Source organism: Dipteris shenzhenensis, chromosome 1 (assembly GCF_047967505.1).
Source record: "Dipteris shenzhenensis isolate YYH24624 ecotype China chromosome 1, Dip_SZ_1.0, whole genome shotgun sequence".
NCBI classification, from domain to species: domain Eukaryota; kingdom Viridiplantae; phylum Streptophyta; class Polypodiopsida; order Gleicheniales; family Dipteridaceae; genus Dipteris; species Dipteris shenzhenensis.
Genome location: NC_141596.1, coordinates 41436059 through 41545835, shown reverse-complemented (window position 1 = coordinate 41545835; position 109777 = coordinate 41436059). Strand labels below are relative to the sequence as shown.

At 43.9% G+C, this 109777-nt stretch overlaps 1 protein-coding gene and 1 pseudogene across 1 annotated transcript; one reads left to right on the top strand and one right to left on the bottom strand.

Moving 5' to 3' along the window:
* The first annotated feature begins 9231 nt into the window (after nucleotides 1-9231).
* On the top strand, nucleotides 9232-11351 carry LOC147905847 (uncharacterized; annotated as a pseudogene).
* A 1211-nt stretch (nucleotides 11352-12562) lies between these two features.
* LOC147905846 (trafficking protein particle complex subunit-like protein) lies at nucleotides 12563-82314 on the bottom strand. Its single transcript, XM_087375111.1, has 12 exons — nucleotides 81907-82314; nucleotides 81649-81733; nucleotides 81243-81373; nucleotides 58790-58892; nucleotides 58619-58633; nucleotides 58317-58462; nucleotides 58002-58197; nucleotides 24899-24973; nucleotides 24629-24745; nucleotides 17083-17127; nucleotides 16877-16975; nucleotides 12563-13075 (listed from the first exon to the last, which is right to left on the bottom strand). The coding sequence occupies exons 1-12, from the start codon at nucleotides 82170-82172 to the stop codon at nucleotides 13055-13057; spliced, it is 1299 nt and encodes a 432-aa protein (XP_087231237.1). The 5' UTR covers nucleotides 82173-82314; the 3' UTR covers nucleotides 12563-13054.
* Nucleotides 82315-109777: the final 27463 nt, after the last annotated feature.

Here is a 109777-nt window from a genome sequence, read left to right as displayed (position 1 = left end):
TCCCCCTCCCCCATTTCTCCTCCCCTACCTCCCCCTCCCTCTCCCCCCATTCTCCTCTTTCCCCTCTCCCTTTCTCCTCTTTCCTCCCTCTCCCCCTTTCCCCTGCCCCTTCCCCCCTTTCCCCCATTTCTCCCATTCCACCATTTCCCCCCTTCCCCTTCCCCTCCCCCCATTCCCCCTTTCCCCCTTTCTCCCATTCCCCCCTTCCACCCTTTCCCCCCTTCCCCCTTCCTCTCCCCCCTTCCCCTATGCCCTTTCCCCTTTCCCCCCTTCCCCTCCTCTCCTTTTTTCCCCTTTCCCCTTTCCCCCCTTTCCCCTTCCCCCCCTTCCCCTCCCACCTTTCTCCTTTTCCCCCCTCCCCCCCCCTTTTTACCCTCACCCCCACCCCCACCCCCCCCACCCCTTTTGCCTTCCCCTCCCCCCCCTTTCCTCCTTTACCCCCCCCCCCCCCCGCCTTTACCCTTTTATCCCCTTTTCCTTCCCTCCCTCCCCTCTCCCTCACTTTCCCTGCCAATGCAAACGTACTTTCTTCTCTTCCCTTCCCTTCTCCTCCACTCCATGAATTCCCTTTTTTTCTTAGCTTTCCAAGGTAAATTTTTAAGGGCGAATATTTGTCCAAAGGTGAATCTAGGAGCTTCTCCAAACTAGTTAAGCTAATATTTCAATCTTGAAATTTGATAAATTCACCCAAAAGTAACATAACTTCCTCGTGTGAGACCCAAATTTAGCCCTCCAAGTACTCAAATCAATCGACATAAGACATATAGAGTCATCTAAATGGTTAAAATTTTTAAATTTCCATCTCCATTAATTCCATTTTTTTCTAAGCTTTCCAAGGTAAAATTTTAAGGGCGAATATTTGCTCAAAGGCAAATCTAGGAGCTTCTCCAAACTAGTTAAGCTAATATTTTCAATCTTGAAATTTGATAAATTCGCCCAAAAAGTAACATAACTTCCTCGTGTGAGATTCAAATTTAGCCCTTTAAGTACTCAAATCAATCGGCATAAGTCATCTAGAGTCATCTAATGGTTAGAATTTTTAGATTCCATCTTGTAGAAAACGTGTCCAAAGTATTATGCCCATTAAGTATGAGCACATTCGAATGACACACCTCAGATTCTCATAACACGGTGAAAAACGATGTTTGTGGCGAGTTTGACCATCCAAAGCATATACGATGGGCACGATAATTTACACGTGCCTCAACATAGGTTAAATTCACATGTAAAGTATCATATCCATCAAGTATGAGCACATTCTTATGACACACCTCAAATAGTTTCTTTTGGCGGTTGTGCATATTACTTGGTGAAAAATGGGGTTTGTGGTAACATTGACCATCCAAAGCATATCCAATGGGCATGATAATTTTTACATGCATCAAAATATGCAAGCTTGATGCCTACACATAGTATCATGTCCATCAGGTATGTGTGCACTGAATAGCACACCTCAGATCCTATTTTTAGGCAGTTGTGCATGACACAGTGAAAAATAGTGTTTGTGGCGAGTTAATCAAAATTATTGCTTATGACATGGTATCGTGCAAGAAAGACAATGTGATAAAATGTACATATTTGTATTATAATTTCTCCATTCAAATACAAAGACTCTTCATAGCATATACCTCCTCTTTGCTACCTCTAATACATAGAAAAATGAGGTTTTTTTAATCCCCAAGTAAGCTCTTAATGCAAAGGGGACAAAGCAACTATTTGAGGGGAAAGAGCACCTGCAGGCGAGGCCTAAGCAAGAGGGCATAGAGCAAGAGAGGGCAAACCAAGAGAGAAAAGAGAAGGCAAAGGAAGAGCATGAGGGGATAGAGCAAGAGGAGGCACATAAATAGTGGGAATGTTAAATTACACGGTGCAGTGGAACAGATACTGAACAAAGAATAGAGAGTACACATCAAACTGGAGATGAACAAAATTTTCTTTCAATACTGATGTAGTACAGATGATGGCTTCATCCACCTGGGCACTCCCATAGTGGAGCTTAGATGGTGATCTAGACAGATACTAGGTGAAGAGCTACTAGCTGGAAGATCTGATTTGGTACAATGGATTGAGGAGGTCGCCTCTCTATAGCTATGAGGTCGGTAGTCGAATCAATGTAGTTGGTGGAGCCAACCCCAGTCCTCCTTGTTCAACTGTTAGCCATTCCTGTTCCTAGCCTTCTAATGATGATGATAATATGAAATCACATTTGATTGTAGGCAAGTGGGTCTGAGTTCTATAGACACTGATTGGGTACAATCCCTCTATATTCTGCATTGAAATGAAGCCAATGGCCTGTCTACAATGGCAGAGGTAGACTGTCGAGAGGGGTAGATCTGCTTCTCTCTCCTACTTCCTGACTAATACGAAGGGGCTGAACTGAGGGGGCTTTGGGGCAGCTTGCTGAGGCTGAAAGTCTGATGTTTTCAATGGAAGAAGGGGGGGGCTTTTATAGGCTGACCCCCCACCATCGGGAAATGGCCGACTGGGACGGCCGACCCAGTCTGGATCTGGGCTGATGTGTCAGGAGGTTTTTTGTTTCCAGAGTCAAGTTTGGTTTGGTCTGTGACAGCTCCGATCAGACCCTCGTCTATATGAAGCCTGCTTGCCCTATCTCTTGGATCTTGGTGTGGACTGAAGCCTGCTGTTTGCTGCTGTAGCATCCCTCCTGCTTGATCCTGCTCCCATGGCTGCCGCTGGCCCATGCCAGCAGCATGTCCATGGGCTGAAGCATGCCCATCTAAAAGATTTTACAGCTGGGTGTAAGCGACGATCTGATACAAATGTAGCAGGCACTAGCCACACCACTAACTCTTCAGAAGCATGCTTGCATCAGAAGTACTACTTTCGGTAAACGGAAGCCTTGCATACATGTTCATTTAACTGAACGCTTGAAATAGAGGACCCACATTGGGTTGCAAGCGCCCTCCCCCCCCCCCCCTTGTTTTTTTGCCCAATACTTGCCTTGTGAATCTCTCGTCCAATCCCCATGGCATGGGTACCTATGAAGGCACCATCTATGGTTTGCCCAATACTTGCCTTGTGAGATCTCTCGTCCAATCCCCACGGCATGGGTACCTATGAAGGCACCATCTATGGCTGAGAATGTTGCCCCTACCTTTTACCAACCCTGTACTAGCTTTGGGGCTTCTCGCTGCTAATGCTGGCTACTCAATCTGGTCCTTTAAGGGCTCTTGTGGCTGCTATCGCTGAATAATGGCCTCATGATAGAATTGGAGACATCTACCAAGGTCCCAGTTAATATAGTAGCATGCTTGTAGCAAGGTAATCACAAGGGATCTTCCACCAAACCCATAGGCTCTTCTTAGTTTTCAACAAATTACAAGATAAACATAGCATCGTTCACTATTATACTTGAACCTCGAGGATGTATAGCTACATAAAATTGTAGAGGCATCTATCTTTTGCAAAGGTGATACTCTTGGCCAATCCAAGCACACAACAGTATCTTCTTCTTTTTAGAGTATTCCTTTAAGTTGAAGTCTACAAATGTCATATACATCCCTGCCTGTATGATGCATAGACATGCCAGCTAGCAGGGATACCATAGGTAGTCAGTTGTCACGTTGTAATAGCCCTGGGGCAAATAGTCAGTACTACAGTTACTATGTACTATATGTAGGAGATTCAATGGCCCGATAATTGAATCTGTGAGTTAGGTAGAGGAGCAACAAAAGGCAAACGTGTAGATCAGGCAGTGGTGATCAGATTTGGCAAGTCGGCCACATGCGCATGACCCAATTACTAATCCAATTGCTCTGATCTTGAGACAAGTTGTCCACTTCACATTATCCTCACACTTAAAAGTGTTTGCATCCCATTCCATGGGTATCCACCAATCCAAGTGATGAGCTAGAGAAGGCATAGGTGGGTGTCCTAGAGAGAGAGAGAGAGAGAGAGAGAGAGAATTTGAAGGGAAGAAATTAGCAATGAGAGAGGGAGAAAGAGAGAGAGAGGATTTGAAGCATTGGTGTGGCTCCATGCGGCTGGAATCCCTTAAAAAATGAGCTTTTGAAATGCCCATAGGCTCCACTTAAGGCTCCATATATGGCAGGCCAAAAACCACCGGTGCAAAGTACATAAAAATGAGAATTAGCAAAAGAAAAAATCGTAATATTCGTGGCATACACAGCCGAAGTGGCAAGTGGTTGAGCTCCTTGGATCAAAATGACAAGAACTTAATTAAAGCAAGCCCTCACCCACAATTGAGCAGCATACCTTATGGTGACAAATTCACCAATATGTGAACCTTGCATCGGTGACACAGAAGCTACCTGCTCCACCGAGGCAGAGGCCTGCTGCAAAGCGGGTTGCAAGCTAGGTTCGTCAGAGCCATCGAGTGAGGGAGAATGGAAGGCCCAAACGCAAGAGGAAGGGGGGATGGGCGATGGCGACAGCTCCAGCTGGTGGTGCTCAATTGGGACTGCTGACCGGATCGCGTTGAGAAGACGAAGTCTACCGGAATTGAAGGGGGGGCGCACGCCAATGATGGGAGCAAGAGATCTAATTGCTGAGAGGAAAAGCAGAGGAAATGGAGAAATGCGGAAAAGCGAAGCTACCTTGAAGATGGGGAGGCTATGGCGAAGAAGGTCCAAATGCGAGAGTGGAAGGGAAGACAAGGGGAAGCTCTGAGGCTCAGGGCACAAACCATATTTGAGCATTGGTTGCATGTGCGCCATCCAATAACAAAATACTAAATTCTCAATTCCAAACAAATATAGCTAATTTCTGCTGGCCAAAAGCAAAGTTGGTTACGCTCTTGGTGTGGAGTGCATGGAGCTTCATTTGTAGGTAGGAGAACATAGAAAGCAAGGGCTTGCAAGGGTCATAGTTATGAAACTACCGCTCTTGCTGTCGACGATAAGTGCATGGAGCTTCATACTTTACTAGGTATCTAGAGGAAAAAATAGAAGCAAGGGCTTGCAAGGGTCATAGTTGTGAAACTGTCGCCTTCCCTTCACTCTTTGGTATAAGCTCGTCTGGTGTGGTCACACTCTTGGTGTGTATCAAGTGTGGGTGGCATTCATCTGTAGGTATATAGAGGAGAAAGGGCTACAATTGTGGAGCGTACTCACCTCTCTCTCTCTCTCTCTCTCTCTCTCTCTCTCTCTCTCTCTCTCTCTGTGTCTCTGTCTCTCTCTATCTCTCTCTCTCTCACACATGATGTGTATCAAAGCTTTTATCATACTAGTCCTCTTCGCAATGATGCCCCATGTTTTACAAGCCACACCTTGTGACGAAGAAGACCAAAGTCCTATGGGTGCTAAAAGATTTTGCCAAGGTACAGGCTATAAGGCAAGCATCCACAATTGTAAAAGGGTAGGTGGACGAGGCTATAGTTTTAGAGGGATGTGTTATAACCTCCGAAACCTCCGCCAACAACAAGAAGGTGGATGTTGTTACATATAGTCCCTACTCCGCCATAGTCCTTCTTGCACTCCTACGATTCAAGGGAGACACCTGGATTCAAATAATTGGCATGCAAGATGGATACCACCACTTCTCAACTTAAAACAAATATGTTTGCACTAAATGTGTGAGATCATAATATTTTTGTATAAGACAAACGAATGCTATCATTGCTATCATAATGCTATGTTTGTCTCCTAGTCCTAATGGTTCCTTAATAATTAAAAAATTATAGCTCATCAATCACTTGATTGAGTAAATTAATAACAACTTTGATAATTGGCAACACAAATACACACAGCGAATGCAAGGACGGAAGTAAAAAGCTTTTATGATTTGATGCAAAGATTGAATACTCAAGATTTAAATTTTAATATGGACCTAGAAAAATATGGGTTAGGCCAATCAAGAGCAAGATGTTGTTTGAATATTCTAAACAAACACACGCAATGAATGTCAAAGCTTGAGAAAGAGAAAGACCCAAGTCAAAAGATTATATGTTATAGTGACACATTTCCTTTTGAGTTTGAGCCAAGCAATAGTACTTTTCAATTAAGAATCGAAAAAGTGGAAGGAAAGTAGAACCAAGAAGAACAAAAGTGGTGGGCTAATAGAGTGTGGGATAAGGTAAGGACTTTTAAGGCCATCAAAGCGAGGGGAGGAATCACTTTCAAGAATGTGCTAGGAGTCATTGTATTTTAGAAGATAGCACTTTTATTCCTTTTAATATAGGTTCTATTGTATATTTGACTTCGATAAAAGTATTCTCTTTTATGTGCGTACTCTACCACATGCCGCCTTAAATATAGCCCCTCTGTATTACTAGATCATTCTCATATTTTAAAATTTGTAGTAACCCAAAGGGCTAAATCACTATAGGGGTCGACTCTACCTCTTACACACTCTTTCATCATTTAATTTGAAGAAAGAGTCAAAAAATTTCCTCGCCCATGACAAAATGATGGTCTTGTGCATCTCACAAAGTTTATTTAGACTTGACTTCATGGACATAGTGCGGCTAGACCACTAGCACAGTTAGGGTTTTGTATGTCATGATTACATGCTCACATGATCATTCATTGTATTCGTGTTTCCAAAAACCGTATTCACATCAATATTTATAAAGGTGACCCGATAAATGTTGACCGAATGACTTGCCTGATGGTAAATATAATATACCATTGCAATATAACCCTTTAACTCCGTCCATTGCACTCGGTCCATGCGGCATGGGCAGCAATTTTAACGCAACGTTTCCGTTGTACATTGTCGGAACTTCCATCAACTTCTCCACTATGGTTGAATTGTACAACAGTTCATGAAGCAATCGATGACGTCCCCTAGAAGACTTGATGTACGACAACATGCTAATGACTGCTTGAGGATCCTCCATTGCAGCTATTGTATCATTGTCATCATCGATCAGTACCATGCCATGGCCTCCTAATGGTTGTTCAACATGGCTTGAACTTGGCCTCGAGCTCAGGCTTCTTGGGCTAGCCGTGAGATCTATTATGGGTGTAGCTTGTGCAATGGCTGCCTTCCCTTGTGCTCAGAATGATGGGTCCAACTCGCATGGTCTCTGCCTCAAATTGGCTAGACTTTGGGTGAGATCTATTGTGGGTGGAGTGTGGGCAAGTGCACTCTTTCCTCTCTCTAGCACATAGTCACGTGACAACTACGTGTTCAGCATGTAGAACTGCCCCAATCCACCCGCCTGAATGGCTTCCACTTGCATACTCTGCAAGCGGCTATTTACATGTGCGATGGCCATCACATGAATGCCCTTGGCTATCAGGGGGTCATCCTCACTTAGCACAACGGTTCCACCATTTGCATATCATATCATTGGCTCCGACGAGAGGGAGTTCAAATAGATCTGCACTTTGTTGAGGTTGCTAGACTCTGCACCAGTTGGGCCGGCCATTGAGAGAGAGAGAGAGAGAGAGTTGGGACACCCACTCAATATGTAATATGTTAATATCGTCATCAAAAATCTAGGGTATGGGGGGACAAGGTCCATTGTATAATATGCATGGATTTCCTTTAAAATTTTCAAATATGCAAGGAAAAAATATGAAAATTCCATGTCCCCCCTCCCACAAAATATAAGGTATATATGTTGAAAAATATGCAAGATTTTAAGATTTGTACATATTTTTTTATAATATGTGAGGCCCAAGGGGGGGGGGTCTTTTGGATGAGGGGGGGGGGAACAAAAAATACACTAAATTATGAAAACCCATCTCCTTTCAAATTAATGTAACCTCTTTATGTGCTACCCAAATTTTAAGATGTACAGACATATTTGAAGCTCTTTAAGTGTAGAACACAACCATGTTAATTTGAATACTTTCTACTCATGGCATACTGTTAAATTCATATCATACTCAAGATTTTGATAGGTTTTTTACTAAAGGGAGTTGGCGCCCCAGGGAGAGAGAGAGGTGTAAGATAGGGGGGGGAGAGAGACGGACAAAGAGTTAGGGTATGGAGGAGGAGTTGAGAGAGAATGAGAGCTTGAGAGAGATGTGTGTGTGTGGGGGGGGGGGGGGGGGGTCTTTATATAGTTGATGTCTAACAAATAGCATTCTATGAGTATTTAATGCAAGAATAGGTGTAAGGGTGAAGATGCCATTTTTTGTAATTGTTTGTTGTCAAATATTTTAAAAAACAGCTATACCCCCCACCTCCACCCCAAAAAACAATAAAAGCTTTTAAAAACCCCCAAAAAATGAGCATCTTGGCTTTTGGCATAGAATCGCAATTATGCAACAATTAGAAAGTATAGGTGATTCGTGTGAAAGGCAAGCAAGCCTGTAGAAAAACATAAAAACTAGTAAAAATTACATAGAATTTCGCCAAAGAGTAAAACAGCCATAACTTTTTCGTAGCAACTCCGATTTCCAAACTTTTTGAAGGAAAATCGACGGCATAACAAGATCTCGCACAAATTTCAAAAAGATTACTTTTTGGAACATTGGCCAAATTCAGAGTGGAAGGCCCTCAAAAAGGACGATCTTTGCTAGGGGGTAAAAAAATTAGTGCAAATTATTTCATTTTTGGACATTTCTGAAAAACAAATTTGGGATGAAAATTAAAAAAAAAAGGGCAAAGTTGACGCCCACGGGAGGGCGCCAACTTTGCCCTTTTTTTTGATATTTTTATTTTAAAAAATTTTAAACTTTAGAATTTTTTTTAACAAATAAATCTCCAAAAAAAGGGTGAAGTTGGCGCCTAGAGCAGGGCACCGGTGCCCTCCTCTGGGTGCCAACTTCACCCTTTTTTTGGAGATTTTTAAAAAAATTATTTACAAAATTTTTATTTAAAAAACTTTTTTTTAATGAAAATTTGTTTTAAAACGGGCCATGTTTGGTGGAGCCAAAAAAGTTTTTTTTTTTTTAACAAGCTTTTAAAAAAACAAAAAAAAACATGCTTTTGGGAAAAGCTACACCCCCCAATGATACTTACTTTGTGAGTGAGCTATCAAGGTACCTCTCTCTCTCTCTCTCTCTCTCTCTCTCTCTCCGTGCCCGAGAAAGGCCTCTATCTTTCCCCCCTATCTTTCTCTTTTTTGTCTTGTAATGAGGGTTTTTGTGCCATGAATGTAGGTCTTGCAAACCCTAACTTTGTACTGTATCCTCAATCCGCATCCTAGCAAGAATGGCATCACCCGCATTCAAGTGAGATGACATCGTCATCTTGTATGATGACAAATACGATCCCGTGGCTCAGGCGCGCATTCGTCAAACACATGATTCAGAAGGCATTCGATTTGGCAACGTTGGTGTCATCATTTCGTGCATGTATGATAAGGCCCTGTTGAAAGGAATCAACAAGGATGGGGCTGAAGTGGACCTCAAAGAGAACGCGTTACTTGTGTGGCCTGTTGAATAAGTGGTGAGCTCTTCTATCATGTCCTTCCTTTGCATGAGCTTAGAGTGGGCTTTGTTGGATTTTCTTGAACCCATTTTACCAATTTCTGTGAATAGAGACTTGATGATATAGCCCAGCTTGATAATGAGGACATGCCTCCGACGGGGGGCACAACTTCTGCGAGAGGAAGACTGCGTGGTCTCAAGGGTTCTACGTTAACACAAGGGGGAGGTAGATGAAGAAGGAAAATTTGGCTCGATCCCTTGAACGTGCAGACTGTTATCGGTGCATCATCGATGGGAGGCCTATCCTCGTAACTCTGCGGAGCCTTGGCAACATCTGCTGGGGCTACCGTCGGCGCTTCTAAGCGGGATTCCAAAGGATGTAGTAAAAGTGTGAGCACACCCTCTTCCCAGGGGCGACGTAGCAAAGGCTGAGGTCGACATGCACCAAAGCGACTGGCCAGAGAGGAGTCTGAGGACGATGACGAGGAGGGTATCCTTGGAGAGACGGCACTGAGTGCCTCCTGCAACAAGACAATCGTGTGGGAGTGCATTGAGGACCAGCTACAAACATTCACTGTAAGTAGTTCGGTCTTTTGAAGGTCTATAATCTCAAGGCACGGAGTGAGAACGAATGTTTGGGCTAAATTAAAAAAATTTCTTTGTAGGTGGAAAAAATAATCCCTCTGCCCTCTATCCCCTTGTGTCGATTGCTCCCAATGCCCACTATCCACCAGATCACATCCCGCACCCAAGAGATGCAGAAAACATTCTTCTCAAGTGGGTACTTGCTGGGGTTGGGTGTCCTCATCGTGCTCACCTCCACACCAAAGATGCAAAAGAGAGACGTGGACGAGGATGTGAAAAGGGAGTGGAATTCACACTGTGGCTCCAGAAACACGAAGAATTTGAGGAAGAAATTAGGAACACAAAGTGGGCGTTCTTGTCCAATTCCTTATTTTACATTTGGGATGGAAACCATCGCCACACAGGGTGGGAATCGAGATAAGGACATGTAAGTATTGTAGTCCATTGATTTGGGTGATTCAACATTAGTAGCCAAGTTTCATTTGTTTTCAACTCATGAATTCTTCTTTTTCTTTTGAGTGCCAGCCTTTCCTAATGATAAGCGCCGGCATATACGCGTCCAATGCCGATTAGTGGAGGTGCCCTCAGAAGATGAAGGAGAGTTGTTTGTATTATCAACGACGAATAGGTGAGTTCGATGATTCCTAATGAATGCACTGTGTCTTTAGCTGCCTCACCCTCACTGGAGGATTGTTTAATATGTTGCTTTCGACGCCAGGCTAGCATAGAACATTGTCACCTCCACTTTTTTGAACCTCATTTGCAAGGCCAGAGTGTTGGGTGCTATATTAGATGTGGCAACTCACCGAAGATTGTCAACTGAGCAGAAAGAGTGGCTGGATGCCCACAGGAAGAAGGCAGCCATGAAAGTTCATTGGTACAAAAACCCTCTTCCAATAATCGCATAGGTGATGTGGAAGGTAAGGATCAATAACGAGACACTTTTTCCTTTCCTTCTTTAGTTATTGCAATATGTTTGATGACAAGGCAACGAATGACACGTATGACAAACACTTGCATCCAGTCATGCACAGTCGCAGCGAGTTGTCGGATGTTGACTTTTGAAAGAAATGGAGCGAAGCGTACTACAGTGTGAACGACAAGCTCTTGAAGCGTACGCGTCAACTCTTGAAGTTGGCTGACCCTGCACTAGGGGCAAGATGGTACAAGTGAATTGTGGAGATTACATGTGGAAGGAAAACGATTAGATGACAAGCTTGCATACGAAGTGATTGTTTTTTGAAACCACTTTCGATTTGTAGGATTGTCACCACTCTAGACTTGGGGATGAAGCCCCCAGGGGCGATCAATGAGGAGAGGTTGTATAGCCTCGCATCGTCGAGGTTGACCGAGGACGATAAAGTCAAGTCTATGGAAGCTCTGACAAGTGATGACAAGGGGATGCGTGTCATGATGGGCATTCCTGAGTGTATGCTTCAACACATGCCACAAATGTAGGAAGAGGACAGGGGCGTGCGAAGCCACAAATGTAGGAAGAGGACAAGGGCGTGCGAAGCCCAAGTTTGGGAAGTGCTTGGCCGACATCGATTGGCGACACTTTGACCCTTTGACAACGTTGTTTGCGGATGACAATGCAGAGAAGATGGATCAAAATCCCACTAACACGTACATTATCCCACCCACTTTAATGGGGGATTGCATGGATACAGTTCTTCACTGCCCTATCTACACCGATTGACAAACCATGCCGAGACAGTTTTGAGGATTTTTTGTCCAAAAACCCCTTCCATGTGCCTCCCATGTAAGATTAAACAGAATTGTAATGCTGCTTTGTCCTCCAATTTAAAGAGCACTCAATTTTGTATGAATGAAGGCTTGACCGAAATGCATCTCCAGCACCAAAAAACAAGCACAAAACAAGGCCAAGGGAAAGAGCAAAATAGTTGTTTACAGAGGAAGCAAGGTTGACATTAGGGACAGCCAACAACGTGACAATATCATGTCCAAGGCACTCACACAGCAAAGTGAAATTGCAATAATAGCCCTACGTCAACGCCAAGTAGCTTTGCTCACGCCTACATACCTGCTACAATGCCAAACTACACACCTCCTGACAGACATCCCCAAGCTCTTTCAAAGCTGTCTCAGTCTTGCAACAAGTCATCAATTGTTGGGGTTCTTAAAAACATGTTTTGTCTTTCGAATTGAAATGTTTTCTTACAGAACTCAAATTGGAAAATGGGGTGCACCAAAAGGGCGCAAACCTCCACTATTATCCAAAATTCAGAAATCATTGGAATACAGACCCTCTACGATTCCCATGTCCTCACTCTCCTACTCCCTCTGCTTACATCCCTCTCTCTGCCCCTCCTTCTCTCCCTTTCCAACATTCAGAAATCAGACCCTCTACTATTCCCACATCCGCACTCTCCTACTCCCTCTGCTTACGCCCCTCCCTTGACCCTTCTTCTCTCCCTTTTATTATTTCCCAAGTATAGGTCTTGAAAGACAACATTAAATCACCCCAAAAGAAAACATCCAAGGGAATCTATGCAAGATTTACACGCGTCACTTCCAGCCGCAGTAAGAAATCAGTCATGGTAATGTGCGCAATCAGCTCTTTAAAGTTCTTCACAGCAAGGAATCAGTTTTTGAATGTCTGAGAACAAGATCTCAAAAATGAAAGTGAACAAGAAATGGTGGTTGCATTAAGCTTTGTTAAAAATTAATAATGGTATATGATTGCCTTAAAGAACAAAATTTACATGTTTTATATGTGCTCAGTGTTCATATGGATGTAAGGTCCAAAAAATATCCCTTTTCAAGACCCAAAAACCTCATTTCTAACCCAGCCATTTGGTAGACTTTTAGCGTCCATGTTGGACTATAAAGATCCGAGGAAAATTAGACTGCCAGAGCAAACTTCATTGGAACTCCTGCAGTCAAATATTTGATGGGAATCATGCTGTTTCCCCTTGTGATGTACAGATGAGACTTGCTTCATCAACAAACTAAACAGGGAGTGATCCAACAATTCGGTACAGCTTCAAAGTATGGCACATTGCAAGAAAGACCAGACCAGTAATAACTCTCAAGGCTCCAGGTGGGCGTCACTTGACAAAAAGCCTGACCTTTGAGACACGGAACACTCATATTATTGAAGATCTGAATGTTGCTGTGAGCACAAAGCTTATTGACTGCTAATGTGGCTCCACAAATACCTGCATGTGTTAGTTCAACAAAAGAGCTTCAAAGATGACATACATCTCTAATGTTTAAAGCCAAGCAAGCTTCACAAACGCTTGTCCCCCACACAAGAAAAGGAAAATGAGCAAGTCTATCTTTTATCTTCCCTTTTCTCTATTCGATCCACCGTTCACTACCCTTTCTATAAAATCATGTCTCTGCATTTTCAGTCACTGTCTCCCTGTTATTTATCGTGGTTGCTTCGTTTGCTTCTCTTTCATGTTTGGTTGTAAATCACTTGCCACTGTCCTATATCTTATTACAATTGCAAATAGGGGGTCTTTTATCACAAAAACCCCACAAACTGTTTAGCTTTGATAGCCTAGAGCTTGAGCTTCTAATAGTTCCAAAACTACAAAGTGCATCAAAACCTGCAATTACAGCAGATTCAACAAGTAATAGCACCTCGCTCATGAAATCTCATTTTTGCAGCATCCTGCCACAATTCCCTTCCTAACTCCGGGGAATTTAAGCACTATTTGTGTTCGGAAGTCCTGAAGTGGTCATAGTGAATGGGGCACGCCAATGGGTTAGCAAGAAGATAATACACATCCACACCAACACCTGTCATAGTGTTGTGGACTACATACTCATCCTCAATACAAGAGTGCACAGGTTAGGAGACTTTATGCTGGTAGAAAAATCTCCAAAACAGACCATAGACTGCTAACAGCAAGTATTGTATGGGTTAGTCGGATCTAATGAGACACCATATCGCTACCAGAAGCAAGAAGTGGTCCTAGATTACAATTGAATTATCAAAAGGCTGTCTCATATGCTCAGTTTTGGACACTTGGTCAAATGAGCTTGACAGTAACCTTCCTCTACAAAAGAAGGGAGAGAGTTTTGTACGACGTAAGGGAGAGTGTTGTAAAATACCTTGCCTTGAGAAAAGGCGAGAAGCCCACGCATATGACTTCCCTTGCAACAAATTGTTCGATGAGGAGTGTAGCAAAGCAAGACAAAAAGAAGATGCTATGCACACTTGAGTTGGTGAGGACCACACACGGAGGAAGCATGGAGCTATGGGGCAGAATTGGGAGTGAATAAAATAAACTCTAGAGAGAAACACAAAAGCGGATGCACGAGGATGCAAGAGGACACAAGGGACATAAACCTAGAGCGCAGAGCAACTTTGTGGATTTGCAAACGTTTGCTTGCTGGTTCTGTTTGACACAAACACGAGCGCTTAACAGACCAGCAATTGTAATAGGAGCATTTAATATTTCAACTCCAGGCTACTAAACTTCAATCCTCATAAGAAAACAAATTACCACCAAACTACATTTGGGGCTGCAGCCTGCAGGATGCCATGCTCAAATTGACATTGCCCATCATCCTCATCCCCTCTATTGTTTGCAGCATGCCCAAAAAGTAACAGGCTTGCAAACACTTGCCAATGTTTGCTAAAGCATGCAAACGCATTTGTTTGCAACTATGTCTGTGATATGTTCAATTCAATCATGCATGAGGGGTTCCAAAGTTGAGTGGACACAAAATGGACAAAACTGGTTTTCGCAAAAAACCTACTGGTCATATACTTATAAACCACATGGGATGGAGGAATCAGGGATAGAAGAGCTTGCCCCTGCAATCAACTCTTTTCAAAAAGGACGGCAAAGTAACCAAGCGACAAGTGACACTAGCCAAAATATACAAGCAAATACACTGCCAGGTCGGCCAACACTGGGGTCAAGCAAGGCTGCCCACTCTCTCCCAGTCTGTTTGGCCTAAACTGGAACAAAGGTTAATGGGATATCCTCAGCAAGACTGGACTTCTGATCCCTTGAACGGGCAGACAATCATCATGCTCCTACTGTATGTGGATAATGTAAATCTTTCCTCGTGCTCCAAGATATAAGGCAGGAAAAATATGCATTCCTTGGAGTAATGTTGCCAACACAGTGGGCTTAGAGTGAATGCAAACAAGACAAAGGTCATCCTAGTTGAGATTCACATGGACACTATTCGATATTCTTCTCCAAGGGCAAACAGGTGGAGGTTGTGAATAAGTTGAATTACCTTTGATTGAGTTTTTCTCCAATCACTGATCGCATAAATGGAGGGAGAAAAGAAGAGAGGCAAGAAGGCGCCAATTCTATGGTTCTCAACTTGTGTAGATTGTCTGGCATATGGGGTTGGCAATTGAAGATAATGCTTATTTGATACATGTGTCACGTCGTGCGGCTATGTAGGGTTGAGGCCTAGGGAAACAGGCTCTTATTGGATGCTTGAAATGAGCTGAAAGAAGTCTGGAGACAGATTTGGAGCAATTTCCCAAGGGTCCAAGAACTACAACATACTCTTTTCTCCTCTTGGAGACTAGGCATTTTCCCTAGGAACTTCCCAAAATGTAGAGAGTAGTCGGATACACCAGTAGACTACAGAGCATGACAGCCGACAAGATTCCTTGCCAAACTCGGGAAGCTAGCTGCAGGAAGCATAAGCAATCAAGAGCAAAGTTTCTACATTCAGGGTGGAGCACGGACACCAGAGGCTGGTTCCGAAGACCAAAGGCAGGGCCCACCCAGAGACAAATACCCAGGCTCACATCAATTGTGAGCCTAGATGCTAGCACCTAGAGGGACAGAAATTGCTAGCACCTAGAGGAACAGGAGATGTGAGAGACCGCTAGCACCATGGGAGAAACAGCTATATCTACTTTGAGTCAGGCATGGGGTGAAAACCCAGCAACACACCCTTATGGAGTGTGCACCATACTCTAGTTTTTAGAGCACCGTCGAGATAATCTTATTTCAAGTTGGGAATTTAAACACCATATGTGTGCACACACATGCGCTTGCATGTGGAGTTATAAGCAAGTAGTAATAAGAGTGATTAAAGTCTTCTTGAATTGGCAATGCCAAAGCGTTTGATAGATGCAACCCAGAATTTCCTATTGGAACTAGCAATGAATGATGTAGACGAGGAGAGTGCCTATAGAATGTCCACTATTCCCCTGCAACACGAGGGAGAACCCTCTTTTTGGAACAAGATATGCAATAAAACAGAACAAAAAATCAGCAATGCAAACCATTAAAAAACTACACCAAGGGATTAAGTTCAGCCTCTCAACTATTGGTTTTTAAAAAAACATATAAAGTCAAGTCCATCTCTTGGCAAAGATAATAGAGTGTGATTATGGCAACGAGCTCATACAAAGGGCCACGCATGGCTGAATGCCTAGATGCTCTCATTAAGGAACTTCGGGTAACCGTTGCCCAAATATATGGACATGATCACAATATCTCCACCTGCAAACTTAGATTTCCACCTCAAAAGATCTCAATCCAACCAGCAATGTCCCTTGTGGGCATCTAGCTTGACATTATCTACACCTTGTGCTCTATCTAGAAACAAGATCAAAAGACATCTCACAAGACATCTGAGCATTGTGAGCGCTTTTGTAAGATCTGGTCTCCTAATGTTTTATACAATATCACATGCAGAACTGCAAGTTGAGCATTTCTTACTACCCTTCATCGGATCTTTTCATCATTATTCTCTTTTAAATAGATTGTTCGTTTATAAGACAAATTTATATCTAGGTGAATCCAGAAACATGCCCAAACTCATCATCTGAAAACAACACAAAACATGCCATTTGAAAATATGTTCTTTTGTAAGACAAAACATGCTATTTGAAAATTGCTAGTATAAGAAAGGCACGATACTAAACTTCACACTAGTTAGATATCTACCCTTAGAGAACTCTACATGTTGATAAATCAAATATTAACTCGTTTACTTAGAAGCAGAATTTGAGTATTTACTACCTCTGTAGCAAGCAAAGTATCGTAGGGCTTCCCATCTCGGGCATCCACAATTCCTATTCCAGCTATTTTTTGAACACCAACAGCTGTAGCAACAAGAGACTGAAAAAATACAAAAAAGTTAGAATTATATCCAGTGTAAAACATCATGAATACATCTATAGCTCTAAACATGATGCTAATTACGAACATGTATCAAAGAAGCTTACAAGGCTGAAATCAGTTGTGGCGAGAGGTTCCAAAGGAGGAACAATCTGACAAAGAGAAGTTCACAAGTAGTTCAGAAAGTTGCCTTTGTGAATTATTCAAGGCAAAACAGTAAAAATCATATCCTTTGTAAAATTTAAGAGCCAAAAGATCGAAATGAACGCACTGAAAATCTGTTCCTGAATCCAAAGAATTACTAGATACACCATGGAAAACCAAAGAGACACAGCAATAGAGGCTATAGCACACCAGAATTGGGTCACCAATGGTGGGGCACCCCAATCTACATGTACTTGCGTGGTATTGCTTTTGCCAAGAACTGGCACTGGGCAAGATAGAGATGTTATTTTTGCATGACGGCAGCATAGTCTAGCACGCATGCAGTTTACAAGAGGCTAAATGAACTTGAAGAACTAGTATAGTCTTTCCGTTTGCAAGAGTCTAAAGAAGTTTATGCAGTAGCAATAGGTTTGTGAAAATAAGTTTGCTTTTGCTTCTTTCATGTGGGGATAAGAGCACATTAGACTATCATGCAAAACCATGATCCTCATCCTCACATGACCAGACCTGTACCGAAATGGCATTTGTCCTAGAAATTCGGGGCCCAAGTAGCTAAAGGAACCCATGGTACAAAGGGAAACTGGTTCAATATCCCTAGTTATGTGATTCTATTATGGATGGCATGCACACTTGCCGATTATCAATCAGTGTCAATAGCAGGGCTTCTTACAAGTTGAGAGCAAACTGAATACAACAACACAAGGCAAATTCTGTCATTACCCATACGAACCCAACGATGTTATCTAATAGAAAAGGGAGATTTCAGACTTGTTTCCACGGGATCATCTCCATTAACTTGTGCTTGTGTGTGTATATGACACGCTGATATCTAGACCAGATCACATATGTGTGTGTGTGTGTGTGTGTGTGTGTGTGTGTGTGTGTGTGTATTTGTATATGTATAGATATCTATCTACACACACACACACACTTTTTTTTTTAGTGAAATCTTTTATTTCTGTGTGGGAAACCCCAAAAAGAGGTAAAAACCCACCAATAGGTACAAAGAAAAAATTTACAAGTAAAGCCTCAGAGAAAAACTCATGAGGCAGCCCAGTAAAAAGTTACATATCCACTGGAGGAGAATCAAACAAAAGATCCTCCAGTTTCAGATTGTTGCTTCGTAAAAAGTGATGCAGTGGAGTAACTGCACCATCAATAAAAACTAGCTGTATTTTGCCCTTGTGATTCTTCTTAATATAAGCTGGCAGCCGGAATTTTTGAATCACAAGGTCAAAAACCTGTTGTAACCAAGGATGAAAAGAATCCAGAGAAAAAGGAACATCTGCATCCTGAACAAAAATAGACTCTGGCACGATCATCACAGGCAAAGGAGCTAGATCAACATCAGTACCATCTGAAGGAGCCGCATCAAATAAATCACGACTCATCATTTCAGCTTCACTCCAAGTATCAACCTGAGATAAAACATGTACCGCATCCTGTATAATCCCCTCTTCAAGAGGAACATCCTTATCCTGAGGAGAAGGAGACTATTGGTGCTCAACACGAGATTGAGCCTGAGCTTCTTTAGCAGCAGCAAGATTGGCCAGTGATTTATCTACCTTCTTCCAGTAATGCTTCGGAGCAGTGAATAAAGGCTTATCTAGTGAAACCATAGTAGAGACCGGAGGAGAAGGGGGAGTAATCTTGACTGCTGAGGAAGGAGCAGGAGGAGTGGTCTTGGAAGCAGAAGGGCAAGCACGTGCAAAATGACCAACCTGGCAGCACCGATAACAGGCTGTAGGAAAAGAGGCAAAATGCAACCAAATGTGCATGGGATGGGCAAAACCCAGATCAAGATCCAAAGTAGAAGGCACTGGCTGCATCATATCGAATATCCGGAGTGGCCTACAAAAACTCCTGTCTCGGAACATGAAGAGGCCTCCCCAAGAGCGCTACAAGGGTAGAAAGATGCTGAAGAAGAGAAACAGGCAGTGCTTTGAGGGTGATCCATACCGGGCAATGAGTCAAAAGAGAAGCTGCCGAATCAAAAAGAGGATCCCAGGGCATGACATAAGCAAATAAACCTGCCCCAGGAACCCCAGCACAACTGACAAGGTGCTCCACCACCTCCGTCGAAGAACAGTGGGCATAATAAAACCCTTTGCCCATAAAGACAAAGGAGGAAATGACATCCACACCCACGGCAGCTTCAGCCCAACGACGAAGGTGAGCTGCAGAAAGAACCCTGCCCATAAAGTAGAGATAGATCCCAAGCTGCTAAGCCTGTCGAAGACCAAAGATTACAAGGGCAGAATCCAAAGAACAAACCAAAGGAGAACCCGAAGAAGGAACTTCTGTAACGGAGGCAGCACACATCTGGCGAAGAAGATCCAACTGGAGAGGAGAGGAAGGTCCAACTGCAACATCTAGCTTCGCCGATTTGAAAGAGCACGAAGGAAGCAAAACACCTCTCTTATGCCGAATGAAAACACGTGTGGGAGCAGAGGCAGAAAGAAGAGCTGAAGCAGAGAACACGAACGAGGCATCTGTCGAAGCAACAGGAAAAGGGGAAGAAGAGGTATCAAGGAAAGAGCAAGACAGAGAGGGCTGCTCCAAAAGAGGTACGGACTGTACAAAAGGACCAGAATCGGGCTGTACGGACATACTATGCAGAGGGGCTGTACGGAAATCAGAGGCGACATGAGGCTGGGACTGTACGGACTACCGTACAGCCTGTACGGACGACTGTACAGTCTGTACGGAATGCAGAGAGGGTACGACTGAGTGCAGGAAAGGCGTGGATGAAGACGGGGCAAGGTACCAATGTGGGCTGGAAAGGTACGGCTGCAAGCTGCAAAGGTACGGGGATGTACGAAGCAGGGAAAGAGGATAACGGAGCAAGCACAGGAGTTTGCGAGCAGAAAAGCGAGGTAGGTTGGGGCTGTACGGGCAAGGGGGAGGCTCCATCGCTCTCCATCGCTCCTCACACCTACACACACACACACACATATATATTTATATTTTTATTTAATATACATATATTTATTTATTTATACATACATACATACATACATATATATATATATATATATAGAGAGAGAGAGAGAGAGAAAGAGAGAGAGAGAGAGAGAGAGAGACACACACACACACACATATAGGAACATTTCAAATTTCATGCTCTGAAAAACACAACACATAGTGCAGTTCTTCACTCAAGTTTTTTTTTTGCAAAGAAAGTTATTCACTCGAGTTAGTTGCTTGACGGTTGAAAACCCTAAACTCCATCATGCATAGCAGGGACTTACTAGTCATGACATCCCCACCGACATCATCCACGCCCAATGGTGGGTGTACCATAGCAAAAACATATGTCCCACACATACATATCCACACCCTCACACATGCTTGAACATCCATTTATACAAAGGTATTTGTACTAAGCTCCTATCAGCACTCCAAAGGTGAAGGGTAGACTCAGCATTGACAAAGGCTAGCACTAAACAAGAAAACTAATCCAAAAGTAGTCCACATTCTCTTCATTCAAGCTACTATTGCTTGTGAAGCCTATACAATTTCATTTTAGTGTTGGGATTACTGTGGTCATTTCCCCATCTGTGAGGTGTACCAGCAGTATCTTATGAGACAAAGAGATGCTAAATGGGGAGAGAGGAAAGCTGCCACAGGGGCAGATCTGCAGGTGCAGGGCTGCCACATGGGGCAGCATGCAGGCTGTCATGTGAGCTGCAGGTATATCTGGATGGAAGGGCTTCCTAGGAGCAGCACAGGACCTAGAAGAGGACAGACGTTCATGCAGCAGAAGGCCCTGCAAGGGCTGCACATAGGGCAGCAAACATGGGCTGCCAAGGCCATTATATAGACCCTGCAGCTGGCAAGGCCATTATATAGACCCTGCAGATGGTGGCAGCAAGGACTGCCAGGCAGCAGTCTGAAGCAGTGGGTCAGGCTCACAGAGAGGTAGACCAGCCAGCACATACCACTTGGCAGGCTGGCCTCCAACAGCAGGTTAGGGCAGAAGATCTGCCACAGACTGGGTCAGCCCAGTCTGTGGGCTGGTCAGCCAGCTCAGTCTGCTGGTCGGCCAGTTCCTAGGAGCATTCTAGCCCTATCAAAGGGCCCTGGAGGGGCAGTTAGTATTCAGTTTGCACCTCACAGTTTGGCTGCAGTTCCAGCAGCAAGGAGGCCAGGAATCAGGGAGCCTTGTGACTCGCCACTAGCTGCAGACAGGAGCAGCAAGGTGCTGCAAGGAAGTCAAGGATCAGGACATTAACGGTACCTCACCATTGGCTGTCCACCGGAGCAGCGAGGAGGTCTGTAGGGAGAGCAACTACTCATCCCACTGAAGTTCAGACTGACACAGTTTTTTAAGGTGCTAGGGGAAGATAGGAGAATAGTTTTGTGGTGCCAAGGGTCCACATCTAGGCAACACCATATCTGCTAGATGGTGGCATACAGTGCACACCCTTATACAGGGTTTTGTCCATTTTCGGAGAAATACATACTTATCTGTGTAAGGCTTTAAAACCTTACACAGAGAGTTGTCACACTTCTAGGGTTAAGGTTAGGGTGATACTTCCCTCCAGCATGGCATACACAGTGTCATTTTGAGCTTGACCTCTTATGGTAGCCAGATTTGGAGCCGCTCTTGTCCTCAAATTGTCTGATTTTGCACTAGTAGATGGTAGCAAATAGTGTAAGGATTGTTGGATATTGAGTAGTGTGGTGTGAACATCCTTGGGGTACCTCCATTTAGAAGAGGTTTTTTCTCTTAGGATTAGATTATTATGTTTGAAATGTATCACCTCAGCTTGTAAATCTACCTTAGTACCTTTTGGCAATTCATAATAGACATACAAAGCTCCTGTGTATGCCAATTTGCTCGGGAAAGAAGAACCTGAGAGAAGAAGTTGTGGAAATAGACTGCTGCCACTGGTCCATGTCCACCGCGAGGAGGTTGATGAGGATTGGGCTTTCTAATTGTCCTTTGTGTGTGTGTTGAGTCAATAAGGGTATTCTGTCCTGGGTAGTCCCCCAAAAATGATTGTATTTGGCTTTTTTCTGTGAGAGTCTTAGTTCTAGGTTTCTAAAACATACTTTCTACCCAATTACTAGCCAAAGGGGATGGTCTCAACTATTGGTCATGAGCTGCTGTGGCACAGGAGGTGCACACAGTAAGCATTGCAGTATCGCGGCGGAGTGGTCTCACCACCTTTTCTCCGAACGTTTTGTTGGGTATTCAGAGTCAAGCGTGAGAACTAGGTTCTAGTTTGTCTGTGAGTGTAAAAGGGGTTTTGGGTTTGAGACTTGTGTGAATGTGAATGGTCAAGTGACCTTTGGCTTTAGATAAGGTCATGATTAGATATGGTAGGTGTATGTGACCTCACCTGTAATGTCAGTGAGATTCCCTCACTTGACATCACATGTGATGTGTGTGTGTGGGAACAGAGGCTACCTTTGCCTAAGGAGGCACCCTTGTACTTGCAAATCATCAATCAATCATATTCAGTTGTTGCCTGCTCCTGCTGTCCATTGTTCTCTCTCGATTCCTCCATGAGGTTGGCAGCAGAGGGAGACGAGCGATGTTGGTATGCATGAACTCACAGATGGTTTGTGAGACTAGGGTTTCACATCGATAGGATACCTCCTTTTCAGTACAGTTTAGATGCCCCTCCGGTACTCCCATCCACCATCCCGATCGGGGCCACACACCAACCAGGTCATTCGAGAGGATCTCCTGCAGCTACACACCTTTAGGACCTGGTTGGAGTCGAGGGAGCTTCCAGTGAAGCTGAGTTTCTACAGAGATCACTGTCTTCGTATTTCGGAGGAGGGATTCATCACACCACCAGGGTACATTGAGCTTCATATGCCTCACTCACTACGGATCTCTATCGGACAGTTTCGGGTATCATCACACCGCCTCCGCATAGAGAGCGGCAGAGCAGAGGGGATCCCTAGTTGGCATCGCATATGCATATTGTGCGACTGTCAGGAGGTTGAGTCGGAGGAGCATTTTATTTTCAAGTGCCCAGTGTACTACGAGATCCGAGGCCGCTACCATCGTCTCTTCAGAGACGGCTCCAGGCTCCTTTCCAGATTCCTCGCCTACCCAGATCAGAGATGCCTCGCGGCCTTCATTCATGAGGGGGTCCGACACAGAGAGTACTTACTCAAGCGACGGGGCTTGGCCACACCATCAGACACCTCTCAGAGCAAGATCACAGAGTTCTTCCCATTGAGTGACATTGATCGTCCAGTCTCTAGCCGCAGACGTGACAGAGACCCCAACCCGACGACCGCAGCACAACACACGAGACATCGAGGGGACACAGATCACTCTGGGGGACCTCCCGTCATTGTTTAGACCCGGGATACGTCCCACGGGAGTCACGGTGGCTCTGGTCTTGCATCAAGCCTCCTCCGGGAGACCGAGATGCATGGGACCCCTTGACGGACGCCAGCACCCCATCACGGGCTATGCACCAACCAAGGCGACATGACATACAGAGGATTACGTTCCGCTCCAGTCTTTTTTTTTTTCAAAGTCATACCAAGATGTATTTGATTATGTATGATCAGACTTAGGATTCAGCACGGGTGATGATGCTCATTTTAGTAGCTCCACCCTTACTGGGATTTGTATCAGGTTTTCTTTCAGTCTCATAGACCCATTGGTCTTCCGAAGACTCTAATAAAATTTCTTTCTTTCTTTCTTTCTTTCTCCTTGTTGCATTGCTTACTTACCATGTGATCTCATGATCTTCTGGAAATAAGCTGACTATGAAATAGCAAATTATTTGAAAAAATGTTAATCTTTTTTGAGGGGGGACAATTAGATGCAAGGGCTCCTCGCAAAGTATGAAAAGGAAAGCTTCAATAGGAAGTCTCATTTCTTCAAAGGTACAGTTACTCCCAACTCGTGATATCATGTGCATGCAAATATACACTTAGTATTGTAAACAATATTGTGACTCCTCCACAGCATTTTTCATATTCTAGCTGCATTTTTCATACTTCCAGTATGCCCACACTCATATATAATTACTCATCTTCCTTTAATTGCAAATTGGCAAGGGCATATGTCACTAAATTGTCCAAATCTCTTTGAGCCTAACTTTTATTTCCAATGTGAAGATTAAACTGTTTTTGCGACTTTCTAAAAAAGTCTTACGTACATCAGAAATACATAAAGAAAAATTACAGGCACATCAAAGGTAGTCTCATAGGAGAGATCGTTGCAAATTGAATTATCTTGTCAAGAAAAGGCATAAGCTTATACGAAGAGGAAAAGAATACATAATGTGTGAAAGCTTAAAAATGGCAGTTGACTGACTCGAATAATTTTATTTGCACCTTGAAAAGTAGATACAAATCACCATTGCATTGGTGTAAAACTGTTTGCCTCTCAAACATTCGATATATATTCTGCTGTTAGAGATTTCTAAGGTCAAATAAATTAAACAGCAAAGGGAACATTGAGAACTTGGATGTATTATCTCAGAGATTCAAAGTCACTAGACTAACCATTGTCCAAAGCCCATTTACAACAATTGCTCTCTTTTCTTCAGCCTCATCTTGAGACATGGATATTTGCAATGGACCCACCCGTCTGTCCGTACGATTGATCACGCTCAAGCGCAACTGCCAGCATGACAAGCACACAGTACACCCTTGCCCTTGAGAAAAAAAAATGACTCGACCAAGAGCTTCACATTCATGATATGCATCTCACAAGCTTACCAATATCCAGCCTTAACAACAGAAAACGTTGACACTAGAAGTAACAAAACATACTAGGAATGGTCTCTCAATGATTACACGTGATGGCAACTCCATCACCCTCATGTCAACTTCTTTCTGTGGGATTGCCTGCAAGATACAGGTGACCAAATCAGTTTCCAAGTGACTAGTGCTAAATATACAGCCGCAAAATCCTCTCCCCATATTATTACTTTCAAGCTGTGGAAAAGCTGCCTGAATAAATCATTCCAAAAGTACCAGAAGCCCTACAACGAAACAGAAAAAGGAACACCTCTCCATTTCTTGATGCAAATGAAGTCCAACATATAAAGATAATCCCCTTTTTGTATAAATTATTTTATTGTAGAACAGAAGAGTGTGTGTGTGTGTCCGCATGTGCTCTCTCTCTCTCTCTCTCTCTCTCTCTCTCTTTGTAACATTCCATTGGGTCCCATGGGTCGATTTCAGGCCCCCAGAGGACAATAATAATAGTTTCTTTCTTTCTTTCTTTCTCTCTCTCTCTCTCTCTCTCTCTCTCTACATACATACATACATACATGTGTGTGTGTGTGTGTGTGTGTGTGTGTGTGTAAGGCATATACTATAAGGAGCAGCAGTAAGATGGGGCGTGCTAAAATATGTGTTCGAGCAGAAGAGATCATAACTAAAACTGTGACTTTTGGTTACTAGGATGTGACTCACTGAGCATGGAGGTCGGTCGGAATCTTGGATGCTTTGCAGGGGGCAGCCATGGTGAAGCGACCCAACTGAGGAACATAGCTTGCGTGCAGCCCGATCAAGGGGACTGGCATTTAGGGGTATGAAGAATTGAAAAGCCATCATTTGGTTTTTCAGAGCTGCTGCTCCTCCCCGCTCCCTTGCTGCCCCCTCTCCTTCAGCCCCTCCCTCGCCCTCAGCCCCTCCCCCTCCCCCTCCCCCTCCCCCTCCCTCTCCCTCAGCCTCTCCCTCTCAGCCCACCCCCTCCCCTCCCTCTCAGCCCGCTCCCTCCCCTCTCAGCCTGCTACCCCTTCCCCTCCTCTCCCTCTCAGCGCGCCCCCTCCCCTCTCAGCCCGCTCCCCCTTCCCTGCTCCCCCGCTCCCTCTACCCCGCTCCCCTCACCCCCGCCTCTACCCTTCCCCCTGCCTCTATCCTTCCCCGCCTCTACCCTCCCCCTACCCTTCCCCCCGCCTCTACACCCCTCTCCTCTACCTGCTCCCTACCCCCGCCTCTACCCCCCCACCTCTACCTCCCTCTCCTCTACCCCCTTCTATCCTCTCCCGCTCAGCTGCCCCCTCCCCTCTCAGGCCGCTCCCCCTTCCTTGCTCCCCCGCTCCCTCTACCCCGCTCCCTCCCCCCGCTCCTGCCTCAGCCCTCCCTCTACCCTGCTCCCTACCCCCCCCCCCGCATTCTTTTTCCTTCTTCATGTCTCCCCCCTCTTCCTTCTCCCGCAGCGTTTTTTGGAGCAGACGGAGCCTCAAAAGTGCCCGAGTCAGCCTCTTCACCTCGATTGATGATGGATATTCCATCAACCAATCCTACTCCACCTCCACCGGCCGCGAAAACTATTACTTTTTCTAAAGACGAGTTGCAGCAGCTCAAGAAGGACGTAGAGATTGAATGCTCTACCACGTTGCTCGCATGCATCTTCGGGTCTCACCCTTCCAGATCCCAAGCCAGAGACTGGATGCTTGCAGCTCTCCCCCCATACCTCACTCCACGATTGTTAGATGTTCGTCTTCTGGGATGAGGTTTTTTCCATGTTGTTTTTGACACTCCAGAGGCTGCGAGCACAGTGCTCAAAGCTGAGTTTTTACACCTGGGACACATGAAGATCTTCTTTGACGCCTTTGATATTGGTTTCGACCCAGTGGAGGAAGATAAGGAAATCTTTTCACTCTTCATCAGATTTCCTGGGCTTCCCCAGGTTTACCATCGACTTCTTTCTATTATTGGGGAGCATTTCGGCACGGTTGCTGAGATCCCACCCCTCCCTGGGTTGCCATTGACTGCAGCAGAGGCAACTAAGGCTGATGGGGTACCTAGAGTAAGGGTCCTCTGTAAGGATCCTAACCTCACGATGGACCATGTTATGATCAAGCGCCTGGATGGTTCCTTTTTTCGCCATAGAGTAGAAATTACAAGCAGGCAGGACCAATGCAGGATATGCACGACCATTGGACACTTTGCCAGGGATTGCCCCAGGAGGAAGAAAAGGCCCAAGAAGCCCTCTAGTACAGCTACCGCCCCACGGCCTTGACAGGGGTGTGGTACAAGTCCAACACTTGCTCCTCGGCCTCGACAGGAAGGTGGTACAGGTCCGGCACCTACTCCTCAGCCTCGACAGGAGGGTGGTACAGGTCCAGCACCTGCTCCTCGACCTCCACATGGCGATCCTCCTCAGGATGGTGGTATAGCTCCTACTCGCCAAAGTGCTCCTCCACTAAGCGCTCCTATGATACCGCCACCTTCTACCTCAGGTGCCTCACGACCTTCTACCTCAGAGGCACCCGACGCATACCAGTGGGTTATGGTTCGTGTGTAGATTCCTCCTTCAGTTCACTAGGATACACTAGTGGACTCTGCTTCACCTCGGGCTGTCCCTCCAATCTCACCTCACACAGTCCGAGACGCTTCAGCTTCGACCTCCTCCCTGGTTGTAGCTCCTCCCCTAGAACCAGCGGTGCCAGACACACTCCTCGAGGCAGTAGAGGTCTCCGTGGATAGGTAGACACAGGATCGAGAGCAGTCCTCACTTCCTCCCTTGGATAGGGGGAAGGGGATGGTTTACACTATTGATCATCTACCCTCATAAGGGATCCTTCGCACTCCGGTGTTTGGCCTAATTCACAGGAACTCATTTTCAGCTCTAGCAGATGCTTCAGATTTCCCAGAGGAGGAGTTTGTGCCCTCTACTTTTTGTGAGCCAGTGATTGAGTTTCCTGTTGACAGGGCTTCTTCGTCAAGTGGCAGGGTTCTTTCCCCTGCTAATTTTCCGCCACTTGGTTCCATTCCTCGCTCCTCGAGCAGGAGGTCTACCCCTGTTGAGGGGTTTGTTTCCACCACTAGGTCGGGTAAGATGTTCCACTCTACATCCTCCCGTCGATGAGGATTATTAGCTGGAACATACAAGGCCTAGGTGGCGTCCCACATCGCCGCCGCAGATAGCTGATCCGGGATCAGCTTCATCCAGGTGTTACTGGGGTTTCCATTGATATCTTATTTATTCAGGAGCACAAACTAGATTCTAGAGATTGTGCCAAGTCAGGCAAGTTGCTTTCTGGCCATACATTTTGGTCGCCTGCCTTGGGCACTAGGGGGGGTACTTCTATTTCAATTTTGCAGTCGGTGCTCCCCTTAGTTGTTGGACACGGAGTCATTATTCCCTCTAGGGCTCAGTGGATTATTCTCTTGATTGGAGGGCGTAAGGTTGGTTTCCTTAACCTGTATGCCTCCAACATTAGAGGGGAACGTGTCATTATGTGGAAGGATTTGCTCTCCTGGGACCCCATTGCGGATTTATGGGTGATTGGAGGTGACCTTAACATGGTTGAGTTACCGTCAGACAAAAAAGAGGGTAGAGAAGGAGGACTTCACTCTTTGGAGAGAGCAACTTGGGATGCCTTCCTTTTTCACTACTGTGGCAGAGATACTTGGTTGGATGATGCCTTTCTTATTCAGCCACATTCCCTCCTGTTCTCTGGTTGAACAGGAGGCAGCAGATGCCTATTCATGCACGCATTGACAGATTCTATGTAGATGATTGGGCACTAGACAGAGGTGGATCGGTATGCATTGCTGCTGGGGTTTCCACTTCAGACCACTTTCCTGTTGTGCTGGCTATCTCAGAGCCTCACTTGATAGGCCGGTCTGCCAACCTCAGGATTCCAGATGCCTTGTACACAGAGGAGGACCTTACAGAGGTAGCCCTGCAGATATGGGTTTCTCATGTCCAGGGTGGGCAGCCATATCCATCACATGTAGCTGCTGCCCTTTCTGGTATTAGCGACTTCTACCACTCAGTTGCTTGTACTAGGAGACGAGATATTCTCAGACGTGAGATTGGTGTTCGCCAGCAGTTTTTCGCTTTGCAGAGGGAAGAGTAGAAACGGCCTTCAGATGCTTGGATTCAGGAGTGCCTTGCTGCAGCAAGGACTCATCAGCAGATATTGCTTGATCAGAGAGCAGAGTATGCCTTTCATGCACGGGAGTCCTTCTGGGTTCAGATGGGTGGCAGAGTCAATAAACACTTTTTCTCTACTCTTGGCCCTAGACATAGTAGAGAGAGTGTATCCCACCTTATTGACTCACATGGGGTTTTACAGACAGATCCGGATGATGTCATGCGCATAGCTTCAGATTTTTATGCTGCCCTTCTTACTGCAAATCCTGACACACGGGATAGAGAAGATGCTAGACAAGTTATTTGGCAGAGCATCCCTTTGTTGGTGAAACCGGATATGCATGTTTTGCTTGATGCACCTTTCACCAACACAGAGTTCAGGACTGCACTTTCAGGCCTTCACAAGGGCAAGTGCCCAGGTTCGGATGGCCTCACCCCTTCTTTTTTCATTGCATTTTGGGATATGATTGGAGACTACATTACTTCAGCCCTGCAGGGCATTTGGGACTCTGGCGAGATGCCCAAGTCACTCACAGAGGGTCTCATCCACCTTATCCCGAAAGGAGGTTGCAGAAATTTAGTGAGTTACAAGATCTTACAAGATTTACAAGTCTGAGGGTCTCATCCACCTTCCGGGGACATGTTACAAGATTCTTGCCAAAGCAATCAGCCTCCGATTGCAGCCCCTTCTCCCAGAGCTTATTCATGACACTCAGACAGGATTTGTGCATGGCAAAAGCATTTTTTATAACATTTTCTCTTTTTGGGAAGCTTCAGAGTGGGCCATGCAGAGCGGCCAGAATCTAACTGTTCTACTCTTGGATTTTCAGAAAGCTTATGACAGAGTAGATTGGGGTTTTTTAGAGGGCACCCTTCTACGTTTTGGCTTTACTGATGCTTGGATCAAAGGTGTTTCCTCTTTGTACAAATCAGCCCACAGCCACGTACTTATTGGTGGGGTAAGGGGTGAGAGATTTCAGATTTCCAGATCAGTCCGTCAAGGATGCCCCCTTGCTCCTTTTCTTTTTTTGTTCGTGGCTGAAGCTATGAGTATCTATGTTAGATCTCAAGCTGACATCTTTGGGCTGAGACTTCCCATCAGAAGGTAAGAGGAGCTACTTGACAGTGAGTTGGCAGATGACACAGCAGTTTACTTGGATGTCACACCACAGACGCTCACTTCTTTCAGGACAGCATTGGATTTATTTTGCTTGGCGGCGGGGGCACAGATAAATTGGCATAAATCCAATGGCTTTTGGATCAGTGATGAGGACACTCCAGTTTGGGGGCTTAACATAGGATTCACTTGGGTTCAAAGGGGTGTGCCAGTTAGGTATTTAGGCTGCCAGGTCGGCTTGGATATTTCTTCCACGCAACAGTTTGCTCCCATGTTGGAGAGCATCAGGAGGAAGCTCCTTTTTTGGAGCTCAGCCAAGCTGGATCTTGCCTCTAGAGTTGTGGTGATCAACCATGTCCTCTGGTTTGTTTGTTCTTGCTGGTGCCGTTCTAGGAACTGCATCACTCAGCTCAGGAGACCGATCAGAAATTTTCTTTGGAGTGGGCTTGATGGCACAACAGATGCATTAGCCAGGGTGGCTTGGGAGACCCTCATCCTCCCTACACAGAATAGGGGTCTCAATATTATTGATCCACACTTACAGTGCAGAGCTTTACTCTGCAAGATGGTGGTGCAGGGACTTATGCCAGGGCAGGAGCCGTGGAAGGCCTTTTTTATTAGCAGCATACAGACGTGCACACCTTCTTCAAGAGGAGACTGGATGAGCAGTATTAGGTGGATTTTCACCAAAGCACACCTCAGATCACCTTCGCCCCCTCTCATGGTTGCCATACTGAAAGCATGGGCCAATTTCAGGAGCACTCTTCGGAGGATTCCCCCTTCCTCTCGTGAAGAGATTGATAGGCAACCGATCATGTGGAATGGCTTCGGCCCTTTGTCATGACTAATCCATCTCCATGACCAGGTCTGTATCGGGTTTTATCTAATGGAGATGCGTCAGCACAGGGAGACACTTCTGCGACAAATCAGAGAGCAGCACGGGATGGCCAGACCATCACAAGACATAGAGGATGACCGGGCACACCGACGCATCACAAACTTCTATACATTTGAGTCAGCCCTTGAACACAGTGGATTGGAGGAGGAGCTAGCCGACATGAGAGCAATCTAGATGAGCAGCCGGCGCAGTACCACCAAGAGAGGGACGCAGAGACCACATGCGCGACAGAGAGTCCCCAGAGTACACTCTATTGAGGTCCGACCTATCACAGCTTTCCTCAGGGAGGACCGACAGAGACGAGGGGTCACTCTGGACATAGCTCAGAGAGTCCAGAGAGGGAAGAGACCGCGTCCCCCACCGTAGCGCGAGACAGCTCGACAGACACAGATATGAGACATCTTCGCAGCCCAGCAGAGAGCCATCACTGTACCAAGCTTCGGTTTCTCATTCTGTTTCTAAGTCCCAGTGCCAAGACTGACTTGTTTTTCAATTTGTTCCTGATACTGGATAGATTGATCTGGCCCACTATGCAGTTGCAGTTGACTATTTCTATGATTATGACTTTGTTAGCATAGATTAGTACTCAGCAAGGGTCCTAGCGTGCCCTTTGCTTCAGCCCACTGAGGCTTGTATGAGTTTGCTTTTCTGTGTACTTTGTCCCATAGGCCCGCGAGGCCTCCCGTGGACGTTAATCTCTCTCTCTCTCTCTCTCTCTATATATATATATATATGTGTGTGTGTGTGTGTGTGTGCACGCGTGCGCGCGTGCGTGCGTGCGTGCGCGTATGGAGAGAGAAGGGCGAATTCTCTCTCTCTCTCTCTCTCTCTCTCTCTCTCTCTCTCTCTCTCTCTCTCTCTCTCTCTCTATCTATCTCTCTATCTATCTATCTATCTATATGCATGCATGCATGTGTGTGTGTGTGTGTGTGTGTGTGTGTGTGTGTGGAAAAGAAGAGAAAATTGTTTAAAGTTCTTTTTTACAAAGGTTTAAGATCTCTTTTGCATGACGTAATAAATACTTTCCAGGTAATGAAACATATATTTCTTTTAATGATGGTGTGTCTACCATTATTTTTCGATAATTGTGTGAACCAAACCAATGGACTATGTGCCCTCTTTGGTAGGAAACGGTCCCTTGTGCTACTTGCCATGCACACATCCTTCACAGAATCCCCACATCATGATCCAGGGTAAATCAGTCGTTTTTATCAACGAATTAAAAGGATTGGAAATTCAGGTGTCTGTCTCATTGCTGCCATGAAGTTGCTTCACTTTTAGCAAATGTGCATATTTTTTCTGCTATGTTGTATCACTGCCAAAGCATGTACAGTGTATGATTTTGCACGCCATGTGCAAGTATTTCATCTTGACTAAATATTCTGCATTTTGTATTGGGAATCATTGATTTTGTGATCAATGATTCCCAATATGGAGATTGAATTCTTGGCTACTGTTGATACGTGATTCTGTAATTCATTACTTAGATACACTTGATATCTCCTATGCCTTTAATTGGTTAACTTGCCATCATCACTACATAGATATTCAAGATTTGTCCAATGTCTTGATTGCTTTGAATCAATCTTTTGTAAAGCGCATGTGCACAGTATACCATATATTTAAATCAGACTGTCTGGTACCTAAGCGCACTGAGAGTGCTTTTTGAGATGGGTATTACACTCTGTATCAAGATTAGCATCTTCAAATTCTATAATGTTATCTAGCACTTTTGAGCATAATCTTTTTGCATGAATTATTTTCTCCAACTCTTTCTAAGTTTGATCGCTATCCATGGTCACTGCTGAGAGTATTGTAGTGCCATGCAAGCATTTGTCACACCTGGCTCTTGTTGAGGTTGGACTGTTGTCTTCTGTGTTTGTGACATATCCAAGTTGCTTCTTTTGCCTGATTCCTTCTCTCTCTCTCTCTCTCTCTCTCTCTCTCTCTCTCTCTCTCGCTCGCTCGCTCGCTCCTCCCGCTCTGCCCCTGCTCACCCTCCTGCTCTGCTCTGCCGCCCCTCGTCACTCCTCCCACTCCGCCCCCGCTCGCTGCTCCCGCTCCACCTTGGCTGCCTGTTCGGCTCCACTCTCACCGACCTTGTTTCGCCTCTACATAGACGAGCTTGAGTCTTTTATGAGGACACTAGGAGGAGCTGGTTGCTCTCCACTAAGGCGCTCCAAAGACATTTAGATGTACTACTGGCTTTTAGCAAGTCCCATGACTTGAAGGTCAACTTGGGTAAAACCAAGGCTGTGATCTTCAACACCTCCAGAGCGGCTGCACACAGAGAGCAGTTTACTTTTGACGGGCACCAGTTGAGATCGTTTCATCATACACATACTTCAGAGTTCTGTTTTCTGGACCTATCTTCACGATGAGACCGGCGATGCAGGCATGCCTGAGTAGAGGTTATGCCTCCCTAGCCCGACTGGAGAGACTGTTTCCACTTGCACTTTCAAAACCCACGGACCAAGGTTCTTCTTTCGACTCCTTGGTCCGACCTGCAGGCATGTATGGTGGCACCTGCTCGAAACCAGACCTCTCTGTGGACTCAACTGGAGAGATTACAGGTTCTCCTACTCTCGCGGATGATACGCAGCAAGCCATTTGTCCCTCATCAAATCATTCAAGCTAAGTTCGGGGTATCCCAACTAAAGTTCGATGCGGCATTCTAGACTATCATTTACCTCTACCACGTGCGCGTGTATGGCACATGTACCACAGGGCGACACAGGCTACCTTGGTTGGCACTAGCATCTTCTATGGCTAAGGGTGATGAGAGATATCGGTACGCGTGCACATGCAGGTGGTTTGAGAGATTGGGTTTTCATATAGACAGGCTGCCACCCTTCCAGTACATCATTGACGCCCCATTTGTTCCGTTCCAAGGCAACGAATTCAACCCAATCGTACGGGAGGATCTCCTACAGCTAGCGCCTAGCTAGCACAGGCAGAGCTCCCTATGAAGCTCAGTTTCTATCGGGACCACTGCTTGCACATTTCAGCGGAGGGTTTCATCATCCCACCGGGGTACACCCAGATCCACCTACCACATTCACTCAGGATTGCCCTTGGACATTTACGTGTGTCATCGCACCGACTCCGTATCGAGAGTGGGCGAGCAGAGGGAATACCCAGGGAGAGTCGTATCTGAACATTGTGTGAGCGCCATGAGGTGGAGACAGAGGAACACATTTTCTTCCGTTGCCCTATCTACTATGAGATTTGTGGATGATACCATTGCCTTTTCAGATACGGATTCGAGGACCTCTCCAGACTCCTATACCCAGATCAGAGATATCTAGCAGCTTTTGTTCACGAGGCAATTCAGCATAGAAATAGTCTCATCTAGTTAAGGAGACAGGAGCAGGTGACCGTGCCTGGCCCATCACAACTGCCAGTCTGTATTATTGCTTCTAAGAGCTCCCTTGTTCTATATGATGCCATTGGTTGAGCTCTTCCAATGATTCAAGGAAACCTTTTCAACGATCAGAATTCAGCAACGCTCGTTCAGTGCTTGATGCCCTATTTCGTCCAAAAGCATATTCAGCTGAATATGCCTCCGATTGATCAGGACAATGTGCACAACGCTCTTGACCAGGAAAGAGCTGAAATCTAGGAGCCCAAAAAGGTCCCCCGTTGGCTCCTTGACACATTAAAAGACAGCAAATAGGATACTCCTATGCCAGCCCATACTAGACACAGCATGCTAGTTTTGTTGCTTATGCATTGGTTGCTACAGCATGCAATGACGAGCCCTTATGCCATAGAGATGCCTTTCAAATTGATTGTTGGTTGAAGGCTATGCAAGCTGAATTGGATTGATTCTATCAGAATAGCAGTTGAGAGTTGTGTGACTTGCCTCCTGGCAAGAATGCCATTGGATGACTTTGAGGAGACTTTTGCCCCCACTTCCAGGATCACTACTATTCGCATTGTTATTGCCTTTGCTGCCCACTTTCATTGGTGGGTACACCAACTTGATATCAAGACAACTTTCCTTCATGGGCATTTGCAGGAAGAGGTCTATGTTTCCCAACCTCTTGGCTTTGAGGTTGAAGGTCCTGAAAGCAAGGTATGCCGCTTAAAGAAAGCCCTCTATGGATTGAAGCGGGCACCTCAGGCTTGGTATTCCAGGATACATACTTATTTGCTCACTCTTGGCTTTCAGAGCAACCCCACGGAGGCTGCCCTTTACATCTGCAAGAGTGGGACAGATTTGCTGATTTTGGTCCTTTGTGTGGATGACATGCTTGTGATTGGGACACATACTGAGCAAATTGCAGCTTTTTAGCTTGACTTGCAGAAGACATTTGCTATGTCTGATCTTCATCTTTTACACTACTATCTGGACATCCAATTTGCTAGCAATGAGAGGGGCATTTTGATGTCACAATCCAAGTATATTGGACAGCTTTTGCAGCGTTTTCAGTTTGAGGATTGCAAGCCAGTATCCACACCATTAGAGCCTGGTTTTCACTTCTCTTCTGAGGATGGCAGCGGTGCATGTGATGTCTCAGAGGATGGCAGCTCTTTCCATCGACTCCAGCTAACAAGAAGCCATCCTACACCGCCATGGCGTCGACACCTTCTCCTTATGCCTTGACTTTTCACAAATTTCAAAGCAAGCTTGATCCACATGAGCGGATCTACTTCCTACAACAAGAACTCGGAGATGCAAAGCTCCGTATTGCTTCCCTAGAGAAGACAGTTTCAGAAATGAAGAATGAAGGCAGACAGGAGGTAACCCAAGAAGTCCTACAGCAATGCAATACTGCAACTCCTACACCACAGCTTGTAGCCAAGGTCCAAGAAATGGTCACCACTCAGCTCGAATCCATGGGACAGGAAATTACAGCAACAATACATAACAAAATCGACAAATGTGATGTTTATACAGAGGTAAGAGAGCAGCAAGCCATAGCAAGTAGCAATAAGATTTTACGTATTGGGGGATTGCAAGATAGTTGCCTTAGCTATTTTGAAATGGAAGAGGAAGAGGAATGTATTGATGAGGAAAAGATTATCCAACTCAAGAAGGCAGTGCCACAAATCGGTTGGGATGAAAATGGCATAAGTCTTATCACTCGAAAGGGAAACCAAGCACAGATTTATTTCAAAGAAAGGACTCTAAGAACCTAGATCCTTAGACAAACCAACAAGCTCAAGGGTACTAGGATTTGGATATCTAAAGAGCTCACTCCGACCCAACTCAAACAAAGGGCAAATGAACTTATCAAAGTGAAAGAAGCAAGGAAAGAAGGTAAATGGGCGGTTTATCAAGACGGGCAAGCACTCATTAGAGATTTCAAACCTAAACCCAAAGACTCTTAAGTCTTAAACTGATGTTATTCAGACCACCTTTAATATAGTACTTGAATGTAGTTATGCTATAATAATTTGGGGCTGCGCTGCTATACTCCCCCATAGACTCTCTGTTAGAAAAAAGGAGGGAATGAATCACTCAATCCTCCACCCAAGATCTCTCAAACTCTCACACACTCAACTCAGATAGATGATCACAGATGCAACAAACACACACTCAGAAATATAGACGGAGAGAGAGAGAGTATATTCATCCACCGGATGGTGGACAGAAAATGGCTCCAAGGGAGCAATACAAAACTCAGCAAGCTGTTGGAAAACAATGATGAACTCTCTCTCAGAAACTGCTCCAGATCTGAGTGCAGAACACAGCCTTGGAGAGGGGCTTTCAGTTTCGCACTGGATGCTGGGCTGAATGGAGAAGTGGGCCTTTTATAGGCACTGCCCAGGCCCCTTCAGATGACCGACAAGCAGGATCGGTACCCTGTCTGGTGGCCGACCACATGGGCCCCATTAAACCGACCAGGGTTTGGCCCTGCTCGGTGGCCCTGGTTGGGCCGACTTGGCCTGCCACAGGCCCCTATATAAGGGTGCCCTGTGCAGGCAGTCTGCGCTGCTGCAGGAGCCTCCACGTGAGGCCTAAAGCCCCTATATACCTGCTGTTGCAGGCAGCGACCAGCCCATGTGCTGGTCGCCTATTTCTTCCATGCTGTCCTCCCTCTGTTTCTGGCCTGAGTCTCTCTCCCAGCCCTCCTACCTCTCACTGCCCCTTGTCCCCTCAAATCAGGGGCTCACAGCTGGGCACAGTGAGAATCTGACACCCCCCCTCAATGTCACAACTGTGGGCCAATCCCCATACGTCTGATGAGGTGCTCCATCTGTTCTCGAGGGAGTGCCTTCATGAAGAGGTCGGACAAGTTGTCGACGGTCGGATAGTACATGAGCTTGATCACGTGGTCGATGATGAGTTCTCGAACAAAGTGGTAATGAACTTCAATATGCTTGGTCCGTGCATGGTACACTGGATTCTTGACAATGGCTATGCAACTCTGATTGTCGCACATCAGCACTGTTGCGCTCTCCTGACACACGTCCATGTCCTCCAGAATCCACCTCAGCCACAATGTCTCACAAGCTGCTGTACACGCGGCTCTGTACTCTGTGTCTGTAGATGAAAGGGCCACTATGGGTTGCTTCTTACTCAGCCAAGAGATGGCACCAGATGCAAGTAAGAAGCAATACCCTGTTGTTGATCTTCTGGTGTCAGCATCACCCGCCCAATCACAGAACCCGCCTAGTTCGATGCCTTTGGTATAGGTGATCCTATAGGTGCAAGTACCCTTAAGATACCTCAGCACCCGTAAGCCTGCATCCCAATGACTCTTCCTAGGAGAAGCAGAGAACTGGCATAAACGCCCAACTGCATAACAAATATCAGGTCGAGTATTGGTAAGGTAAAGCAAACCTCCTACCAATGGTCGGTACAAAGGAGTATCGACCGGCTAGGATGTGTCGTGAACACTAGCTTGAGCCCGACCTCCCATGGGAGTTACTGCTGTCCTACAATCCTCCATCTGGAATCTCTTCAGAAGTCCTCTGCAATATTTCTCCTGTGAAATGAAGATCCTGCCTTTGGCCTAGTTTACTTCTATCCCAAGCAAGTAATGTAATAACCCAAGGTCAGTCATCTCAAACTCAGACATGAGTAGCTCTTTGACCTGAGAAATCTTCTTGACATGGTCACCTGTCCAAGATAAGATCATCAACATAGAGGATGAGTACCAATCGCAACCCCTTCTCAATGAACAAGTAGAGTTTTGCCTCAGAAGGGCTCCGACATAGCCCTATCTTATGAAAGAATACATCAATCCTTTGGTACCAAGCTCTGGGGGCCTATTTCAGCCCGTATAACACCTTCTTCAACCTGCAGACCTTTAATGGGGACCCTGGATCTTGAAAGCCCGGTGGCTGCTCTACGTATACCTCCTCCTCCAGGGTTCCATTAAGGAATGCGGACTTCACGTCCATTTGAAAAATAGGCCACTGGAATTGGGTAGCAAGGGCAGTAACCATGCAAGCTGTGGGAGCAAAAGTTTCATCAAAATCCATGCCTTCAATTTGAGCAAAACCTTTGACCACTAACCTTGCTTTGTACTTATCCAAGCTGCCGTCTGATTTGTATTTAAATTTGTATACCCACTTAGTGCCGATTACTTTCTGTCGCAGGAGCCTGGCCACTAAGTCCCAGGTATTGTTCTTCAGGATAGCATCCATCTCTGCCTGCATGGCAGCCTGCCATTCTGGATTGTCCTTCACCTCCTCAAAGGTCCTTGGCTCTTCAAGCTGAGCCACCAACGCAAAATTCACTGATGGGGTCTTCTGAAGATGTTGGGACCGAAGCAATCCAGAACTGCTACTCTCAAGTATTTCAGTGACCCGAGAGTCTTCCAATGTTCTTAGGTACCATTGGGGCAACCTGTTCTGCTTCTCAGTGGGAGGAGGAACTGGAACTGCTTCTAAAACATCCTTCTCTTCCTCAGTACCTCGTGGAACATCAGCTTCCAATTTCGCCACCTCTTGGATGGTCAACCTGGGCCGGGGTGGGTTTGGGGGTTGAACAATCTCCTTCTCCTCAATCTGAGGCTCCTCCTGGGGTTCAGGTTCCTTTTTCTCAAAGACGACATCCCGACTAATAAGGATCTGCTTCTTTACTAGGTCGAAGAGTCGATAGGCCTTGGATTCTTCGCTATACCCAACAAAGATACATTTTCTGCTTCGGGAATCAAGCTTGGTCCTGTCTTCCTGGTGCACATGCACCCATGCGTTAGAACCAAAAATGCGAAGATGAGTGACAGAGGGCTTCTTCATATGGAGCCTTGTCCTTGACCGCCTTCATCTTGGTCCTGTTGAGAATGTGTACGGCTGTATTGATAGCTTCACTCCAATAGGCTTTAGAAAGGTTCCTCCCTCGGAGCATAGCAAGCCCTATCTCCGTGGTGGTTCTATGCTTCCTCTCGGCTACCCCATTTTGCTGAGAAGTATGTGCTGTGGTGAGTTGTCGCTTGATCCCATGCTTGCGACAAAATGTGTGAAACTCATTTGAGGTGAATTCTCCCCCCTGTCTGTACAGAACGTCTTGACATCCTCCGCTGTCTCCTTTTCAACTCTGGCCTTCCAGTCCTTGAACTTCTCGAAAGCCTGTGACTTTTTAGCCAAACAATACACCCAGGTCATTCTACTGAAATCATCCACAAAGAGAAGTGAGTACTTGGAACCTGCCCACGATGCTATAGACATTGGGCCACAACTGTCAGCATGAACCAACTCAAGAGGTTTGCTGGTCCGAAACGAGGCCTCTTGTGGGAACTTGTCCCTGTGCTACTTGCCTTCTAGACAAGCCCTACAGACACCATCCTTGCCTGTAATTGGTGGAAGTCCATCCACCATCTTCGACTTTGACATTTCAAGCAAGGTTCCATAGCTGACGTGACCGAAGCGCTCATGCCAAAGTTTGGACTTTCCGTTGTCTTCATGAACCAACATTGCACTGAGGCGGTACAGTCCGTTCTCTTCAATTCCTTGAGCCACCATCTGTCCATTTGCTTTGGATGTCACAGTGACCTTGCCATCTTGAAAGAGAACTGCCATGTTGTTGTCCATCTGACTTACAAACAGTAAGTTCTTGCAAAGGTTGGGTACATAAAGTACTCCAAAGATATCCTTCTCCTCACCCGCGGTTGTAATGAAAGGAATACTACCAATGCCCTTCACAAGACACGTCCGGCTACCCCCGACAGAAACTTTGGAATCCGGGAGGAGGCTCGAGAGAAACTCTTTACGCAAACCAACGAGAAGGCATTAGTGGCCAAAGACAAGCCTGGAAAAGGCAAGCCAAAGGAGTTCAAGAAGTCAGAGGACGCTGACCGAAAGAAGAAAATGAAGTGCTTTTACTATGAAAAGCTTGGCCACTCCGCCAAAGAATGCCGAAAGAAGAAGGCGGATCAAAAGCGGAAGAGAGAAGCCAGGAACAAAGAAGAGCCTAAGAATGATTCTGCCAATGTGACAACTGGACAGTTGTTTTTAATCAATGAACATTGTTCAGCATATGCAGTCACTGAAGGAAAAGAGGGTTGGTATGTTGACATCGGTGCTTCAAAGCACATGTCTAACAGAAAGACTTGGTTCAAAACCATGGAAAGTACACACCCGAAGTAGTAGTGGGCCAAGCTCCTCAAAGGTGATTGGCTTGGTCCGTTGACCCGCAGTGACCGTAGTCACAAAACTTTTTAAACTCCGTGGCAACTTGTGGAGTGTGAGCAATGCCAATTGACTCGAGTCCACCTTCTGACCAACCACTGCGAGCTGGTCCCGCACGACTTTCACCTTTGTCAGATGGTCATGCACACTATCACCCTCATTCATATCAAGATTATAAAGCTGGTGCTGAAGAGTAATGATACAGGCTGTATTATCGGTTTCATACAGCTCCTTCAGTATGGCCAAGACGTCCCTGCCAACTGGATATGAGGAATCACAGCGTGCCAATTAGCATTGCTAAGGCTTGAGCATCCCTCTCCTCCCATGCAATGAGTTCATCCGCATCTGCTTCAACTAAAACTTCACGTCTTTTGTCCACACTGTCCTCCGGCTTCTCCTCGGCCCCAATCACTATCTTCCACAGCTTCCGTGCCAACAGATGGCTTCGGATCTTGACTTTCCAGATTGGATAGTTCATCCCATCGAGCTTTCCAGCTTCACCAAAATTGGGAATAAATGAAGAAGGAAGATGATTGGAGAAGGAGAAAGGACGAGCAGTGGGTGTAGAGGCTTCTGAACGCTGATCCATCTCGGTGAATAGCAAACTGAAAAACTGAAGCAAAAAAAGATGTACTGACCTCCTGTGCTAGCCTGAGCTGAAAACAGAATCGCCTTCCTGCCAAGGGACTCCTTCCTTCAGAGAGTGCTTTGATCAAGAAGAGTTGAGAGCCTATGGCTCTGATACCATGTTAGAAATCAAGAGGGAATGAATCACTCAAACCTCCACCCAAGATCTCTCCAACTCTTACACACACTCAACTCAGAAATAAATATGGACGGAGAGAGAGAGAGAGAGTATATTCATCCACCAGATGGTGGGCAGAAAAATAGCTCCAAGGGAGCAGTACAAAACACAACAGACTGCTGGAGAAAACTGATGGACTCTCTCTCAATGGAGGAGTAGGCCTTTTATAGGCCTACTCCTCCATTGAGAGAGAGTCCATCATGCACACTATCACCTTTGTCAGATGGTCATGCACACTATCACCCTCATTCATATCAAGATTATAAAGTTGATGCTGAAGAGTAATGATACGCGTTGTAAAATCGGTTTCATACAGCTCCTTCAGTATGGCCCATGCCTCTAAAGACGTCTCTGCCAACTGGATATGAGGGATCACAGCATCTGTTGTCGTGCCAATTAGCATTGCTAAGGCTTGAGCATCCCTCTCCTCCCATGAATTGAGTTCATCCGCATCTGCTTCAAATAGAACATCACCTCTTTTGTCCACAATGTCCTCCGGCTTCATCTCGGTCCCAATCACTATCTTCCATAGCTTCCGTGCCACCAGAGGGCTTCGGATCTTGACTTTCCAAATTGGATAGTTCATCCCATCGAGCTTTCCAACTTCACAAAAATTTGGAATGAATGAAGAAGGAAGATGACAAGAGGAGGAAGGACGAGCAGTGGGTGTAGAAGCTTCTGAACGCTGATCCATCTTGGTGAATAGCAAACTGAAAAACTGAAGCAAAAAAGATGTACTGACCTCCCGTGCTAGCCTGAGCTGAAAACAGAATCGCCTCTCTACCAAGGGACTCCTCCTTTAGAGAGTGCTTTGATGAAGAAGAGTTGAGAGCCTATGGCTCTGATACAATGTTAGAAAATAGGAGGGAATGAATCATTCAATCCTCCACCCAAGATCTCTCCAACTCTCACACACTCAACTCAGATAGATGATCACAGATGCAACAAACACACACTCAGAAATATAGACGGAGAGAGAGAGAGTATATTCATCCACCGGATGGTGGGCAGAAAATGACTCCAAGGGAGCAATACAAAACTCAGCAGGGTGCTGGAAAACAATGATGAACTCTCTCTCTGAAACTGCTCCAGATCTGAGTGCAGAACACAGCCTTGGAGAGGGGCTTTCAGTTTCGCACTGGATGCTAGGCCCCTTCAGATGACCAACCAGCAGGGTCGGTACCCTGTTTGGTGGCCGACCACATGGGCCCCATTAAACCGCCCAGGGTTGGCCCTGGTCGGTGGCCCTGGTTGGGCCGACTTGGCCTGCCACAGGCCCCTATATAAGGGTGTCCTGTGCAGCCAGTCTGCGCTGCTGCAGGAGCCTCCACGTGAGGCCTAAAGCCCCTATATACCTGCTGTTGCAGGCAGCGACCAGCCCGTGTGCTGGTCGCCTATTTCTTCCATGCTGTCCTCCCTCTGTTTCTGGCCTGAGTCTCTCTCCCAGCCCTCCTACCTCTCACTGCCCCTTGTCCCCTCAAATCAGGGGCTCACACGTGGGCACAGTGAGAATCTAACACTCTCAATCTCTAACTGATGTTGATGATTTTGGTGTGCATTTTGTCCCATAGACCCGTGAGGTCTCCTGTGGACAGTAGGCAGTTGGTTGTTTGATTTACTAATGCCATACAAGACCTGATTTACAATATGCTGTCTCACAGTTGAGCAGATATATGCACAGCCCCTCTACGCACCATTGGCATGCCCGAAGCATGTCTTCAGGTATCTCAAAGGCACTCAGCATTTGGGCCTCCTTTATGAGGCTGATTCTTCACTTGTTATGCATGGATTCACTGATAGTGATTGGGCTGGCTGTTCGGACACCCATGTGTCACATAGTGGCAACTATTTCATGCTTGGTACTTCATGCATTTCTTGGTTCAGCAAGAAGTAGAGTACAGTTGCTACTTCTAGCTGTGAATTTGAGTACAAAGCAGCTTTTACAGCTACAGTGGAGTGTGTTTGGGTTTGAAAGTTACTTGCAAATCTTTCTGCATGTCAGACTGCTCCTACCATCATCTTCACTGATAGTCAGAGTACTTTGGCTATTGCACGGAATCCTGTTTCCCATGCTCGCACAAAGCATATTGAGGTTCACTATCACTATGTCAAAGAGAGATTATCAGCAGGTGATATTTAGTTGTCTTATGTTCCCACTGAAGACAACTTGGTAGATCCTTTTACGAAGGACCTAAGTTTGCAGCTTTTCAGCAAGCTTTAAACTTAGTACCTTTTGTGACTTGAACTGTTGTGCTATGTACAATCATAGGTGGCTATATCCCTACAGAATGAACATATGAAACCATGACATTAGATATTCAGGTATCTTGAGTCATGTCCAGGATACTTCTGCCCATACCATGGAGAGGGGTTTGTAGGCCATTCTATGGGCTATCCATAAGTGCCACTTATTCCTTGGAATGTGCCTTTTGCCTAGTTACAGTCAGTTAGGTCTGTTGGTACAGTTAGTACATGTACCGCCTAGGTCAGTTAGACGCTTAGTCCAATTAGGGCATTTAGCCCTAGGGTTTTGTTATGTTGGCTCTCTCTTGAGCCTCCACTCTCAGTTTTGCAGCAATTCATTATAGCATCTCGTTTTTCTCCTTCTCACTCCATTTTTGAGCTTCCATTGCTTGCCCTCGCCTACAAATCTCATAGACCTTTCTGCCTTTTGAAGACTCTCTCTCTCTCTCTCTCTCTCTAATCTCTCCACTAGCCTCTCCGTACAACCCGCCGTACAGCTCTATGTACCCCCTCCGTACAGCCCATTGTACAGCTCCGTAACCCCTCCGTACAGCTCGTTGTACACTCCCCTTACAGTCTCGTACAAGTCATCGTACAGCACCGTACAGTCCCATACAAGTCTCCGTACAGTCCCGTACAAGTCGTCCTACACAACCGTACAGCTCTCCGTACCCTTTTCGTACATTTTCATACATCCCATACTAAACGATCGTACCTGCCCGTACCTTATCGCAGCAAAGCCCCTAGGGTTTCTAACCCCGAGTTGGGCCTAACTCCCAGCCCAACTCCGGGGTTAGGTTCAGCTAGGGAGTTCTAAGAAATAGCCAATATGGATTGGCCTACCCTCTCCTCCAAATCCCCCTCAACTCCATCAACCTCAACTATCGGGACTCGGTACTCTACAGTTGCAGCCATGACACCATCTCTGTATGCACGCAATTACCAGCAAGAAGGGTCCAAACGACCTATCATTAGACAACATGAACAGATTTATTATTTGCAGCAAGCAGTCAGAGAGTTAAGGCTTGAGCTGGCAGAAGTAAAAGCTCGACTTCAAGTTCTAGAGGGACCTGGCAAGCAGTCAGTAATTGCTGAGGTTGTGGACTCATGTAAGAATTCTCCTCCTACTCCTCAACTAGTCTCTACAGTCAAAGATATGGTCCATATTGAAGTACAATCAATCAAGAAAGAAGTGATTGACAAGTTTGACACAAAGGCAAACAAGACTGATATCCAAGAAGAGATCAAGGAACACGAGGCCAGACGTGATAATGCATTGAAGATTAGAGTGGGGGGGCTCCCTGAAGGATGGTTCAAAGATGATGGCTCTTTCAATGAGACTTTAGCACATGTCAAAGCACCCATGCCTAATATTGAATGGAAGGTTGATGATGAAAATGATGATGATGATGATGATGATGGGGCAACTAATATCTGGCATTCCAAAGGACATGCTATTCTTACACTCAAGTCGCGAGATTTACGGATCAAGCTTCTTCGACAATCTTACAAGTTGAAAGGGACTACGATATGGATAGCTAAGGAACTTACATGAGCGCGCTCAATTGAAGAACAAGGCAACGGAATTAGCTAAAGTCAGGGCTGCTAGGAAGGATGGAAAATGGGCAGTTTATCGTGAAGGCATAGCACTAATCAAAGAGTTTAAATCAAAACCAAAAGACTCTCAGTCTTAAACTGATGTATGGCTGATTACTTCTTCAGACTATGATGTAGGTATTCTAAAAAATTGAGGTTGCTTTTGCACTCCTTGGGATCTGCCATGTGCCCTCCCTAAAGCAGGTGTACTATACGGTTTTTTGTTGTCCCATAGACCTGTTGGTCTCCCGTGGACATTAATAGACTTTATTTATTCTCTCTCTCTCTCTCTCTCTCTCTCTCTCTCTCTCTCTCTCACACACACACACACACACGCATATTGCATGTCCACTCCCCCCAACAATCATTCTTGGATGTTCTTTTCATACACCTGACACAACACGAAATCCACCAACTCCTCAAAAATGATCTATGGGACTCAATGGACATGGAATATCCCCATCATAGCCGCCGCAAGTCATAAAAATGGTATTCTACAAGCAGCATTCCCTTCACCTCATGGAGGATGGCTTCATTCTCACTGATATACCTATACACCCACCTCTCACATGCTATACAGATAGCTATGGGCCAATTCCAAACATCATCTCACCAATTTTATAGTTAAACAATCCCAGAGGTTTAGGAATGTGATTTTTCAGTGAGCTTTTTCTCGTGAGCTTTTTTACAAAAGTCAATAAAATTTGTGAGCTTTTCGACATCCCCCTTCTACACATACAAATCCCAGAGACATTTTATTGGTATATTTAATGAAATTTGATAAACATTGATACATTTTTTTAAAAACACTCCTAAGTAGTGTATGATGTTTTTAGAAACAAGGATTAAGATATAGATTAGCAACAAAATTGTCATTACATTAAATTTTTTCCTTTAATAAGAATTGGTACACCCTTAATCCAATACGAGCATGATCAAATCATCAACATATATGATAATGAAGGCTATGGATGAGCTCTCTTAATGCAATGATGTATTCATTGAATTTGATGCCTCTGGTGAAGATCTCAATGTTTCAATGAGAAATAACTACAAAATGGAATAAATATCTAGTAATCATCAAACAAAACCTTTGGAAGCTCGAATTTCTTTGAAACAAACCAAAACGTTTTATATATGCATTATTTGGAATTTTTGACACTTGAAATGAGCTCAGAAGGCCCTGAAACCCTAGAAACGACTATGAACATGGGTACCTTTTGATGACTTTTCAAAAACCCTTCTGGGAAAAAAGTGCACCTAACAAGGCAAACTAGAGTCCCAGCATAGACTCTAGCCGGGCCCTGCAGGTGCACTTTTTTCTTAGGCGGTTTTTAAAAAATCATCAAAGGTACCCATGTTTATAGTCGTTTTTAGGGTTTTTGGGCCTTTTGAGCTTATTTTTGGTGTTCAAAATGCCAAAGTATATGTGTGTCAAAATGTTGGATTGTTTGCAAGGGATTTAGGCTATAAATATATATATTTAATCTCACATGTGACCTTGATATCTCGACCAAGGTGCATATTGAGAAATTTATATATACACATAAAGGTATCTCTAGGATTTATATGGATAAATTTCATGTCTTCATGTAATCCATAGATATGGCTAAAGATCTAAGTGCAATGCGTGAAAAAAGGTTGCACACTTTTCAGGAAGCCAAAAAAGTTCCCCAAAATGTCCTTCCTTTAATGTAGGATTCTTGGTCTCTTTGGAGTTGGTAGATTTTTGTCCACATCTGAAAAGATTGTGTGTGTGTGTGTGTGTGTGTGTGTGTGTGTGTGTGTGTGTGTTGGGTTAAGGGTGGTGTGATTGGGGATCTAAAAGAAGCTCGCAGATTTCGCAAAAAAGCTCACAACAAAAAGCTCACAAAAATAATTTCCCCAAGGTTTAGGCCATAGGATACACCATAACTTGAGCTATGCAACATGCATGAGGTGGAGAGCAAGGAGCACATACTAATGAGATGCACGAGGACTATGAGATCCAAGATAGAATATCCTACTTATCCAAGGCTTACTAGATATGAGCCTAGTCATCAATTTTCCGGAGCCACTCTATGATGATCTCTTTGTCTCAAAGATCACCATAGCAGTCGTATACTTCTTCACGGGAGAAGAACCCACATTGATCCCAAGCCCATCCTCCAAAGATGCCAAACAACCACGAGGCTGGCTACGGGACCAATAAATAAGCTCACTCCATTTGAGATACCCTCATTACACCGTCGCAACACTAGGCAATCTCACAACACTTTTACTTTGTCCTACAAATCAAAGAAGAGGATGACAACAAAAAATGTGGGACACATTTCATACAAACTAGGATTCTTGATGCACCCATCAGCTCTGCACAAAGCTCATACCACTCATGGCTGAAGTCAAAGCTTTAACAGTTTTTGGTTTCAGTTTCAATATGTGTGTCACTGCGCATACAAATATTTCTCCTTCCCCTACAATGGGTTTTTCCTTCCTGATGTAATTTAGGTCTAGTCTCATAGGCCTTTTTTTCCCCCTAATGTAATTCAGATTAGTCTCATAGGCCTTTTTTCCTCCTATAGACATTCAAAGAGCGAAAGATCATGAGGCCCTACATACTGAGCTCATTGCATATGCAATAAATACATTGGCCCCAATCTTAACAAAGCTTTTCAATGAAGCAATTTGTACTGGTTTTCCTCACACAAGGCACAGGATCCCATGAGCCTGAAAAACTATAGGAACCATTATGATTGAGCATGTCATGTCCAAGATCTGTGCATCAGTGCTCAACACAAAGGTTAGCCGGTTTGTAGGAATTCAAGACTCAGAGCTGTGGGGCAGGCAAGCTTCCAAAGAGATCACAGGACCATGGATCACATACTCACACTCAGAGGGGTTATTGAGGAGGCCAAGGCACAGCAACAAAGGGTTTATTATTGCTTTGAGGATTTTCGCAAAGCTTTTGACACATTGCCGAGAGCTCGACTCGTCACCTACAGGAGTTTGAGTATGATTAGGAGATCACTTGGGCGATCATGGCACTCTACAAGAGAGTCTCGAGTAGGGTCTGGACAGGTGCAGAATGAATAGAGGAGCTTATGAGTAGTATTGGGGTGTCCATACACCAACCGTGTTTGGCCTCTACATAGACGAGCTTGAAACTTTAATAGGGACTCTAGGGGGATTGGCTGCTCTCTAGCCGGATCCTTGCTCCAAATTCTCCTATATGCAAGTGACACGGTCATACTCTCCTCCTTAGCAGAGGGGCTCTAGTGACACTTGGATGCACTCCATACTTACACACATGATTTGAAGGTCAACCTCGGTAAACCAAGGTCATGATCTTCAAGACATCCCGAGCAGCCATGCACAGAGAGCACTTGGGTTACCCGTGGAGGTGGTTGCATCCTATATAGACTTGGGGTTTCTATTCTCTGGCCCGACCTTCATGATGCAATCAGCATTGCAGGCCCTACTGAGCAGGGGATACGCCACACTTGCTAGACTTACGTGGCAGTGCTTTCACTCTCATTTCCAAGATCCCCAGACCAAGACTCTTGACCTCTCTTTCCTTCAACTCAGTGGGTTCTTTCGCCAAATGGAGGACCTAGTTTAGCTTTACAGTGGAGGACATGGACACGACACACCATGTTTCCCATTTTTCGGTTACGCTCCGCTTCCTAGGGCTCCCAAAGGAGTATCGAGCCATCCTCCCCTCCATTGATTGGGCATTTGGCACCGTGCTCGAGTCTCTACCAAAGTCGGCTGCCTCAGTTGTAGCAGATGACGGGGTCCCCAGGATCAGACTGGTGGTTGAGATCCCAGAGTCCCTCCCAGAGTTCATCCTCCTAGAGACCCTCGAAGGGGGCACACTTCGCCAACGAGTGGAGATTTTTGGGTTACCAGGCCAATGTCTTCGGTGCAGACAGATGGGTCACCTAGCCAGAGATTGCCCCTGTGGCCATGGCCTAGCGCCTCCCTCCCCACCCCCGCAGAGTAGGCAGAGTCAGCAAACCAGAGTCCAGCACCCCCTCAGATAGGAGCAGCAAGAGTCTCAGACCCCCTGGGTGACCCCCTCAAAAGGGGACTGGACCCAGGTTAAAAAGAAAAAGAAACCAAGCAAACAGGCTCACAAGCGCCACAGGGAAAGGGCCAGACGCAGAGAGAGAGACAGGGTTATCCGCGAGGCACCCCAGGATGAGCAGCAGCAGCAAGAGCCGTTATGTGGAGTTCCACCTCCTTCAGCCGGAGGGCCCCCCGCCCAGCCAGATGATCCTCCCGTGATGGAGGTTCAGCAATCGCATCCACCCTTGCATCAGCAGCAAGCCCCAGGAGTCCCTAATGAGGCGATGGCAGACGTTAGCCAGGCAGCGACTAAGGAGGAGCGGATCCAGAGCCCCGACGAGCCTGATCAACAGGGGGGCATGTGGTTGCCCCTATTCCCCCCCCTCCCCCGCCCCCTCCAGATCCCTCCCCCTCTTCCCCTCCACTCCCCCCCCCCCAACTCCCGGGTTCCCCCCACCTCCTCCTCCCCCCTGTGCCCCTTCTGCTATGATCACTCTCACCACCCGTCCCCTTCCCTCCGTCCCCCCACCTCCTCTCTCCCCCGCCTCCCCCCTCCCCACCTCAGTAGCAAGTTTCTCGGCCTCCCTCCCCTCGCCTACTTCGATACCCTTGCCAGCAGGGAAGGGTAAGACGACGTCCCCTTCTGCTCCCTCATCGTAGCATCAGGCCCATTCGGAGAGGGAGCCAGAGGGATGGGGCTCGTCCTCCCGTTCAGCAGCTCCTAACCTCCAACCTGGGCGTCCCTTACCGCGGGACTTCTGGAGGTTGGGACCCTGGAATAATTTGGAGATCCCAAACTCTTATCCTTTACCGCCGCTAGAGGTAACACTTATGGTCCTGCAGCCACGAAAGGGGGGTTTGATCAGTGTAGTGAGCTCTCAGACACACCCCATTTGGAGTTTCCAGTTTGCCTCCATAGTGGTGGAGAAGTGGACCCCAGAGGTGTTTGATGCTATTATGGGAGATCAGATTTCACGCATGATGGACAAGTGGATGGGAGCACGGGGACTGGACCTTTGGAACACCCATGGTGCAGAGGTGAATTTTCAGCCGAGCTTCACGCGAGAGGAGCCGACGTGTGGTTTGGCAGTAGGAATTATCAAATTGCCGCTTGAGGCAAAGGTGGAGCAGGCACACTTCTGGCCCCTCCAGAAGTGTACGGAGCTATTCGGTGGAAGTCTCCATCATGATGAAGTGGGCACGGAAGATCAGCATTGAGCCGGTATCCACCTAGTACGTCATCGCACAGACACGGACTATTCGCCCTCCAAACCCCCGACAAAGTAGTCTTTCTAGAACAGGCACCCACTCACAGGAGAGCCTTGCTCTCTGCACCCTCGTCCTCATGAGCTCAACCATAGTGAGTTGAAACGTGCACGGGCTCCATGACCGTGCTCGTAGTCAACCGTAGTACCTGATACTCCGACAGGAGTTGCAGAGGGCAGTGGTAAGACGGACACTGAACATTCTTTTGATTCAGGAGCATATTTCTCAGCAGCAGACATCAGACGGCGACACCACCTTCTCCCAGGGAGAGGTCCGGAGGAGTGGTTCCCTGTAGTAGGACGGAGCGGAGAGGTCTGCATCTCCGTCTCACAGACTTTGGCTCTAGAGGTCTACAATCAGGGCGAGCTTATCCCGGGACGGACAGTTTGGATGGGAGTTAGGGCGGGAGAGTCCAGGATTGGGATCCTAAACGTGTATGCCCCACCGTGCAGACAGCACCGCCGGCCTTTTGGAGGAGGCTGTCAGAGTCTCTTCCGGATGTAGACTCTTGGATTGTTGGAGGGGACTTCAACAACCTGGTGTTTGGGGAAGACAAGCAAGGCAGCGCCTCCTTGTCAGAGATGCCAGCAGCAGAGCATAGCGCCTGGGAGCAATTCATTTTCATGATCAGCGGCAGACCCGTGGCGAGAGCCAGATTTCAGCAGGATACCTGGCAGCCTCCTCTTCTCTTTCGGACAGAGGAGACACGATGGACTGCTTGAGAGACTAGACCATTTCTACGTTGGGGACTCGGCACTGCACAGAGGCGGCTCTACCGGGAATTTGGCAGGTACCACGATGTCAGACCACTCTCCAGTAGTACTTCACTTAGATCAACCCCGCCGGGGTCTTCCCCAGAAGGGGGTCCACATTCCAGAGGACCTCCTCTAGGACGAGGAGATCCAACAGGTCATGGCAGAGATTTGGGAGCAGTTAGAGATGACACCGTGCGAGGGCTGGGCTTCGTGGGTGGCCGATACGATCCAGAGGAGCAGTGAGGAGTTACAGGTGTTAGAATTATTGTCATAATTTAGCAGTGACCAATGTAATGTAATAAGTAGGTTAGGGGCACTTTTCCCTCATTTTAGAGGTTTTTCCCCCTAACCACAGTTAGTTCACTAACTACGGTTAGTGAAGGATAAGGTTTTGTCACTTAGACAAAACCTATCCCACTCTTCAGTTGTATCACACTCTTCTATTGCAACTATTGCTTTCAGCTCTCACTCTCCTACTCTCTTGCTCACACACTCTGCTCTCGCTCCCTTAGTACTCACATTTGGTATCAGAGCAGCAAGACCCTGCTCTTAGCTTCCTTGCCCGCAAGCTCCAGCTCCCACAAGCTCCCTGCCTAGCCACCCTGCTCCCTGCTCTTTCTGCTCGTCGTCTGTACAGTCATGCGCTGACTGTCCGTACGGATTTTTGGAGATTACCGTCATACCATCGTGTACTACGTCGTACTACCTGTTCCGTACATACCTGTGCCGTACTACCCGTTCCGTACAGACCTACGTCGTACTGCAGTTCCTACGCAGTACTTGTCCATACATTCGCTATACAACCGTCAAGGCATACGAATTTCGTACAGCTGACTGTACTCTTCGTACAGGTCGACCGTACTGTACCAACCTCCGGACAAATATGCGCCAGCTTCAACAAACAGTACGAGCTCTTCTTGTCTGCCGTACATCACACGTGGGTGTTTTTGAGTTGAGTGGGCATTGACATTACAATTTTGGGGCTTTTGTAAAATTTTTGGCACACATTGCAAGCAAATTGCAAAGATTGGCCAAGAAATTGGGGCTTTTGCAGGAGATTCACTATTTGGGTGAAATTTGGCTCAATTTCAACTTGAAATTTGGGGCTTTTAGTTTTGCACTGCAATTTCTTGCATTTTTGGGGCTTTTAGACCATTTGCCCCTTTCTGGTTGCAATTTCAAGCCACAAATTGGGGCTTTTGTGTTGGGAGAGCAATTTTGCAGGTTTCAGTTCACACTGCCTTTCTATAAGTGTTTTGAAGCACTTTTGGCAGGTTTTGGGAGAGATTGGATGCTCTGGTAGATTTCTGACAGAGACATTACAGAGATTTGAGTTGCATTTTCAGCCAGTGTTTGGCTGTATTTTTTTTTTGGGAATTGTGCACTCCATTCCCAGCAAGGGAATTCAGATTTGCATTTGCTGTATTTTCTTTCTCAGACATGGCCCAACAAAATCAGAATTATTTCCAGTTTAGTGGTCTCTCACAAGACGATAAGCTGGATGGTACCAACTACTCCCTCTGGAGTTTTATGGTACGCAACATTCCGATTTCCCGTAATTTGTGGGACTATGTAAATGGGGATGAAATCCGGCCAGCAAATGTGGCACCTAATACCCCTCCCCAGCAAGGAGGAGGCAGAGGTCGTGCACAGGGTACAGCTGCAGGACAAGTTATTGGTGCAGCTATAGCTACTACTCCAGAGCAAAAGAGATGGGATTCACGTGATGCTTTAGCTTTGTCGTATATTTCTCTTTCAGTGAAAAGATTCATCATTCCGCATATCCGGTCATGTATGACCTCAAAGGCAGCATGGGATATTTTGGAGAGCATGTATGCAGCTCGGAATGATGCCAGGGTGTCTTTTTTGAAAAGAGAATTGTCTCATACACATATGGAAGAGGGTGACTCCATGTCAGTGCACCTCACAAAGCTACAGGATTTACGAGAGCAATTGCTGAATATTGATGAGATCATTCCTGATTCAGAGATGATTACCACTACTCTGAATTCTCTTCCTAAGTCTTATCTCAGCTTTCATACCTCGCGAAATTTGTCATTGAGGGGGGGTGCAAATCCTCTCAATTTTCACGAGTTGATAGGACTTCTGTTGCAGGAAGAGCACACCAGGAAAAACATGGCTTCACGAGCAGGTGAACATGCCATGCTTTCAAAATTCAAGCCTAAAGGAAAGAGACAAGCAAAGACATCAGCAAATCAGCCTTCCAGTGGTTCAGGACAGCCTTCTCAAAAGGCTAAGGGTGATGCAGGTAAGCCCAAGAAGAAGGGTATATGTCATTACTGCAAAAAGCCAGGCCATTACATTGGAGAATGCAAGAAGAGGCTTGCAAAAGAAAAGAAAAACAGCTCCGGTATGGCTGTTTCAGATTCAGCTCCTCATGCATCTGACAATGAGGAAGCTACAGCCAACTTTGTGGAACACGACTATGCCTTCTTGTCTTGCATTTCAGACTCTCAGTTGGCTGCTCCGGATATTACAGCCACTTGTAATGATGACTCTTATGCTTTTCTGACATGCAGTTATGATTCTTCCAAGGATGCATCAGCTTTCAGTGTCAATGAGACACTAAATACATGGTATTTTGATAGCGGTGCCTCAAAGCATATCACTTCCAGGAAGTATCTTTTCACATCTCTGCATCCACCTCCCGTTGGTAAAAAGGTCACATGTGCCAACAACTCCTCCTATTCAGTTCGTGGTACAGGAGAAGTTGAGCTTACAGCCATTGATGGCTCAAGTTTCAACATTCAAAATTTATGATGTCTTGTATGTGCCTAGTATTACAAAAAATCTACTTTCAGTGTCCACTCTTAACAGAGCTGGATTTCAAGTCATTTTTGAAGATGACAAGTGTGCAGAATGACTATGCCTTGAGATTGTCTGGCACTTTGTTACGTGGTCTTTTTCAGCTTGACATGTATGAGAAAAGACCAGCACATGCTCTTGCAGTTTCCACTCCTACTGCTCCTATGCAGAATGCGGAGTTATGGCATGCCAGATATGGACACATGCATTATGGCAGCTTGATGACACTTCAAAAACATGCTATGGTTGATGCATTGCCTCCTCTTGAAACACCTCCTCCACATGCCTGTGAAGGGTGCATTCTTGGTAAAATGCACAAATTTCCTTTCAAGAAGGATGGATCAGTAAAAGCTGTTCGAAAATTACAGCTTATTCATAGTGATGTCTGTGGTCCCATGAGGACTCCATCATTGGGTGGTCATCTTTACTTTGTCACTTTTATAGATGACTACTCCAACTACACTTGGGTTTATGGGCTGAAACGCAAATCAGAAGTGTTTATGGTTTTCAAACACTTTGCAGTCATGGTTGAGAATGAATCAGGACTCAAGATACAGATATTACGCACAGATAGAGGAGGGGAGTATTTGTCTATAGATTTTGATACATTTTTGAAAGACGGGGGCATTGCACATCAGCTTACACTGAGGCTAACCCCTCAGCAAAATGGCAAAGCTGAGAGGAAAAATCGTACTCTTATGGAGATGGATAGATGCATGCTAAAAAGCAAAAAATTGCCTCACAAATTTTGGCTTGAAGGTCTCATGTGTGCCAATTATGTTTTGAATCGGGCTCCCACAAAAGCTTTGAAGACCAAGACTCCCTATTAAGTTTGGAAAGGGAGAAAGCCTTCTGTGGATAATTTTCATGTTTTTGGATGCCTTGCATATGCTCATGTGCCCGTTGAGTTTCGGCATAAGTTGTCTGAGAAGGCAATCAAATGCATTTTTGTTGGGTACAGTGCAGAGAGCAAGGGCTACCGTCTCTACAATCCTGTCACACACAAGATTATTGTCAATAGAGATGTTATATTTTGAGTAAATTCAGCTCATACTCAAGCTGAATTTGATATGCCTACTTCTTCCGATGATGTCTTTGAGGGATTACTACCCATTGCCTTGGGTTCCCCTGCTGATATATCTGATGCAATACCTCCACATGCTCCGATTCAGCCATAGGATGTCTTACCACCTCCACAAGCAGTGGAAGAGGTTGTTCAGCAAGAAATTGCAGATATACATGCAGCAAAAACAGTTCCAAATTGGCTGTTACAAACTCTCAGGGAGAGTAAAATTGATGCTCCATTACCTGGCAAAACTCGTAGTGCAGTAAGGCATGGGGGGGGAGCTCTTTCAGTTGAATCAACTTATGCAGGTACTCTTCTTGATGAGAACCTGAGACATTTGAAGAAGCACAGGATAATGTGCATTGGATGAATGCCATGCACGATGAATTGCAGTCCATTCAGAAAAATCAGACATGGGAAGTTGTGGATTTGCCACCAGGTAAACATGCCATAGGTAGACGGTGGGTTTTCAAAGTCAAAAGAAAGCCAGATGGGTCCATTGATCGGTACAAGGCAAGGCTGGTTGCAAAAGGATATGCTCAGAATCAAGGCATAGACTATGAGGAGACTTTTGCTCCTACATCCAGAATGACAACCATCCAGTTAGTTATAGCCATGGCTTTAAATTTTGAATGGAATGTTCATCAGTTGGACATTAAAACAGCTTTCCTTAATGGAGACTTGTTGGAAGAGGTTTATGTCAAACAACCTCCGGGCTTTAAAATTTCAGGAAATGCACTTCAGGTATGCAAGCTGAATAAAGCTTTGCATGGGCTGAAACAAGCCCCACGTGCATGGTATGCCAAAATTCATGCCTTTCTGACCAGCAAGGGGCTGCACAATAGTCCAGCTGAGAGCACCCTCTACATCAAGAAGGATGGGGGGGATATTTTAGTCATCATTCTTTATGTAGATGACTTACTGCTCACAGGGTCAAATGAGGATAATATTGCATATTTTAAAGCTGAATTGCAGACCACTTTTGACATGTCAGATTTGGGGCTGCTACACTTTTATTTGGGGATCCAGTTCACTCAAGAGAAAAGTGGCATCGTTATGTCTCAATTCAAGTATGTGCAGAAACTCTTGGACAGATTCAACATGCACGATTGTAAGCCCATAGCTACTCCCATGGAGCCGGGGCTAAAGCTTACAATGCATGATGCAGGTGAATCAATTGATGTCACACTCTATAGTCAGGCTGTTGGATGCCTCATTTATCTCTGCAATACACGACCTGATATTCAGTTTGCAGTTTCTCAGGTGAGCAGGTATATGCACAGCCCAAAGACTATGCATTGGCAGGCTGTAAAACGCATCTTCCGTTACTTGCAAGGTACAAAGTCTTTTGGCTTGATGTTTCCCAGGGGGGGTGACTTGTAGATGCATGCCTACAGTGACTCAAATTGGGCTGGATACTATGACACTAGGCAGTCCACAAGTGGCAATTGTTTCTTTTTGGGCAAAGCTTGTATTTCTTGGTTGAGCAAGAAACAGTCTACAGTGGCTACCTCCTCGTGAAGCTGAGTATAGGACAGCTTTCACAGCGACAATTGAATGTGTTTGGTTGCGTCGTTTATTTGCTGATCTTCATCTCTCATTGGAGGGTCCTTCTCCAATTCTCACTGATAGTCAGAGGGCTATTGCAGTGGCAAAGAATCCTGTGTTTCATGCTCGCACGAAGCACATTGAGGTTCACTATCACTACGTCAGAGAGAAGTTGCATGCAGGAGAGATCAGTATGATCTATGTGTCAACACATGACAATGTTGCAGACATTTTCACCAAAGCACTTCCACGTGAAAAGTTTGAGGCATTTCGCAGTGCCCCCTAACCACAGTTAGTTCACTAACTACGGTTAGTGAAGGATAAGGTTTTGTCACTTAGACAAAACCTATCCCACTCTTCAGTTGTATCACACTCTTCTATTGCAACTATTGCTTTCAGCTCTCACTCTCCTACTCTCTTGCTATCTTGCTCACACACTCTGCTCTCTCTCCATTAGTACTCACAACAGACTCACGCCCTTAGGTGGAGGAGGACTCTTCAAGAGCACGAGGTACTGGGGCTAGCACACAAGCGAGCCCAAGAAGTACTCACTACATAACAAGTCGGTAATATTTTTTCTCACTGGATGTAAGGGGTCGCTACTCGTTGATAGCGATCACCAGCCCCATAGATCCTGAAGGGTCTCACATGGAGATGCAGAGACAGACCAGGGCACACATGATGGAGATCCACCCCATCGCAGCTTTTACTTAGGGGAAATCGTCCGACCAGAGGGGTCACCATCGATATGGCCTGCTGGATACAGAGATCACGGAGACCACATCCCCCACCGCTGAGAGAGACGACCAGCAAACACAAATACGAGATATCTTTGCAGCTCATAGGAGAGCCACCCTTGCACCGGGCTATATTTTTTTATCTCGAGCCTGAGTACTAGATTCTTGTTATTTTGTTTTAGCTTCTATGTGTATCATAGAGTCCATCCTAGACATCCTACTCGGATCCTTATCAACCATAAAATTTTTTTTTTTTTTATACCTTTGTAAGACTAGAATAAGTCCAATCATACAAATTTAGAATTTCACTGACCAAAAGTAAAGGCCTTGATAAGCCCACAATCTGGGTGCATGACATGTACAAGCACATATACCTTAATATAACCATGGACAGCAATGCATGCATGTAGGTGTATGCCTATGAATAAAAGCCAATATGGCTGAATCTCCATAAGTGTAAAGAAGTGTAGGCATGCATGTATATATAATACCAAAAGAAATTCAAGCGTTTGGAATGGAAATGCCTATTCCCCAAGCAAGCACTTACGCTGCCTAAAATTTGCTGAGTTTGAAGGCGACCAGGTTCACCCAGGGTCGTCCGCCAGGTGATTTCCAATTTTCCAAGAGTGTTACTACCCTCAACTCTTATAGAAGCCAGTTCTGTTAAGGGTTGTTTCAATTGGTACAAATAATTGCGAACTCCTCCATTAGCTCTTATCAATTGTGACTGTTTACAAATTGTACTGTAAGTTCAAACGCACATCAGCTCCAACATTTTTCAAGAAGCATAAAACTGCTTTCAAACATCAAATTTTCCAGTTCATGAGAAGCTTTCAACTCTTCAAGTCACCATTGTCATCACCTTTCAAAGAGATCAGATGAGCAAGTATCATCTTCCACTTGTATGACTGTCACTGTCCATGGTAGAACTGGCTCAAAGCGCACTTGATCCATAAACAGGTGTGATTTAGTATGGTTTTCAATGCAAGCCTCGAGGAATGTGCTATCCTAAATTCAACAAAACAAAGAGAGAAATTTGAAAATGGAAAACTAATTAAATACCAAAACCTGTCTTTTACAAATGCAAAAGCAAGTTTATCTCTCAACTGCTATCACACAAAGAAGAGTGCTTGAAGACTTAAAGCAAGATGCATCCACCCCTACCTTCACAGTCCGCACCTGCAAAATGCATCAACCCAGCGGTGAGAGAATCAAACATAAAGGATACTGATAGTCTTGAGTTTGCTTACACAACTTGATCTCTACTCCAAGTTTACATGAACATTGAGATTAACCCAAAGTTTATGTTCAAGAAATTGGCTAGAGCAGTTTTACCTTTGTTCGAACAGACAGGGGATTTGAGGCAACAAATTTGAAGTATTGGGGAAGATATTTGCGCTCGCCCTCAGGGTCCATGTACACAGCCATACACATCAGCCTGAAACCATGTCATATGAGGAAGTTTATGGATACAATAAAAGCCCAAACTAGCACTTGTGAAAATTTTCTAGTGGATGGCAATCATCAATGTATGGTATAAGCCATTGCAAAATCATCGTTCCATATTTGAGCCCTATGTCAATGGGTTGTTGCACGGGTGAAACCCTATTTAGTACAAGCACAAGGATTGAGCTCACACCCAAGTCTCTTTTTGCCAGTGATTTGAGTTATGACCTAAATTGTCCGATCGATATCCAATTACATTCGTCTCATGTTTCTATTTTCTCCTAGTGCTCCATGTGCCATAACCATTGGCAGAGCTTGAGAATAAGAGTGATCTTATTTACAGAGAAGTTATATGTTTAGATAATGAATTGAAATGAGCTCCTCAACGAATGTAGGAGAGGTGCAAAAGTAGGTGAAGCTGATGTAGTGGACTGTTGATAGTAATGATGGCAAAGGTTTCCCATCATAAGTTTGTATGAATTAGACTATTGCTATATAGAGAAAAAACACGACCATGAAACTATCTGAGAAACTCATTTTAAGGCCAGATTGTTCATGCCATTTATAAATCCATAAGAGTGGTTGATTGGCATAACATATATCCAGATGTATATAACGACATGCCTAAGAATATGATATATCTAGATGTCTATAACGACATGCCTAAGCATATGATATATCCTGCAAAACTGCAGCCTTTACCTCATGAGAGTCACACACAAGGTTGAAAACCATAAATTCCATTGAAACTAGGAGGACTAGCTCCCAACTACCATCATCAGGGTCCAATAGTGAATGCAGACCATTCTGAACAGACACACATGATTTCTTTACACAATGTCCTTCATACTGAGCCTCTATGGGCCTTTCAGGCTTTAGCTCTTGCTGTAGTTATTGAGATTCAATTAACAGCAACTGATGCTCAAGAACATGATAAAAACTGTGAGCAATTCTCCTATGGACATCGCCTACAGCTGCACCCCACAATATCAACTCCCAATTTTTTGGGATACTCTAATGTAGGCAGGCAGACATGCAGTAAGACGAGTAAACATCTTGCAGAGTAGGGTAAAGGGGCTAGTTAAGAGGCAAGTGCCTTTAAAATGCCAGCATTCCCCCTAATTTCTCGATGGAAAGACCCAATAGAGGCATGAAAAAGGAAAAATGTGCAACCCCTTATACTATGAAAATGATAAGGGTGCACAAGACTGGGCCTTTATATATACCTTTGTACAACTAGAATATATCCAATCGTACAAATTTAGAAATTTTTGTCGTTCTTAAGTCCAAAGATCTTCTCCTTGTTCAAGTCTACTTCAGACTTGATAAGTCTGTGGAGGCTCCAACTCAGTCACTAGCAGGTGATTTACAGCCAAAAAAGGTTCTGATATTCAGTCTGAATTCCCTCACATTGATCAGGCTAGTGTCACAAGGCAACAAAAAACAGTCCCTAGATGGCTGTTAGAGCCGCTTCTCATCATCTGCAAGGACAAAAGGAAGACATACTTAGCAAGCAAAGCAACACTTATGTCATCATCAGAGCCCAAGCATAAGCAGCTATACTGGGTTTCTAAAGACCCGCAGAGTCTCTTGGGCAAACCCAGTGCTTGCTAAAATACTGGCCCATTTACCCTAGAGGGAACACAGGAAACAATCAAGAGGGCTATTGGGTAGGGGCTCTACCTGGTAAACGCACTAAATTATTCCTGACAGAGTCATTTGGGAGCCTTGGTGTTGCACAAGTGGAGTACTCTTATAGATACTCCTACACTGAGCCTGCGTGGGCCTCATATGTGTGTGCTGCAAACACACCTTCCTGCTACTCCTCCTGGACAGCCCATCAGACTCCGGAATCTAATATCATTGTTAAATGCAGATTGAATCAGATATAGCAGACACTTTCTCTCATTGATGAACAAAATGAGAACTTCTTCATCTCTTATGAACCACGCAGCTCAGAAATATAGAGATATTATCCCAGAAACAGAGATATAAGGAATTGCATATAGCATCTATTTTCATTCTTTCATTCTTTGAAAGACCCCTGAAGGGCACCTTTTATAGGCTAGAAAGTCAGCCAACCAGATGACTTTCCAAGTCTGCGCGTCCCTACCAGCCGACCTGCTAACTGTATGAATACAGGCCTCATTTCAGGTGCCAGACTGCTGTGTAGCAGTTCTGCTTCATTCCCACGCTTTTCAGCGGGAGCCAATAGAGCATCTGCATCAACGAGTTTGGGTTGGCCCACAATGTGTTGGTGAGAGGGGCTGTTGGAGTTTAGATGGTCACCTCCCCATCTGTGAGCCCTTGAATGAAGAGAGCATGGGGGAGGTGTACTAGCATAGGTTAGATGCTATGTGGGCAGTGGGTGGGTCTGCCACATGGGCAGATCTAACAAGAAATGCTAGGCTGCCACATGGGCAGCACATGGGCTGCCATGTGGACAGCAAATATCATGTACAAAATAAAATCAGGGCTGCCAAATGGGCAACAGCTAGGCTGCCATGTGGGCAGCAGAAGGGACCTTACCTGGCTGTTTGGAGGGCATCTGGTGGACTGGATCAGTACGGAACAGAGGCATGGCTGTACGGAGCAGTTTGGCACAGGGTGTGCTGGCCTGGAAAGGTCTGGAAAGATGCGACTGGTGCTGGAAGTTGCCCAGAAGTCTGGGACAGGTTGGGGTATCACATAGGTCTGGGTAGCGTCTGAAGGATGCTGCAGACAGGTTGGAATGCCAGAGAGCCATCAGAAGACTGGTGGAGATGTGGAGCAGATTCCAGAAGATCCAGAGCAGAATGAGAAGATCCAATGATCGGGGCAGTGTCCTTCCTTTGGCAAGGTCCGCATCCAAATGACCAACCGGAGCAATCAGACCCTAGTGGATGATCCGCATAGATCACAACCCAAATATATCTCTAGATAAACTGGACCATGGGCTCCCAATGAGCTCTCAAACCTGTAGGATCGATAAGCAAAAGAGAGAATACAAGGTACAAAGAGTCGATGAGAATCAGCCGTCACGTCAACTAGAGTAGTAGAAAAAAGAAAGAGTACAAAGTACTTGTACCTAGACCTAGGACAAAGTGTCCTAGGTGTCACATAGGACTAAGTGTCCTATGTGGCCTAAAAGGCACTAAAACTATAAGTGCGTATATTTATGCCTACAAGGCACATGCCATGGCCTATAGGGCATCACTAGAACCACCAGAAGATGGCCTACAAACCCCCCTCCATGGGATGGGCTGAAGTATAACGTCTCAGAATACCTGGTATTTTCTGGTCATGGTGGCACATGTTCATCCAAAAGGATATAGCCACCTATGAATATACAAGGGATGTCAGATCATGTAACAAAGGGAACCAAGTGTAAAGCCTGTCGGAAGACTTCGAACTTGGGACGAGGAAGTGCCTTTGTAAACATATCTGCTATGTTTTCCTCTGTGGGAAGATAGGACAACTCTATGTCTCCTGCTGACAACCGCTCCCGAACATAATGATAGTGAACTTCAATATGCTTGGTATGCGCATGAAACACTAGGTTACGCGCAATGGCCAAAGCACTCTGGTTGTTAGTATAGACCATAGTGGAGGATGACTGGCGAAAAACCAAAAACTGTAAGTAACTGGCGAAGCCAAACACACTCTACTGTAGCGGTGAAAGCTGCCCTGTACTCAGCCTCACAGCTAGATGTGGCAACTGTTGGTTGCTTCTTGCTAAGCCAAGAGATACATGAATTGCAAAAAACAATTGCCGGTATGTGACACTCTGGTGTCGGAACATCTTGCCCAGTCACTATCCATGTAAACATGCAAGGTAAGTGAACCCTAATCACCATAGAAGGCTAAATCCTGAGTGCCTTTGAGATATCTGAAAACTCTCTTCACTGCCTGCCAATGCTGTGAACTAGGCATGTGCATGAATCTGCTGAGCTGAGATACTGCATACTGTAAGTCAGGTCTGGTGTGACATAAATAAATAAGGCATCCAACATCCTGCTGATAAAGAGTGATATCACATGGTGGGCTCCCATCATGAGCTGAGAATTTGAAGCCAGGGTCCACTGGAGTAGAGATTGGCTTGCAATCTTCGAACTGAAAACGATCAAGGAGCTGTCCAATATACTTGGACTGTGACATCATGATACCCCCCTCAACATGAGCAAACTGAATGCCCAAATAATAGTGGAGCTGTCCCATGTCTGACATTTCAAAAACCTGCTGCAAATCAGCCTTGAAAACTGCAATATGCTGAGTATCTGGGCCCGTGATGAGCATATCATCCACATATAAAATCAGCACTAAAAAATCAGATCCACTCCCACGGACATAAAGAGTGAGTTCTATGGGGCTATTCTGAAAACCAAGAGATAGTAAATGTGCATGAATTTTGGCATACCATGCCGTGGGTGTCTGCTTCAAACCATAAAGGGCTTTTCTCAGCCGGCATACCTTGTTTTCAGAATTAACAACCTCAAAGCCAAGAGGTTGTTTAACATAGACTTCTTTCTGCAGATCCCCATGAAGAAAAGCAGTTTTGATATCAAGCTGGTGCACTTGCCAATGATGATGGGCTGCAATGGCAATGACACATCTAATGGTAGTAATCCTGGATGTGGGAGCAAAGGTCTCCTCAAAGTCAATGCCTTGTTGTTGGGCATACCCTTTTGCAACAAGACGAGCTTTGTATCGATCTATATTGCCATCATATTTCCTTTTTAATTTGTAGACCCACCGGGTACCAATGGCATGCTTGCCGGGAGGGAGATCTACCAATTCCCATGTGTCATTTTTGGCAATGGATTGTAACTCAGCTTTCATTGCATCCATCCACTCTTTGCTATCAAAAGCATCTTTATGGCACAAAGGCTCTTCATTGCAAGCTGTAGCAAGGAGTGCAAACTCAAGAAAGTGACCATGCATCTGTCTATTCCCTGATCTTGTCCGGACAGCAAAGGGCTGGTCTTGTTTGCTATCCCTCAATGTATCAAGAAGCCACCTGGGAACTTGCTTTTGCTGTCTATTGACAGCTCTTTCTTCAATCACTGCATCATGAATAGTGGGATCATTTTGTGCTGGAAGAGAAATCTGCAAATCAGTATGGGATAGTGGCTGATCATTGCTTGTTGAAGGGCCTGCAGGAGGTTCATGTTGCTGATCAAAATCCTCTTCTAAGGATGGCAGAGGTAACCAAGATTCAAAGGCATCAAACAAGTCAACTTCTGGCTTAGCTTTGCAGTCCACAAGAGGAGAAGCTGAATGTTCAGCAAAGATTACATCTCTACTAACAATAATCTTCCCAGTATTTGGTTGGTATAACCGATACCCTCTGCTCTCGTGGCTGTAACCAATAAATATGCATTTGATTGCCTTGTCATCAAGCTTATGTCTCAGCTGAGATGGTACATGAACATGGACTCAGACACTTTGTACTCTTGTACTCGTGTTATGTTTACAGACACTTTGTACTCATGTTATGTTTATGTTGTATTTGTCTTGGGTGCACATGTCGCTTAGATGCTCCACCCATTCAACTCAATGTATCTAGTATTTTTCAGTCTCATAGACCCTTTGGCCTTAAACACACACACTGTCTCTCTCTCTCTCTCTCTCTCTCTCTCTCTCTCTAATGTATCTAGTATTTTTCAGTCTCATAGATCCTTTGGCCTTAAACACTCTCTCTCTCAGCAAGGCCTTTGACACAGTACCACGAGCTCGCCTAATTCGGAGGCGTCAGGAGATGCATATACCGGGAGTCATGATTTGGGGTGTGATGAGCTTATATGAGTCTGTCAGAGGGAGGGTCGTGCACTTGGTGGCCTATCAAGCCTGTCAGACTGGATTGAGAGCACGATCGGAGTGAAGCAAGGATGTCCCCTCTCTCCAACACTCTTTGGGCTCTACATTGATTAGATTACGACATTCAATGACCGCTTAGGTGGAGAGGGATCCTTGCTCGCAAATTTGATGATCTAGATATTACTATACGCAGACGACATAGTACTCATCTCCTCCTCTGCGGCGGGTCTACAGCGCCATCTTGAGTCTCTTGATGCATTTTGTAGAGAGAGACTTGACGGTCAACCTTGGCAAAACCAAGGTTATGATCTTCAATACATCACGAGCGGTACCTCAGCGACATAGTTTCACATACCGAGGAGAGCCAGTGGAGATAGTACATTCATACACCTATCTTGGAGCTGTTTTTGCGAGACCTATCTTCACGATGACACATGCAGCTCAAGCGCGACTCACACGAGGGTAGGGGGCTCTGGCACAACTAGAGAGACCGTGCTTCCAAGCACACTAGGGGTTTCCTGACAAAGGGGTGGCACTTTGATACACTAGTGAGACCGACGGCCATGTATGCAGCACCCTTTTGGGGATGTGACCTGCCAATATCTGAGTGGCGGAAGTTTGAGAGGCTACAGATTACCATGGGGTCCAGGATGATTAGGAGTAAGCCATCAGTCCCTCACCAGATCATACACGCTGAATTCGCTGACACCACTGCAGACTGATGCCATCTTCCAGACAGTGGCATATCTACACAGAGAAATAGATCGCCTCCCCCCCTTCCTACACAATTGGACTCCCCATCCCTTCAGATCCCACGCAACGAGATCAACAGTATCATACGGTTGGACCTACTTCAGTTATACATAGCACGAACTTGGGAGGGAGACCAAGAGATCCCCACCAAGATCCAGTTTTACCGAGACCACTTGCTAAGAGTATCAGAGCATGGACTGATCATTAGGCCTCAGCTAGAGGACAGACGGGTTAACCATGCACTGAGGATTGCTATAGGATAGATATGGGTCTCGTCTCACCAGTTGAGGATTGAGACAGGGAAAGCCGCAAGTATACCTCGAGAGCAATGGACTTGCATCCTATGTACATTTGCAGCAATGGAGACAAAGGAGCACTTCCTATGTGTTTGCCCTGCTTACTATGAGATCCGAGGGCACTATTACTGCTGTACAAGGACAAAAGAATCTCAAAGTTATTACATCCAATTTATGGTTTTGAGCAGCATGTGCCAAAGAGGAGAAGTGTCAAAGACTACTTGTATATCTTTTATGAATTGAAGAGTTAGATTCATGATAGATTCATGATAGATTCAAGATCAAACCTATTTGAGGGTAGTATGTTCAAAGTTGGCAAGTTGATAGTCATGCGCCTGATTTTATGATCTTCAATTAGAAATTTGAGCTATGATAACTAGTCATGATAATCGATTATGTTCTTATGGAGGATGAGATGATCAAGTATCCGATCCTTTATGGCGGGATTCCATGTTGTCATTAGTGACCAAGTGTTTCAGTTTCAAGTTATATTATCTTAGTTCCAGAGGAGTTTCAGTCATGATATTCAGTTTTGTTGTTTTCTTGTTATGGAGCATGACATGCTCAAGTACCAGCCCTCTATATGGTAGCATTTTATGGTTGTTGGGGTAAAGGCACATTGCCAACCCTTCATTAAAAGATAGGACACCTATGACTGTCTTAAGACAGTCATAGGGTAAACCTAATCCTAATAAAACATAAGTGAGTTTGTGGTGTGGCTCATCATTCTTCACACCCGCACTAGAGTGTCACTCTCTCTCACTCTCACTCCCTTGCTCTCTCTTCCACTACTCTCCCCCTTTCAACTGGTATCAAAGCCTACCTAGCTTCCCCGTTCCCTACCCAGCCTCCTCTCCCTAGCCTACCCTTTCCGTACGGACGTACGGACAGATCCGTACGGCCGTACGTCGTCCGTACAACCGTACGAACGGGCTCGACCTGCGCAGGACGACGGTGCGCGGCGGCGCATTTCGCAGCTAGGGCACGGGCTGTGTCGTGGGCAGCTTCAGGGCGGCGCATTTCGCAGGGCAGCTTCAAGGCGGCGGCGCATTTCGCAGGGCAGCTTCAGGGCGGCGGCTGCATCAGGCAGCTGCACAGCAGCTGACTCTTCGGGCGTCGCGCTACTCCAAGGGCGGCGCTGCGCAGCGGCGCAGCTGCTTCGAGGCAGCCGTACGGACTGCCGTACAGTCGTACGGACTGCCGTACAGTCGTACGGACTGCCGTACAACTGTACGGCGACTCACCTGCAGTCCTTCACCTACCTGCAGGTACAGTAAAGTACATCAGGGCACTCGTTTTCTTTGCTGCAAAGACTCGACTTTTTTTTTGGGGGGAAGCGTGCCTGCTGCAGGGACAGAAGTACAGCAGGTACTCTGCAGGTACTGAAAAGTACAGCAGACACATTTTTTGTTGGAAGAGGAATAGTGCTGAAGCACTCTGTTTTGTGCATGTACGCGCAGTACATGAAGCATTTCTGATACATTCCTGAAGCATTTCAGCTGTATACTGTGCATTTGTTGAGGTACAGCAGGTACTCTCGTGTCACTCACGCTTGAGGTGACTTGTGCCACAGTGGTGGTGTTTGCGCAGTTACTTGTCATTCAGGAAGGTCAGATGCTTGTTTTGCAGAAGCTTCTATGCATTTACTGAGTGCAATTCTCAGTTTTGGGTGACCATTTCAAAGGGCTTTTGCCTGGATGTGTTTGCAGTATATGCCTTGAGGCAGTGTGTAGCCAGGGAGCACACATTTGCTTTGTTTCCGTAGTGCATTTGGTGACATTTGTTGCAGGTCACATTCTTTGTACGCACTTTGAAAATCTCAGTTGAGCCACGCTTGGTCAGGGCGCATCGAGTTTACTCGGTCCCTAACTGCCCATCGTTGACAGTGCTCAAAAGATTTTCTTCTTGGTGTTTGTACTTTGTGATTTGTGTTGTTACTGAGTACACAGGGGCAGTCTATGCATTGCACATTGTCAGGTACAAGTGTCAGAGAGATCTCATATTGCATGCTACCTCAGTGTTGAGGTGTTCTCCACTTGATTCAGGTGTCAGATCAAGGGGCTTTTGCCCAGACTTTGTTTGATAGCACTTGGGTTACCGACAGAGATCTTCACATGCATTTTCTCCCCTTGGTATAAGGGTGATTGCTTGGGATTTATCCCATTTACTGTTGCAGGTTTTGTGACAGGCTGAAGTGTCATTTTTTTTTGGGTGTTTGCCAAGTGGTTTCTGCAATTTAACTCAGTGCAATACCTCATCTGAGATGGGAGAAATGATCAGTACAGTCAGTACAGCAGTGTTTACAGCAGTGTTTGTGGTTTGTCAGATGATTATGCACTGTTAAGCACTTGTTGAGCAGCTGCAGCAGTCTGAAATTACTGTTTTTATGCCTCTTTGAGCACAGTACAGTGTGTCAGAAGGTACAGTATTTGCAGGGTCATTTACTGTTTTGCTGCAGATTTCCCTGACAGTAAAAACAGCACCATTGAGAGTGCTTCTGGCTCTTGAATAGAGCAGGTTTTTCTGAGAAATCAGAATTTTTATTCAGTCTTTTTACTTCCAAGGAGTCAGGTACTTTCCGCATCTGATATGGCATCAGGGGGAAGTGATTCTTCAATTCTGAACATAAAGAAACTGGAAGGAGCACACAACTATGCATTATGGGCAGAACAGTGCTTGAATGTACTTCTGTTAAAGAAGATTGCTAAGCCCATAAGGGTGAAGGGTGTCAAGCCATCTGACATGGCAGCTGATGACTGGGAAGAGCTTGATTTGTCCGCGAGGGCAGCTATCATGCTCACTATTTCAGACACTCTTGTGTTCAATGTACAGGCTGAAAAGACCTCTTATGGTCTATGGCAAAGACTAGAAGAATTGTATGCCCAAAAGAGCTCAGCCAGTAAGGTTTATTGGCTGAAGAAGCCGGTCGATCTTCGCATGAAGGAAGGTACAGCTATGACCTCACACTTGAGTGAGTTCAATGCTATCTTTACACAGCTGATTGCACAGGGGTTGAACCTTGATGAGGAGTTCAAGGCTACTTTCTTGCTGTGTACCCTCCCTGAGAGTTGGGACACTTTCAAGACCACCCTGTCAAACTCGAATGCCACTCTTATTTATGCTGATGTAGAGAGCTCTCTCCTTATGGAGGAGATGAGCAGGAAGAATAATGCGGGCAGCAAGTCTTCAAATGCTTTGCAGGTACAGGACAGGGGCAGGACTCAGCAGAAGGGGAGATCTGCTAGTAAGTCCAAATCCCGCAGTCAGTCCCGTGGCAAAAAGGACATTGAATGCTTTTATTGTGGCAAGAAGGGACATGTGAAGTCGAAATGCGTCAAGTTCATACGGGATCAGAAAGCCAAGAAGGCTGAAACAAAGGATGCAGGAAATGCAAGCAAAGGCAAAGGCAAGGCCAAGGCAGATGGCTTGGATGCAGTGAATGTTGCAGCAGAGGACAGTGACAGTGACATACATGATGTTTTATGCTCTTCTGCTGTAATAGCACATGCTTTGGTTATTGATGGCCATGACATGCACACCTGGCTCTTGGATTCAGGTGCCTCTTTTCATGTTACTCCTCATAGGGAGTGGTTTACTTCCTACACAGGTACTCATGGAGTTGTTCATCTTGGGAACAACTATGCATGTCAGATTGCAGGGATTGGCAGTATACAGATAGTATTTCCTGATGGACAGTCATTTATGCTTGATGGTGTTCGCCATGTGCCGCAAATCAAGAAAAATCTGATTAGCACTGGCTTATTGGATGACAGTGGTTACCACACCACATTTGGGGATTCCAAATGGGTGATTACTGATGGCCAGACTGTAGTGGCTGAGGGTTTTAAGAGTGATACCTTGTACCCTCTTTATGTTTCCAGTGTGGGTAATCATGTTGTTGCCATAACCGAGCTGCCAAAGGTTTCATTGTGGCATAGCCGGTTGGGACACATGTCTGTTAAAGGAATGCAAGAACTGTCACGTTTGGGTTATCTGCCGCCTCTTTCTTTTTCAGATTTGCCTACTTGTGATCATTGTATATTTGGCAAGCATTCTGTGACTCCTCATAAGAGGAGAACTCCCCAGAATAGAGCACCACTTGATCTAGTGCACACTGATTTGTGTGAGATGCCACAGTTATCACTAGGGGGTGCAAAATATTTTATTACTTTCATTGATGATGCCACACGCAAAGTGTGGGTCTATTTCTTGAAGCATAAGGGAGATGCCTTAGATGCTTTCAAGAAGTTTGTCGCTCAGGTTGAGAATCGGACAGGTCGTAGGCTGAAATGCCTCAGATCCGATAATGGGGGTGAGTATGTGTCACATGCTTTTGTGCAGTTTTGCCAAGCTAAGGGCATCAAACAAGAACTCACAGCTCCTCATAATGCATCTCAAAATGGTGCAAGTGAGCGTATGAATCGAACTATTCAGGAGAAGGTTCGATGTATGTTGTCTTATGCTGCATTACCCCATGGCTTTTGGGCAGAAGCCGTGCAAACAGCAGTTCACATTATTAACAGGTCGCCAAACAAGGCTTTGGAGTTGAAAGTGCCAGAGGAGGTGTGGTCTGGCAAGCCACCTTCATATAAGCACTTACGTGTATTTGGCTGCGAGTGCTTTGCTTATGTACGCAAAGAACTGCGCACCAAACTGGATCCAAAGTCTATCAGATGCATCTTTATGGGTTATGGTGACGAAGGTGAAATGGGGTACAGATTATGGGATCCCGTTAAACAGAAGATTATACGCAACAATGATGTCATCTTTAAAGAGGATAGTGTACACAAGGAACCCGTGCAACCTGTGGAATACAGGAGGGTTATTTATGATGATGTTGGACAGCAAAGAATGCCCATTTATATGCAGCAGCAGCCTACTGCAGATCACCCTGTTCAAGAGGGTATACAGGCTGAAAATCAGCCAGATAATTTTGCCAATGATGCACCACTAGATATGCCAGCAGATGGGGCTGTAGAACAGCCAGATATGGTGGTACAGCCACCCGTCATGCATGAAGAACAGGCTGGACAGCAGCCTAATCCGGAACATTTTGTTAGGAGGAGCACCCGTGCACAACGGCCTCCTGCCAGGTTTGTTCCAGGAGCCAATAATGTGGCTGATTTTATCATGCTGACAGATTGTGGTGAGCCTTCCAGCTTCAAGGAAGCTATGGGAAGAACAGAGAAAAAGAAGTGGGAGAAAGCCATGCAGTCAGAAATGGACTCCCTACTTCAAAATGATACATGGGACTTGGTGCAGTTACCTGCAGGCAGAAAGGTTTTGCCATGCAAGTGGGTTTACAAAGTCAAAGTGGATTCAAATGCTTTACCTAGGTATAAGGCCAGATTGGTTGCCAAGGGATTTAAGCAGGAGAAGGGCATTGACTTTGATGAGATTTTTTCCCCTGTAGTCAAGATGACTACTTTGAGAGCAGTGTTAGCTCTTGTTGCTCATGAAGACATGGATTTATGTCAAATGGATGTGAAGACAGCTTTTCTTCACGGAGATCTCCATGATGAGATCTATATGAGTCAGCCAGAGGGATATGCTGTTAAAGGGAAAGAGCAGCTTGTGTGTAAGCTCAAGAGGAGCTTGTATGGACTCAAGCAGGCGCCAAGGGAATGGTACAAGAAGTTTGATGCCTTCATGCAGTCCCAAGGGTATCATAGGTGTGAGACCGATCATTGCTTGTACACCAAACGGGCAAAAGATGGCAGTTTGATGCTACTCATTCTATATGTGGATGACATGCTTATTGCCAGTAAATCTCAGCATGAGATTAGTGCTTTGAAGAAACAATTGCATAAGTCTTTTGACATGAAAGACTTGGGTGATGCAAATCATATTCTTGGCATGCGGATTACTCGTGACAGGTCCAAGGGACTTTTGTTTCTGTCACAGAAAGAGTACATTGACAAAGTACTGCAGCGCTTTAAAATGGAGGGGGGGAAGTCTATTAGTACCCCGTTGCCTCCACATTTAAAACTCAGCAGTAAGGACAGCCCCAGATCAGATGATGATAAGGCTGAAATGGCCAAGGTTCCGTATGCATCTGCAGTTGGATCTCTGATGTATGCCATGGTTGCCACTCGTCCGGATATTGCTTTTGCGGTGGGAGTCATCAGCAGGTATATGGCAAATCCAGGCAAGCGGCATTGGGAAGCAGTGAAAGGTGTCTTGAGGTATCTCAAAGGTACCAAAGACTTGTGCATATGCTATGGTAGGCAGGATGCATTGGTGCATGGTTTTACAGATTCAGATTATGCAGGGAATGCAGATAACCGGAAGTCTACTACCGGTTATATTTTCACATTTGCAAGAGGTGCTATATCATGGGTGTCTCGGTTGCAGAAATGCGTTGCACTGTCAACCACAGAAGCTGAATATGTTGCAGCCACTGAGGCCTGCAAGGAAGCAATATGGCTTACTCGGCTGGTGGGAGATTTGGGCATTACAGGAGATATGCCAGTTTTGCATTGTGATAGTCAGAGTGCTATCATGTTGGCAAAGAATCCGGTTTTTCATCAGAAGACCAAGCACATAGAAGTGAAATATCATTTCATCAGGGAGGTACTGGAAGACAAGCGACTTGAGCTTGTGAAAGTGCACACTGATGATAATCCTGCAGATTTGCTCACTAAGAGCTTGCCTACAGAGCGGTTTGCACATTGCCGCCACATCATGGGATTAGGATGAGACCATTCTTACTTTATGGTCTTGTATACAGTAACTGTATATTGCTGTAATTTTTATTCTTTTCTCCCCTTTAGGCACATTGGCCTTTAGGTGGGAGGTTGTTGGGGTAAAGGCACATTGCCAACCCTTCATTAAAAGATAGGACACCTATGACTGTCTTAAGACAGTCATAGGGTAAACCTAATCCTAATAGAACATAAGTGAGTTTGTGGTGTGGCTCATCATTCTTCACACCCGCACTAGAGTGTCACTCTCTCTCACTCTCACTCCCTTGCTCTCTCTTCCACTACTCTCCCCCTTTCAATGGTCATTATTGACCCAGTATTTTCTTTAGGATTCTATTATTCAATAGTTTCCATTGAGATTTGTTTATACAAGAACTCTTATGGTTTCTCATGGATTATTATGGCCAAAGCGACAAAGTTTTACAGTCATATGTCAATTATATGTCCTTTTGGAAAGGTTGAGAACCCTCCAAGTTTATGTCTAACCAGCACAGTAAATGTTTGGTAGCAAGAAGACCACTGAGAATTGGGAGCACTTGTGTAGTGAATGGAATCTATTTCAGAAAAGTTCTTTCTAAAGCCATTCCTAGAAGAGGTCCACACTACTTGGAAACAATATCAATATATCTGCAAATCACTCCATGAGAGAAGACTCGAGGGGTCAAAGAAAGGTTCCGAGAAATATACAAGGCTAAGTATCTCTTCCATGTTGATAAAGTTTGCCTTATGTTTATTTAAAGACCTAACCCTTGTATGGCAATAAAAGGAGAAAAGTGGACTGTATTCTTGAATTTGTTTCAGGAAGACACCTCTCATGAATGAGAAGTCAATGAGTAAGATATGCCCAAATATTGGCCATGTGATTTATTGCTTCCTTTTTATTAGGATTTAAAGATAGAGTTGCAGCCAAAGAAGCCGAGGGGAATATAGAGCCCTCGGAAGAAGCAATCATTAGAACCATCTCTAGTCTGGCTTGTGAAAGTCAAAGAAGAAGCAGTTAACTCCGGCGTGGATTTGCCAAGAATGAAGGACATTATGAGTATTGGATGGGAAACTTCTCTAAGTGTATCTACATACATTTTATGTTGATTCTTAGAAACAGAGAAGACTCTTCTTTATTTCTTGGGAGAAATACCAATTGGTGACATCCCCTTGGCTTCTAATCAGTTGTCCTCAACTAAAAAGCTTAACTGTAAAACTTGGGGATACCTCCTCTCTTGGCATCAATTGCCTAATATTTCTGGTACTTGGCAAGATAGCAGATAAACTTGCCTCTGGGTGCTTTTCTTCTTTGTGCGATACACAGTCTAGAGGGTTATGAGATTGACTATGGTCAAAGAAAATTGACTTTGGTTCAAGAAAATTGACTTTGGTTCACTAGAATAAGTTTTATTGCTTTTACTTTTGCTTTGCATTGATAAAAGTGAACTGTGGGGACGCCCACAAGGGACTAGGATTAGTCCAAGAACTAGGAATGCATGCATTTCGCTAACCTTTAATCGCTTAAAGTGTTGGAATTTGTTTGTGCCATGTGTAGGACCTAAGAGAGTGCAAAAAGAACCCAAGAGTGGGGAGAAAGTGTAAAAAGCAGATCCCTTAAGGCTCAAAAAGTAAAGACAAGGGGGCACCTCATTAAAAGGAGGGCCCACAAGATTAAAAGGCGCCTAAAAGCTCCAGGCACTAGATTTAGAAGGAAAAAGACCAAAAGCTTGGCTTTTTGTAAAAGTAGCTTTTAGACAACAGGCCCTAACTTTTTGCTAGGCCTAGTCTATAAAAGAAAGGCCCTTGGCCTCCCAGATTCATTCAAGATTGTACTCATACTTATGCTCTTTCATGAGCCAGTTGTACAAAGTATTATTCTATTGCAATAAAGACCTTCGGGGGGGTCTAGCCCTTATTTATGGGCCCTGGTGTTGCGCGTGCTGCGTCTCCTTCTTCTCTCCCTCTGTTCTATCTGATAGAGTGTGAGGGAGATAGAGTAGGGAGTAGAGAGACTCACTGCACACACAATAGTGGGGATAATCACAATGAGTGAGTGGTACCTCCCCAAGTACACACACATATATATGGATAAGACTAGGGTTTTTGCCCTTCACTGTAAAACCCTCTGGCTGCTGCATAAAAATTTCCTCATGTAAATCACCATGAAGAAATGCTGTTTTGACATCCATTTGGACCAAATCCATATCTGCATGTGCAACCAATGCTAATACAGTTCTGAGTGTTGTCATCTTGACAACGGGAGAGAATATCTCCTCAAAGTCAACACCATATTCCTGCTTGAACCCTTTGGCAACCAGTCTGGCTTTATGCCTTGGCTTTTCACCAGGTGTGACTTTAAGTCTATAAACCCATTTGCATGGCAGTACCTTCTTACCAGTAGGCAAGGGTACCAATTCCCAAGTGCCATTCTTGTGAAGACTGTCCATTTCAGACTTCATAGCAAGATCCCATTGAACCTTGTCTGCCCTCTGCCTAGCCTCTCTGTAGCATGAAGGCTCTCCACAATCAGTGAGCATCAAATAATCAATGCCTGGAACAAATCTTTCTGGCTGCCGCGTCTGTCTGGTTGACCTTCTAACCCAAAGACCATCATCTTGAGCTGGCTGTCCAGCCTGTTCATCACCCAGATAAGGTGGCTGTTCCATGATTCCTGGCTGCATTTGCATGTCAGGAAGATCACCTAACTGTGCCTCATCCATTGGGATGTTTTCTGCCATAACTGGCTGTCCATTAGGATCTGCTGCAGCATCATTTAATGGCTGATTATGCTGCTTTTGTGGCTGATTTACAGCCTGTCTGTGTTGCCCATGATGCCTGTCATCATCAATAGTTACTTTTAAAGGTTCCTGCTGTACAACAGGTTCCTTGAACATGATGGTTTCATCAAACACGACATCATTGCTGCGTATAAGTTTTCTGTTCTTGGGATCCCAAATCCTGTAGCCCATCTCACCTTTGTCACCGTAACCTAGGAATATGCATTTAAGAGACTTTGGATCCAGTTTAGTTCTGTCCTCCCTGCGTACATGCACATACGCGACACAACCAAAGACCCGTAGGTGTTTGTAAGACGGAGGCTTGCCCGTCCATGCTTGTTCAGGCACACCACCACATAGTCTCTTGTTTGGTGACCTGTTAATAAGGTGCACAGCTGTCTTTACAGCTTCAGCCCAAAATGTGTGGGGCAATGCAGCATGTGACAACATGGATCTGACTTTCTCTTGAATGGTCCTGAACATTTTTTCAGCTGTACCATTTTGTGGAGGATCATATGGTGCAGACAAAACCCTTTGGATACCCTTTGCCAGAATTCTTGAAATTCTTTGGACAAGTACTCTCCACCATTGTCAGATCGTAAGGCTTTCAGTTTTTTGCCTGTCTCATTTTCAACTAGTGCAACAAACTTAGTGAAAGCCTTGAACGTATCACTCTTCTTTCTGAGAGTGTAAACCCACACTTTGCGGGTGGCGTCATCTATGAATGACAGTATGTACTTTGAACCTCCTAAAGAGAGTGTAGGCATCTCACACACATCTGTATGTACTAGCTCCAAGAGCTGTAATTTCTGATTTGACCTTCTCTTATGAGGTATTTGTACTTGACGACCGTAGAGACAAAATTCACATTTCTGCAAATCTGAATATTTTAGACTCGGCAAGTAACCAAAATGAGCCAATTGCTCCATTCCCTTAATACTCATATGGCCAAGCCGGCTATGCCACAATGAAATCTTTGGCAGCTCGGTGGCATTTACATCAGAATGCGGACAATGTCCAGCATGAAGTGAGTACAAAGTATCAACCTTAGGACCCCTGGCAATAGCCATTGCCCCTTTGCTGATTTTCCATTTCTGACTTCCAAAGGTGGTATGATAACCATCGTCATCCAACAACCCTGTGGAAATCAAGTTTTTCTTCACCTCAGGAACATGCCTGACCCCTTTGAGCATTAACTGCTGGCCATTTTCAAGCACAAGCCTGACATCACCTATGCCAATGATAGAACATGCATGGTTATCACCAAGAAAGACCACTCCCTTTTGCCCTCCTGCATATCTGACAAACAGATTTCTGTAGGATGTCACATGAAAGGAAGCACCTGAATCTATAATCCAGGAAAACATATCTGATCCATCACCAGCATGAAGTGTATGAGCCTCCAGTGAAGAGGTGAAACATATCTCATGTCCACTGTCACTGTCACTAACATAAGTAACATTCAGCTCCTCTTTTTCTTTGCCCTTAGACTTGCCTTGAGCCTTGCCTTCTTTGGCTCTCTGGTCATTCTTCTTTTGAAAACACTTTTTCTCAATATGTCCCTTCTTGCCACAATAGTTGCATACAAGATCACTCTTAGAGCGGGACTTGCTCCTCTCTCTTTCTTTGTCTTTTCCACGTGTTTTGGACCTGCTGCGTGCATTCAAAGCATTTGACTTTCCAATAGCATTGTTCTTTCTGTTCATCTCTTCCTGTAGAAGAGCACTCTCCACATCTGCAAATACCAGAATGGTTTTTGAGTTGCTGGTAGAAGTCCTGAATGTGTCCCATGACTCAGGTAGAGAACATAGGATGAGTGTAGCTTTCAGCTCATCATCGAGCTTCAACCCCTGGTTGATCACCTGGCTGAATATGCTGTTAAACTCAATAATATGAGTGGACATGGCTGTCCCCTCCTTCATTTGAAGACCAACAAGCTTTTTTAGCCAGTAAGCTTTTCCCGTGGCACTTTTCTTGGCATAAGTATCCTCAAGACGTTGCCACATCTCCCACGCAGTAGGTTCATCCCTGATGCCTACAACCAGTGAATCAACAACTGTAAGCATAATGGTCGACCTGGCCAAGCCGTCCATCTTCTCCCACTGCTCATCAGTAATGTTGGAGGGCTTAACACCCTTCTCCTTTATAGGTTTGTACTGGTCCTTCTGCATCAACACATTGTAGCATTGTGTCCTCCATATGTCGTAATTTTTAGCTCCTTCGAGCTTCTTTATCTGAAACAAGGACGACACGTCACTGCTGAACTCATGGTAAAGAAAATAGAGTTTGACTCCCTGTAGTCGTGCAATTAAGCACTAGTTACTCCAAGAAAATTCCCCCGCAGCGGAAGTACGATCAGAAAATGAACTTGGTACTGTTTCAGTGGCATAAAACCGACTGAAAGTCTTTCTCCCACTTGCTGCAGAAACAGTACAGCAATCTGTTCCTGTCTTTTTTGCTGGCGAAAGTGCGGTACAGCTCCTTCAAAGTGCTCCAGAAAAATCCCAGAACTGTTTTCTGAAAAAATAGCAGTACTTTTTGACCTTTTTGACAGTGAAATCTGGTCAAACTTGCGGGTTGACAGTCCCGGACTGTCAAAAAACAGTGAATCTCTGATTGTGGATGAAGATCTCTGATTTTAGACCTCCATATGCTTCAGAAACTTCCCCCCCAACTGAATTCACAGTTTGGAAGTGAGATTGCTCAAAAGCCCTTTGAATGCATGAAGAAAATCAGAGATTTGACCTCCAATTAAAAAGATTGACCTTTGACCAAAAAAAAACTGTAAGTCAAATTTGCACTTTCAAAGCATAGTAGTGCTTTACGAGATAGCCTGATGCATGTAGAGTGCTCCCACTTGACAGATTGCCGGTCAGACTACAAAAGCCCCAAATTTGACTAAAGTCAAACTTGGTCAAAATCGACCAAATCTGTACCAAAAGTGATTGTACTTTCAGCAACAAGCTAAAGCATTTGTCCTGTGAAATGTGGATCACAATCTTCCAAAGAAATCATGCAACTGCCTGCAATCACTGCATGTGCGGGTACACACTGACAAAAGCATAAACCTCTGCCCAAGTGTCAAGCATACACACTGCAAATCTGACAATGCATACACTGTGTCAACCCTCACTGGCCAAGTGAATAACCTGTCTCAACTCTGTTTGCGGCATAAGCTAAGCCTCAGAGTTGAGTGATGCCCTGCCACAGTAGCACCTGCATACCTTTGCTGCGGTACCCCGCCTTTTGGCTGTACTTGTACGGAGATGAGTGCAGCCGTTGCTGCTTGTTCGTCTGTAACAAAAGGAGCCGGAAGAAGGGGGGGGGGCTGGTACGGACGTGCACGCTGCCCGGAGACCTTGTAGAACCACACGTATGTGCAGCTGTCTCAGCCACGGGGAGACCCGCGCGGAATGCAGCCTATGCTGCTATTCGAAGAGCAGCGTAGAAGAGGTCGGGGGCACGCGGGGCAGAGAAGGAAGAGACTGGCGGGGCTCGGCAGTACGGCCGACCCCTGTCGGCCGGCTTGGCCCTGGCCGACCTGTTGGTCGTCGCTTGCTGTGTCGGCTGTCGGCCGACTTGTGTCGTCGTCGTGCGCTATGTCGGCCCTGCTGGCCGACCTGCTGGTCGTCGCTTGCAGCAGCGCCTTTGCGCTTGCCTTGCAGCCGCGTCCGCAGCAGTGGCCTGCGCCTTGCAGCCCTTGGCTGCGACGTGCAGCCACGCCCTGGCTACGCCGCCCGCGCTCCTGCCTTGCTTGCAGCCGCTCCAGCTACACCGCCCGCGCCATCGCCTTGCTTGCAGCCGCTCCAGCTACGCCGCCCGCGCCATCGCCTTGCTTGCAGCCGCTCCAGCTACGCCGCCCGCGCCATCGCCTTGCAGCCGCGCTACCACACCCGCGCCCTCGCCCTTGGCCTGGCTATCGCGATCCGTCCGTACGGCTGTACGGACGATGTACGGCCGTACGGACTTGTCCGTACGGTAGGGTTAGGCTAGGGAGAGATGGGAGTGGAAGCGGAGGGAGAGAGCCCGTTGGCTCTGATACCAGTTGATAGAGTGTGAGGGAGATAGAGTAGGGAGTAGAGAGACTCACTGCACACACAATAGTGGGGATAATCACAATGAGTGAGTGGTACCTCCCCAAGTACACACACATATATATGGATAAGACTAGGGCCACTAAGTACCTAAGTACAATGTGTACTTAGTGTACTTAGTAGTACTAGATTAATACTGTTACAAGGGTGGCCAGTGCCTTTACCCCAACACTATCGCGAAGAATCTGTGAGATAAGTGGTGCAATTCTGATTTTCAGATCTCGGTTTGTGTTCTCCAGTTGCTATCGCGAAGTTCTTCTGAAATATTACAAATATGGAAGTAGCAATCTCTGATCTTTCTCTCCATCTCTCAGTTCGTTTTGATTCCTAGAAGAAATCTACTGCTGCTCCTCGTCAGGTGAAGCTATTAGATGCTGTTTTCCCTGTTATCTATTACATTCGAAATCTATCTTGGTGATTATCTGCTGTGAATCAAAGATCCAGGCTGTGTTTCTACCAGCAGTGATTCGTGTTTAGGGTTTCAAAGCTGAATACAGATTCGTTTTAGGGTTTTAAGTCCGGTTCAGGAGACCGACCGACCCGAGGTGTCACCCTCAATGTCGCCCACCACATACAGAGATCTCAGAGACCACGCCCCCCGCCACCGTGAGAGACAGCCCGACATCTACAGATAAGCAACATCTTTGCGTCATATCGGAGAGATACCACAACTCCCGGATATGTCATCGGAGCTTTCGCACTGCCTACTGGGACCTCTTGAGAGCCTCAAACCCCAGGGAGTGTATTTCTCTTTTTCGAGATTTGAGTTTTTTAGATCATTAGCTTAGCATAGCACTCAGCTAGGGCCTTAGCGAGCCCTTTGCTTCAGCCCATGATGGCTTGTATGAGTTGTTATGCTGATCGTACTTTGTTTCATAGGCCTGTGAGGCCTCCCAATGACATTAATACAACTCTCTCTCTCTCTCTCTCTCTCTCTCTCTCTCTCCAGTTACCATTCCATGCTTCCATAGTTAGTATTTAGGATGGGCACAACTAGTAAGACTATCTTAGACACCTTGCTTGTCACACTGTTATCAGAGCTTCAACAATTTTCCCTGAGGTTGTGAGAGCAGAAGGGGGGTAGGGAAGGAAGCAAGGGGGGACATGCAAGGTGTCTTCTATCTCAGGTAACTTGTCCATGATTTCGCTTCATCCCTCAGTGTTGGTGGGAGATCCGCAGGATCCAAGTAGCACAGGGATATTTATTTTACTAGGATTTCTTATACATACATGCATGAGTGAATATGAGAGACATCGAGGAGGCTATCTCTTCCCATGTTAAGGTATATGTTTTCTTGTATCCAATTGGTCATCCTAAGTAGAAATCAGAATCTCATCTCGTTTCCAAAATCACATCGTTAAGAATTCAGCTGAAGCACTCTCTCCCCAAATTAACATAAACAGTTAGATATACCGTTAATAAACAGTTTCCTATATTCCCCTTGGCCTCCACAGACGTAATAAATCTTTCTCCCTCCCTTCTTATTTCATGCTCCATCCATCTTAAGGCCTGTCTATGGTGCATTTTTCATCTGGCTTCAAAAATGAGGCTGTAACTTGTCAAATCCACAGATTAACTATGCAAAAAGAGAAAGGAGTGGGGGGGAGTAACTCTGCAGAAAGAGATTGTTGCAGAACTGGATAAACTCAAAATTGCAAAATGGAAGTCAAATTGCAGGAGTAAAGTCGACTAATCATATGTCAGATGCATAACAGACCAGTTTAGTGGACCATGGAGGGTGGAAGCCTGCTCATACAAATTCAAACAACGGCCATTTATTGCCAGGTTAAAGCCAAACAAGTCCCAGCCCTGTGTTCTCAGTCGAATGGGCAGCGTCACAAATCCTTGCGTTATAGCTAAGGACCTTTTATTCTAGGATAGAAGAAATCCACAGCAGAGAACGCTACAAACGTGGTTGAGATGGCAATGCAACTCTTACGTGTGTGGCCCAAGTTCTTTGATGTCGTGTTCGATTATGAAATCGTAGCGCCCACCTCCTTTGATAAAATCCATGGGGGACTTGGAGTTATCAGCCAGAACAATCCTTTGACGTTCTGTTTGAATCTCAGCCTGAATAACGATAAACTTGAGCTCATCTTCAGAATACAAAATAGTAAAAGAGGACAAGTTTAGGACAGGGTTGTATACCTCAAATGAATAAAAAATAAACAAGAGAACAGAAGCTTCGAATGCACAAAACTACAGTACATGTTTTATCTAGAGTGACAATTAAAATAAATCTTAGCAACTTTTAAAACTTTGGACAAGTAAATGTTTTATCTAGAGCGACAACTAAATTAAGCTTAGCAACTTTTGCTGTTTGTATCTGTTAGAGAAGCTTCAACCTTGATGGCAACGTCTCCAACGTCATAACGTGTATGATTTGCCACACTAATATAGCTGCAGAACGTCTCCCCCAGATAAATAGAGCTGCAGAAGGAGAATACAGAATTTGATCAAAACAAGCTCGAAATCGACCAAGCAAGGAAATTTTCCAATTGTAATGGATATGTACAGCTGAATTAAGCACAATAAAAATTCCAGATAAAACCGAATTGTCAGAAGAATTGGAATTGAAGGCCAAAACAAAGATAGATCTTCACCCGAAAGTTTGTGGAAGAACAAGAAGACCTGACAAGCCCATTGCGTCAGAAGGGTCCTCCAATTCAAATCTCCTCCAATAACCTTCTTCTCGAGCACGATCTTTGGAAAGTACACGGGCAAGATCGTGGGCAGACTGAGCATTCTCCAGAAAGTCTTCTCCGACCATGAGATCCACGGGATCCACGCGGAGTGGCAGATCAACTTGGAAGGAAGGCTTGCAGAGACGCATGACTCTGAAGGCAAGGGAATGCCCACCTGTATTCATTCTGTTTGGAAGCGTGTGACTGTGGGAGATCTACACAGCAGGAGGAGGATACCAGACCCCTTGAACAAATTCATTCACTCATGAGCTTAAGATAGCAACATTAGCAAGATAAATACTCATAAGCAAGGAAGAAGCCATAATACTAGGGAACGTGCCCCAATAGCACTTTCTCTCGACTGAGCACTTTCCACGAGGGAATGCGTCTCAATGTGACCCGGATGCGCATGGAATCGGTACGCATCGGAAGGCGGCATCCTCCTCAAGGACGTGGCTACTGGGAGGAGGCTGGTTTCATCGGTTGTTGCCAACAACCGTCGATTTTTGGCCCGCTGTCGACAGCTTGGGGAGGGAGCTGCCATGTGGTGAACGGCGATATGGGTGCATGCTCGGTGGAGGTGGACTAGTGGCACATGTGTCAGAGAGGGGAAGTGTGAGTTGTTCACGTGGTGTTTTCGTGTTGGTCAGCTAGTCAATGTTAGTGTTGGTCAGCCTCGTCAGTGTCTGCTTCAGTCGGCCCTACAAAAAAAAAATCCCCATTCAATTGCAAAGGCTATCTTTACTTGATCTTCCAGTGCTATTTAAATTCGTTTGGAGCCCACTAAATCCATCCCACAAGATGTAGATATCAAATTATGTGACCCTTTCTAACATTGTTTCAATCAGCAGAAGGGGATAATGATCTTTGATTGTGGTGGCATTTACATTTTGTAGGTTTACACAATTTGAGGCTGGACAATTAGCACTATGACAATTTAATACCCAATCAATGTGCCTCTAGTACCTTTTATGATTCTTAATAGACTAAAGTGCCATAGTTTAGATCAAGAATCATTTAATCAGACAAATGAACTTTGAGTAGAAAGACACTACCAGAGTTGGTGTTGTCAATCGAGTAATTGTGACTATATCAAGTTCCTATGGCAAATCAAGCAATTATTGTTGACAAAGGCAAATAAAAAGGGCATACTAGTGCACACCAGTCAAGGTCAAGTAAAGGTAGTCTTGTGAATATAGTGAAACTTAGAGAACAATAAAGTAGGAAGCCTTAAGGTCACATTAGAATGATAGAACCAGTGAGAGATAGAGAAAGAAACCATGTGTTTTATAAACTCCTATCATCATTGTTCTTGTGAATTATTTTTCTTGTATAGTATTGCTAATCTCTCAAATATATTGTCATGTAAATCTTATACATGAAGGGGCTTTAGGAGGTAAAATGCTTTAGTCAACTTATGAGACGTCAAGTATCTAGTCAATTATGATGTCGGAAGTGTACCAAGATAACACAATTAGGACTACCCAACCTACTTCGCAAGACGTCAAATCAATTATGCATAACTACCACACTAAGTAAGAAGAAATAGCAATGGTCTATTTTCAGCATCCTATACTATGTAACGTGTGTGCGATGTCAATTAAAAGAGAAATGTGTTCCATAAAGGACAAGCATGGCAATATTGTTTGCATTTCCACACACAAATGAACTAGGTAAATTTAAATTCAAAACACATTACTTATGAAATTGTACCTTGCACTCATGGATTATGAATAAAGTCCTATGGATTGACATCCGGCCTTTCATTATTGCCAGTGACCATGCTTTGCTATGCGATGACAATATCCAATTATGAGCCCTCTTCATCAAATCGTTCAAAGCCTTCTACAAGCATCAACCTTTTGGTCTCTGTCATGCCTCCATGTACCAAGTAGACGATAAGTTTAGGCACTATTTACTAGCAAAGGGTTTTTTCTTCTACACTAATTATCAAGACTTGGTATATTTGGTTAACCGACCTTGCAGTATAGGTAGAATAACCAAGTGGCTTCTATTGTTAGAGCGATTTAAATTCAAGATTGTGGTGAGTAAAGGGGCACAATAGTATATTGCAGATCATATGTCCCACGTGAGGACTTATGCTTCACTCTTTTAAATAGATGAAGTTCTCTAATGTTGTAAAAATATCATAGGATATCTCAAGGTAGAAAGACCACCCCTACACCTAAGGTCTCTTAATTGCTCGAAAATTGATCCTAAACTGTAACATTCCAAGTCATCAAGACCATGGGTAATCGTTTACTGCCAATCCTATTGCTACATATTAGTGTTTTGATCCATTTGCTTAGCTTAGCTTTTCCCTTCATTGCCTAAACTGACTCATGCTTAGGAGGACCTTGTTTAACATCTTCACCTGAAACCTTCTCTGAATCCCTATCTTGCTTTCAAGCTTGGTCCTCTTTCTTCGGGATTCCTTCGAAGAAGCCACTTCTTCCTTACCTTTCTTATTGGAAACCTTCTCACTTTTACAAGTCTCCTTGACTTCTCTACCCGTGCGAGACTGATCATCAGAACTTTTTTGTGACTCATCACTTTGAGGCATCTTCCCTTGATCATTGAGCTTTGACGACAGTTTTGTATTCTTTTCTGAAAACCTTTTGAGAAATGGGGGATTGATTATGTGGGACGTATATATCAATCACAAAAGGCATTCAAGCCTAATACGTAATTGTTGCCACAAATTATTCCACAAAATGGGTGAAGGAAATGAGAAAAGTAAATGCCAAAAACACCACAAAGCTTCTCTTTGAGCAAGTGATCATTTAACATGGTTGTTGATTAAAGATTGTATTTGATAGGCTTCATGATATTCCACTAGTGCCATCCATTGAAGCATATCCACCAATGGATCATGGTATATTATCTAAAAGGGAATGGACATGCAAACTCACCAATGAGGTCTTGTGAAATATACTTACCAAGGCAATGGAACTTGAAAGAGTAGATTGGGATGAATAGCTTAATGTGGCCTTCCTGACTTCTACGGTAATAGTCAAGGTTAGCATAACATTCACACCTTTTCAATTTGTGTATGGCCACGAAGCAATGACTCCACTAGAACTCATAATACCTAGTTTGAAAATGGCCATAGAAGAATTATTTGGACATAATAAATCCCTAATGAGAAGATTATATTTACTATATAGACATACTAATCCCAAGAAAAGGGGGCCTCTCATGCCATGATAACAAAAATGAGAAGACACAAATCATGGTTTGATAGGAATATAAAAGATATTGGATAGGGCAATTAGTAGTGTCATAAAATGCTAAGGTTCACAAGGAAAATTGGAGTATTTAAGACAAGGACCTTGCATAGGGAAGAAGTTTACTCTTATTAGTATAGGATTGCTTGAGATATTGGATGGATTTTGATTCACTTCCATGATGTGAATGACAATAAAGCAAGTGATACCCTGATGCTTCACATCCATCAACAACCAATCAAAGGATTTGGAAGCACGGAGTTCTTTTATTACATAATTAGACACATAAGGATTGTCACACAAGCAACACAAGTTTTTGAAGACGTAGTTACAATAGGATGGATGATAAACTGGCTAAAATTTAAAATCATGATATGGCTTATTTAGCATAACATGTGCATAAGTTGAGTGGTGTACAAACATTGCACAGAGCATATAACGAAGGTCCACATGAAGGATTGAGCATCACAGACTCACAACAAATAATTATTCACAAATGTCATGTCCTTAAAAGGAGGCATATGAGACTGTAATTGTCAATAGATAGCCTCAAAGGAAGGATTTAAGTCAGAACATCTCATTTCTAATGAAGGTCTTCAATTTTCCTATACTAAGAGAAAAGTATCCAACTCTAAGGAAAAACAAGACCAAGTTTTTTTAGATTTGACATCTATTTCCTCTAGGAGTAAAACTAACAAATGAAGGGTTGTTTCACAAAGACATCAAGGACAAGACTTATTGAAGCAACATCAATGAAGTTGTCCTTGGTGACAAATACAAAGAAAATGAAATACAATTACATCCAACTACAAACCCTAGCCATATTATCAAAATAATAATGTATGGTTAGCTCATAGTTAATCACAACGCATGGCCAAAATTATTTCGAAGGGGGCCATGACAACATGCTACCAATTCAAAACTTTGCCCACATCTCCTATCATCCATCATAGAGTCATAGTGTGAACAATGAAAAGCCTCTTTGGCAACTAGCTCAATCCAATGCAATACAATTACATCCAACTATAAATCCTAGCTATTTTGTCAAAAAAGAAGCTGGGCTATCTCGTGGGTAGTCAAAAACCATAGCCAAAATTCTTTCAAAGGAAGCCAGGACAACGTTCTACCAATTCAAAACTTTGCCCAAGAGACACCCATCCTTTCAAATCGTTTGGCATTATGCTTCATAGTTCTAGCAAATAATAGAAACGTTTAACAATCTAAGCTTGGAGGAACAAGAAAGGCAAAGTATCCTAGTGGTCTAGAAAATCCTTCAAGTTGCTAAAAGAGAACTTCAAAACGAAAGTCAAGTTGGAAATAAAAGATTTGAGAATATATGTATGCAACAATCGCTAGAACAAACCAACAAAGTACAACCACAACCACAACAAGTTTGCAAGAAGAACACGTTGAGCTATAAATAGCAACAATAGCTAAACAAATGGCAGACCATCTCAAAAGGAGCTACAATGTTGTATGAGACTCAAGAATTGAAACTCACCATATTGAAATGAATCATAGCCAGCTTAAAAAAATAAGCAAGATTCAATAGATAGCATCAAAGAAGTAAAGAGAGATAAAAGGCCAAGGATGGTCAAACACAAATGCATAGGAATCCAAATTGGAAGAGAAGCACATGAACAAATTTACAACTATTAGCAGAACATGTTATAGGGAAAATAGAGATGCATATAAACCATTATACAAGAAATATAAGGAAAAGAGTCAAGAATTATAGAATTAAAACGTATCCAAATCATATTCGATGGGCACGATACTTAGAAAAGGACTCAAAAAAGGTAAAATTGACACGAGTGCAAGGTATTGTGCCCATCCAATATGTGTGTACTTGAATAACACACCTTAAATACTATTTTTTGGCGGTTGTGCATAATACTTGATGTGCCCATCGGGTATGAGTTCATTTGAATACACACCTCAGATACTATTCTTTGATAATTGTGCATAACACTTGATGAAAAATGGGGTTTGTGGCGCGTTTGACCATCCAAAGCATATCTAATGGACACAATATTTTTCATGCGCCTCTAATTAGATTAGATTAGCACGTGTACAAAGCATCGTTCCCATCGGCTATGAGAGCATTCGAATAATACACCTCAAATACTATTTTTTGGTGGTTGTGCATAACACTTAGTGAAAAACGGAGTTTGTGGCATGCTTGACCATCCAAAGCAAATATGATGGGCATGATATTTTTCATGCAACTCAATATAGATTGTATTGATGTGTATGCAAAGTATCATTCCCATTAGGTATGAGTGCATTTGAATGACACACCTCAGATACATTTTATGGCAATTGTGCATAACACTTGGTGAAAAATGGGATTTTTGGACTTCGACCATCTAGAGCATATATGATGGGCACGATACTTTGCACACAGATCAACATAGGTTGTATTGACACACATGCAAAGTATCATGCCCATCAAGTGTGTGCACATTTGAATAACACACCCAAAGCAGGTTTTTTTACGGTTGTGCATGACACTTAGTGAAAAATCCACTTTGTGGCGAGTTTGACTATCCAAAGCATATCCGATGACGATACTTGGCACAGGACTCAAAAAAGGTTAAAGTTACATGAGTGCAAGATAGTGTGCCCATCCGGTATGTGCACATTTAAATAACACACCTCAAATACTATTTTTTGAGAGTTGTGCATAATACTTGATGAAAAAGTGGATTTGTGCTAACTTTGATCATCCAAAGCATATCCGATGGGCACAATACTTTGCACTCACCTCAAAATAGGTTGTATTGACATGTGTGAAAAGTATCGTGCCCATTAGGTATGAGTGCTTTTAAATAACACACCTCAGATACTATTCTTTGGCCAGTGTCTATTTTCAGTAGCGGTCATTGCCTTGAGGTCGTGATTTTCAGGCTTACTCTTTGCAGATCACTCTTGTTGTAGTTTGAGCCGTGTGCGCTAATTCGTGGTTTGCATTGGGTTACATTGGAAGCTTTATTGGCCATTTGGATGCATTGTGGTCCTTGTTGGATGTGCTAGTAGGCCCAAATTACCTTGTGGGATGCTATATTGATGGATGTTTAGCACATGGGTACTATTTTTTTCTGACGGGTAGCTTTGACACATTGCAGTTGATGCATTGGTTGTGCTTACATTTTCTTGACGAAGTCTTTGGCCTACATTCTTGTTATTACTTTCAAGGGTACCGAGGCAACTTGGCCTTGCTCTATGCTTTAATAGATGAAGGCTAGCACTTTTAGGCGGTGCGGCTGGCATTGCTGGCTGTCTAAGTGGGCAGTCTTTGAACAAATGTTCAACACGGCGCCCAACACACATAGTTGCTAGGGCATTCGGGTTTGGAAACACTTGGGTGAGTTTCCTATAAGGGCATTCCTTAAAGAGATGGTTCTAGAACATGACATTTAAAACACTACACCATGGGATTTGTCATCCCCTTGTAAGGACACTCACTTACCTTGTGTTCCCTTGCACACGTATAACATTGTATCGAGGGCTTGCTAAGATATTCATGTCCCTATCCCTTTGCAGTATAGGGATTGTTTGGTATATGGGGACATGTTGGTCATCCTATAAAAGGTAATGGCTTAAAATACTAGGACGTACACTACCTTCCTCATAGGAAGGGTACTAAAGGAGCCCTTGATCAAACACTGTCTCCTCCTAGTCACTCGACAACTCTTCCTCTAGCACTTGATTTATAGGTGTTATGCATGGTGGTGGTGGTTGAGGGCCTAGGACTGCTGGCAATGGTAATGGGACATTTTGCACCCTATATTGGTCCTAGTGGGTGGCCATTGCACCTGGTGCCACCATCTGAGCTTATTTGGAAGGATTTGGGGGCACAGTGAGAGATCGTTCAGGGTGGTATTGGTATGCAGTCTGGGGTACCACTCGCAAGTATCTACATTGTGAAGTGTCAGAATTACCCCATCTAACACAGTGGGCACAATAAAGTGCTCACATTCTTGCTCGTAAGAGCGGACACTCATTGGTAGGATGGTTTCTCATACACATCCCACATCATACATTCTCTTCTTGGAAACAAATGGGGGTTGTTGGTATCCTTGGATGGTCTGACCTTCCATTGTTGGCCCAGTTGACTCACTAGATTAGCAGCCAACTCTCCCATATCGATGCCTTTTAGGCATTTGTCTGCTTCTTTGGCAAGCTTCACTGTGAATATAAGTCATTTTGATCTGTGTTGAAGAACCACCTGCGAGACCGAGCAAATCTAGAAGAAATCATAAAGAAGTTGAAGGTTTGAAGCAGCTAGATCCTAGAAAAGTTCACGTATAACTCACAGACGGAGCTATTGAAGGTCCACTCAAGCTTTAATCGATGAACCATAGCTCAGGTGATAGCCTGCGAGTGATTCTTTTTAGGTCAACCGCCTTCAGCTGCCCTGAGCTTTAGGTCATAGATGATTTCTCTTGTTTCATCTTTATTTGTTTTCGTTTCACACAAAGATCATGCCTTTGATAAATTCCAAGAATTCAAAGATCTTGTGGAAACTTAAAGTGGCAAATGCATGAAATGCCTATATTTTGAGAATGGTGGTGAGAGTACCAAAATCATTGCTTTAGCAAGTTTTGCCTGGATCCTGGACTCGACCATGAGTTAACAATCTCGTTCGCACTCGAACAAAATGGCAAAACTGAAGTCAAGTATTGCCTAACCATGGAGATTATAAGGTGCATGCTGCACCACGCAGGTACACCCAAGTTCCATTGGGTTGAAATTGCTACTATTGCGGTTTACTTGATTAATCACATTCAATCAACCTTTCTAGGATTAACCACACCATATGAACTCTAGCATTTCAGGATTAGTGCACTTGCCCATAGACCAACACCCAAACCTCAAGTGAAAATCCCCCCAATGCCTAATGTGGTTTTAAGATTGATTAAGAAGGGTTCTAATTATTCCATCATGATTTTTAAGTGTGCTTTTTGGGCTTTTAAAACTAGTGATGCCTTGTTGACTCACAACTTAACACTACCTTCATGTGAGTGTAAATTGTCAAAGGGTGCAAGCTGACCTAAGTTAATCAAGGGCACTTACTAGAACTTGAGAATGCTTAAGATGGATCCATCAGGGGAATTCTTCTATGCATGGAAGAAAAAGGTTTATTTATAACAAACATAGAAACTAGAAACTCCATCTCCATCCTTAACATATGGAAGCATGACTAGTTATAGCATTGAATTCCTCAAGCCATGTATCTATACTACTCGAAGCACTAAGTTCTTTGATCCATACTCTCCATCAAGTTGCAATTGCAACATGACTTTTAGCAAACTAAACCCTCTAAGAAGAGGAAGCTATGGGTTTTCAGAGGGAGCAAGGGCACCTAACAATGACATGTTACCAGCTTTGTAAGGTTTCAATCCATTCCATTGTCCAAGGAAGCTGATTTGAAATTGCATTTGGTTAATGCACGACAACCTCACTATGGAGGACCATGTTGTGTGTGACACTTTGGAAGTGGCCTCACGTTTCTTCTTTTGAGCCTTATATTTCATATTGTCACCAAGGAGAATGGCTACCTTATGGTGTAGAGCTTGAAGGATGTGGGACGCGTGGAAAATAAATGATCATGGGGTTCAGCATCTACCAATACAATGAGCAAGCGTGGGAGGAGATTCATGTCACTCATTCTCTCATGAGGCTCACAATGGGAGTTAAAGTGTTTAATTTGGGCTATATAGTCTTAAGGAACTCGTGGTCTTTCTGCTTCACCTCATACAGTTAGTTAAGTGGGATCCATTTGGGGCCATTGGGAGCAAACCCTACAATGAAGGCTTTGCGTAGTGTCTCCCATTAATCTTTTCTTCTTGTCCAAGAGCCCTAAACCATTGCCCCGCCTTGCCATCTAGGGTAAGTCCAAAGGAATTGACCCTTTCCAAATCACCTGGAGCATCGAATGTTTTGCATATCTGCTCAAAGCGCTCTACACGGGTGACCAGATCACCTTCTCCTAAAAGCTTGGTCATTAATTTGGAGATGACAATTGGTCTACTCCTTGAGGAATTTAGGTCCCTTGGTAGCACTAGGGGTGGAGTGGCCCCCTTCCTAGCGCTTCCACTCGGATGTGCATTTCCTCATCGGATAAAACTATTTGGGGCACTGGTTGGGCCGTTTGTGGAAGCTGCGTAGGTATAGGCCTAGTAGGATACATTGGCAACCTTATAACTGGCCTGTTGGGTCGTGGGGCTAGTGTCCACTGGTTGGTGGGTATCGATGCCTGAGCTGAGGGTCCTACCCCTCCATACATAGGTGTTGGCATTTGGGGATGGGAAGGCCCAGCTCCTTGTGTGGGTAACCTACTTGGCATCTGCATGGTGACTCCTTGCATAGGCCTATAAGGGAGGGCCTAGAAAGGCACATTGCTCATGGGTTATGGCCAAGCTACAAAAGCAAGTGGTACTTGGAAGGTTGGGGGCCTATAAAGGGATATGCTCACAAGAGCTCATAATTTATTCTCATTGTAGTCTATATAATAATGCGATATGATCTATTATTAATCATATGTGCTATCATCCTTCGATCTTACATCCAACTTGGTTATCTTTGCTGACTCCAAATGTTCCCTCACATCAAGGACATGCATCAAGAGAGAGGAATGTTGTAAGAATGTAGATTGAAGTAAACATATCTAGGGCAAGAAAGGGTGAACAAGAAATTATAAATATGTCTATAATAATACATAATAAAATTATTATAATCACACATAGTGTAGGTGGGGAGATGCCATGCTTCCTTTCCCAAATAATTATATCCAAGGGAAGGGGACCTTCCCTGGGCATCGCGTTTGAGAACAGCACATATATTAGAGTCTAGTAGCATCTCAAAAGAGTCTCATGAATGGATAAGAGATAGGCATATCACTTGAATATCAATAGTTTTATTTGTATTGCACAGTCACTTCACTAGAAGTTTGGCATGGAAGAAATGGTCACCAACCACAAGCCCATTCCTTTCAAAGAGAAGCAGGAGGCTCGATTGTCATTTTTCCTCTCCTTGTGTTCACAAGTGTCAGTTGTTGCCGCTTCTAACAAGAAGCTTGTCCAACATCTGCACATGCGCATTCGACAACCAAATTAAAAAGTCAAGGATTTCCATTATCTCTCTCTCTCTCAAGCAACACAATTTCCTATGCTGCTTTGATCTACAGTGAAATGGTGTCGAGCTTCCTTGAGGCTTCCTTCAATTGACATACATTTTTGCCCTTAGCACATGATTTTAATAAGTGGGGAATCACTTCTTGTTGTCAACAAACTTCGCATAGCATACCAAAATCTGTAAATATATTGTGTGGAACTTTATTTTCTTGAGTTCCATAGCATTTGATTTGATCTTGGAATGCTTCTGATTGCAACTATTTTTTCCAATGAGTCTTTGGATTAGAACTCCTTTTTACTCTATTTTGACTCTGCTGGGGAGAATTTCAATAGGGTTGAAGATTCAAAACTCTAAAGTAGAAACACAAGCTGCACACCATTGAAAATTTTTCACTTTGCACTCCAATGTCCTAGTGTAGTCAACTGTGACTTTCAACATCTCCTCCTTGCTTAATTTCAAGGGACGTTAGTACATGAAAACCATATATAGCACGTGCGTTCAAGGGGGATTTATAAAACCCCCTACTTACATATATTTGAGGTTTAGATATACCCCTTATGTACCCCTTATACATATGTATATTTCTTGTAACTCCACAAAATGAAAAACCCCCGTGTTGAACTCATGTGCTATCTTACATAATTCTGGACCCCTCCCCAAGTCTTAATTTTCCTGCCAACTACATTATAGTTCCACCAGTTATCAAAATCAGTTTACACGATGCAGATCTTACTTCTGCAAGACTATGATTTTGTCATCACCAGTAAGATGAATCAAATTTCTGATGCCCTCTCAAGAGTCTTTTATCAGTCTGTCTAGATCACTTGAAATTCATCTTCCAACTCTCGGTTTCTTGTAGCATCACGTACTCCACTTTCGGTCCCGATCGCTGATTCGTCAATTCCTTCCTTAGATGATCTAAAGATCCTTTAGTCCCAAGGAAAAAAAATATCAAGTCTGATATCCAAAATTAGGTTTGGTACATGTCAGTCAAATTTCCAAGTCTATGATGGCTTTCTTTATTTTCACAAACCACCATTTCAACCTAGGTTGTATGTCCCACAAGTAGTTCAGCATTTGTGCTTAAAGTCATTTCACGATGATATTTTCAGAGGTCATCTAGGTTTCATAAAGGTTTTAGAAAGACTTAGAACTAAGTTTTATTGGCCAAAGATGAGGTTATCTGTCCACCACTACCTTCAGTCATGTCCAACCTGTCAAATGTTCAAGCCAACAACAAGGAAGCTGGTTGGAGATATGTAGTTGATTACAGCTTCAGAGCCATTTGAATTGGTTGCTTATGATATTTCAGGACCTTTTCCAACTTTAGCATTAGGCAATGCATACATCATAGTCTTGATAGATTATGTGACCAGATGGGTGATTGTGAAACCACTAGCATCTGCAAGAGCAGCAGACATAGCAAGTTTTTTGATTGATAATGTCATTCTGCAACATGGCTATCCAAAATTCATAATGTCTGATCAAGGTTCTAACTTCAAATCAGAAGTAATGCAAATCATGGGTGGCATAGCTTCTCAACATTAAGTAGCAATTCACTAGTTTGTAACATCTAGATTACAATGGTTTAACAAAAAGGTTGAATAGAGCTATCAAGTTAATGTTAGCCATGCACATTGATCCAGATCACAAGAATTGGGATGCCTCATTACCATACATTCTAGAAGCAAATACAACATTGCAAGTATCTAAACAGATAAGTCCATTTGAATCACTATTTGGTAGACCACCTCAGTTTCTAGTAGAAGTAGGATCCACACACATTTCAAAAATTAAAAATCGAGACGCAGTCCGGTGGTCAAATTTCTTGCAGCAGGCTTTGCAGTTCATTTGACAAAATGCAGCTTCTCATATGAAGAAAGTACAGGATAGACAAAAGAGGCACTATGACGAATGACACAACTACATGTAGTATCAGTTGGGAGATCTGGTGATGCTGTATTTCCTACAAGGAAAAAGGGTCTAGCTAAAAAGTTCTTACCCTATCAAGTGACAAGCAAAGTAGAAAGAACAACTTCTTCATTGTTGCTACGATGTGCACCAACCAAGAAAACTCAGACAACAGCTCATATCTCATGAATGAAGCCGTTCCATTCCAAGGCGACCATGACCATTTCTTCAAGAGGGGGAGTAGATGTGACTGGGATTGCCACATAGATTTGAGCTGGCACTGCCACATAGATCTTAGCCCCGCCACGTGTAGGCCATGCGGATGCTTGGTAAATGGACTAGAGGTCTAGATGTAATTCAGCCCTAAAGACTTAGCCTTAGAGCCATGGATTGTAACCGAATTCAAATGTAATAAAGGAAGAACAAAGACCCTTAATCAGGGCACGCTTGGCTATCTCTGATCTTGTGTTTTCTCTTTCTTATCATGTGCCTTGTCTATGTGTTACGCTATTATCACAATTACATTGCACATAGTTGTTCGATGTGATCGTAGATCAGCTCCGCTCTACAACATTAAGATTGTAGTCAAGGTTTGTGAAATTTGCTTTGAACAGAATATTAGGAAGTTTTCAAATTATTTGGGACTTCCCAATATGGTTAAGATTTGGCCACATGGTTGAATCTGAATCCATTACTTGAAAGTGGAATCCATCCTAAACACCATATTAGGGATCCTCTTAAGTCCCAATTTCAAATAAGGGTTCAAGTTTTGGCCACACGGTCAAATCTTAACACTTTACTTAAAAGTGGGACTTTGGAGATTCCCAAATTCTCCAATATAGTGTTTTTGCATACTACCAAAGAAGTTCGAAGGTCCCTCAATGCTTTCATTGATGGCGTTTTCACAATTAATGGGATTAGTAGGACTTAAGTTATGGAAGAGGGAATGCTCTTGTAAGAAAAGAGATGACACAAAATGCGCACTTGAAAAATGAAACAAGAAGGGAAACCTCTGACAAAGCAAGCTAGAAAAGAGACTGAGAAGCTCTATAAATCACACCTCAAAGATGAGGATATGGAAGAAATACGCAACATCCTGAAGAAATAACAGGGAGGGCCTGCTTGTGAAGCCTTTGCAAAACTAACTACCCCAAATTCACTCATTTCCATCTCTAACTCTTACTTGTGGGGGAATTGCAAGAATTTGCAATGGCTGTCAGTTTCTGGCTTGCTTACAGATAGAGTGTTTGGATACAAGTGGTGGAATTGCAAGAATTTGCAATGATTGTCGCTTGCTTACAGATAGAGTGTTTGAATATATCAGCATGTAGTACAGGAAGAGCTTTTGTTGAAGATAGTAATTTTGGCATGTAGTATGTGCATGAGAAGCTTTGCAAGCTTGAAATGAGAGATAGTCCCTTTGGAGATGGAGCTCTTTGGTTAGGCTTACACTAATATCCATCAATGCACTCTCTGTGGAGGTTTGTGGTACTGTTGGTGTCAGTTGCTTGCAAAGAAGATGCTAAATCTAAATGTTCAAGTAATCAAAGAGAATAAGGAGAGTAATACAAGGGTGGAGAAGTGGTACATCTATCAATCAGTTATGCACTCTGGATGTTGTACTAGCCATCCCTTGGGTACACCTGACTAGAAGTTCTTTCTCATTCTACATATCTCTCTGTAATAAACTTGGTGCTTTCTTAGCATGTCCTTTGTTGTGTCTTGAAAATGAGCTCTTCTTGCTTAATATGATGGTTTATTTAGCAGACTATACTATATTTTTAATTGTCTTGTGGCTGAGCCAAGTAGGATGCTAGCTCTAATCAATTCTATTTTAAAGTGATCTCATTTTTATGATGGAGCCTCAGTAACAAGGTTGACATAAATTCAAGATGTATTAAATATGTACATGCTATCTTAAACTTTAATGAAAAGCTAATTTAAATTTAGAGATATGAGATTCTTATTGTGTATTATTACAATTTTGCAAGCAAGCAAAAATAGTAATTAAGTGCTAGCTTTAATCCCATGGATGACTCAACGTAGGACTTAAAATTGTATTTATGTTTGCTTTTGTATGGTGAGTTTGGACATGTTGTTTGATCATCTAGGTTGTTATCAATTGTGCTATTTTGGTAAGGGGATCAGTCATTTAAAGCCTATATTAGATTTATCTCAACTAATGCATCTAGTGGATGACTTAAAGGCATGCATTGTGGAGATATGCTTTTGCATATCAAAGGGTTTTCAATTAGTTGAGTTAAAGGGACATTTAAGGGAGTTGTTGGCCTCTTATAGTGGACACCTCTAAATAAAAAAGCATTTATTGGGCTTGTTGATGAACATGTGATAAAGTTCTTTTGATTTTGGAACAAGTGGGTTTTTTGCCAGCCCCTTGTGAGGGGTTCAAAACAAGGGATCCAAAAGTTTGCAACACCTACAAAAAGAAGGCAAGAAGGAAGTTTTGTTCTGATTAAGGCAAGGTGGACATCAAATGGTCCCATGCTCTGATGATGTTGAAGGTTTGCAACATTGAGGATCATCACAAGGTTGGAGATTGCATTTTTCTTTTTCATTTTGCATTATAAATTTGGAGATACGCCCTTATATTTTGTGATACCAACATGTGGAGGTCATGTCACTTGAAAGCTTATGATGGAGTTAAAAGTTTTTCAAACTTGTAGGTGACTTTATGAGATTGATAAATGCTCCTCATTTTTGGCTATATGAGATTTATAAATGTGAGCACTTTGGCTAGGTGTGCCAACCATAAACCATTGCTTTAGAGTTTGGTACTTAGCATATCCTCCTCATTTTTGGCTATATGAGATTAAGAAATGTGAGAACTTTGGTTGGGTTTCCTAACTACATATTTTAACAAATGTTATGAAGGATTTCATGATTACATATTTTTGCTTTGGACACTTAGTTGCACTCAGTTCTTCCCAACCTCTTTTGTGTGCTGCACAACAGACATTTATTAGCACCGAGATTTATTCAGCCTCCTATGTATGTTGCACAGATTTTCTACCTCTATTGACTGTATGTTGCTATATTTCTTCCTTCTTACTATATTTTACAAAAGACACTTCACCAAAGGGATCCATAGCCAACCATGTTCAGCCCTTGCCACCATTATTGTGCCATCAACAATAGCCCGACATAGCATGTGCCTTTCTAGGTACAACAATTTTACAAAAACACATAAGTTGACTAAATAAAGAGGGAGAAAGAGCAAGAGAGAGGGAGGGAGAGGGAGGAAATCACTGACATATACACAATGTATTATAGACAAAAATCATTAGACTCGCAAGTTTTCCATGAACCACATGGAATTTCAAGAAAAATGCCATTACATAGTCGCATTCTTAGATGTCAAGCAATATGTAGTCTTACAAAAATTTTGTCAATTGGCATGCTCTAAAGCATGATGAGTGCCTCAGTTGACCTTGTATAGTTGATGTAGCCTTATGCATTTGAAGCACATGGATTATGCTTTGCACCAATACATGTGCTATACTCTATCTCAGCATCATTGAGAAGTTCTCTCACAACTTCTATGGGCTACTCTATATCAGCATCAACAAGAATGAAATGCTGCCTCTCAACCTCTAGTTGTGGTACATGCTATTTCTCTCCACCAGTGGCTCCCTCTTGACCTCAGGCTCTTAAAATTATGTGGCTAACCTATTATATGATGAGCCGGTTGTTGGGATATAGCCTTGTAACTTTAGGTCTAACTCTTCTTTTGCTGCAAATGCCCCTCATATACAGGCAGCTCAAGCATTGCCTCAGGGAATTGTTTTGGGGGTGTTGGGATACACCTTTCCTGCCATGTAAAACACATCATTCACAAAAAATTGAAGAGTGCTAATGGCCTACAATAGTTAAATATGTAATGAATTGATGCAACATAAATGTGGGACATTTTTGGTAGTAAGCCCCATTTGTAATACGAGGTTTTCTTTGTAAGTTTATCATTAAAATAGATTCCATGTAAGAAACACTACAATAGAGTAAGGAAACATATTACAAGCATAAACCTTGGTTTGAAACTATGTATAAAATAGTGGAGGATGTAAAAGCATGTATAAACCTTGGTTTGAAATTATGTATAAAATAGTGGAGGATCTAAAAGCATACCCAACAGAGGTGATGATTCATTGGGTTGAATGCATCTAATGTGATCCAAACACATGGATTAATAATGTTTACCAAGGTACTTACACACAGGTGTCTGTTATCAAGCCAAGATAGGCATGAGATAACAATTATGATAGCTAAAAAACCATATTACACTATGCTAAGATCTAAGACATATCAAAAGTACACTCAAGATTTTTGGAAACAACATATGCAATTATTGATGCAAGGGAGAATGGCATCGCCATGTTAGTATGCTGATACATGATCATTTGTGGTAGTAACCCCCATTTGTAATACAAGGTAGTAACCCCCTTGGTATAGCAATTCATTGGGCTTTTAGTTCCTTCCTTCCATTGGAAAACAAGAAAACAATGTCCCATTCATAGTATAGGCATACTCTGCAAACACAAGAAAAATGGACTCCTCTCTGTTCTATCCACCACAGCTAAGAAGTCTTGCAACTATGGCTTGATGACTCTTGCCACTGTGGTAATAAAATGAGAAATTGAAAAGCAAGTTTCTATAGGCATACTCTGCAAACTGAAAAAAATAGATGACCCTCATTGTATAGGCATACTCTACAAACAGTGGGAAAAGATCTCACCAAAGTCTGGCCTTGCTATTCATAGGTCACTATTTTTGTTTGATGAAATGTCATCTATGTATGGCTCAGTATAGATAGACATTGCTCTCAATCTGTGAATTCGACGCTGCTATTTTTTCATTTAGGTTGCAAAATAAATGTCGTGACCCAAAGATGCTGCCTGTTTCACTACCCTTCGTAGTCTATGCCTCCCCCCCAAATTGCGGAGCTGGCCATCTTGCACTTGGATTTGTGCTCCTCTCGCTCACATTGCTTGCTTATCTCCTCCCTCAGTGCCCTCGACTTGTTTGAGCCCCTTGGTGACCCTATGTAGGTGCATAGCCACTTTCTCTTTGACTCTGTTGCCCTGATTTCCTATTACATCATCAATTTCCATGTCAAATCCTGTGCAGTAATGCTTGCTTCCCAATCTTTGCAAACAACTTTGCAACAACATATACAAAATCCTATAAGCCCACAATGACGTTAAGGAAAAGCTCTAATAATGCTCGGATATACATAATAGAAACACTCTTGGGAATTTATAGGGGAAATCGTACGAACACATACCGCTAAAGGCTTGCATTAGGGGAGAAATGGGGTCTCAAAAGGGCCTCCACTTAGTGTTTCCTAATTTTAAGGGATTAGAGAGGGATTTTAGGTGTACCAATGAGAGTGCTCCTTTGTGTGGGGCAATGGTATGTTGAGGTGGAGGGATGGCAGGCATGTAGAGAGTCCCTATTGGCTATTCCTCTTACATTGGGGACCACCCAAACCATCCTCACCCCCCTTAACCCATGCTTGACCACCCTCCCATGTGCACCCACCCCATATCAGCCCCTATTGAGAGTTATATCTCCACCCACATAGGCTTTACCCTAGGAGGGTTAGTATACCCCTAGTAGTGGGATAATTTTGTAACTACAGGGACAATTAAAACTATCCCTAATAGCCAGTAAGAATGGCCTTATCCCCCACATTATGTTTTGGATTGTTTGTTGTTTCTAACTGTTGCCTAACTGTAGTCAAATGATGTTATATGCTCATCTTCACCTCTTGAAGGAGGGTTGTTGTTGTGGTCTATTAGAATACAAAATACTAAGAATATTTCTACTGTATGAGCATAAATATCACTTCTTTTGATGTTTTGAGTTGTCTTTGCATCTTTTCGACAATAGTCTATGACCCTGGCACTGCTATTGCCAGGTGTGGACATTGTGGTTGGTTTCCTGCATTTTGGAGACACCAACAACACTATTGGCAATCCTCTACTATGTTCAAACTTTGATTGTCGGTTGCTGCTACATAGCAATTCTACAAAAAGAGAACCAATAGTAAGATCAACAACACCACACAAAAAACAAACGAGTAGACGCAACAACCTCCATGAGAATCCAGCATACAATGAAGCATTGTCGGAGTTATAGCTTTGCGCCAAGTGGAAAGTTACAAAATGACGTTCAACAAAACTACTGTAGAGTTGCGTCTAGCACTCTCTCATGTATAGTTTGCTTGCACTTCTTCGATCTTGGGGTGTTCCATAGTTGATTGTGCTTTAGGTGTAATAGGACGTCGATTCGCTTATTCCTCCCTTGTTTTGTCAGACTATGCTTTGCTGGGCGTTAATTGCATAATCCGAGCTACAGTTGTATAGGCATCCCTCTCATCGCAGTGTATGCACTTGTCCAGAGTGTGTGGCGCTCTCCAACTGATTGTCTTTGAATGAAGTCGACAATAGAAGCTTGAAGGAATTCTGACTGTAGTCTACCTTCAATTGACTTCCGCCGATGAAGAACTCTAAGTATAAAAGAATAGGTGAGCCCTATATGTGGGTCTCAAACCAAACTTAGCTAACTAAGGTTAAGGTGTCTTACATGGCAAGCAATTTGGTCCATGTCAGATAGCTCTCAATAGCAACATCATCCCGATGAATTGGATATGCCTACTTCACCAGAAGTCATGCTAGACTGGAAGCAAGCACACAGACGGACAATTAGGATGACATCTTCCATGATCCTAATTATACACCAAGTGGAACCAGTTCTTCAGACAATTTGGTGCATGACACAGAACTAAGTGAAGTACAGCTTGAACTTACCCAATTGACGTTGCAATCACCTACAGAAGAATTAATCAAGCAGAGTATTGTGACAAATTTCATAGCACGCTTATTTGTACAAGCTCAAAGGAAACTCGACTTCAATCCACTTCCTCCACTTCCAAAAAGGAGACAACAAGTTCCACCTCAAATACAACAACAACATCCAAGGATGCAGAATCCCTCGGTGAAATCAGCTAAATTCATAGGCAAGAAAGGACAAGAGCAAATGATCAAGGAGCAACTAGAAACTATGAAAACATCCTCTCCTCCACCTAAAATTTCTTGTGCATTATGTGGGAAGGACAATCATGAGAAAGAAAGATGCTGGTATAATCCAAACTACAGGGGAAGAGTTTCTCCTCATGTACAAAACTCAACCAAATCAAGGCCCACCTGTGGCAGCCAATCAGATTGCTGTAGGCAACCAAGGACCACAAAGATTCGACAAAGAAGACCCAATCAGCAGAATTGGGGGAATCAACAAGGTCAAAACTAGAATCAAAACCATGCACCTACTGTGGCATGGAAGGACACAGATAGGGTCCTCAGAGTGAACTTTGGTGCAAACATCGAGGAGAAAGAGAAATCCCCATCATCAACTATAATGCACGTGGTAATCAAAATCAACAACAACAACCACCACAAGGTGTGCATATGGTATACTTGCATCCTATCATTGAGGATTACAATCAACAAACTCAAAGAAGTCAGAGCAATATACATGCACTGGCAGTGACAAGGTCTAAAGGTACAAAGCCCATGCCCGGCCTTGGAGATGCACCAAGAACAACAGCTAAGCCAATGAACTAGCAAAGTCAGGCACATGTTAGAAATCAGGCACTATAGCAAATTCTAGAGACTAATGTAGCATCATAAGCACAAAGCTCACATCTACAAAATAAAGGTAAGGCTAAGCTTGACCTCAAAAAAATCAGAACACAGCCCGACATCATTCTGACACAAGACGCCCAACAGCAAGCTACAGCTAGTCCAATTCAACATGGCAACATACAACAAGTTTACATGACCCTAGACACAGCAAGAAGAGTACAAGCCTCTAGCAACCAGAAGTATATTCCAAAAGAAAGACAGGATTTGGTGGCCGTACCCAGCTCTGACTCAACATAGCAACAAAACATTGGAGACGAAATCAAGATCACTGAAATCAAAGAGGAACATCCTTTTCCAACTCCAGAGACCACAATAAAAAGTAGAAGTTAGATACAACAAAAGGACAAGCAGGAACAAGATGATCCCACACTCTTCTTTCAAGAGCTTTTAGAGTCCAAAGTGCAAATAACATTGGACCAACTTCTCAATCTTGTCCCAGCCTTTAAGCATCAATTATGTAAGACTTTGCATTTTACAGATCATCCTCTTCCCACAAATCAGCCACAAAGTGATGATGAAGAGGAAACCCCTGACATCTACACATCCACTATTGAGGATGTGGGCTATCAAGTCCCACTCATAGATGTGGATTATAAAAGGCAAAGGATCCCTGAAGTACTTGTTGATGGAGGGTCAGGAGTGAACATTCTCTTTGAGGATCTCTTTAAAAAAATTTGTTGCAATGAACTTGCACCAGCACCATTTCAAGTTAGAATGGCTAACCAAAGGAGGATACAACCTCTGGGAATACTAAGAGGATAGGAAATTACTATTATGGGACTCTCCTTTATAGTTACATTTGTGGTACTCAGGATGGAGGAAAGAGATTGTGCATATTCCATGTTATTGGGTAGGCCATGGTTAAGAGCTGCTAAAGTGAAACAGGATTGGCGTTCAGAAAGAATCACAATTAGGAAAGGTAAAAAGAAGTTTCAAATCAATCTCTCTTCAAAGAGAAGCTTCCCAAGGAAAGCTCAGCCACTACAAGCAGAAGGCATTAATATGATAGTAGAATTTGAGGAGGATGAGGAAGAAATTTTTCTAAGGAGAAATCCTACAGTTTTTCCCATCTTTGAAATTGATGTAATCAAGATTCTTGATCAATATACATGCTCAATTCAACAAACAGAGCCATCCGACCTACATCCACCAATGATGGTGGAGTAGAGCACAGTTGGAAAACCATCGAAAATAGATCCTATCAGCATCAACATCTAAAGTAACAAGTAGGCCCAGCCAGATGACACACTACATGAGGATACTTAGAAATCAGCTGCATAATCCATCCTAGAAGTTGAAGCTCACTTTGAAGAACATATGCAAAAGAGTGCAAGAGTCCAACAAGATGACTTGGAGGAAATGAACCTTGGAGACTCCCATAGTTTTGGTAAGTACAGGCCTCCCTCCACCTTTCAAAATGGCTTTAAAAGACTTATTGACAGAATATAAGGATGTCTTTGCTTGGCATTACACTGATATGAAGGGAGTAGACCCCAAATTCTATCAGCACAAAATCAACTTAAAGCAAGATGCTGTACCAGTGATAACAGGGAAGGTACAGAATGAATCCCAACTATGCCAAACAAGTTAAAGAGGAAATTGATAAGTTATTGAGAGTTGGTCTTATTTACCCTCTCACACATGTTACTTGGCTTTCACCTATTGTGATTGTGCCCAAAAAGAATGGAAAGCTCTGAATATGTGTCTCGGGGGATTCACAGGGGAAAACTTAATAGGGGGTTTTTTTGAAATGAGGCATAAGCTTATACATTAGGGGTGGGCGCCCTTTTTTTTCCCCAATATTGAATTTAATCTAGGGGGACCATGTCATATTTAAGAAGGGGGGACATAATATAGGTTACCTTGGGTAACTAGTCCAAACAAGTTTGATTTTGTGTGTGGTTTTAAATAGTCATAGGGAAAGTAACCTAAATTTGTTGTGTAATCTAAATGCTTGAGAGAGAATGTAGATTTAAGGAAAGGGGGGGACATAATGGAATTTCGGTGGTATCTTATAAGCTTAAATAGGGGTGTTTTATCATCCTACGTGGATCTTAAATAGGGGGTTTTCTTGAAGTTCATGCACGTAGGTGATGTCCCCCTTTAATGAAGAGTGAATCCCCCAAGATATGTGTGGACTACAGAAAGCTCAATGTTGCCACCATTACTGATCGTTTCCCTCTACCATTTTGTGATTCTTTACTAGATGTTGTGGCAAGGCATGAAAATTAAAGTTTTCTTGATGGTTTCAATGGATACAACCAGATCAGAATGGCTCTTGAAGATAAAGACAAAATAGCATTTGTCATTGAATGGGGAGTGTTTGCTTCCAATGTGATGACATTTGGTCTTAAGAATGCTCCTCCGACATTTCAAAAATACATTCAAGAGGTATTTGCTGAATATCTTACCTCTTTCATGAAAGTTTTCCTTGATGACTTTTCAGTATTTGGCAAAAAGGAGGAGCATCTACACCACTTGAGCTTATGCTTTGCCAAATGTAGAATGGCTAGTCTAATAAGCTTAAACCTAGCCAAATGTGCATTGCGGTCAGTAGAAGAATTCTACTAGGACATATAATCTCCCAAGATGGAATGGAAATTGATCCAAACAAAGTTTTAGCCATTCAACAGGCTAAACCACCCAAAAACATCAAGTAGATTCAAAGATTCATAGGGCAAATTAAATGGCACTGTAGATTTCTCAGATATCCTGCCAACATATGCTATCCTCTCACCAAACTGACACGGGAAATAGAGCCATACATTTGGGGTGATGCACAACAATATGCTTTTAATATGCTGAAAAAAATGTTAACGATAGCTCCTACCCTACAACCACCTGACTGGAGTCTTCCTTTTGAAGTTTTTGTTGATGCTTCTGATTCAGTAGTTGGTGCAGTACCTATGCAGCAAAGAACACCAAAATACAGTTGTACGGTTCTTACTCCAAGTGTGTACCTGGCCGTACAGGTTGTACTTGTGCACAAGCTCTTCCTTGCTTTTGAAAGTCCATGGCAACTTGTGGAATGTGAGCAACGCCAATTGACTCGAGTCCACCTTCTGACCAACCGCTGCGAGCTGGTCCCGCACGACTTTCACCTTTGTCAGATGGTCATGCACACTATCATCCTCATTCATATCAAGATTATAAAGCTGGTGCTGAAGAGTAATAATACAGGCTGTATTATCGGTTTCATAGAGCTCCTTCAGTATGGCCCATGCCTCTGAAGACGTCTCTACCAACTGGATATGAGGAATCACAGCATCTACTGTTGTGCCAATCAGCATTGCTAAGGCTTGAGCATCCCTCTCTCCTCGCCCCAATCACTATCTTCCATAGCTTCCGTGCCAACAGATGGCTTCGGATCTTGACTTTCCAGATTGGATAGTTCATCCCATCGAGCTTTCCAGCTTCACCAAAATTGGGAATAAATGAAGAAGGAAGATGATTGGAGAAGGAGGAAGGACGAGCAGTGGGTGTAGAGGCTTCTGAAGGCTGATCCATCTCGGTGAATAGCAAACTGAAAAACTGAAGCAAAAAAAGATGTACTGATCTCCTGTGCTAGCCTGAGCTGAAAACAGAATCGCCTTTTTGCCAAGGGACTCCTTCCTTCAGAGAGTGCTTTGATCAAGAAGAGTTGAGAGCCTATGGCTCTGATACCATGTTAGAAATCAAGAGGGAAGGAATCACTCAAACCTCCACCCAAGATCTCTCCAACTCTTACACACACTCAACTCAGAAATAAATATGGACGGAGAGAGAGAGAGAGAGAGACCAGATGGTGGGCAGAAAAATAGCTCTAAGGGAGCAGTACAAAACACAGCAGACTGTTGGAGAAAACTGATGGACTCTCTCTCAATGGAGGAGTAGGCCTTTTATAGGCACTGCCCAGGCCCCTTGAGTTGACTGACCAGTAGGGTCGGTACCTTGTCTGGTGGCCGACCATATGGGCCCTAGAAAACTGACCTGGTCGGTGGCCCTGGTTGGGTCAACTTGGCCTACCACAGGCCCCTATATAAGGGTGCCCTGTGCAGCTAGTGTGCGCTGCTACAGGAGCCTCCATGTGAGGCCTAAAGCCCTGTTTTACTTGCTGTTGCAGGCTGCAACCAGCCCGTGTGCTGGTTGCCTATGATGCTGACTTGAGTCTCTCTCTCTCCAGCCCTCCTACCTCTCATTGCCCCTTGTCCCCTCAAATCGGGGGCTCACAGGTGGGCACAGTGAGTTTCTAACAATAAGTGGATTGGACAAGAAAAAGCTTGGTAGAGTCTCTAGGTATGCTTATGAAGCCTATCTTGGTGGATGATCCCATTGATCGAGCCTTTATTTGTTTGATGAGATAATCAATCATGCCATGGCTTAGTTGAGTCTTTTAGCGAAGCCATAGGATTAGTTAGGTAGCCACCTCAATCCACAATCATGTAGGCCATAGTATAGCTAAGCATAGTAGTGCCAAGTAACAATACATGGTAAAAGCATAAAACCTAGCCCAAACTAGCACATAGGAATGTAGATTGACATAGGAGTGTAGATTCACATTCCTCAAACTAGCATGTGGATGGTAGTGTGATTAGAATCGAGCGAAGCTCAAACTTTTTTAGGGAGAGTAGATGGCAGATGAATTGTGATCAAAATACATGTACTTAGCAACGTCTTGTAGCATGTAAGAAGTTGACCAAGAAGAAGGAAGTCTAAGTTTATAGTAGTGAATAGGTGAAAAGCAAATCAAACAAAGCTTGCTTTATTAGCACTGCCTCCTTAGTGCCATAGTGGAGGATTGAAACTCTTTTGTGAATTTTCACATGTTATTTTTTCTAGTCTATTTGGCCTCACACTTTATTAGCATTGCCTCTTAGGGGGAGTGCCATCGTGGAGAGTAATTTTTTTAAAAATAAGGTTGCTTAGGTAAAAAGGTTTAGTTGAGCTAAGTTTAACCATAAGCTTGAATTAAGACTATGAGGCTCTTTATGTAAGTTATGTGCACTTCCCAATATACAAGGATTATGCCACTCTACCATGATCACTTCCATGCTACAAATAAGGGAATACATAGTCATTTTAGGGTACTTTTAGGGTTCATTCCCAACCACTAAAAAGAGAGCCAATGCTATCTATTTGTATTCATAAAATCTTTATGAACATTATCATGTTCAATATAAGGATAGGAGCCAGCTCAATGGGTAGTCTCAAACAAATATAAATACTATTCGAATTTTGACCTTATGCAAAAGCTTTTTTTTTAACACAAAGTAAAACTTGATTATACATATAGATGGGAATCAGGTCACCATTGTAAGTATGTATTTAGTAATTAAGTTGAAAATATTCCCTTAGAAAAATAGCTCAATCAACATAGTACCCATATTATATATCCAAAATTTACAAGATCTCATTCATACCATTAGATTTTTTTCATCACTTGTCATGAGTATTAACCTTAATTGGAATTATGTATTTGGGTCAAAATAGTTTTTAGTATAGGATATAATGGAGCAATACATTTATGTAATATCTAGTGATCATAGTTTCTAATATAGGATAAAATGGAGCATAGAGTAATGTTGTCATTCAAAATGATAATATACCTTCCTTGACCATATACAAGTATCATGCATTCATAAAAAAAGTTAGTCATAAACTGCAATATAATGTGCCCATAATTAAATCTTCACATGTTAGAATGTGAGAAAGGGAATAATTTAACTATGAAATCAGGGATCAATGTAGGAAATGGTCTTCTATGCACACATATATGCTAAGGGTCCATCTAATACAATATTGGAAATTGATGTGAGTATAAGTGTATGCATCCATCGGTGATGTATATGAGTGTATGCATCCATTTGTGATGTATATTGTTGTACTAATCCATGGTGCTTTACGGCTTGAGTTGTTTGTAGCGCAATTAATCACAACAATGTTGTATTTTTTAAAAGAAAAATGCCATAAAAATTTCATGCTGCAAAACACACACAAAAAAATGGCATTTGTAGCATTAATCCAAGCATTTCCTACAAGCAATCTCCATCCCTCCCTTTCCTGCTTACTCTTTCGGCCACCTCCACCCTCTTGTTGCCCTTCAAGACTGCCTCTTGCCTCCTCGCCTCCTTGCTTCCTCACCTCCTCACCTCCTTGCTTCTTTGCCTTCTCACCTCCTTGCATCATGCTTGTTGCTGGCAATTCCAAGGCTGTCCCTCCCCTCATTGGCGAGCTCCTCTACTCCTCACATCATCCTTCTTTTCATTTTGGTGTCTCTAATGAATAGCTTGGGGGTCTTGTTTTTGGAGGGGGGAAGCATAAGAATGGCAACACCTTAATGCGCTGTCATTTTTCGTGCTTTGCCACCCAAAAACAAGACCTACAAAGCCCTTGCTTAAGCTTGAATGAGCCTCTTGATTTTGGGCATGTTAAGCCATTTTTTACCATTATACCCCCAAAATCAAGAGGCTCAGCTTAAGCAAGGGCTTTGCAAGCATTGCAAGTACAGTAAATGAAATCAATCATATTAGGAATTCGTAAACTCAATTTGGGAATGGTCAGAATACTTTGTCTTTGAATAATGCCTTGGATCATGGGATGGGGTCCCATGAACCTGCTGCCTATGATGACGAATGGTTCTGCCCTCGACTAAAGGTGACGTGTGTAGTAGTAAAAGGATAGCCCTCATGGAATCTCTAAGGGGTCTTGATTTTGGCCATGATTTGCACATTCTAGCACTTGAGCCATACATCAATTTCCAACACTTGAGGCATATAGTGGCTTTGCCCACGCAACGTTTCCAGCTGCAATCCAAGCATCAAGCAATCTCATATTCTGTATCCACAGACATCATGAGGGGTAGAGCCTCTTTTTGGTAGTCTCACTAGCAATATGTATTGAAAAAAAAATGTATTCAATTATTATATTCTTCCTTGCTATATGAATGCTCTTGATGCATCCAAATTGTAGAACTACTTCTTAGTTATATTGTATAATAACCTCCATATGTATGCTCGTGAGACAACAAAAAAGAGACCTGGCAACCCAAAAATGATAGCGCATTGATGCACTGCCATTTTTGGGCTACTAGGCCTCTTTTTTAATGTCTCCTGAACATAAGAACAAGCACTTGTGTTCCTTACCTTTCTTTCCAATGGGGGTCTTGATTTTGGGGGTGTATGCCAAAAATTGATAAACAACATTATTTGATGCATATAGTTTTATTAAATCGATAAAATAGGCATGAAAACATCTAAATTGGCTCTTGCCATTTGATTTGATGTATGACATGACTCCATTTGGATTTGTAATTCCAAAGATACGGGGTCTTACTTTTAGGGCTTGAATGCCTAAAATAGGCAGCGCATCAATGCGCTGCCTATTTCATACATTTAGGCCTCAAAAGTAGGACCCCATGTAGGACCAAATGAGGTCCTACTTTTGAGGCCTAAATGCATGAAATAGGCAGCACATTGACAAGCTACCCATTTCAGGAATTCAGGTCCTAAAAGTAGGACCCCGTATCTTTGGACTTACAAATCCCAATGGGATCATGTCCTATATCAAATCCAACAGCAAGAGCCAATTTAGATGGTTTTCATGCCTATTTTCTCCATCAATCAAAACTGTATGCATAAATATATACATCAAGATTTGCATCAATATATGCATCAATATATACATATGTATGTATGTATATATATATATATATATATATATATATATATAGATACATACATACATACATACATACATACATACATACATGTGTGTGTGTATACACACACACACACACACACTTACACACACACA

Coding starts and splice junctions, on each gene's coding strand:
- LOC147905846 (XM_087375111.1), bottom strand. CDS start 82,172: ATGAATACAGGTGGGCATTCCCTTGCCTTCAGAGTCATGCGTCTCTGC. Junction 81,734..81,906: donor GTTCTTCCACAAACTTTCGG/GTGAAGATCTAT, acceptor CTCCTTCTGCAG/CTCTATTTATCTGGGGGAGA. Junction 24,746..24,898: donor TCATTGAGAGACCATTCCTA/GTATGTTTTGTT, acceptor TCATGCTGGCAG/TTGCGCTTGAGCGTGATCAA.